The 132,862-nt window shown below is 34.4% G+C and overlaps 4 protein-coding genes across 7 annotated transcripts; 2 read left to right on the top strand and 2 right to left on the bottom strand.

Moving 5' to 3' along the window:
* Positions 1–22,163: 22,163 nt before the first annotated feature.
* Nxt1 (NTF2-related export protein 1) lies at positions 22,164–23,160 on the bottom strand. Its single transcript, XM_072543374.1, has 4 exons — positions 23,021–23,160; positions 22,879–22,962; positions 22,680–22,824; positions 22,164–22,405 (listed from the first exon to the last, which is right to left on the bottom strand). Exons 1-4 carry the CDS (start codon positions 23,027–23,029, stop codon positions 22,230–22,232), a joined length of 414 nt encoding a protein of 137 aa, XP_072399475.1. The 5' UTR covers positions 23,030–23,160; the 3' UTR covers positions 22,164–22,229.
* A 1,445-nt stretch (positions 23,161–24,605) lies between these two features.
* Positions 24,606–88,159, top strand: rno (PHD finger protein rhinoceros). 4 transcript variants are annotated; one of them, XM_072545110.1, is made up of 15 exons: positions 24,606–24,719; positions 25,138–25,184; positions 26,954–27,061; positions 32,043–32,245; positions 32,409–32,597; positions 47,440–47,708; positions 47,792–48,076; positions 56,376–61,011; positions 61,858–62,416; positions 62,481–62,803; positions 62,863–63,107; positions 63,198–63,436; positions 66,981–67,374; positions 69,467–69,945; positions 73,006–88,159. In XM_072545110.1, the coding sequence occupies exons 3-15, from the start codon at positions 26,996–26,998 to the stop codon at positions 73,543–73,545; spliced, it is 8,427 nt and encodes a 2,808-aa protein (XP_072401211.1). In that variant the 5' UTR covers positions 24,606–24,719; positions 25,138–25,184; positions 26,954–26,995; the 3' UTR covers positions 73,546–88,159. The 4 variants fall into 4 exon arrangements, with proteins under 4 accessions (XP_072401211.1, XP_072401208.1, XP_072401209.1 ...); XM_072545107.1 differs by having other exon boundaries at positions 61,846–62,416; XM_072545108.1 differs by lacking the exon at positions 25,138–25,184 and having other exon boundaries at positions 24,628–24,719; positions 61,846–62,416.
* An 8,313-nt stretch (positions 88,160–96,472) lies between these two features.
* Positions 96,473–99,673, top strand: LOC140451356 (uncharacterized). The gene is made up of 3 exons (XM_072545106.1): positions 96,473–96,624; positions 96,689–97,865; positions 99,220–99,673. The coding sequence occupies exons 2-3, from the start codon at positions 96,689–96,691 to the stop codon at positions 99,576–99,578; spliced, it is 1,536 nt and encodes a 511-aa protein (XP_072401207.1). The 5' UTR covers positions 96,473–96,624; the 3' UTR covers positions 99,579–99,673.
* Positions 99,674–102,149: 2,476 nt separating this feature from the next.
* On the bottom strand, positions 102,150–131,872 carry ValRS (Valyl-tRNA synthetase). The gene is made up of 14 exons (XM_072545112.1): positions 131,623–131,872; positions 131,225–131,398; positions 131,039–131,166; positions 130,259–130,423; positions 129,713–129,914; positions 128,214–128,404; positions 127,434–127,656; positions 121,361–121,506; positions 120,381–120,594; positions 119,521–119,819; positions 115,717–116,046; positions 113,281–113,488; positions 111,083–111,413; positions 102,150–104,950 (listed from the first exon to the last, which is right to left on the bottom strand). The coding sequence occupies exons 1-14, from the start codon at positions 131,782–131,784 to the stop codon at positions 104,568–104,570; spliced, it is 3,156 nt and encodes a 1,051-aa protein (XP_072401213.1). The 5' UTR covers positions 131,785–131,872; the 3' UTR covers positions 102,150–104,567.
* Positions 131,873–132,862: the final 990 nt, after the last annotated feature.

Genomic DNA, 132,862 nt, shown 5'->3' with positions numbered 1-132,862 from the left:
TTATATGTAGAGGTGCTAGGAGAATGTTTTAGAGTCTAAGGTTTTTGTGGAGAATGTTCATCTCGCCGGATTTTAAAACTCCCGCATAGGCCAATTATTTTTGCACCAATGTCGATCCCTAGCTCTACTGCCCAATTCACACAAGAAACATGGAAATTTGGTAAAACCACCTTGCTGACCAAGAAGCATGCATGTTACTTTTAAATCGCCAAGCAGAATAGCCAATTTTATTCAATCCTATTTCTAGGTTTTCAAAGCTCTCTTTCATATGTAAACAGCTTTTAAACTAGCTTTGGATGAATCAAAAAACAGTTTTCAATCTTTTTTTTTGTATTCAACACCGAACTCGTTCATCAACCCTGGAATGTCTGAGCCGTACACTAAATCACCTTCTTGTTAAAAAAATGTTTAAAACTTCTGCTTCCTCTTCCTGTACACATATATGCTGGTTCCAACTGCCAACAAGTTCTTTTCTTTTAGTCTAGAACCAAACAATTCAGTTTTTTCTTTTGTTAACCCAAGATCCCTTTCCAAGTCGTTAAGATCGATCTGCGTAAACAGTTTAGGCTCTATATCATCTTGCTCATCTATCTGTGACTCTACATCTGAAATTACTTCAGGTTGAACATAATTCAAATCGTTTGGAGGTTCTGGAACCGGCAAATCTACATCGTGCCCTACTGGTTCAATGGCGGACATTAGTTTCGAGTTTCCTTCTTGTTTTTCGAGTTATTGCCAGTAATATTAATACTGCAAAAATAGCAATCATCAGTGTGGTTTCTAGGCTCCCCCCATACCATTGGAACAGCAAACTTGAAGGCATTTTCCTCCTTTTTTGACCATTTTCTAAGATCTTCAACACAACCATAACATACCTTATGCAGAGTCCAAGATGTATTCTGACCACCAAGTTTAATTCAAAAATATGATAAATAAACCTTTTTCACAAAGTCTGTAATGTTTATTTGGTGTTTTAATAACAAACTCACCACAAATATAAAAAAATGGGCAGCACGGTTCTCACAACCATGATTAGACAGTATTAGGTTGACAGTTGACAGTGAACAAAACATCACCTGTGAATAGATAGTAAATATGTTTCAGCAGTGTTGCCAACTCTTCCAAGTTATTTTACAATTCCATTTGAACTATGTATATAAAAGCTGTCAAATTCTTTAAAAAAGCACAAAATTTAATAAACCCAAGTGTAAATGTGAAGAAATGGTAGGTGATACAGCTTAATAAGTGTCATGTTTGGGTTTAGAATCTTAAAAACCAAGAAAAATTTGTTTTAAGTAAAGAAGTTTTTTCATCGTTTTCCTGTGTAATTTTTTAAATCTATTTCACTTATATTTTCATATTTTTAGTTTTGAACCACCAGTTTTATAAATCAAATCTTAATTATTAAACATGTGTATACGTTTTGTTATTAGTTGTTTGGGTATAGACCATCATATAAAACTTTCCGACATCCTTTTTGGTATATAAATCTATTTAAAGAATGATATTTATTGTAAACGAAATATATCGACATTTTATAAATTTTTGGTGTATATAAGGGCACAAAATAATTGTTAAGTGTGCATTTTGGAGATTTCGACTTTTGTAAAATACTTCCCAAAATATTCTTCCTTTCAGTACCTCTTTTTCAGTATATGTGCGATAACTATTTTTGATCATTTCATTCCAACCTAGTATTTCTTCACCATAAAATCTGTTGTATGTATGGAAATTGTTTGCCTTTAGTTTTTCTTGTCTAGCAATAAATAATATACGGGGAGTTTTCCTGAAATGCCAACTTATATTTTTCCGACTTTATGGGAGATCCTGTATATTTGAAAACAATTTGAAAATGTACAGCTTATCACCATTCAATTCATCAGTAGTATACTTCATTCAATCTTCCGATGTCTACTGTTAAAATACAGATATCTCTCAACATTTTTTTACTTTATTTCTACACACACTGTACACTATGTTTACTGTATAAAGGTTAAATTCAACTGTCAATTGTCTAGATTGCTCGTTACTGCGCGTAGCGGAGGCGTTTTCAAATAGAAATGTCAGACATTTTCCTATATTTGACAAACTATACCTCTATATTTCTTGAAGTGTCGCCAAAAAAACTCGTTTCAACAGGTGGTACATTTCTATAGATTAGTAAGGTTTTTTTCCAAAATTCTATAACATATAATCTTAAAAATATACATTTGGGAAGTATTCTTTGTTCCTTTGCGCATTGTCACAGTTTCCTGTGTCCAGAAATTCAGCATCAAAACCCTTGAGACTGAGATTTTAAAATTTTTGTCCATTGTTGCTCATTCGTGTGTATAATTTATTAATTTTTCCGTAGCCGGGGACTTATTCCCTTTTTTACACATTTTTCATGTCGTGAAAATATGTTAAGAATGTGCTGTTACACATCAGATAAATACGTCGATTTTTTTGCTTAGAACGATCTATAAACACAATTGAATTGTTAACATCTATTGCATGTTACTGAAGATGTTTACGATTTAGGTGAGGTTAGGTTTTAAAAATTAAAGGTCAATAAGCTTTTTTACACATCATCCAATTTGACGTTCAAATTTTTTTACAGTGTTGCCGTATTTCCGGGAAAGTAGAGCATATAGAAAATTATAAAATAATGACCACAGTGTTCTATTAAATAAACCAGAAGTCGAATTCCATATGATCTTATTAAAACAGAATTGAATCGGAAAAAAATATGGGGACAAGAATTTGAAAATTAAGCCTTAAATCAATTTTTTTGTGTTTTCGTGCTGAGCCGCTTACCTTATGTAAATTTACCTTAAGTCGTTTATTATTCTGAAGAGTATTTTTTTTTTTTGGTTGCTGCTTGTAGTTTTAACTGATCCAAGTCAGGTTTCCTCTTATCTGCTTTGGGAAATTCTTTAAACTCGTGAGGGAAGATGAACGAACTTGAATTCTCAGATGATACCATTGACTTAAAGTTTTGAGACATTATTGGTTTTTCAGGTGTCCTTGGTGGGAATACTACTTGATTTTCAAGTGTCTTAGATGAGGATGATATAACTTGATTGGAAACCACAATAGACATTTCTGTCGACTCTGGTTGTGCATTTGACTTTCATTCAAACTTAGTTTCATTTGGTCTATCAGTTACAGAACTTTCAATGAAGTCAGCTTCAGATGAATCTCTATTAAGGGGAAAAAGTCCCGTTGTTATTAAAACCTGATAGAATATTAGTAGGTGTTAATGCTTTCATATGTGCCTTTCCTACAAATTGTGCTATCTAGTATATTGAAATAGGTTTACCAGGATGGCATTCTAATACGCTTTAAAGGGAGCAAAAATTGACAAACCAAGGAGTTTCAGTTTATTACTACAATAAGGAGGCAAAGTCAGTATGATTACACCATTATCCTTTGCCAGTTGAACAACGTGACATGTTACGTGACTCTCGTTATTGTCGTAGATCAGGTGTCGTAGGGTTTCCAATTGAACTGTTGCTAAACTTGAAGTGTTTCATAACGTCGACAAACAGCTCTCTATTCATCCATCCACTTGATTTGTCAAACCCAGTGTGCCAGGTGGAGCTCCTTGTGTCATATGCTCCTTATAATATTTCCTTGGAAAAAGCCATGGCAGCATACAACGACACATGTGGTAGTAAGAATGCCCCTTTCACTGCTAGTACAACTATTCAGCTGATTTACACCTTTCTCCGCCACGATTTTCTTAGGTTTCTGCACTGTTGTTGTACTAGACTCATTAAGGTTATATATCCTGATATTAGACACAGTTAATGGATATCTAGAATAAATGGCATGTAAATTGTCGAAGAACTTGTTGACATTGTGTGAATTAAATGATGTTATTCTTGATAAACGTCTGGTTGACGTATACTGAGATTTCCACGACTATTTAAAAATGAACGAAACCATTGGCTATTTTATCCTTAAACAAATTCGCTGAAACTGAAATATTGTTTTTAATCGCCATATCACATGCTACCTTTCGTGCTTGAATGGTTGTTAATCCGTAACTCATTTTGCTACAAGTTTTGATGTAATCACACAAAGAAATTTCCTGTTCCACTGAAAGCACACATCGTACAGCGTAATTGGGTTCCATTCGATTATTATTTAGATTAGTATGTGTTTTTGAGACATATCTTTGTCGCAAAGTATGTTAGTATGTTATATCTATGGCTTATATCCTCATAAAGCCGTTGCATGTCCAGCCAATGTTGACGTTGGCATTTTCGCCCAGTGTTGCCGAATTGTCGAGATAGTAGAAAATGTAAGGAATTAAAAAAATGATGGAAACATAAATGTTGAAGAATTTGTATTATTAAATATAACTACAAAACCGATTGGTACTTTACAAAATATTTTCTTGAAGCTGAAGTGATATTTATTAATATATTTTAAATAAATAAAACTAAAATACTAAATTCTAATAGAAAACAGTAATGTGCAGTAAAGTTGGTTGCCTAAGGATTAGGTTCCTGATTGAATAAAAAAGTATCTCAAAATTATTCTTAGTGAATTTATAAGCAGTTAATTGTACTGTAACAATGTATAACGTGCAACGGCAAAGAAAATAATGTTCATTATTATTTGACCTGTTCAGAAATACATTATTAAAAATTTCAACTACAAAAAATATTTAATTAATAATGTACCTTGTTTATATTTGATTGTGATATATAAAAGTTATTTTTATTGCTTCAATTGTGTTTAGATGAAATATTTAAAGTGTTCAGGTACATTTTGGAGAAGGTAGTACTTTTCTGATGTGTGACAGAGCGTTAATATTTACGTGAACCGAAACCACACAATAAATCTTATTTCCAAAGCAGCTGTTGGTTAAAAAAAACGGGTGTGGCAGTCCAGGGGGACTGCCGGTAGAAGTTACACTTCTATACACGCGTTCGCCATTACAAATTTATATGGGAGTCAATCTGCACAATTATTACATATATAATGCTATAGGTAAGAGAGAGCAGAAAGAAAAACAGAATTAGGTATATAGGTATATGGTGCATCGTTTGCTGTATATAAACAACATGTGACCTGGAATAGGAGTATAGTAAATGAAGGATTGAGCCAATACTTTGATGAAAATGTATATTTTTATTTTCATATATGTATGAAAGGAGTTAAATGCAAAAAAAAATTTTACACATACTCTGCAGTAAAATTAATTGTTTAATTTGTTATTAATATAAAAATACAATACAATATAATACTGCAACATAATTCAATATAATAATACAATACAAATTAAAATGCAATATTGATAAGTGAAGAGTGGCCGAGCTAAGTGATCTAAGTACCAAAATTAACAATTGCCAGAAATCAAAAAAAAACTTTATTAACCAAAAAAATAAAACAAATATATAATTGTTTATGGAAATTCCGCTTCATTAACAAGTACCTAAATAACGTATAACAAATTTTCGGTGTTAATATACTAAACAAACTTAGTAATACTCAATAAATGAAGAAAAAATGGAAATGATCTAAGTCCACAGGAATAATATTTGACTAAATATCTAAAATAGAGGTGAAAATGCTCTATTTTCGTGGTTAATGAATTCTAGCATGGTGCAAAGGTCTTTTTTCTTACTTTCGTTTATTTGCTGAACACCAGAAAAACCCAAGAGCTCTGTCGACTTTAACTTTTGGACAGTCACACCTTTTTGCAATACACGACACTTCTCCCATCCAATTAAGTCACTAAAATTTTTCTTGTGCCACACTGTTCCCGGCTCTTCTTTCGTCACACGTAACCACGATGCTTGAGTAATACCAAGTTTAGATGTATCTATACATTCTGATGATATTTTATCGAAATCAAAGAAAGTACATTCTCCCATATCTAAAAGTCTGTAAGGTCTGGAAGGTCTAGCAGCAGTAATTACAGTTTTTAAATCGTTTACTGTTTGAAGCTTGGAACATTTTGCTCGTTTCTCTATAAGAGCAAAATCTCTATCTGAAGATGAAAAGCTATGACCGGAAACTAAAAATTTATGATCAATGGTATCAAAATGTCCATTAGCTACTAAGAAAATGTATAAGAAGATAAACATTCGGTTTTTCAGTTGACCTGCACAGTTGTCGCTCCATATACATAGTTTTCGCTTATAAGTTGAAAGCTCTCCTGTATTCAAGGCTTGTAAAAGACATGATACCATTTGGTTCCCACCACGACCCGATTGTCCTTCATGCCAGATGCACATTATCCCATCTGCAGTATCTTGCATGTGTATTCCAAAATTGTAGCATGACAATTGGCGGCTGTAATACATACTACTATGCGTCAATTTGGGAAGCAAAAATACTTTTTGTAGATCCATGGTAATGGTACAGGTATCGCTACCTGGAAGAGTACTGCTCGTACTATCTTCTTGAAAACCATTAAGAGCTTTATCTGTTTTTCTATGATGTAATTCCAACTCATTTTTAGCTTTTCTGGGTATACTAAGGTCTTTGTCCTTGCCTCTTAAAAAAAGTAAATCACAAGTCTTACAGGTGTCAACTCTAGGTTTTCTAAAAGAAAATCGGAAAATCCTTCATAAAAACTTTCCTATAGAATTTGTATGTTGTGGTGCTGTCAGGATGTTTTATTTTAAAAGAGTTGTATAGCTTATTAACATTGAGGTCTGGACTGAGATATTCCTTTTCATTTTTTGAACGACTGTAGTGGCTCTCGTCCCTCGGGAAGCTATTGATGTGATTATTTACCATATGTCTGTCATGAAGAGTATACTTAAATTTTCTAACACCTCCTCGTTTATCCTTAAAGGTTGTATGTCCCTCCTTTTTACGCCTAACAAGCGTAGTAATCTTTTGCGGACTTATAGCAAATATTTCCAAAAACGTTTTTTTACAAACTCTTTTCACATTACCTTCCCCATCTGGAACAAAAAAAGCTACGGTACACTGTCGTCTACTTTCTGATGAATCACCAGAACTACCACTGCGGCGACTTTGGATTGGTAAAACTTGCAATAATCCCATGAGATAGCTGCCTTGCTCGTTGAGTTCAAGGCCATGATACAAGTCGAAAAGCTTAATTTTCATATCAACCACGTCTCTACAGCTGAATTTACATTTGCACGTGATCTAAAATAGAAAAATCTCATGATAATATATCATATCAACAAAGCCAAAGTAGCAATAAAAAAAGTTTTAGGTAGCTATTCACAAATTTCAAGCGAAATATCTGTTAAAAATCTCGTACTAACCTCATTTTTTGGAATGTCCTTTCCAAGTTTTTGCAGCTTACATTTTTGTGTAATGTAGGGTTTTCCACTCAATCTAGCTTCACTCTGTTTTTTTCTTGACGATATTGTTTTCTTTTTATCATCAAACGCACTAGAATCCGTTGTATTTACTTTAAAACACAAATTCATCAATAGATTCTAACGACAATACGTCAACCTGCAAATGACACTTAGATCAATTAGCACAGCACATGATCTCGGACTTACAGGCGGCTCCATCTTTGGGCTTCGTTTGCAATCACTAGAGTGAAGTTAGCACGTAGATCTCATAGGGGGACATTGGCATAGGAACATAGATCATATTGATTGAATAAAAACAAAATTTTATGTTTTGGCACTTAGATCACTTAGCTTGGACACTCTTCAAGTATTTAAAAATGACAATATACATAACATTATTTAAGATGTCAGTTTTTGGTTGTATTTTGTGTTTGTGTTTATTTATTTATTGTATTCCAAAAATGGAAAGGTTATTACGAATCATAGAAGTTCCAGGAAGAATATTTATTTGTAAAAGACTTTGGCCAAATGTATAAATCTACCGAATTAATATAAAATAATAATAATATTAATAAATGTTAAATATATTTACAAAACGAACATTTTTATTCTCGAGAGAGAGAAAATATATCTTCTGTCTCTCTCTCTTGCCTATATCTTACATATGTAATGATTTTGCCGATTCACTCCCGTACAAATTTCCAACGTCGAACGCACGTATAGAAGGATAACTTCAAAAATGTATAGAATTGTTGGCAAGAATCTCTTCGCGTTTGGAAGGACGTATTGTGTGAGGTCAGTGCTCTTAAATTTTTGTGTATATTTGCTTTTGTACCATTATAGCCTAGGATTTTATACTTGTTTTATTATAAAATGCAAATATATATTATCAATGTACAATTTTGTTTAATTTTGGGTATTTTAAAAAATAAAAAGGTCAGAACATACCTAACTAATATGTAACCACTACCAGAGGGCCACTATTTTGCATTTTACTCCTGATATAGAAATTGGCAAATTTTACTTTGTCTTTCAAGATTGAATGCATATCGTCGCAGAGTAAAAATCATTTACTCTAATGCTGGTTCAATCCGTGGCAGAATTTTATTTATGGAATTTAACTCGCTAGCATACAGTGGAGTAAAGGAAGAAGAACGAGCAGGCGTAGGTATACTTGTCCATAAAAAATTAAAAAAAAAAACATAAATAACTGCCGTTATATCTCCGAAAGGATAATATATATGAATATCACAATGGTCTACCAAAAATTAAACGCATATCTATCTATAGCCCGATAACTGCAAACCTAAGGAGGAACGTGACTACGAAGAATTGCAAACCATCCTGGATGAAATACCTCATGAAGAACCCTTAATTATTGTGGGCGACTTTAATGCACGAATCGGAAATACAATAGTTCTAGGAGTAACAACGATTTACTGAAAACCATGTCAACGCAAATGTAGAACTCATGGCTAATCTCTGTACTTTTAACGAACTGAGAATCAATAATACATTTTTCGACCATAAGCTCCGGTATAAATATACATTTGAAAACTCCAGCGGGCACAAATATATGATAGATTTTATAGTCACTAACAGAAAAATCCACGCAAAGCAGATTCTAGATATCCGAACTTTAAACTCGGCTGACGCAGGGAGTGAACATAAACTAGTACTAGCAAAAATAAGAAAGAAAATAATAAAACATTTTCTACAGGAAATCACCGAGGAAAAATTCAATGTAGAATCACTATGGAACGACTCTACAAGAGAAATGTAGCAAAGGAGGCCAGCACAGAAGATACAGCTGAAACAAATAGACGACATCGAAGATATAAACGCGAGCTGGAAGAAAATTAACATTGAAAAAGCAGTAACAGAAGCTCTAGGAACACGCAAAGTCATACTGAACAAAAGAAACGATAACAATACACCATGATTCATCAGAAAAGGAATAAAAGAGAAACGAGAGGCCTACACGAAGTATAAAACATTAAATACTCCAGAATCCCGAGACACCTATAGAAGAATACGAAATGAAACAAAGCAGTTGGTAAGAAGAACAAAAAATGAATACTGGGAACAATTTTCAAAAAGGATGGAAAGCGACTTCTACGGTACACAAAAACAAATATGTAGGTTGATAAGTAACCAACGAAAAGAAATGGCAGAATTGACGGAATATAATAACTAGACTTCAGCAAATATGCAAATAAAAATGTAGAAAATATGCGCATAAATATGCACGTGTTTACTCGAAAATATGCAAATATTTTACAAAATATGCATACAAATAAATAAAAAAATCGTAAAATAGTAACAATTTTATTTAAAAAAAAAGTGTACATAACTAAATATTTCCTACTATTCATTAAGATTTACATTTATTTTAAGTAACTACATCATTTTTAAGTATGAATAAACTTATTTAGAATTATGGTAACAATAAATGACCAAGTGGTGTTCAAAATTTTCTAACAAAAAACTTGTGGCTTCTGTCTGAGTACATATATTTATATATGGAGAAACTTCGTTCAACATCAACTGATGTAACGGGAGCATTTTTCAAACTAACCAAAACATTTGGTTCTAAATTAATTGTTTCCGAAATATTTCCAGCTAGAACACTGACTACTTCAGAAAGAATATGGTAACCTTTATTTTTTTCCATAGTAGCTTCAAATTTTTTTAAAATATCTTTTCCAATATTACCTCTAACGTTCCGACAACATGACGCAAATTCTTTTATTAATGCTGTACTTTCGAACAATGACAGTTTTGGTGATTCTAACTGAGTAATTGTTTTTTGAACAAAACTAAAATTTGATTTTATAAATGAAAGTTCTTGTTGAAGCAAGTTACTCTGAAAAGTTTGTTTAGAATCCAAGAGAGATTGGGAACTTTCATCTGTTAACGTATCAATTATGTTCTTTATTTTAACAAAATGATCTGCATAAAAATTAGCTGCTTCTAACCATGTTCCCCATCGCGTTAAAATAGGTTGTGGTGGAAGAGGAATGTTAGGTAGCATTTCTTTATAAAGTTGAATTCTTATAGGAGATTTAAGAAATACTTTTTTGACACTGGATATCATGGTATTTACAAGAGGAAACTTTTTTCGTATTTCCTCTGCAACTCTGTTTAATCCATGCGCTACACAAGTAACATGTATTAAATCTGGGAAAAATATTTTTAAATTTTGTCCTGCTTTCATCATATAAGGAGCAGCATCCGATAAAATAAGCAGTAATTTATTAGAAGGAATAGTTGTCGGAAGAAAAAAAGTTGCTAATGTTTCTTGTATAAAACGCGAAATTGTTAAAGCATTTGTTTTCTCAAGTTGCTGGCATGAAATAAGATGAGATTTTGGTAAGGTATCTTCTTTAAGAACACCAATCAATAAATGAGCAATATACTTTCCTGAGGAATCAGTGGTTTCGTCTACAGATATGTAAAAATAATTATCTGCAATTTCTTCCTTAATATTAATTAACACCGACGAGTATAGCCCGTTCACATTATTTCTTCTTAGAGACCGATCACTTGGAACATTAAGTTTGCAATATTTTTTTAGAAACGAACTAAAATTTACATTTGCTAATTTTGAAAGCGGTATGTTTCCAGACACTAATGCGCGACACAAGTCTTCATTAAAAGTTTCTTGCTCATCTAATTTTTTTGAAGTAGATTGGAAACATTTAGCCATTGAAGTTTGATGTTTTCCTCCTATTTTTCCTTTTTTTGCAATGTGTGAAGCAGTTCTCACATGTTGGTCTATCTGAAATTTCTTCTCACATGCTATCTATAAATAAAAATAAAAACCTTTATTTTAACCCAACCTTTAAAATATAAAAATATACAAGGTGTTTTTGGTTAATCAAATAACTGGTTTGGAAAAAAAAACACTCGCTGAGTGTTTTAAATGCAGTATTAATCCACAAATTAGTTTTTGTTACTAACCATTAGTACATCATATAACTTATTTTAAAATTCAACAAAAGTTTTTTTTTTTTGTTAATTCAATTACAATAAAAATAATTGTGTTTTAGAATAGCTGACTTCATAAAAAAAAGTAAAGGTGAAAAATTTTTCTAAATACACACCATTGTATTGTACCATGGACAATTTTTTCTCACTAAAGGAAGCTATTTTTCATTTAAAAACAACCTACGAGTACTAAATTTCAAGTAAATACGTTTATTGGTTTTAAAGTTATTGTTGTTATTAACTAAAAGAATTTAATTTTTTTTAATTTTAACACCCTGTATCTCGAAAAGTAAATAAGTTTGACCCTTCATTAACTATATTGTTTTGTTCAATTTTTCGTAGCACTTTAGAAGTATCTACAGTCAAACGTTGTAAGTGTCATTTGGAAACACCCTGTATGTATGAAATATTAGATATTTAATAGAAAATATTAGATACTTACAATTTTGCCACAGACTGAACAGTAGATTTTTCCCATATCCATAGACAGCTCTTTATAAGGTTTAATCCAAGTTGAAGCACTGGTTGTTTTAGGCATTATAAAATCACATTCTTCCTTTTTGTTACGCACAACGAGTGTTTACGCTTTGAATACCAAAACAAAAATGATTTACAAATCTGAGCATCAAATTAGAAATGTTTAGGTACCTAATTCAATAAACTGGGAGATTTTGGAAAATCCCTAAATTAGGAACAAAACTATTAGCCGTTTACCTGCTGTTAAGATACAATAAATTGTAGATAGATTTGGGGATTAGATCATAAAATGCAAATGAGCGAACCCTTAGCGATTATCCAATAACTGAATGCCTCAGTGACCGAGACTTTCTAAGAATGTTGAGGGCTACTTAAATTGATCTTCTTTGAAATTGTAAATGTTTTGTACCTGTAGAGATTACGTACTTAGATCATTTCTTGATTAAAATGACTACAAAATTTTATACAAGAATTGAAATAAATTGGTATGTTTAAAAATTTTCAAATACAGTATAAAAATCTGAACTTTTATGCACTTTATGCAAACTTTTATACAAATATGCCAAAATATGAAATATTTTCATAAAATATGCACAATATGCAAAATATGCAATATGCATATTTGCCGAAGTCTAATAATAACATACCAGCAAACGAATGGGAAATATACCTGAAAGAACTTTTTAAAGGAAAAGAAAATAATAATCAACACAATAACGTACTTGAAATAAGACACGAAATAGAAATCAGTTTTCAGGAAGTAGAGATAACCATAAATTCACTCAAAAATATAAAGTCACCTGGACCAGACGGAATAACCAACAAAATTCTAAAACACGGAGGAGAAAGTATAATCTTAGAGATGACAAAACTTATACAAAAACTAATATTGCACTGCAAGATAACAGACGCATGAAGAAACAGCATAATGATACCAATGTTCAAGAAAGGAGATAAAGAAGACTCTAACAATTATAGAGGTATAAATCTACTGAACACCGCACTTCAGCTTACCACAAAAGTCCTAACCAACAAAATCAATAAACTAACAACTTTATCAGATGAACAACAAGGATTCAGATCCGGAAGATCCTGCGTAGACGCCGTATTTGTACTAAGATAAATCACAGAAAAGGCCACCGAGTACAATAAACCAGCATATCTATGTTTTATAGACCTGACAAAGGTTTTCGATCACATCCAAGTCGAAAACGTCTTACACCTGCTGCATAAAAGAAACATACCAATCAATATTAAACAAACCATCGAAAACATCTACTTCCATAATCGAATACAGGCAAAGATAAATGACAAACGTAACACAGTATATATCAGTACAAAGCGGAGTCAGACAAGGTGACTCGTTAAGCCCACTTCTCTTTAATATAATAATGGACGAAATAATACAAGCAGTATGTAAAGGTCATGGTTACATAATGGGGAACAAAGAAATCCAAATATTATGTTATGCAGACGACGCCGCATTAATCGCCGAGACAAAAGACGAGCTCCAAATACTAACACACATCTTCAATACGACAGCCAAGAAATACAATATGATAATATTGTAACGAAATAGCCCATCTCCGATACATCATAATTCGTAGAAGGACGAATCTAGAAAACGCTAGAGTCGGCATGTCAATAGCGCCCGTCCTTCGGACGGGAGACAATTAGAGGTGGGACAACGCCAGAATGTTCTCGAAAAGTAACTTTATTATATATATGTAACGTTGTTAGGAGTGAGTTTAGTTGATAAGAGAGTACCGAACTGTAAACTTATAAATAAATATATGTATATAAATTCGAACCGCTCGTTTTATTTAATCTCGCTACAGTTGGTGTCCGGTGTGAGATTTGCAAATAAATTCAGCAGTGATTTTTGGAAAAGACTTTTGAACTTTTGAAAAGTATTGTTCGTCGGGAACATCCGCGTAGTTCGGTAGTGCCCTTTGTACGAAAGAACATTTAAAAAAAGTACGTGTGTGCCTAAAGAAAGATGCTGCTAGTACAACTCTCAGTAAAACAGTTGCGGGAGCAACTAGAAGAACGCGATGAAGATTGCAACGGGTCCAAGAAGATCCTCCAAGAACGACTAAAGAATGTTCTTAACAAGAATGGAGATGACCCAGAGACATTCCAGTTTCAGTCAGCGGAAGAAGCAGTTTTAATGAAGATAGAAGAAACTTCTAAAAAAATTGAAGAATCTTCTAAAAAAAATGATGATAAATTCGAGACTGTTTCCAAAAGATTCGATGAAACGTCTCAAATGATTGAAGAATCTTCTCGAAAGAATGATGAAAGATTTAATGAAACGTCTCAAACTATTAAAGAAATAGCTAGACAAAACGACGAGAAATTCGAAAATATGTCTAGAAGATTCGACGAAGTATGTAATCAAAACAATGACAAATTTGAAGAAGTCACAAGAACATTCGATAACATACAGAAGAATGTAAACAACGTAGAAGAGAAGATCAAACAATTAGAGAGCATGATAACTAATACAAAAGTGCTACCACCAGTTAATACAATAGCCTTAGATCCGGTAGTGAAAGAAGAATCACCTAGAGACGAAACAACACATAATATGAGATTCAAATTGCCACCATTTGATGGAAAGTCTTCTTGGTCCATATACCTTAGACAATTTGAAGCTATTGCGACAGCCAATCATTGGACAGAACAAGAAAAAGCTGTTTCCTTGACTGCTGCTTTACGAGGTGATGCTGCAGATATCCTAAGATCGATTCCTAAGGGTCAAGAAAAATGTTACCAGACCTTGTTCACTCGACTAGACAAACGTTACGGAGATGCCCATCTACAACAAGTCTACAAGGCGCAACTAAGAAGTAGAATTCAACGAGCAAGTGAAAATTTACAAGAGTTTGAAGCAGATGTTGCTCGTATAGTGCGGTTGGCTTATCCGGAAGTACCAGACAACATTTTGGAAGAAATTGCTGTAGATACCTTCGTCAATGGGTTAAAAGAAAGTGAATTACAGAAAGCTTTACGACTAGCAAGACCAAAAGTTCTGGATGAAGCGCTCGCTATTGCCTTGGAACATGAAACAGCTAGTCAAACTTCACGGAGCCATCGAATAAGAACCATCGAAGAAGGCGACGAACCAAACGATGAACGTCTGGAAGAAATGGTACGAAAAGTAGTTCGTAACACGATGCCGAAGAGACGCGAGCCCAGATGTTGGAATTGCGGTGACGTAGGTCATATTCGCCGTAATTGCAAGAAAATGATACAACAGTCGGAAAACTAGAACGGGTCGACAACAAGGGGCAACTGCCGACCTCGAGAAACACAGCCCCCATAGTAACTGTGAACATTACGTCCTCAGGTGGAATTCATAGCTTGTACATAGAGGGTCGTATCAATAATAAATGTAGATCGTTTTTGGTAGATACAGGTGCAACGAGAACTATTGCACGGCCAGAAGTAGTACGAGGCCATCTTAAATTATTGCCTGCAACAGTAAAGCTTAGAACAGCAACTGGTGAGATAATTAATACATATGGCGAGGCTAATATGTCAGTATCCATTGGCCAGACCACAGTGAAACATACAGTATTAATTGCAGAGATCTCCGATGAGTTCATATTGGGGATGGATTTACTAAGGAAAGTTGGGGCTGTATTGAATGTCAAAGATGGAGTTCTCGAGATCAGTGGTGAAGAGTTGCCGTTTCATGAAGACAAAGAAGATGTTATCAGCTTAATAACTACTTGTGACGTAACAATACCCGGTAATAGTGAGAAAATTTTGATGACCAGACCTGATGGTTACTCCCGAGAGGGAAGTTTAAGGATGGTCGAAGATGTGAATAATGCCGAGTTCCTAACGGCAAAAGCTTTGGTGAGAATTCGAGATGTCGTTCCTGTAAGAGTTATGAATTTAAAGGGAACTGCTATTAAGTTAAGTAAAAGAACTTTGATCGGACATTGTGTTCCCGTGGCTTCGATTTGTTCCATGAATACTAATGAGAAACCGTCGAAATCTAAGTATCCAAAGGAGCTTGTTGAGACGATGATTAAAACGTGCCAAGATCTTGATGATGAACGAACTAAAAAAGTGAAGTCTATGCTGATAGAATTTCAAGATGTTTTTGCCATGGATAAGAAGGATAATGGCAAAACAAGCATAGTAAAGCATAAAATTAATACCGGAGACGCCCAGCCAATCAGACAACAACCTAGACGACTGCCATTTGCGAAAAGAGATGAAGCCGAAGACATCATCAAAGATATGAACAAACAAGGGGTAATTGAACCATCAAATAGTCCATGGACATCACCAGTAGTGCTAGTAAAGAAGAAAGATGGCTCAACACGTTTTTGTATTGACTACCGACAGCTCAATGCAGTAACTAAAAAAGATAGTTATCCTTTGCCCAGAATAGACGATACTTTGGATACACTTTCTGGTTCTCGTTGGTTCTCCACACTCGATCTGAAAAGTGGATATTGGCAAGTAGACATGGAGCCAGCTGATCGTGAAAAAACCGCATTCTCGATAGGATCAGGGCTTTGGCAGTTCACAGTTATGCCCTTTGGTTTATGTAATGCCCCGGCCACATTTGAAAGATTAATGGATGCAGTTTTAAGAGGTCTAACATGGAAAACATGCCTGGTTTATTTGGATGATGTAATTGTAGTTGGAAGATCCTTCGATGAACATGCCAATAATCTAACAGAAGTCTTTCAACGATTGCGGGCAGCGAATCTGAAGTTGAGTCCGAAGAAATGTCACTTGTTTCGACGAGAAGTGAAGTACTTGGGACATATTGTAGCAAGTAATGGTGTAACAGCTGATCCTGAAAAACTTGCAGCAATTAAGGATTGGCCAGTACCAAGAGATAAACACGAAATTAGAAGTTTTCTTGGCCTATGTACATATTACCGCCGTTTTGTCAAAGGATTTGCCAATATCTCCAAGCCATTAACAAAGTTGACAGAAGAAGGCAAAGAATATACATGGAGCGAAGAGTGTCAAAGAGCTTTTGAACACTTACAAATGGCTCTGATCAGCGCACCGATTTTAAGCTACCCTAGACAGGCAGGAAAATTTGTGTTGGACACCGATGCAAGCAACAGTGCAATAGGAGCTGTTCTTTCCCAAATCCAAGATGGACAGGAGAAAGTCATCGCTTACTTTAGCAAAGTCTTGTCAAAACCAGAAAGAAACTATTGCGTTACCAGAAGAGAATTGCTAGGCGTAGTGAAGGCTTGTGAGCATTTCCATAAATACTTGTATGGCAGAAAGTTTCTTCTTCGCACGGATCACGCTGCTCTAAAATGGCTCCTACAATTTCGTAATCCAGAGGGTCAGATGGCAAGATGGTTAGAACGATTACAAGAATATGATTACGAGATCGAACACAGGGCTGGCAGAGTTCATTCAAATGCTGATGCCCTTTCGAGACGGCCGTGCAGTGCAAATTGTAATCACTGTCTTAAATTAGAAGAACGACTTTGCCCCGTGAGACGAACCACCGTCATTAATGAGCAATGGCAGCCTCAACAGCTACAAGACGCTCAAGCAGATGATCCATGTATAAAAAGAGTATTGGATTGGATGCGTCGAAGTGAGAGACCTTCTTGGCAAGACATTAGTGCATGTAGTCCAGAAGTCAAGTGTTACTGGAGCCAATGGAATTGCCTAGTGCTGAAAGATGATCTTCTGTATAGAACCTTTGAGAACGATGATGGTACAGAAACTAAGCTTCAGTTAATTGTACCTAAAAGTAAAGTGTCAGAAGTATTGCGTCAGTTGCATGACGGTGCATCAGGTGGACACTTTGGTATCACGAAGACTCTGCAAAAGGTTCGAGAACGGTTCTATTGGGTGAACTGTAAAGATGATGTAAGAAGATGGTGCCGGAAATGTGAACTGTGTGCAACCAGTAATGGTCCAGCTGGTAAAAAGAGGGCACCCATGAGACAGTACAATGTTGGTAGTCCTATGGAAAGAGTAGCAATCGACATTGCAGGTCCACTTCCAGAGACAAATGATGGAAATAAATATATCCTGGTAGCCATGGATTATTTTACGAAATGGACTGAGGCTTATGCGATACCAAATCAAGAAGCTGCTACCGTTGCAGAGGTACTTGTTAAAGAATTCTTTAGCCGATTTGGTGTTCCCTTGGAGATCCACTCCGACCAAGGGCGAAACTTCGAGTCAACCCTTTTCCAAAACGTTTGTAAATTGATTGGTGTCAATAAGACCAGAACGACACCCCTGCATCCTCAATCAGACGGAATGGTGGAGAGAATGAACCGAACAATGGGTAAACACCTATCCAAGGTTGTATCAGAACATCAAAGAGATTGGGACCAGCATATTCATTTATTCCTAATGGCCTACCGCTCGGCCGTGAATGAAACTACAGGCCAGACTCCAACCTGCCTGATGTTAGGTCGTGAAGTTCGTTTGCCCTGCGACCTAGAGTTTGGCTGCAGACCTTCCGAAGAACATGTTGCAAGCGAAGATTATGTCGACCGCCTGAAGTTAAGAATGAACAACATTCATGAACTTGCCCGACAACACATCCAGATAGCCAGTGACAGAATGAAAGATCAATATGATTCTCGATGTAAGAGTGAAAGCTATGAAGTAGGTGATCTTGTTTGGCTTTATAATCCGCAACGTCGTCGAGGCTTGTCTCCCAAACTGCAAAGACAATGGGAAGGTCCATATGAAATTAAAAAGAAAATAAATGACGTAATATTCCGAATTAAGAAGTTGCCGAAAGGTAAACCAAAAGTAGTTCACATAAATCGTCTTGCACCATATGCTGGCTCAAATGAAACAGAAGAAGCACGAACCCTTCAACATGAGATCAAAGATGACCGGCGACCAAGCTTTAATGAATTTATGTCAAATTACGCAGAGAGAAAGAGTGCTAGATTCGGCGTGACCACAGAAGTTCAGCAGGATCTTTTTAGTGTTCCGCATAACGTCTCTCTAGCCCACTGTGTTGCCCAAGATCTTGAGATGACTAACGGAATCTCATCCGTATTTTATAAGAAATTCGGTCGTTTGGACGAGTTAAAAAACCAGCAACCTAAAGTTGGAAGAGTACTGAGATTAGAAGATGGTTCTCGATCTTTGCTGTATATGGTGACCAGGAAGTCGTATAAAGACAGGGCGAGCTACGAGGATATATGGCGTGCTCTAACTAATTTGAAGAGAATTGTGTGCAATTACGACATCAAGAATTTGGCCTTACCCAAGATAGGCCATGCACTAGATAATCTGGACTGGAAGATTGTCAGAAGCATGCTTGAAGTGATCTTCCGAGAAACCGGCGTACGAATTACTGTGTGTTGCATTAACCCGATGAGATCGTATCCTTCAAAGTCAGTAGACTGTTATTTCTTTCTAAAGGGTTCATGCAGAGCTGGAGAGTCCTGTAGATTCCGCCATCCTGTGCCTACATATAGAGTTGCTGATCGGGACGATCAGATTTAAGAGGGGAGCAGTGTAACGAAATAGCCCATCTCCGATACATCATAATTCGTAGAAGGACGAATCTAGAAAACGCTAGAGTCGGCATGTCAATAGCGCCCGTCCTTCGGACGGGAGACAATTAGAGGTGGGACAACGCCAGAATGTTCTCGAAAAGTAACTTTATTATATATATGTAACGTTGTTAGGAGTGAGTTTAGTTGATAAGAGAGTACCGAACTGTAAACTTATAAATAAATATATGTATATAAATTCGAACCGCTCGTTTTATTTAATCTCGCTACAATATCATCAGAAAAAACCAAATGTATGATAACATCTAAATACCCACTACGATGTAAAATGGAAATTGATGGGAAAATAATAAAGTAGGAAGCAAGGTTTAGATATCTGGGAATAGATATAACTAGTTACGGAGATGTCGAAGAAGAAGTACGACAACAAAGCTTAAAAGCAAGTAAAGCGGCGGGATCTATTATTGACAAAATCTGGAAGAACAAACACCTAAGACAAGACACAAAACAAGAATCTATAAAGCAGCAATTAGACCTATATACACGGCGGAGGCAAGACCTGACACATCTAAAACGAAACGACTACTAGAAACAACAGAGATGAAAATACTTCGACGAATATCAGGAAAAAATCTGTTGGATAGGTAGAGAAGCGAAAATATTAGAAGATCATGCAATATAGAAGACATAAATGGATGGCTGACAAAACGGAAACAGGAGTGGAACGAACACATTCGTAAAATGGCAGAGGATAGGATAGTCGTGCTCGAATAGCACAAGATAAGTCACCAAATGGACGAAGAAGTATTGGCATACCAAGAAAAAGATGGTGCAATAATTTAAACAATTTAGGAGGCTAATATTGAAGAAGAAACAGACTTTAAAGTCTACATAAAGAAGAACTCGCTAGTAAAACAAATAGGAAATTCAAATGGAAAATATATCAACTGGTCCAAACATAACCTTCGATGAAATGGAAAGAGTTAAAAAAACTAGCAAAGAATAGGAAAACAACCAGGCCAGATGAAATTTTAAACAAAATAATCAAACTACTCGACGACAAAACTAAATAGTCATAGAAGAAAATCGAAAATACAAAATGAAGAAACTAATAGAAACGCAGATTAAGGAAGCTAAAGAACGCTTGATGGAAGAAAATTGCAAAGAAAAAGAAGAGTTTAATATAAACATGACAGACATAAGAAACTGAAATAAATTACGGGTTATACACGAAAGAGAATGCCACAAGTTATAGAAAACTCCAATTATCAGAAGAAGAAAACAACAAACTTGGGGAAAACATACAAATTCTAATATCAGAGGTGAAACAGGCAATTAAAAATTCAAAAAGTGGTAAAACGCCAAGTACTGTTGAAATTCCAGTAGAAATATTAAAATTCCTGAATAAAGAAAATATAGAGTGTCGAACTAAATTATTTAATAAAATATACAACGGTCAAATTCGTGATGAATGATTAAAATCTATTTTTCCCCTTACCCAAGAAAAACAATCCTAAATGTTGCGATGAATACCGATTAATTAGCCTCAGCGTATATATAAAAATGTGAAGAACAATTAGACATCACACAGTTTGGATTTAGAGGTAATATAATATAAACATATTCATATGTTATATAGATTTCCAAAAAGCGTTTGACATAGTTCAACATTCTAAATTCATACATGCATTGAAACATACATCTAGCTCCAAAGGATATTAATTTAATCAAAAATCTATACTAAAATCAAACAGCGAACCTACATGTGAAAGATAGTGAGACAAACCAAGTATAAATTCGAAGAGGAGTCAGACAGGGATGTGTGCTGTCGCCACAATTATTTAATGTGTACTCCTAACTAATATTTCAGGAGGCACTATGAGAAAAAACTGAAGGTGTAAGGATCCAAGGAAGCATCATTAATAACGTAATTTGCAGACCATACCACAATCATGGTAGAAAATAAGACAATTTACAAGTTCTTGTAGAAATCATTAACAGAGAAAGCAAAAAGATAGGACTAACAATGAATATAGATAAAACCAAATACATGGTGATCTCGAAAACCTCTGTTGACAACACATTTGACATTGTAGAGTAAACCGTTAGAGAGGATCGACAAGTATAAATACCTCTGAGCAACTATAAGCTGATATAGTCATATAATCATCGATGCAAGACACTGCTCTAGTGATCACTATTTAGTTAAAGCAATTTAAAAAAGGAGATCAGGAGAAGGAGAGAAAAAATCAACATTAATAAACTAAAAGATCCCGACATTGCAAATGTATACAGACAGCAAATAGAATATCAAATAAGGATAAAAAACTTACTATGGGCAAATTACGAGATATTTTGTTATGGAAATTGGTTGAAATATTGGGCAAAACCAAGTCAGAAAAAAGTTCTACTCTTTTCTAATTGCCCTTGTTTCTTTTCCATTATATTTTATTCCTTTCCAAGTGGGACTTGATAGTTCTTAAGTTTCTGTTTTCTTCTATAGTCTTTTCAATTTACAATTTATTGGTGAATGTTGTAAAATGTAAAATTTGAAACATATATGGAAAATAGACTTCTGTCTGATAGCATTACACACAGTAAAGAATATGGTACATGATTACTTCATAATGACTTCTAAAACAAGTCAATGGCATAGAAATGAGAATTGTATTCTTAATGTATTCCAGTGTGTAAGAGCTGTAGCTGACTATAACTAGTAATTAAAGTAGGCCAGTAGACAAAAAATTGTATGTTTGCACTTTTATTGCTTTTTTGAATAGCTTCTAGTGATCATGTGAATCTAGCTAGTCAAATTCCTTGATATTTCTATAATTTTTATTATTCTGAACATAATTTTGTTCATTTCTTGCTGTTGTTTGAGAAATTGTAGCGTGTGTGGTAAATTTAGACAAACACAAAATGAATAAACTAAATTTTTATTGTTTACCAATGACTTTATTTATCAAAATACTTAAAAATACAGTTGTTAGTTCTTAGCATTTAATGGTTCTTGCAGCCTCATACAATCACTGACAATTTTCCATTTATCACCCTGTGCTGTAATTATGAAATTTTGCTGAAAGGTTTTTGGTGTTTTGTCTTGGTATTTTACATTGCCAGTCACTTGGATGATGAAAGTCAGCTGTCCATTTACTACAGTATCTAAAATTAACATAAAAACTATCACTATACAAAATCTTTAGGAGATTACAACAAATGTTACACTGAACTGAACAAAATCAGACACACCAACTGTAAATATTTTCTTTTATTATAATAAATATAGGTAAATTTGAAACCACATGTCACATGTACTTTTTTAATCTAAAAAATAGAAGTTAGGGGAAAAAAAGAAGTATTGATATTCATTTTTGTCCAATAAGGTGTTTGACAGGGTTAGTTTATTAAATCTATCCCATCACCTTTTGGTACTTACCTAAGACAGGCTGTGCGTCTAAAGTTTGTATAGTAAAAGATGACGGAGGTAAATCAATCATAAATTTCAAAATATTTTCATTTCCAGTCACCCCATTCCCATTCCATGATAATAATCCAGTCTCCAAATATAGTCTTGCTATTAGCTGAAATTGCATTAATGGAATAAACAGGTATCTTAAACAATATACTTTACTTACATGCCTTCTTTTATCCAGAGTGTCATAATAAAGTTTTGTGAAATCTTCTGCAACTTTACAGGCTTGATCAATTTTTAATCTTAACTGCAATAAAAGTAATTATGTACATAATTGTTTTAAAATAAATACATTTCATACATACATCATCCATTTCTCAATATTTTACAGTCTATGTTTAACTGTATTTTGATTTTTCGTCAATTATAAGCTTTGTTGATATTACAATTTTATTTAAACTCTAACAAAAAACAAATATACCTAACCTAACCTTTCCGCTTTGAAAAAATCTTCTTAAATGATAACCCGTTAGACTACATACACTCGGTTCAACATCCACCCCAAGTTATATAAACGTAAAGTGGGAGGCCAAAAATATTACTTTTTAAATTTTATTGATAAGTATTAAATGTGTGATAAAATTCTCTTTTTATTTTTTATTAGAAATTTCGTGCAACTTATGTTAAAAAAAAAATGAGTTTATATTATCTAAAAACCATATTAGCTGGATTATTTATTTTTATATATTCTGTGAAATCCTAATTAACTCATCTAACTTTTAATGACTTAAAAAATAGAATATATATAATAAATACGTAAATAATTAAAAATTTGTTTTGCCTATATGAAAATTATTTTACTATATATTTTATTGTAAGGGCTGCTTTAAATAAAATTCATATTTTAAATCGGTGAGTGGGCGTAACGTTTGGTTAAGTATTTTCATTATTGATTTTATATTTTTCTTTGAATTTTATGATTGAAATGACTGCTACCACAAAAGGATTCACTTTATTAATCTTAGTGGAAAAAATGAAGTCTCTAGGTATGGACATTTTATTGTTCTTTTTGTTGACCAAAACAAATGTTTTGCATGAGGTCACGTGACCTGTAAATTGCCAAATACCAGTTATTTATGTGATGGCGCCAAAATACTTTTACAGAAAATACACAATTTTATTCTTCAGACATCAAGCTCACAGTACCATGAGCTATTTAAAAATATCATCAACTAACAAAAACAAAAATATCAATAAAAATTTCACCTGCATATGCTGCTAACCCAATAAAGACAGCTGAAAATTGGGACATGGTAAAATTTAAAAAGAGATAGTACTATATTGTATTTTGCACCTTTCGTTTACTAAAGACGATATTAATTAGATATTGCGTTATAGACTTATACTTATGGTTAAGGTATAAGGGTTTTAAATCAGAAATGAATTTTATCGATTACATTTCTAAAACAACGCAAAAATTACCAAATGATAAAGAAAGAAGGATAGAAACAGGGTTGTCTGAATGTTTAAAAAATACTGGTAATACGTGACTAAATTTTTAAAATCTTGAAACTAAGGCAGAATTTCATTGATACAATATCAATTAGACTTTTAAAGAAATAAGTAACTTAATATTACAAAATTGGTCTAAATGTAGAATATTTGGTTGTGTAAATAAGAACCTAAATGAAATACAATAACATTATGTTTAAACATTAAATATATATCTGAAAATCTCTACAAATATGTTAATGACCACTACAAATGATTTTCTTTTTAAAAAAATTTGGCTTTATGGTATTTCCATTGAAAATTTTGGTTAATTTCAACTAATCGAACAGCTCATGCTTTGGTATTTGTCTTGGTATGTCCGTTTTCGAGATGTCACTATTGAAATATGGCAACATCGAAGAGATAGTTCACTGCTGTGTCGACGACTACATGTGGCGCCGTCTATATTGTCAATGTTGTTAGGCTTACAAATGGAGTCTAATGGAGTCGATTTAATGAAAATCCTCTGAAAAAGCAAAATCAATCGAAAGCATGAGAAATTCCTTTGAAATGGTAAACAGATGGATCAATTTTTTATAAAATATATATTAGGAAAGTGTAAATTGTTGTGCGTGCAAGTGAAGGTCTTAAAGTGAAATGTTTACAATCAAGACATGGGAGACACCTCTGCTGTTTGTCACTAGAAATTTCAACGATTTTACTTGGAATATTACATTTTAACGTTGAGTTAGCATGGAATCTACTTTCTTTGCATGCTGATCGACTTTATTAGCAACTTTTAAAATGACGAAATATTCCCTATGAAGGATAGCCAAGGGCTATAATGAAAATTTTATTTTTTTGCATTTAATTGCTGCAAATGCCCATCAACGTTTCCCGTATTTCTTTAACAGTAGATATAAGCAAAATCTCCAATAACAGCTATTTGCTGTTGAAGGAAATCAAAATTGACTGTATTTTTTTGTTACAGACCTAATTATGACCATTCTTCACATTGAGATATTGGATAGCTATGTAGTAAGTCCAATTGTTTTAATACTCAACTGTATTTTTACTTCAGTTGTGAAAATTGGGATTGTTTATGTTCATAAATATGTAAACATTGCTTAGACTTCATTCAATATGATACTGTTTACTTCTGTTTTACTGATTAAAACCATAAAGTGATACATTTTACATTAGCCTCAAGTACAATTGCACTGATGTCTGTTGAGAACAATAAGTAAATGTTAACATGTACAGAACTTTTCCATTCAAACATTCCCTTTTTCTTCAACTGTGGTATGCAATTTTTAACACAGAGATAAACTGTACCTAATCGTTAAATCTGTCTGTTTCAATCAATTTAGTCTACAGCGTAATGCTTCATGGAACTCTTGTTTTGTAGTTTTTACAGAATTTCTAAATAGGAGTGGGACATTTAATTTTTGTATTCCTTTTACTCAACCAGTGTAAGTTGAAACTAGAATGGCACAAACTGCATAAAAGGGCAATAAGGTCAATAATATATTGACTACACTCATAATACCATTGTAACTTCCAATGGTTTTTAATATACTTACATACTATTCCAAATATTGTCACTGCTCACCTAAAAGATGGTTAAGCTGTAAGTTTAACCATCCAGATGGTTTTTGTTAGGCTTAAATCCTTGCATAAATAGCAAATTTTGTGATAGTATAAATAAGTCTACAGTGTATGTTACATGTTCCATGCCTTAACAGGATACACATGGTTGAATTCTGCTTGATATTCATCTAAGGGTATTCCAGGTCATTTTTATCCAGATCTGTTTGACTAACATCAGGATTTCTACCTATGTGAAGTACCAAAGGTTTTTTGAATGTGAAATTTTACTGCATTTATCCAATTATCAACTTATATTAAGATCATCTTTAGAATGTAATTAATTATTTTGCTTGTTATTCAAAGCATATTTTTATATCATTTCTAGGTCTTGTTTGGGTCCTTTATGGTGATATTTTTCTGTTGCACTTTGTGTGTACGTAGTTCCATATAGCAGTGACTAATGTATTGCATTTTTGACGGATTTCTTTTAGAGGATTGTAGTAAATATTCGGTTTTAACTTATATGTGGGCATTTTCATGTGTTCTTCATTCAATTTGTTATAAATTTATTGCAGTTGTAAACAGCCTGTTGCTATATGTTGCATTTTGTTTAGAATTTTTTTCTGAGTTTAAGTTTTCAGCACTCTCTCTTTTTCCTTATTTTGAACTACAGTGTTAATTAAACATTCAAGCCAATAACAGAAGCAGTCATCCAAAAAAATAATAGGAAAAACAGTGGAAAAACTGGTTCTAAAATATGGAAGTCACTAAATATCCTGGGGGTTAGGGGAAAGGTAAAAACTACTTATTAATTTTTGAGTAATGAAAACATCTACAGAACTATAAACTTAGCTATATACCTGGAAAAATGTTATGTTTCTAGTGTATAACATTTTTTAATGTGATATCTAACAAATAACAGATATTATATAGGTTGTGTTCTGCTGTTTACATTAGAAGAGGGATTTTTTCCATTATCATGCTCTGTGTTAAAGTAGTGGAAGTGGATAAACACAGCACAGATAATTGTTTCTATTATCTAGTCTAATTTAACCACAATAGACCTCTTAGGTCGAGCAGAAGGGTGGTTAAAACACCCACTCATATTGAACCTAGTCTAATTCAAGGAAAATCTATACATTTGTATAATAGCGTTATGAAACCTTACTTATTTTTTGGAATATTCATGGTTAATGTGTATATTTTGTTGATTTCAGGCTGTGCAGAGGGAATAAGCCCATCTGCACCAAGTTAGTGCAATGTCCCAGAGAGTTAAAAGGCCTAATCGTATTGAAGATGGCACAATTCCTGTTAAAAGGCGTAAAGTAAGTATCACTATATTTTATGCAACTATTAATATGTGGTATCCTATCTTCTATATTGTCAAGAGACTATTTAATGCTTATGTGATAAATATTGTCATATATATCACCATTATACATAAAATTTTATGATGTAAAAGCATGTAAATCATTAATTATAATAGTATTTTTTTAAAGTGAATTCATCTTAGCATTAAAACTTTTACAAGATCTTTCTCCATATTAACAAGGATCTTTTTTAGTGTTGTCAATCTAACACAGTTATAGTGAAGTTATGACTGATCTTTCTGAAAACAAAACAAACCAGCTTACATTGACATTATTACTCAGTTATTATTGTAACTCACTACAAGGTACTTTCTAGAAGGATACGAAAATTCGTAATTACATATTATATATTCAGAGTAAAATAGTCTAAAAGCTGTGAGCTTTAGATAAAAAATGTCATAGTACTAGAATTCACTGACTTTTATATAAATGTGATACATCTCTTAAATCTGAGAACAATTAGTAAAATACTAACTATAAATGTACAGAACTAATATTATGGAGTAATGCTATATATACAAGCATACAAGACACAATACAAAAGGTACAGTTTGTAAGCACTCTACTGTCATAGGAGACAACAGTGGGAGATTCATGACAGGTGGTAGTTGCCTTTTCAACTACATAATTATAAATTTACACTAACAGTCTTAATCTAACATAATAGTCTTGATAGTGGATTAGTGGAAATCTATTAACTCTCTTAAATGATGTTTCATGAATTTGTTAACACATTGTCTGCTGTCTCGATCTATGTGATTGAGAAAAAAATTCCCCTACATGCCAGCGAGGTCTAGTTAACTGAGAATTTTAACATGACTATGTTGTTGTCTCAGTCTATATAACAGTTTATTGTATCTCATCTGCCACTAACTCAGTTAAATGGACCTTGCTGGGGACTCCAGGCAAAGTGTTAAAATAGTTGAAACCATTTATTTACTTTTCCACGACTGTTTTTTTTCTATGGAAACCATCTGTTTTAGTGGTACTTCGGCCAGTTGGTTTATTGTACATTGCCCACTCACTCTTGATATCCATTCCAGGATTCTGGAACCCTGTACAAGCTTGTACAGGTCTAGAGAATGAGTATCACATGTTTTTAGAATCACTCCATAGTCTCTGAAAAGTGTTTGCAACCTGCGATCTAATAACTCTCAGTCATGCAAAATATAATTGGCAGTTTCAGACTACAGAGTCTGTAGTTTAAGTAAATAAGATAGCACCATTGTAGGCAGGTATTCCATGACTAGTGCATGTCCGGAAGCCTGTGATGACTGAGCTGATCTAAACTATAATTGTTTAAAAAAACAGATTGTAGATTTGATGCAATCTTTTCTTATGAAACAACTACAAGGAAACTACAACTACAACACACCAAGGAAAACTTATGTACCAAAATTCTAGGACTTTTCCTTCAAGAAAAAGAAAAAGCATAGGAATTTGAGAAGAAAAAGAAAACCTATTGGTCCAAACTCAACAGGGTTCTTCCTTATATCAAGAAAACCTGTGTGCAAAGACTTTCTTCAGGCTTTTTCTTTCTGCAAAAAGAAGACTGTTGAACACAAATTAAATAGGGTTGTTTCTGTCACTAAGGAGATCATATCGACTCGTCCAACGAAGACTGTACTAACTCAATTTTTGGCGTTTTTGAGTAACACCCCCGAATAAGTAGATTACCGTCATATCTTTCAACGAATAAAGTTCTAAGTTAATTTGACCATGTTTAGGCAACCAATTTTGCACTTCAATATTGTACTAACTTGTATATCTATACATTTTCCAACGAAAACTATCCTATCTTAAGTTAGTATAGTCTTCCTCGGCATACCGAACGGAAGCGCCGTTATCTCGTGAGTTAATACAGTTTTCTCATTTTAAGATTAAGTTATGATGGAACATACAAATCGACAGGGAAAACTGGTTAAGGCAAGAAAAATAGGCGAACCTTGCCAACAAACATGCAGACTTAAGTGTAACACAAAAATGAATCAAGAAATGAGACAGAAGATTTTTAAAGACTTTTGGAACTTGCAAGATCATTCAAGGCAATGGGACTTTATTGTACAGCATGTGACACAGATAGAGAAAAAACAAAGTACTATTTCTGCTGGTGTGCACTCTCGCAGGAATTTTTCTGGGCAATATCATTTTCAGCTCGGCGGTGAACAAAACCAAATATGTTTTTAAAAACTCTTGGTTTCACAAACATGGGTAAATACAGCATTGACTAAAAGAAAGGAAACTAGAGTTTTACAATCAGATCAACGTGGAAAACATAAAGTTCGACCACATAGACTTACTCCAGATATTGCAGAAAGTGTGAGAAAGCACATAAAATTATTTCCGTTTGTACCCTTACATTATATTCGAAAGGATTCTAAGAGGATGTATCTGGAGGAGGGTTTAAGCATTCAAAAAATGTATAAACTATATACGGAACTTTATGGCGATGAAAACATTATTGGACAACTTGCTACGCATCGCCAGTATAGAGACCTCTTTAACACTGAATTTAATATGTTTCTTTAGACCAAAGAAAGATCACTGCGATTTCTGTTCAGTCTTTAACCTAGCTGATGAAACTGGGAAGGTCGACTTACGGGAGAACTATGAACGTCACTTAGCCAATAAAATAGTGGCTAGAAATATAAAAAACAGTGACAAAGAACTCGCCTTAATAGATAAGACCATCTGCGTTTCATGTTTCGATCTCCAAAAACTTTTAGCGACTCCCCAATCGAATGAAAGCGATTTTTATTATAAAAGTAAGTATGCTACATACAACTTCACCATATTTGATATAGGCAACAATGATGGTATCTGTTATGTATGGCAACAAATTGCTAAACGAGGTTCAAACGAAGTTGCTAGTTGTTTGTGGAAGTTTATAGAGACCCAAAAAAAGAGGGAAATTAAATCACCGATCTTCTATTCGGATAACTGTGGTGGGCAAAACAGAAACCACACCATATTTTCAATGTTCTCTTATGCAGCTGTCTATTTCCAAGTTAGTATTATTCATATTTAATTTTTAGAAAAGGGTCACGCCCAAAATGAGGGAGACAGCATGGATGCTGTAACTGAAATCGCGAAAAAACGTCCGTCGGTCTTGTATGTTCCTGAACAATGGATTACTTTGATAAGAATAGCCAAAACTGTCGGAAAAGTATAAAATGTAACAGAAATGTCACAAGAAGACTTCCTAGATTTCAAAAACCTTGTTGGCAACAAAAATTGGAAAACTAACAATGAAAACGGAATGATCAAAATCAGTCAAATAAAGGAAATCAGTACTTCGTATAACATACCAAATGTTATTTTTTTTAAGTATGATTTAAGTTCCGACTCTATCAGGTGTAATCTAACAAAAGCTAAAAGAGTACGTCCATATCGTATTGATCAATTTCCATCTAAAGTATACACAAATCTTTTGCCAATAGATAAGAAGAAGTTAACTGGCTTATTATGGCTTTGTGATACTGGAAAAATTCCTACTATGTATCATGGCTTCTATAAAAGTCTACATTCTGATACATCAGAAAAGTATGAAATCACTGCTAGCAGTGACTACGAAGAACTGCAATAACGTTTGTTTATAATATTTTGTAATTTAACTTCAATGTAGACTTTAATCATAAATACAATTTCACAGAACGATGGTATGTATTATTTATATTCCCGATTTTTTTCCAGCGAATACTGTACTAACTCATTCAAAATCCAGATAAAGAAACAAAATTGACATGTTTAAAAGCACAAATGGAACAATACAGTAAACACAATGGATAAATATAAAAAGAATTTAATAAATAAGAACCCCTGATTTTTTGTGCTAATCAAGACTTTATCTTGCTTTATTCGAAAACTTCAAAAAATGAGTTAGTACAGTCTTCGCTGGATGAGTCGATATGCACTACATGTCAAGATTCTTTGACTATTCCTTCCAAGAAAAAACGGTATAAGATTATAAAAAGATGGAAATCTGTTGGCCACTAGTTCAATAAGCCTGTTTCTTAGATCAATATGTACTTTCAAGACTAAGAAGCCAAAAATATAATAAGAGGAAGGAGACATGTTCAATCCTGAATTCAATAGAGTTGTTCCTTATACCATGAGGAAGAAGTTATGTACCAAATTACAAGGTTTTAGAACTTTCCTTTCAAGGAAAAGTAAAATATACTTACTCTAACAGAACTAATTAATAATAAAGAATGTTTTTTTGTTGACAACTAAATATTGGAACATAGAATGAATATAATGAATAGCATCACTGTTAGACTTTATGGCTGCTCAAATTCGATTGGACATTTACTTGACTAAGGATCTGCACTATTCAGAGATAAATTCATTGCAAATCTGCTCTATTTTGGCTTTAAGTTTGTGTAATGTTTGTTGTGGGTTATTCGTTAGTGTCTGTTTCATTTTATGCTATATTGTTTCAATGACATTTAGGTCAGGACTGTAAGAAACAAACCAGTTGTTTGTGGTTCTGGCCGTATGACAGGCCGCTTTGTCCTGCTGAAAAATATAATTCCTGCCAGCAATTAATTTCACAATACTTGGTAGTAGGCTATTTTTGAGGTATTTGTTTATATTTCGGAGCATTTACAGTATTCTCGATAAATTAAACACATACTAACCCTGAAACTGCCATACAACCCCCAATTTTCATGCATTTAAGAAATTTTATGGCCCGTTTTAGTCTTTGTGAAAAGTTTTTCATAATTTTCTAAAATAATGATACAAACAATTTTATTCCATAAGTGGTTTGCACACTTTATTATTTCAAAATTCCACCCTGTATTCTTCATAGTAGACCACTTGATATATATCGTTGAGATCAGATTGTTAAGTAGCTTTTCAAAATATACATTGTGTTCAATTAACCAATAATTTATAAGCTGTTACGGCGTTTCTGATAAAACTTTTTTTTCAGCGCACGGCGGCGGAGGAAGAAGAAGCGACCGCCTTGGCAGCAACCTCAGCAGCTGCCGCGGTTGGAGCAGGCGGTAATGCCGTTGGTGCTGGTGGAGCGGCTGGTGCCGCCTGGCAGGCACCGCGATCTAATGAGCTGAAAAGTATTTACAACAGAACCACCACAGAGGCACCAGCAGAACTGTTCCGTAAAGATCTGATAAGGTTAGTACATGGATAACAGATTATATTCTTGTCAGTCTGGGTAGCTTCTTAATTATTATTAAGCAACAAAGGTTATGTGTAAGTAAAAATCTTGTGTGATAGTTGAATAAAAATTCTTCCTTATGAATTGATAAATTCATTATAATTGTATATTTTGTTATAGTGCTATGAAACTACCAGATTCAGAACCATTGGCCTCTGATGAATATTGGGTGATAATAGACCAGTGGAAGCAGGAATGGGAGAGAGGTGTGCAAGTGCCAGTCAATCCAGACAGTCTACCAGAACCATTGGTCAGCATCAAGCCAAGCCTTTCGTCTACCTTTAGACCACAAAACACAGACTTTAAACTGTAAGTTAGAGCATATTTTCTACTTTGTTTTCAAATACTACACTCAGAATTTTTTAAATATCTTCCATAGCCCTTTCAGACCCAGGATTTTATTTTGTGATAATTATAATTTTTTCTTGTTATATTTTTATTTAAACACTAGAGAACATAAAAAAAAATATCACGTCATCCCCTCCACAAATACAGCTATGCCACGTTCATGCGCTCTGGGCTAATAGAACATGAACGCACGATCGTGCGTTGGTGCACGAAGCAGTAGTTAATTTCAACAAAACTCAATTATTAAAGCTGGTATTAACGTTATTACTTATTTATTTATTATTTTCGCATTAAGTAAACATTTTAAATGCTAGTTCTTATGATAGTCTTTGAAACATGATTTCACTCGCGATAAACACAGATATACATCGCACTTTTCACATCTTCTTTTAGTTCTGCTGCCACAGTTTTCAAGCCTGGATGATCTGGGACTAACAATTTGGTCAAACAGCGGAAAATGTTCATATCCATCGTATCGTCTTGTTTCTCATAGTTGAAGACATGGTCTGTATCTTTTAGAATTTAGATCTGGATGTACATTCTCAATCTGTAGGTTAGTTTCATCCGTTAAAACACGTTTTTTTTGCTGGTGTTCCTATCAGACATTCAGCTATTTCAAGTCGAAATTCAAGTAAATCTTTAATTTTCTTTTTGGGGATATGAGAAGCAATCACTTGGGTTTTATAAAGACGCAAAGCATTCTTCTTCTTCTTCTTTTTCTACTTCTTGGAGATTTTTCGATCTGTTTAATTCTGAAGCTGCCTCTGGTTAATTTCCTGGGAGGTAGATTGCCAACTATCCCTCCATCTTTTAGGTGGTCTTCCGGGAGGTCTTGAACCGGGTGGGTTGTTTTCTAGGGCAATTTTTGGGAGTCTATTCTCATCCATTCGTCTTACATGACTGTACCACATCCTTTTACGCTGCCTTCCCCATCTTACAATATCTTGAATCTTGCACTGCTCTCTAACGTTTGTATTTCTCACCCTGTCTCTTCTTGTTTTGCCCACTATTGTTCTTAGAGTTTTCATCTCGGCAACCCTTAGGATCAGTTTCATTTTGTTGGTATCTTCGTGCACTTCTATGCCATATGTCATGATCGGTCGTATGCAAGTCTTGTAGACTCTAATTTTACTATCTGTGCGCATATACGGATTTGACCAGACTATCTCCCGCAGACATCCCGACAATGTGGATGCTTTGTTGATCTGACTCCTTAGGTCCTTTACTGGGTCGTGTCTGCTTGATATATCTATGCCCAGATATCTGAATTGCATCACCTGTTCTATGGGGTTGTTCTCAACCACTAACTTACATCTGAGCGGATCTTTTGCTATTGTCATACATTTAGTTTTGTTGGTAGAAATGATCATATTTAGTTGGCGGCTTATTTGAAAGAACTGAAAGAGCTGTCTCTGAAGATCATCTTCTGATTCGGCAATAATTGCTGCATCATCTGCATAACACACCATACCAATTCTTTTGTTGCCCATTCTGTATCCGAGATTGAGAGATGTTACTTTGTTTATAATTTTGCCCATGAGTAGGTTAAACAAGAAGGGGCTTAAACTGTCGCCTTGTCTAATTCCTCCCGGTGTTAGAATATTTTCAGTGAATTGGTCTCCTGCTCTAACTTTGGTTACATTGTTGTTATTTTTATGTTATGGACTATCTTTGTTATGTTGGTCGGCGTTTTATTTTCTATTAATATATTTAGAATGTCTCCCAGGCGAACCCTCTCAAACGCCTTCGTCAGATCAATGAAGCAAATATACGCTGGCATGCCGAACTCTATAGCTTTTTCTTTACTCTACTTTATAGCCAAGCATTCACGACTGATAAATCTATAAAATGAAGTATGTATTACCTTCAGAGTCCACTTCTTTGTTTTTAGGTATGTTCGGTAGTATTCCATACATTGATCAAGCACATCTACGCTTCCCATATGTTGGTTATAGTTGTTAATAAGTTTTGGTATAGTAATATCAATGTATTGTTTCTGTTTTTTATCCCATCGTTTCACTTTAACTGTTTCGTCAGCTGACGTGCAGTTGGATGCCAGCAATACTGGTTTGTTGTCCATCCATTTAATGATGACCATATCATTAGAGAGAAACTATTGTGATTCACCCCGATTCATCTGGCGGTCTTTTTAAAAGGTATATGTTTTCGTTCAGCCAATCTGTTAAACATTAACGTTCCAGATCCATGCATTCCCAATTCCGACAAGCGTTCCAACAACGAAATTTAAGTAAAATATCTATCGAAATAGATACAACTTCCCAGAGGAATTGATTTGGATAGATGCAGTATGACAGCAGCTCCTACTCCAAGCGATTTATAAGGAAAAGGTGTTCTCAGTCCTTGGTAGACTTCAAAATCTATCCCAATGCTGTCACTGGTTGTTGCTACAAAAATTTTGAACCCCTGTGGACGCGGTTTATTTTTGACTACCTGGCTTAAGCTTTTTGGGCATGTTCCGCAGAAAGGTATTATCTGTTGATCGATGGAATAATATGATGGAACTCTTAACAATTTATCACAAGCCCTCGTCACTTGGTTATAATCAGCTATACCTTCCAGAGGATATTGGTGTCACCTTCTTCAGCTATGTCTCTATCAATTACATCCCATTATCAAATGGGCACCGACGAAAATCTTTAATTCTCTCATATTAGTATTGAGAAGATAGCCTGTTTTGCCATGCATGTATGTATTTTACAATAAATATTTTTTTTAGCCCAAACGTCACGATCGTGCGGTAGCCAAATCAGACACCAATATTTTCAAGAAACAATCGTATATTTATTAAAATCTGATATCTGCATTATAGTTAATCATTAGATAATGAAACAAATGTAATAGTTATAAAATTTAACATGTTCTAGTATGTTCCGTGTTCTGTCACAGAAGTTTATAAAGAAGTACAAGAGAAAAAGAACCTAAACCCACAAATTATTCAGAAAAACACGGAAAGGACACTGGATAAATTTACAGAAATATTGTAGTCGGATTTGTGTGTCAACAAAAACAAATGCAGTAGAGGGCTAAAATAAAAAAAAACTGCTGGAAATCACTCACATCAAACAGGAACGAGTGCATCCCTTTCTTCAAAACTTTTTCAAAAAGGAACCAGAAACCAGTTCAATGTTACCTGTTGAACAGATGAAAATGGCTCCAAAGGCCCTGCATTCATTTTTTCTAATTCTAAATACTCCAACACAAGAGGGCACAAGAGAGATCTGAATGGAAGGACATAGCCAGACAGGCAAAGACCCATCCAGAGTTATGATGCCAAAAGAAGAAGAAGAAGAAATACTCCAACACATTTAACACAATATGTTGTGCTTAAGAATTTTATGGTTTACCAGGCAAACTCATATTTCATATCACTCCGTTGACTAGATTTTAGCCATATTTAAATAAATAAATGTCAATTTAGAGGTTAGAATAAATATTATATTATTCGTCACTATCATGGGCTCCGCCAGGATTATTTTCAGTATTTACACATACTGTTAACCGATATAAAATGCAGAACTATACATATAGCTATATACTTTCTTTCCGCACGGGGGAGTGCCCGCTGCCGGCGCTCATGGTCACTATAACACATTACAAACGCTGAATTAAAACACAATACAAAACAAAACTTACAATTGCCAGTCGGTAAATCAATCACTGGCCATCGTCCTATGGCTGTCTTTGTTCCATGTATGCTGTTGTGTCTGTGTCTGGACATACGGCTAAGTCCATCGATTTCGTTTCTGTGTGTAGGAAAGAAATGTAATATATAAAATAATTCGTGAATAATTTCATACTTGTGCAAAGATCCGGCGAATGGACTGTATAGCTTTCGCGGACAAGGACCAAGAAATAAATGATGAAAACAGAAGAAAATTAAAAAGAATTCAATTATGCAATACAACTTGAACAGCTTGGATACCGAAAGCATACATTTACTGTATGTCTGGAGGCTAACACAAAAACATAAAGAAACAGGTCGACTACGGAAGAAGAAACAATGTATAAGTATCAATAGAGAAGCAGTGGAAACGTGGTTTGCATATGTGGAGGGAATGCTAGAAGGCGTCGGATAGATGAAGTGGGAATATTAGAAAATGATAACATCGGGGAAAGCTGGAATAACTCAGAAATAACATAGTTAAAGTAGCAACAGAAGTACTTGGAGAGATAAGTGAAGAAAACCTTTTTACAATACAGAACACAACAGGCATACAACTATTATAAACGAATCCGAAATTAATCAAATAATTAATAAAAAATATATAAAAAAGGAGCACTGGAAGAGTTTCACAAAACAGATGGAATACGACTTCTGACTTCTATGGAACACAAAGAGAAATATGTAGAATGGTCAGAGGATAAAGGGAGAGAGACACATTCAGAAGAAAACCTGACTCCTTTCGATCCCTATTTGCTAAAGGTAATGATAATGAACCACCAATACCAGAAGTGACGACAAACGAAGAAATAAACATTGAGAGGGAGAAACAACAACAAAAAACATCATTATGAGAAAAATATGCGCAGTACTGCATACCGCAAGAAATCATACATTTTACTTCTTACCTTATTAATAACATGTAAAATATATTTACTCAAATTACTTTGATAAAACTAACAAAACCAATCTGAAGCACGTGTCAGTGTCTAATCGTCTACACTAGAAATACCTAACTACGAAGACGAAGACACAATACTGGTAGGTAACCAACACCATCTATGATTGTTTAGTCTACTTACGCTGATTAATACTGCATTGTTGGTGATCAACGTCATGCACAAACTGATTCATTTTTATTTGCTATTAAAATACATGTTTATTTTTAATATATTGTTTTTAAACATGATGCAGTGAAGGGTTAATATTTTTTCAATTTACTATAATTTTACGGCCCTGTCAAAATCCCTTTTCTCCAGGGTTGGGAACACGTAGTAAAGACGGCAAGAGAGACGGTTCCCAAGTGGAAAGAGCATGAAAACGATGAAACAACGTACTGGAAGCACATTGAAAAACAAACAGTCATGTCTTTATAAAAAAAAAAGAAGACAAAAACATGAAAATTGGGAACGGTATATATTATATCTAACATATTTGAAAATCTAAACAGTTTTAGAACAATATTAATATCTTAATCTCTTTTTTAATGATAGACGATTATATTGTTCAAAACCATACATTATCCTCGTAATTGTGAGTCATAAAGTAATCAAATTGATTAGAATGTTGATAAGTATGCAATACTTGTCGTCTTGTCGATACTTTTAGCTGGGAATACCATGATTTTGTTTACGTTTGTATAACATTTCATCAATAAAATTTTCGCTGCAAACAATTCAAAGAAATAATAAAGCGATTGATTCTGATTCAGTTTGATGTAAGTTTTTGGGCAGTCATCACAGTTAAGTTTGTATACACCAATGTGAAGTGCTTTTTCTTTTGGCTCTTGAAGTTTTCAGTGTATTATCGTATTATTGTTATAAAAAATAAAGTAGTAGTTTATGATAAATGAGTGATGAGTGTATGGGCAACGAGAACGAATATAGACACAGACACTCTTGAAAGGTTAACTCTCAGGCAGGGCGGTAGGCGCGCTATCGGTACCGGTAGTACAGTTGACAGTTGTATCGTTGTATGTACGTATAAGTATAGCGTATAGTATTATATCGCACATACCGCATACGCATACCGCATCTGTTTGTGATTTTTTGTTTAGTTGTTAGTTGTTAGTGAGACGCTCAAGAATAGGCGTTGAATTCAATGCACTGCGTGCCCGACAATGTAAGTAAAATTGCTTTGTTGAACCTCTATACCTGGAATTTTGAAATATATTGTGGGAGATAGTTTGATGGCTCTTCTTCTTCTTCTTCTAGTCCCATGATTGTTATCGATCGTTGGATATTATGTTGGCTAGAATATAATAGAAATATGCTTATCATCATCATTCTTCCTTTACAATCCTGCTTAGGTCCTAGCCTCCTCAATAATTTCTCTCCAGTCGTCCTTATTCATCGCCTTTCTTCGCCAAGCACGTATTCCTATATTCTCATGTCTTCATCGATGTTATCAAGGAACTTTGTTCTGGGTCTTCCTCTTCTGCTCTGATTAATGGGTGTATCAAGGAGCGTTTTTCTAGCTGGATCATTTTGTTCCATCCGCATTACATGTCCTATCACTCCTATCCACCTCAGACGTCCTATTGGACGTTATTCTGTTTTTCACATTTGGTCCCAGTAAAGATAGCCTCAAATTAGCTGTCAATTAAGTTGGAACGAAATATTGCGTTGGCAGTGTTGCCATGTCCTTATAATGTATATGTTATATGCTTCAAATACAAAGAGATAAAGCTTTTAAAATGTACATTTTTATTATATTCTTTGATGGATTTTGCAATTTTATACCTTACATAAAACATTAATGAATTAATATTTGTTTCGTTTTATATTCTTCTTCTTCTTCTCGTGCCACTCCTAGCGGAGATTGGAAATCATCATGGCCACTGCGACTTTGTTAGCAGCGCGCCTAAAAAGTTCAATCGAAATATCATAATCAATAATATAATAATCAAGTTTTATATTAAATGTAATTAATTACTAGAAAATTTTTTTGGCAATTGGCCTTTGATAGGTTAGCGGATAGATTTGGCAATAGAGTCAGAACCCTTAAACCATCAGTTGGCAGATTGCAACAGACGTTTTTTTAACTTTATTATTTATACTGACATTTTACTATTTACTTTTAAAAACTATTTTAAAACTATTTACTTTTTCTTTTTTTTCTTTTGGTAATTGTTAAGTATAGTTTTTAAATATATTATTGCTTTTGATTGCGCATGTTTCATTTGTAATGTAAATTTCAACACTGCCAAACGCCAATATTTCATTCTGCCAAACCCATTTGAGGCTATCTTCATTGGGGCCAAATGTGAAAAACGTCCAAATCCTATCTAAATATTATGTTTTACGATATCAGGTTCCTGGTATATTCTATAAAGTTCAAAGTTGTATCGTCTTCTCCACACTCCATTGTCATTCACTGCTCCATAGATTCTCCTTAGTACTTTTCTTTCGAAACATCCTAACATGTTTTCGTATTTCGTGTTGGGCGTATTATTGTTTTTTTTTTGTAGTTTTATTTTTTTATTTCTCGATATAATTGCGGATTTAAGGAGGAGATTGAGCCCAAAATAGCACCTGTTGGCCGTGCAAATTCTGCGGTTTATATCTGCGGTAGTATTATTGTCAGTGTTAAGGAGCGCTCCCAGGTTGTGTGCTTATTTTCATATGCTTCCTTTTGTTAGTGTTTATTATTAAACTCATTTTTGTAGCTGCTTCTTTTAATGCTACATACGCCTCTCGTACAGCGTTTTTCGTTGTCCAAACAATATTGATAGCATCAGCATGGGCCAGGTTTTCCACTGATTTATTATATATTGAACCAGTGGTTGTGATTTGTGACATACATATTACTTTTTCAAGAGCCAGTTTAGTATACAGGAGAGAGGGTCTCCCTTGGGCAGCCCATTATTTGTTAAAAAAGATTCAGACAGTTCCCTCTAAATTCGTACTCTACATTAAACTTTTTCAAGATTTTGTTAAATTTACCAACTGTTTTTGGTATTCCTAGCTTTACCATTGCTTTGAACATTTCTCTTCTATTCACAGAGTCGTAGGCTGCTTTGTAGTCTATAAATATGTGATGAGTAACAATGCCTTATTCCAGTGTTTTTTCCAAAATTTGTTTCAGGGTTGCACATTTCAGTACTGTGGAAAATATTTTATACGCTGCATTTAGAAGCGTAATTCCTCTGTGGATAGAACATTCAAAGATATCTTCTTTTTTTGTGTATGGTGGAAAGTATTCCAATATTCCAAACATTGGGGAGGGATTTCTGTGTTCTTGTTTCTTTTATAAGTTGCTGTAATGCCATTATGGTATCATGGCCACCTTCTTTATATAGTTCAGCTGGGAGATTATCTATTCTGGGTGATTTGTTTCTGGCAAGTTTTTTAAATGCATCTTTAACTTCAAGAATCGTTGGTGGTTTCTCTTTCTTCTCGTTTGTTCCCCTTACCTCATCTCTTTCGTCTTCCAGGTTTTCTTCTTCCTCTATATTAAGTGCCTGGTTAAAGTATTCCACCCATCTATTCAATACATCTTTCTTTGTTGTTAATAGGTCGCCATTCTGACTTCTGCATTGTCCTGTGGTTGCCTTGAATTATTTTCTGTTGATGTTGACCTTCTTATAGAATGCTCTGAATTCTTTCTCTTTGTTGAGGTTTTCTATATCTTTAAGTTCCTTATTTAGGTAGTTTCGTTTTTTTCTTTTGTGTATCCTCTTTTCTTATCTTCTCTATAGTTGTTCTAGTTCGTCGGGTAAGCATCTTTCTCTAGGCTTCATTGTTTTCTTTTGTTGCATTACCAAGTAGGTAATATTGTGGACTCTTAACTCTATTCCATACGCTCTGATGTTCGTTGGTTGTAACTCCGTTTTGCTGACAACCATAAGTTTTGTCTTAGAAGTATTAAGTTTTAAACCATATTCGTCACATGCTTCGGTTACCCTGTTTATAAGTCGTTGCAGGTGTTCTTCATTGGAGGCAATAAGTACCGTGTCGTCTGCATCTCTGAGATTGTTGACATTAATTCCGTTGATTTTAATGCCTGTATCTTCCAACTAAGGCTTCTTTGACAATAAATTCGGAGTAGATATTAAAAAGTAGAGGCTATAAAATACATCCTTGCCTCACTCCACGTCGTATTTCCACTGCTTCCGTCATGTTGTGTCCAGCTCGTATGTTTGCACATTGATGCCAATACAAATGTTTGATAATACGGAGGTCTCGGTCATCAATTCCCACTTGTTGCAAGACACCTATAAGTTTGTCATGGTTTACTCGGTTAAAGGCCTTTTCGAAGTCGATAAAACACATATACTGATTGTTCTATATCCCTACATCTTTGAACCATGACCTGCAAACTGAAGAGTGCTTCTCTGGTTCCGAGGTTGTTTCTGAAACCAAATTGTGTTTCACTTAGTTGTACATACTTCTATTTTGTTGTAAATTCTCGAGTGCAGTATTCTTAGGAAAATTTTCAATACATGACTCATCAGACTAATAGTGCGATGATCGCCACACTGTTTGGCCTTTATTTTTTTCGGTATCATTACAAATGTTGACAGTAGCCAGTCTGTTGGTATATGTCCTGTTTCGTATATTTTATTAAAGAGGCTTAGAAGAGAATGTTTGCCCTTATCATCAAGTAGTTTGATTATTTCCATTTTATTTTCTTTACTGGTGTTTGAAATTCTAGCCCTCAATGTTGAGATCACTAGACAATGATTTGAGTTTATTGTTGCGCCTCTGTAACTTCTGCAGTTTATTATATTAGAAATATAGAAATATGCTTTATTGCCACTGAAAATTAGATACAAATATAGATAAAAATACTTCACTTATCTGTACATAAAAGTACTGTAATTTCTTAGTTATTCGTTAAGAAACTCTTTTACTGAACAATGTGGTCTTTCAGATAGATAGGCTTTTGTCAATTTACGGAACTTAAGGAAAGAAGTTGGAGATTTAAGTTGTAAAGGTAGATGGTTGTACAGTTTTTGGGCCAATATAATATAGATTTCTTTACTAACTCAGTGGCCGGGATCGGCAAATATACATAAAAGGTTTAATTTCTGGTGGAGTAGTCATGATTAGGTTTTGTTGGAACAATATGTAGGTGTTTACGAATTAAGCAAACAGTTTCTAAAATATATAAAGAGGGAAACGTTAAAATTCCGTTATTTTTAAAGTAGCTTCTGCAATGTGTTGTTCTTCTGAGGCTAAACAGATACTATATTGCTCTTTTTTGTAATTTAAAAATAACATCAGATTGGGCAGCTGTAGAACCTCAAAAAGGAAGACCATACCGAAGATGAGACTCGGACAAAGAAAAATAGGTTATTTTATAAGATGCTAAATTGATTTCCTTCGAAAGATCTTATTGCATAGCAGGCTGAGGCTAGTTTCTTACTTAACCAATCTCTATGAAGGGACCATTTAAGGTTGCTGTCTATAAAAATACGAAGCAATTTTACAGAATCTGAAACAAACGATACTGATCTGGCTGTTATTAAGAAGCGAGAGTTGAAGAGCTCCTTTATAGGATAATGCTACTGTCTTAGAGCTGGACCAGGTTTTTAATGTAAGTAAAAAAAAGCAGGGGATCGAATACTGAACCTTGTGGTACTCCACATACCATGCTTTGGTGGCTAGAGTCAGTATCATTTGCTCTAACTAAATAAATCTTGTTGTGGCAAAATAGTTTATGTTTACTCACATTAGCGAATAAAATTCGTTTAGATTTTCAGGGTTAAGAAGGGAAAATGTTTGAGCTGTGTTAATTTTATTTTGAAGTTCGTTTATTATGGACCGTTTCTTTTCAAGTTCAATAGAACTTCCCAGACGATTGATAGTACGCATTTTTAGCTGTTTTGATAAGTTTTAGATAGGTTTCTCTGTACTTGGTGATATATTCAATGACAAAGGCATTGGTAGTAAATTTCTTGATGTACAGTTAATAGGCCACCATATTCGCTATCGCGACTTAGTGACAGCAGCTCTAAATAATAATGTAGTCGATTTTCGGCACCATTCTCTTAGATTTTGCAGTCATGATGTTCTTCTTTCACCAGGACCACGTTTACCTTGGATATTTTAGCCTGCCGAGCCTAATAGCATTTTAGCATTTTAAAATTACAAGAATAATAATAAAATATTAATTTTGCTTGGGGTACTCCAGTACCTCGGGTAGGGTTTAAAGGTAACTTAATATTAAGGAAAAATATGGATATTTTGAATTTAATCTATACATTTTTCTGCTTACGGCATAAATCATTCGTGTCTGCTCGCCACGTTTTAAACGTAAATATAAAATATTTATAAGTGAAATTAAAGCATGATTAATGATAATCGACTGTTATTATAAACAAGTGAATATTTGGTAGGATGTTTGCGCGAATGACAATATTGGCTAAAATTATAAATACCTGTCGTGTAAGATATCCTACCCATAATCTGCCCGATGGCAAAAAATGCCATTTAATGAATTCTAATGATCCTTTCACGTGGACCCCCATTCTTATCTCGTAGACCCTTTTGAGACTGTTATTGTAAGAATTTCTTGAAATTTAATCATTATATCACAATTAAACTAAACTGTAAAAATAACAATAACTAATAACATAAATATAACACAATATATTAACTTAAAAATCAACACGATACAATTTGAATTTAAAATGCTGGCAAGTTTGGATCTGTAACATGAGAATCTGTCTGGCTTAAGGTAATAAATTATATTTAATAGCCTCTTGACGAATGAGACTGCGAATATCAACACGTGCTCATATTTACTGATGGGAATTTGCTAAATGAATGTACTTTATATATACAAAATTTTTAGACTCGATGGTTTTATTTACAGTGCACATCAATCCTTGTAGGTCTAGGATAAAAAATTACATTGTATTATATTTTTATATTTATGTAATACAATTTTGAAACACTTTATGCTCTTTTTCACTAAAATTCTTGATGACCGGTGATAATAAATTGGTATCGACTCATCGACACAATTTATATAACGAACTACAATCAGTCAAGCCCCAAATCTTTAAGTACTATCCGGCTTACTCTTCACGTAAACCAAAAAAGGAGCCTTGCCTCGACATAGGACTAACTGCTAATCCACGCACGAATATTCAGAAGGATTTAATGATTTCTTGCATCAAAGACATCTCTGATTGCGGCAAATGTATCAGGTTTTCTTTCTTCTCTTGTTTCAAAATTGTCTAATCTTAGAAAGCACATAATCTGTTGGAATCTGTTGCGAGAGATGGTAGATGATACTACAGGACGAGATAAAGTTGGATCTTGGCCCCACAATACACATATTGACTCTTTAACAGCGTGCCTAGCTCCAAAGATAAAAAGCAAACCAATAAATGCTTTCAGTTCTTCTTGCACGAAAGGAGAAAATGTCTTCGCATTTTTTGCTTAGTCTGATTCAGCTTTTCTATTCGTCTCCAATAAAAGAGGTACATAACAAATGTATGCCTATGATACCTGCATTGCATACTTTAGCAAAAACTCCAACGAGGCAAAAAATGATGTTGAGTTTGACTTACAGATGGTGAAGGGATGGTTAGATCATTATAAACTTACCCTTAATGCAGATAAATCAAGTTATATAGTGATAACAAGGAGAGAAGAGTGGCAACAATTAACGATAATACTTGAATCAAGGCATTTACAAAAAGTGGAATGTATTAAATATTTGGGACTGTACATTGACCATAAACTTACTTGGGAGTATCACATACAATATTTAAACAAAAAAAATCTCACCTGCAATAGGGGTTTTTGGAAGAGCAGCAAATTATATAGAAATTAAATATAGGAAAATATATATTAAAGTTTAATACATAGCCATGTCACCTATTTAACTCTAATTTGGGGAAAACTCACACATAACCATCTTCATGCTCTTTGTGTGCTTCAAAATACAGCTATAAAAAAATCTTGGAAGAGACTACCAAGACTCTTCCCAACAAAAGAATTATATCTACCCAATAAGATTATGGATATTCAATCAATAATATAAATATACCAAGTATGTACGTTCCTATTCTTCTTCTTGATGTGCCTATCCGTTACGAATGTTGGCGATCATCATGGCAATCTTTATCTTATCTGCAGCAGCGCAGAAAAGCTGCACAGATGTTGTATTGAACCAGATTCTGAGGTTCTTTAACCAAAATGTTCTTCTTCCTGGACCTCGTTTTCCAAATATTTTTCCTTGCAGAATGGCTTTATCTGGATTCATTTCGCATAATATGTCCGAAGAATTGTAACTTTCGAGATTTGATGGTGGTCAGTACCTCTCGGTTCTTATTCATTCTTCTAAGGACCTCCTCATTTGTGACTCGATCAGTCCACGGGATCTTAAGCATTCTCCGATATAGCCACATCTCAAATGCTTCCAGTTTTCTGCACATATCTTCGTTCAAGGTCCACGATTTAACACCATAAAAAAGGACAGAGAAGACGTAGCATCACAGCATTCTTACTTTCGTATCAACAGAAAGGTTGTGACTCTTGACGAAGGTCCCCATCCGATTGAAGGTGGATCTAGCTTTCCCGAGGTGTGCTCTAATATCCTGGTTGTTGGTCCATTCTTCATTTATTATGGTGCCAAGGTAGTTGTAGTGCGTCACTCTTTCTACAGGGGATTGGTTGCCGTAGAGTTGAGCTTCTGTTATCCTTTTCTTGCTAATTACGTTCCTATACCAGTGTCAAATGGAGAAATTTCACTCTAATATGGAAACAACTGCCATTCATCAAGTTCACAACTATAACGTAAGAAATAGATTCCACCTTAGAGCTACAGCAATGAACACAACTGCAGGACAACGAAGCATTATGGTAGAAGGAATAAAGTACTAAAACCTTATCCCGGACATAGTGAAGGCAATGAACATCAACGCCTTCAAACGAAAATTAAACAATCTGTGTTGAAAGTAATTATATTAGTGTTTGTATTATATATTTTTTTCTAATTTGACCCACATAGCAAGTGACATTTGTACTTTCGTGGAATAAATAAATCTCATTCATAATATCTTGTGTAAAAAATATTCCAAAGCTTCTTTTATGGTGGAAAATTGAGAGTTTATTCATTTAGCAAATTCCCATCTGTAAACATGAGCACGTGTTGATATTCGCCCTCTTATTCGTCAAGAGGCTATTAAATATAATTTATTGCCTTAAGTTAGACGGATTCTCATGTTACAGATCCAAACTTGCCATTCTGTTTAAATTCAAGTTGTAGCGTGTTACTTTTTTATTCAAAATGTTTACTTTGTTATGTATCTCCCAGTTAATGAATATTTTATTTTAGCACATTTTCCTTCAATGGAACATTAAATTTTGCTCGCAGTGATTAAATTTCAACAAATTCTTACACTAATAGTTTCAAAAGTAAATATTTTAAAAAATCATATAATATACCTCAGTACGACCCTGTTTGGCTTTGGCTTTCACGTGCGTTTGTTGACGGATGGGAATATGTAAAACGAATGAAGATATCTAGTTTAATTAATATTTCAATCACTGTTGGTCAGTTGGTCTTGAGTAATGCTTTGACAGTTTCAATTTTATAGTTTTCCCATTGACTGCAAGTTTGACTGAACCAGTGGTATAACATTTCAGTCTGCAAACTGTGTTTTTAACTTTGATGTTCATTTTTATTTCAATTTCATGTTTCAACTTCTTCTTTTCTATAATATTGGTAGTGCTTGGTACACCTTTTTAGTTTAGTCAACCAATCACTCTCTAGCATATTCTTACTTCTTCTTATGGTGCCTAACCGTTACGGATGGTGGACACTAACATGGCTATTCTGACTTTGTTGACTGCTGCCCTGAAAAGTCCGGTAGTGGTTAAGTTAAACCATTTTCGCAGGTTATGCAGCATATTGTTTAGTCTACTACATTTGCCCCGAAACTAACACCTCTCCAAGTTATGTTTGAGTGTTTGAGAGATCTGGATTTTACAGTCTACATATAATAATATATAGGGTTCAACTACACTCTGCTCGGGTTTACAAAGGTTAAGTGTACTTATTAAAGCTACCAATGTTTTTAAAAGAGCAATAAAATTATACACACATTTTTATGAACATTTCTCAAACCGACCATTTTAACAATACATTTAATTGTTCCAGGCCTAAAACAAAATACATGCGCATCACAAAAGACGAACATTTTAATGTAGAAGAACACAAACTATCAGATGCTCCCGCTAAATCGGAAGACGCCTGTTCTTACGATCTGGACGAGTGTGACGTCGCCTGGCTCAAAATTCTAAACGCTGAACGAGCTTCCGCCGGTTTGGGTCCTATTTACGAGCAACAACTGGAAAGGGTAATCGAAAGGTTGGAGCTTTGCTGCTGGGATAAAATTCAATCTATACTCAAGAATGAAGAGGGGTTGGGTAAGTTTATAGAGTTATTTGCACAACTGTTGTCGTAGTCCAGTGGGTTTTTATTTCGAATTATTAATATTTCGACGTTTCAGGTATTGAATACGATGAGAACGTCATCTGCGACGTGTGCCGTTCTCCCGATTCGGAAGAGGGTAACGAGATGGTTTTTTGTGATAGTTGCAATATTTGCGTTCATCAAGCCTGCTATGGTATTACAAGGATACCAGAAGGGCAGTGGTTGTGTTGTACTTGTAATCTCGGAAAGAAGCCGGAGTGTGTGTTGTGTCCAAATAGAGGAGGGGCTATGAAATCTTTAAGGACTGGTCAAAAGTGGGCTCACGTCTCGTGCGCGCTCTGGATACCCGAAGTTAGCATTGGTAAGTCTATTCTTTTATATGCTGTACAGTATTAAATATAGCGTTTACAAAGTAATCTGAAATATTTTGAAAAGTTCCTATACAGGGTGAGTCATAACTATTGGGACATAGACTAAGGACAGGTTATTTGGACCAAAATATGGCTATTGGGCCAAATACGCCTTATGTATATATAAAATGTTGAGAAAAAAGATACAGGGTGTTAAAGTTAATTTTTGTTTTTCGTTTTTTGCTAATAGTTTCCCTGTATATTTATAAATTGCTATCAAAATTGGCACAGGGGCATAATCTTAGATAAGAAATAGTATTTTATTTACAATTCCACTATCAAATACCAAACTAATAAACAAAGTTGCAACTAACGTAAGGTTTCCGTTTTGACGATAAATCAAAACTAAACATACTTTAACTTAAAAGAACTCACAAAAACTCAAACTAAATGTTCTACATGGTCTCCTCCGATTTCTATACCTTTTCTAATTCTTTTTATAAAGGATTTTCGGACGTTAAAAAAAATATTATTCTGTCCCCTTAAAGGATTAGCTGCATTTTGAATGTTTCTCCAAAGTTCGTCTCGTGTATTAATTTCATTGGCATAAACTAAGGACTTCATATGTCTCCAAAAATAAAAATCTAGCTGGTTGTACTCAGGACTTCTTGGTGGCCATTGAAAATCACTGCCTCTGCCAATTTTTCTTCTTACATCCAGTGACAGATCATCGAAAATATCACTAAGAGTATTTTCCAAAAAGAATAAATAAGAATCTCCATTTAAATTCGGAGGAAGAACATAAGGCCCTAGTAGTTGGTCGCCTATAATGCCACACCAAATATTCAATTTAAACTCATGCTGAAAATGTCTAGCTTTAATAGCATGCGGGTTTTCTTCTTCCCAATAATGACTATTTCGCCAATTAAAAACCCCTCGTCTGGTAAAAGTTGCTTCGTCGGTGAACATAATATTCTTAATAAAGTGTCTGTCATTGCGATGTTTATTCAGAATACGTTGGCAAAACTGTAACCGTCATGGAAGATCTGTTGGAAGTAAATTTTGAACAGGAGTGAAGTGATAAGGATGGAGGTTCTCTTTTTTTTAGAATTCTAACAATAGACGACTGACTTACTCCTGTTGCTGCTGATAGATGTCGTTAACTTATTTCAGGATTTTCATCTACTCGAACCAAAAGTTCATCTTCTTGATTAGGTGTGATTTGTTTCGGTCGACCACCCCGATTTTTAGTGTGAAATGACCCAGTTTCACCTAAACTACGATATAATCTTGCAAAAGTTTTGTGATTTGGTTGCCTTTTATTTGCATATAACATCCATACCTTCTGGCTGCCGAGCGACCGCAAAAATTTTCTTGTGCGTATACGCAAATCATATCTCGCATTTCTTCATTAGTAAAATGATTGTGACGAGGCATTTCAATAAAAAAAAGTAATGATTACTTTTAAAAAATGCAACATTACACTACACTGTAACATCAAAAATAATTTACTCTGAACAAATGACATTTACCAACAACAATTATCTGACAGTCCAAAGCATACTTTTCATAAATGAAATAATATTTGAAATCCTTTTTTAAGACTCTAAGCAGTTCGACTGCGTTTTTATCGAAAACGGTTGAAATTATCATATTTAAACAAGAGTACCAATTTTACGTAAAAATGATGTTTACATAATATTTTCTAATAAAAATTCCTAAAAAGTTTCATCAGAAAAAGTTTAGACTCAATGGAATGATCCACGTGGCGCCTTCTATGACAAAACGTAAAATTGTAAATAAAATACTATTTCTTGTCTAAGATTATGCCACTGTGCCAATGTTGATAGCAATTTATAAATATATAGGAAACTATTAGCAAAAAACGAAAAACAAAAATTAACTTTAACACCATGTATCTTTTTTCTCAGCAACATTTTATTAAGGCATATTTGGCCCAATAGCCATATTTTGGTCCAAATAACCTATCCTTAGTCTATGTCCCAATAGTTATGAGTTACCCTGTATAGACAAGGCGGAAAGTTCGGTTTTGTTCGAAAAATATTCCCATGAGATTTTTTCGCATAATAAATTTCATGAGATACCTCAAAATAAGGTTCAATAGGTTGCCCAGGTGAAAACTTGTTCAAACTTTTTTAAAAAAAATTTTTTAAATCATGAATGTGTTGCTTGTGTGAGTCCATTTCAAATAGGTAAAAGAAATAAAATAAGACTTACTCACAATCAATTTAATTTTACTACCAAAACGACCGGTTTCGCTTTCTACACTTTGCAAAGCATCTTCAGGTCAAACGGTACAAAGTAAATTAAATGCTGAAATTATAAAAAGCCCATATTAGGGTGCTGTCTTATAAAGATAAAGATCAAAAAAGGTTATAGTAATTATGCCAATATTACATGTCTGTGTTTATTAATATGCATAAAATTGATTTAGCAGACAAAGTAACAACTCAACAAAACTCAACAAACAAAATACTACTTACATGCCGATACAAGACTTTTTAGTTAATGATTCGTGATACATAGTTCAAACTATCCTATTTTTTTTGTTTTTAAACAAATTGTAAAAATAAATTTTTAAAATTACAAAAAACCCAAAAAAAATATTGTGCATGAAACGACACTGTATTAAATATAACCTTGAAACAAATTGGCACTACATCACTTCCGAGTTTTCAGCAAAACAAAATGTTTAAACACGTGTAGTCCAGTAATTAACACCAAAGCTATTGAGAGTATACTGTCCAGTAATTAGACCGAAGGTACTTTACCGTTTAACTAAAACACACCACAAAGTCCGAATTGAATTCCCGAAACACTTTTTTGTTTCTTCTTTTTAGCAAACGATTTGTCCTATTCACTGTCTGATATTTCACTAGCAGAGTCGTCACTATCTGAATTTTCTAGAGGCCGGACCTCATCTATAACTCGTTCGGTTTGAAAAGACTGAACGATTATGTCTTCCGTATGTCTAATACAATTTTGCCATTGTTCTGCCTTTATTTGTTCTAGCGATTCTTTCCATAAACCAAGAACGCTAGCGTCATCTTTTGTTTTGGATGCATGTTTATCATAAAATTTTTTGGCTATACCCCAAACTAACTCAATTGCATTATAGTGGCAATGGTAGGGCGGAAGTCGAAGAACTTCATGACCATATTTAAGAGCCATTTGGTCAATAACAAAGTTCTTTTGAATTTTGTGCTCTCCACACCTTTGAAGTAAATCGACTTTTAAAAATATGTCACTGTGATAAATTTTCTTTTCTGTCAACCACAACTTTATTTCTTCTTTTGTCCAGCTGCTTGAAGGAAATCTCTCTTCTACTCTTGAGTGGTAGGATGCATTATCCAAGACTATTATGGATGGTCGCTCCAATTTTTTTAACAAATTTTCTTCAAACCATTCTTCAAAAATATTTGCAACTATATTTCCATGGTAATCATCTGTATTCTTTGTGGACGAAAAAATTAAACTAGCGTCAGGAATAAAACCCTCATCATTTCCAGCATGAAGTATAATGTAGCGTTTACCATTACCGGAACGACTAGAAGAATAACATTTCGTGGTGCCATCTTGCCAAGATGATTTTGACATATTTCCTTTAGCGAAAATCCAAGTTTCGTCTAAAAATACAACTTGCCTCGGACTATCAGACATTTTATTGTTCATGTATTTTCTTAAAAAATGCCACCGTTTTGAAACAACATTAGAGAGTTCACACAATACTTGTCTATTATTTGTCTTTTTATATCGAAAACCTAAATGTTTCAACACTTTCCACAAACTTGTTAAACTAATATCACACAGTTCCTTGTCTTTTATTTTTTGCAACACAGCACTAACTGTTACATGTTCTTTGGCTTTATACATATTGTATATAATATTTTTAATTGCAAGTTTAATTGACTGGTGCAAATCTAAAATTTTTGGATGTTGACGATTTCTCTTGCTTACTTTATTTATTTCATCCTCACTCATGTTATTAATTCTTCGGAATGTCCTCTCTGAGATACCGCAAGCCATGCATATGCATTTCTGAACTGCCATAACAGATGTCAATGGACCCATATTATTTTTTTCCAAATTGAAATAATTTTCGACTTTTAGAACTAAACGCCGTTCTTCTGGAGATAACACTCTACGTTTCGACTGTATTTTATTTTCTTCCAAATTACTCATTTTGCTTTAAGTACCGCTTCACTACTATAAAAAATAGGTACTTATATACAACTACTACACCCTAAAAAGGACGAGGGTTGCACAACAGACGAAACAATCGAACACAAATTATTTAACAGCCAATGCTAAACACGCATAAACACTGCATTGATTGTGATTGCAAAAACCGTTCGCATGTTTTAAATAAGGTTTTTGCTGAGTATGTATTGTTAAAATATTAAATAACAAAAATACAACCCACGACCATCAATTAATTTTTAACGATAAACAGAAGAGAAATATGATGACGTTTGAATTTAAATCTACTTTGTCGATGACAGTGTCGTTAACAGAAAGAAATTTTAAACAGTATGAATCGTTTTTCAATGATTGTGTGGATTTAAAAAAATTTTAAGTGTGTATAAAATCTTAGCTGTCTTTTTTCCTGAGATTACAATTATTATGACACGTGGTATTTACTCCTTATTTTTCAAATAATATGTTCTTGTAAATGCATAACTTTGATTATTGGGTAAACCTACATTATACGATACGTCAGAAGAAATTAAAAAAAATTAACATGTAATAAATTCACTGTTTAAATAAATATTCCGCTCTCGTACTATTGCAATAAAATATTAAAACCAATAAACCATAGCTTGTTGAGCAGTGCTGATTGAAACAACAGAGCAGTATGTTATTCATAAAGGTAGTGTAAAATATATCACCGCTTATCTGGTCCGCTAGTAATAAAGTTACCAGCATTTAATTGCAAAGCGGTCTTCTTAGGTGAAAAATATTTTAACTGAATTATTGTGATACAGAGATATTGACTGTAATAATTTATTATTGTGCTGTGCGTTTTTATTTTCGGCTTGCGATTCTAAAAATAGAACTTTATAAAAGCACGGTATCATTTATCATTACCTATTTAAATTGAAATTTAATCCAGAGCCCTGAATAAGAACAAAAATTATTTACATAAAAAAATGCGGTGGTGGCATAACTGCACGTGTACATTTCAACGAATTTTGTTGCTTATCGCAATGCTCAAACAAAATGAATTGATGACTAAATTTTTACTTATGTAAGTTATGTGGTCAATATTATGTATGGATCTTGACCATTGATGGTTAACAGAGGTGACGGTTAATGGAGAGCCGGATAATCGAGGTTCCACTGTAGTAGTTTATTTAGCACCAAGTTTTTTGCATCAACAGTTTTTATGCAACTGAATCAACTCAGTAATTAACTGTTTTAGATCAGTAAATTGGGTACAATAAAAAATCTGCTTCCAACTAGCCCCCCCCCCCCATCTTGTCATTACTGGTTGGGGGGAAGAGGAACATTGGGAAGTTTTATCTTGTAATACTGAATTCTTAAGAGGTGCTTTGAGAAAACTTTATATTAGATACAAGAACCTTTAACTATGGGCGCCCAACCATGAATCTCAAATATGGGCGCGGTGTACTCTATACACCAGTTACAAATAGCTACAGAAACAAAATTTCTTTAATAATTAGAACTATATTAAATTGCACAAGTTGTGTTTAATCAATAATTAGTTATTATATAATAAAAAATAAAACTAAAAAATAATTCAAAATGGTAGACCAGTGAGAAAAAACGAAAACAGTAATTTATTACATATTGAAACACCAACCTAAAAAAATATGCGAAAATTTTTAAATTTTTAACTAGGTAGAAAAATAAACACATACGAGTCTTTATTAACTTTCGTCTTCTTCCTGGTTATTTGAGTTAATACACTCAGGACAAATAATGGTGGAACGTTCTTTGCAAACCATTCTCCTGCATGTCTGACACGAAATGGTTGTCACTCTATTTTTACGCCTTCCGCAGCAATAGCACCTTCCTCGTATTTTGCTGGTGGTTCTTCTTCTTCTTGTTCCACTACAGTAGCTTTATATTTCTTCAGGAATAGTTTTAAATCTAAGGACAAACACTGTATTTCTGCTCGTTCTGAAAGGTGTGGTCTCAACAAAGATAAAGATAATTCCTTTAAAAATATCCTTCTATATTTTTGAGGATTGTTTATATTTGCAGCATTATACAGGATTTGGCTCTTAATTCCTGCGATGTTTAGGAGCTGAAAAAATATAACCATCGACCACCTTTGCGTTCTCCTTGATACCGAGTATGTACTGCACATTTTATCTACTGTGTCGACACCTCCTTTGTGAGAATTATAATCTAAAATTATATTTGGCTTTTTTTTCTCCGGATCTACTGCAGAATCATTATGCATGGTTGATATCAAAGACACAGCTTTATTTTTTGCAGGGACATATGACATTATAGTTACCTCTTTTTGAAATCCGAAAAGGAACGATCCAACTTCTCTTTCTTTATGTGGTAGGAACTCCAACGGCAGCTCCCGTTTATTTTTCTTTAGTGTGCCAACCATTGTTACTTTATCTTTCAAAAGATCATTGACCAATGAGTAACTTGTGTACCAATTATCACATGTCAAGTTCCGGTTTTTCCCTTTCCAGTCTTGAAGTAAACGATGTACAATATCAGTAGGTTTATTTGATTTGTTGTAAGGTCCTTGTGGCTGATTACCACAATACACCTCTTAAATTTGTAACATAAAATGTCTGGGCATCACACAATACAAATACTTTTAACCCATACTTTGCAGGCTTGGACGGGATATATTGAATAAAACTGCATCTACCTCTGAAAGGTATTAACATTTCGTCAATTGTTACTTCTTCTCCTAAACAGTAGTTATTGTTGCAGTTCTCCACAAAACGATCCAGTGTAACTCGAATAGCAGCAGGCTTATCAGTTTCCTTGCGTATCCCTCTACTATTTTTGTCATCAAATCTTAGAGCAGCAAGCAAAAATAAAAGTCGATCAGCACTCATGCACGCTCTAAATATTTCTGAGCCGGTTCCGTCTTTAGTCCACAATTCAAGAAAATGTGTATGGTTTTGCTTTTTAGTTCCTGCAAGAAGTAGTAGTCCGATAAATGCCATAATTTCTGTTTTTGTTGTGTCTTTAGCCCGTCTCGGTCGGTTATACTTTATTCGCATATTTGCAATTTTCAAGTTTGTACACTCAACTATATTTTCAATAATATCGTCACTAAAAATTTTTTCGAAAGCACTTCTCTCATTGGTAATATCTCTAGCACTCAGCTTTGGCCCAGGAAGTATTTTTACAATATTTTTCTGGAAGTTTTGCTACATTTGCTCACCACTGAATATTTATACAACTTTGTTTGTTTATCTTTCGCTATAAAATACTCATCTTCATCGCTTTCTAAACTCTCACCATCGCTCTCGTTATCTGAATCAGAATGTTTGTGGATTTTAATATCGGTATCCATGTCTTGTTAATTTTCAGTCCCTCTTCTATCCGATTAAAATTATTTGGGTGCTTATATATTTCCACCGCTTCCCGATACAACCGTGGGTAGTACTGTGAAGTTTTGTCCAGCATCTGCGTTTCTTCACACAGTATTCGATGTTCTCCGCTTCCCAAAGCGTGTTCGGCAACGGCAGATTTGTCGATATGTTCTAAACGACAATGGCTTTTATGTTCATTTATCCTTGTGTTTGTGTGTCTTTTCGTGGTTCCCACATATACCATTCCACATGTGCATGGTATTCGATATACTCCTGCCGTTGCTAACGCAGTTTATCAGTTTTTATTGTTGTATACAATACATTGACCTTTGTTTTCAATAGCTGGTTTAAATATTTTTTTAATAGAAAGAAATATAGTTAACGCTCCTGCAAGCAAAGTGATACCAACCGCCACTGGTTAAATGTAGTCGCTTAATCAGGTGTGTCGTAAAAAACAATGTTTTTGATAAGACGATCATTATAGCATTCAGTTGGGACCTTTGATTTTAGTCAGTATAACCGGCATATTATTTTAACTGTATATACTTACATTGAACTTGTATATTGTTAAATTATTAAACTATAATATAAAAACTTATGACCCATGTTGGTAGGAATCGTTTGTTTTAAAATTAAAATATTTTAGATTACTTTAGAAACATCCTAAATACTATTTTAAAATCCTTTTTTGTTATCAACTTCTCTATATAATAAATATTTCATACAACGTTTATAAATTTCAAATTTTTAGGATGTGTTGAAAAAATGGAACCCATTACTAAAGTATCCAGCATTCCGCAAAGCCGTTGGGCTTTAATATGCGTCCTTTGTCGGGAGCGAGTCGGCGCGTGTATACAGTGTTCGGTAAAGACTTGTAAAACCGCATACCACGTGACGTGCGCATTCAAACACGGCCTCGAAATGCGAGCTATTATAGAGGACGAAAACGCGGACGATGGCGTCAAACTTAGATCTTATTGCGAAAAACATAGCAAATCTAGTAAAAAAGAAAAAAGTATATGTTCCGGATCGGAAGATGACGATTGTAAGAGGAAAAAACGTAAAGATATGACGTCAGAAGAGAAGAATCAAGCGCGTGCGATTCGCCTGCAAGAAATAGAAGCGGAATTTTTTAAACACGTTTCCGTAAAAGATATTCATTTTAACCTTGACAATGACGCCTTAATATACATCTATAATTATTGGAAATTGAAGAGAAAAGCTGGTTTTAACAAACCTTTGCTTCCACCGAAATCAGAAGACGTTGACATGCTTTCTCACAAGAGAGAACAAGCCGACGTTGAAAAAATGAAAATGTTTGTACAATTGAGACAAGATCTAGAGCGGGTTAGAAACTTATGTTATATGGTTAGTAGAAGAGAAAAATTGTCGAGATCGTTCTTCAGAATGAGGGAGCAGACGTTCCATAAACAAACTGCAGTGTTAGATTCTTCTCCGTCATTACCTCCATCTGTGATCGAAGCCGTCATAGAAGCTAATCATGGTCCTTCCATTTATGACAGACTTTATTCACATAATGAAGCGGAAGATCACACCCACGACTTGGAAGCTATCCTAGCAAGAATAGCTGGCAAGTCACCGGCGCATTCAGGAGACGAATCCAAAGTGGAGGTTAATGGCTTATTCAAAGACGTTAAAAATAATCCCTACAAGAAAGTGTACTTTAATGGTTCTTCCAAACGAAGAAGTGCCAGTTTATATGGCAGCAGTATGTCAGAACCAAGCAGTAGTGACGAAAAACCAAAAGATAATAAAGAAAATAGATTGCACACTGATAGCGAAGAAGAAAAACCTTCTGTGTCTAGCACAACAAAGAAAAGATCTATACCACGAAAGTCTAATAATGTCAGTAAAGTTGTGGAGAGAAAGAGGCGAAAGAAACATAATGCTCCAGTTAAACACGGTTTGGACACTAGTAGTGAAGATGACATTAAAGATTCCAAAAAGGATTGGAGCCAATTTTCTAGGTCGAGGTTAAGTCAAATGGATAAAGAATTAGGTGATTCGGCTAGTGATAGCGACGAACTGATGATGCCGATAAAATCGCTAAATAAAGAAGACAATCATAAATCGACTGCGAAATCCATGTCGTCAATATACTCGGACACGGATAGCTCCGACGATTCCGGCAAAAACGACGACAAATCGTCCAATGCCACTAGTGATTCCCAAAGTAAGTTACGTACAAAGGCAGCAGTTAAAGAATTTTCCCACAAACCTTCTAAAGGAAATAAAAATAGTAATAGTACGACAGAAGTTAAAAAGAAAGCTAAACCAGAAGAGGCTAAAAAAGAGAAGGATTCGAAGAAAAAAGATTACGTACCTTCTGATCTCATTGTTCCTCAAAGGCAGGCGGCTAAGAAAGCTACAGAAAACCTAAAGACAAATACGACTTCGAGAGCCAAAGACCATCCTGCTACCGTCGAAGAACCACCACCGAAAGTGGAAGAAAAACCAAAGCAAAAATTAAAGACGAAACAGACGAAAGATAATAAAGAAAAAGATGTTAAAGAAAAAGAAACAGAAGTGAAGGAAAAACCATCAAAAGAAGTCAAAGACAAAGAAGTCAAAGATATCGTAAAAGAGGAGGAAACACCTAAAGAAAGAGAAAAAGAAAAAGAAAAGGAACAACCGCCAACTAAAGAGGTTAAAGAAAAGAAGAAGGACAAGGAAAATAAACAAGCTATAGATGTATTTGACATCGATAAAGAAATTGAAAAGATCGAACCTCAAGAACTGCTATATGTACCACAGCGACAAGCTGCTAAAAAGGCTGCCGAGCATATTAAGAGTGGTCTCGGAAAGCCCGTTGTTCCCCAAGCAGCTGAAACGGGACCAACTCAAGAACTTGCCGATAAAGTCAAGAAAGAAACTGATGTTAAGAAAGTAGATACAATAAAGAAACCAGAAGTTAAAAAAGAGGTTGAAGTGTCGAAACCCGCGAAAGTATCTGAAATCAAAAGAAAGTCTTCCACTAATTCGAGCAGCAATTCGTCTTCCTCTACTAGTAGTTCGTCGGATTCATCCAGTTCTTCGAGTTCTGACAGCGACGAAGAGAACGCCGATGAAAAGTCCAACCAACAGCAGCCGCGATCGGAGAGTAGCAAGCGGAGTGTTGCCAAGGACTTGCCCTTTCTTGACAAGGGAGCCAGGTCTGCGGCAACCTCTGGTTCCTCAAGCTCTAGCGATTCAAGTCCTCCCTCATCACCTACAAAGAAAGCTAAATCCCCTTCACCTCCTACTACCCGAACAGACTCTCCATCGCGAGCCGCAAATGAACTTACCAAACCCAAGAGGAGTCCCGATAAGAAACAGCCTTCGGCGACTTCTAAACGTGAAGAACAACAACCGTCACGACCACCTAGAGGACGAGGAAGAGCTCCTAGAGGTCGTCCCAGGATATCGAACTCTGGTGAACGGCTCGGAGATGCTAATGTCAGGAGTAGAGATTTGTCTGATGGCCAACGTGTCGGTTTGGAAGGGGAATCGAAATCTACCAAAGGAAGAAAGGCCAAACCAACTCCACGAGATAGTGTGGACGAAAAAGACACCAAATTACTCTCTCCGGTCAGGAAAACGGACAAGAAATTGAAAGACGCCAAATCGCTTGAAACAACTTCTTTAGAGAAAGAAATAACGACGAGAAAGGTCGACAAAGAAGTGTCCGCCACAAAGGGTAAAATGGAAAGACTTTTTGGTACTCCAGAGGTAAAAGAAGAAAAATTAGATAAGGTTGAGAAACCTGAAAAGGTCAAGAAAGACTTGAATAAAGCGATCGACAATCTTACAAAACCGTCAGAAAAACCTCTGATCGCACCAGAAAAATTAACTATACCCGATAAAAATCATATTGAGCAAAGTAATAAACCGAATAAAGCCTCAGATAAACCAAAACCAATTGAAGAAAAGAAACCGTTGGAACAAACTGTCACCCCTGACAAACCAAAACTGGAAGAACCTAAAAATGATTTATCGTTGCCCGATCTTACCGATAAAGTTACCAAACCAGTCGATAAACCACCGAAAATAGAATCACTAGTTAAATCTCCCAACAAAGAATTGAAAGAACAACTCGAAAAGAAATCGGAAATTAAGGACGAAAGGAAGATATCAACAAAGAAACCTGTTAGCAAGGGTAGAAGTATAGACGATATATTCGCTAATAAACTATCTAACAGCGAAACCAAAGAAAATAAAATAGAAATTAAGAAACCTCCCACACCTAAACAGTCCAAGGCAACCGATGAAATCACTTTAGCAGATAAGATAGTAGATGATCATTTACAAACGCACAAAGCAAAAGATCTCTTTAATCGCCAAGCGGAAGTCGTTCAAGAAGCTTTCAGTGTCACATCCGATGTAACGAAAACATTGCTGAACGATCTAGAAGCCGAGAAGAAAAATTCGTTAAAACCAGCAGGCATAACCAATCAAGTTTTGCAGAATCGGTCTATATTCTCCCCACAACCGCATATTAAAGATAATGATTTCTTAGACTTGGTCAATTTTGACGACATGGGAATCACCAAAGATGACGATTTGATGAAGAGTTCCCTCACTTGGAACTTTAACACTAGCAATGCCATAATACGAGAGGATACAAAAGAAGACAGTGCCAGAGAAACTCTTAATCTCGTAGAGAAATTGCGGATGGGACTCTCGAAGAAATCTGGCGTTAGTGATATAGACGAGCCGACAACGAGCGAAGTAGAATTCCCTCAAGAACAACAACAACAACTTGTAGATCACATGAACAAAGACGCTAAAGAGACATCGAATGTAGAATTAGAACTAAAAGTTCAGGTCACGGAGGTCGCTCCCTCTAAACCGTTCCCAGAGATCAACAAAGACCAACAGCAGGACTACAACTATCTGAGTGTTCCTTCCGATCTGCCTAAAGATATTGTTCACCAAAATGAAAGTCTCACGGATCATACGGCGCCCGTTCAAGGCGACGAGCGTTGGGTTCCTCCTAGCGATAATTACCCGAACGTACAAGCGGTAGACCCGCGAAATTACATAGACTCATTGGTGCCATCGATGAGTGCCGACTCCAGTGTACCGTCCATCGTTCCGGAACCGGTAGTACCTCATTATTTGGAGCAATACGCGAACAACGCCACCGAAAACAATCAAGAAAATCACAAGAAACAATTGAACTCGTTACCTGCCCAATTAGAAGCCCGACTTCAGGAGGAGGTGCTCAAGACCCATTCGCCTTTGTTGCAAGACAGAATCGACAGGAGAATATCGCAGACGCCTCTCATCGATCCTTCGTCCATGGATTGCATGAACAGTCCGATGCCGTACGCCAATATTCACCCGCAAGCCAAGTGGGCCGACTGCGAAGTCATACCGAATCGAAGGTAAGAATTCTTTTTTATTTTACTTTTTAGTTGGTTTAGTTGAAAAATATACATACTTTGGATATAGTTGAGTTTGGACAAACAAACACTTTATGTTTTGTATGCTCTTTACTTATTTTTATTTTACTTCAAAAGGGTCTTTACATCAATTAAAAATTAATTTACATACATATAAGTAACAGACAAAACAAACATAACAAGATAGATATATATATGTAACAAAATCCTAAGAATTTAAACATATTAAACTATCTGACCAAAACTGGGCCACTTTAATAGCATTTTGCTTCGTCAGCACGAGATCTTACAATGTACAGGTCACGGGGCATTGTGGGTAGCTGGATAAATTTTGTATTGGATGGTTTCTGATTCTTCACATTTGAATAAGGTCCTTGCGGAAGCTCATTATTTTGAGGTCTCCAGCGACTTTTTCTGCCCTGGAACTCTACATAGAACCGACGGTTCTGCAAAAGGGTGCGAATCATGTCTGTAAAAATTGGGTCCCTTGTAATCTGATAAATTTTATGTTGAAGTATTGTCAAGTCAACCAATGCTACTTCAGTAATCTGCCCTCCCTCGAACCATCTTCAATGAACACACATATTAACAATTTGTGCTATACAGTTTTTATTGGATCTAAAAGCCGTTTGTTATGGGATCCATATTGGTTCAGCTATGTTACTTCGGTTGACCAATAATGTTTTGAATATCTTGTACGTGTGGCATAGTGTTATATTCTGTTCCTTTTATGTTTTAAAAGCGGTGAAAGAATAATTGTCAGATTTTTTTTGTTTTGTTTATTTTTTTAATCAATGGCAATGTGTCCATATCTAGATCTGTTTCAAGGTCATCGTCCAGCTCTTCCTCATCAACTTCGTCTAGTTCCCGGCGAGACGAAGAAGAACCTCGCATTCCCGACGTAAGATTGGTGAACCACGCAACTTTGGACATGGCAGCATCTTACTTACCAAACCAAGTTCCGCCGGCATTTCCACCGAATCCTATGGATAATTTTGGCGGTTATTCAGCTCCGGACGGTTCCTGTTATCCCGTTAGTTTGTTTCCTCCGCCGAATCTTAATACTCAGTTACCGTTTCCTCCTACGGGACCTGCTCCGATGTATCATCCGCCTCCTGCTTTTGGTGCTCCTTTTCCAGCTCAACCTCTCTCCATGCCGACGACGAAACCATTGGAAGAATCTTCAGTCAACTATTCTTCGCCCTGTACTGCTGCTTTTACGTCGTCGCAGCACAATATGGCCTTTACCGCTGCCATGGTCAACATGCCACAATCTGCGGATCCTATGAAGCCACTGGAACAACAATTGGACGAACAGTTACTCGGAACTCCATCCATTGATCCTGTAGCTGTTCCGTCCTTGACTCCAACGACGTCGACTGAAGAGGTAAGTATCTACAGCTTTTTTATGATGAGGCAAACATTTCTTTATTCTATTTTTATTTCAACAGATCATTCCTTCACCCGCTCTCAGTAATTCGACGCCAACGGCTAACAGCACCCTTCCTTCCCCTAGTACTTCGCTGAAGTCAAATAGCTCGGCTGGTAAGAAATCTCCCAGCAAACCCACCAGGACTTCCGCTAGAGTGAGTTCGCAAATGATGAACAAGTCACCCGCTAAGAGTCCAGGAAAAAGCCCGAGACAAGAGACTGCACTTAAACAAAGCGGGCCCGGTAGGGGGCGAGGCGATTCTAAGAGGGGTTCAGGAAAGACAGGATTGAACCGAGGATCGGGAACGATGAGAGGAAGAGGACGAGGAAGAGGTAGAGGAAGGTTCGTATAGAAACTTTTTGACGAAATAGTAAAATATTAATTATTTTTTTTATTATTAGGGGTAATCACCATAGCGACTACGATTTTGTGAGTGCGGGTACTATTCACAACAAATTAGTCGGTACTGTTTATGATCTAGACTTCGATGAAGATATTTCCAATGACAACATGGCTGATTTGAAGTCAATGAGGGAGCGAAGAAAGTCCTTGGACATCCACGAAAGGAAGTTCGAGCCGTTTTCGTCCACCAGAGATTCGCCTCGGTCGCCGAAATTTTCTAGTCCATCACAAACATCACATAAAGGTAAAAATGTAGATCTGAAACGATATTTTTATCTAAGAGACCTAATATGTAATTGTCGGTATTTGTATAAATGTAATGTTTGGTTTATAGGTAGGAGTTATAATACTGATTTACGCGAACTGAGGCCGCCAACTCCAATCGAAGACAGCCGATCGAAAACAGACATATCTCTCACCAGTTCGGACAACGAACCACCGCAGGCGTTCCCAGACGTTACTCCGCCTCTTCCGGGACCAGTGGACATGCGGACTTACAGCTCCAGCTTCGATCAGACGTACAATGAACAGAATCTGCTTAGCGCTTTCGCCAGCGGTACTGCAGAGACTCAGGTATGTTTATTTATACGAATATCGGTGTCTATCTTCACCCTTCTTGTATTGCAAAACTATTTTTTGTCTATCTTGTGCCATATAAATCGATCGTCTCAATGATAGCTTTTACTTATAAAATGGGTTGCTAGGGCGATTAAGTTAGTTTTTTTACTTGACACAAGTGTATCATTCATCAATTTTTTCGTGGAACTATTTTTAAATATACAATCAAACGCATTATTTTGCTCATAACTTAAAAACTTGTCTATTTAGAGATTTGACGTCAACAGACAACTTTTTTGGAAAAAAAGATACATAAAATGAGATATACTATATCGTAATTAATTTTTAAAACCTTTGGCAGTGTTGGTGACGTCTTAAATTTGTGTTGTTAGTGGATTTTTTAGTTCTTTTAGGTCTACTTGCAGAGCATGATTTTTTTGGATTACTCTCTTTTATTGCTCCTTCAAAAACATTAATGCAATCAAAATTATCCGAAAGGTCATAATTGTAATAAATCCGACCAAAGTGGCCTTTCACAAATTTTAAGCATTTGATTTTGAGCTACTTCACTGGTTTTCCGGTTTGGTCAATATTTCTGTTAATAAGTTTTTCCGCAAGATCCGTACAGTCATAGAAATCTTTATACTTCATTTCTTTCACCGGCTTTGACACATTTATACCTTTTGCGGTTTTACGGGTTTTTCTTTAGAGCCACACAAGACCGAGAGGAGTATGCCAGAATTGTCGCCAACATCCACTAATTGGATAGGGCACCATAAGAAGAAGAAGCATGGCGCAAGATGTTCATCCAGTCATGTAAGGAGTACACAGAAATATTTTTCTTTGCATATTCTATTGCAAAATGCATCGAATTTACTTCCATGTGAGTGTGTCCCGTTTCCAAGAACTTTTGCCCTATATTTTAAAATTACCTAACACTTCCACTGCATACATCACTAAAGCAGCCACATTTTGATTGCGGTTCTGCCCACCGCAAGTATCCGAGAACAGTGTGATATGGGATACATTACTGTTAATGTTCTTTAGATAGTCGAAAATGCAACTTCCAACTTGCGAACTTCCTTTCTGGCCATTCATCTCTGTCCAAACGTAACAGTACGCATTATTCGGTAGTTTTGCTTCATAAAAACATAAATTATACACATACACAGATATTTCGCGAGTGTATAATTGGCTAACATCTCCAAATGGGATTTGTAATACTGCTTGCAAGTCGAAAGTCGGTGAAAGAAAATTATTTTCATTGTTTGCTCTTTCTTTATCCTTTGCTTTTGCATTTTGACATGACTTCTTTCTGTCTATTTGATCGATATATTTTTGTTTATATTCTTTATCACCTCCTTTTGCACTGTCATATACAGATTGAACACTGGTCTTTTTTTGGCTTAGACAAGTTGTACTCTCTGCAAAATATTCTTCCGTATGTTATTTCAGAAACCGGTACCCACTTTTTTTCCTTGCATAGGGCTAGATATACGCTATACATTGATGCGATATTTAGATTTCTATCTAAATACTGACGTTTCGAGTTCTTTCTTCTATAATGCGACTCCATTGATGGAAATACTTGTTGAATTGATTCCGGACTGGTTTTATTAATAGGCGTATGTTTACCGCGTTTATCATCACCTGAGAATGCTCCTATACAAATCTTTATTATTCACAGCATGCGTAACTACATCCATTTATATACTTAACGTTTTGCAGAAACAATTTCTACATACTCGAATTTTGTCATTGTCATTTTCAAAGAAATAATGTTTTGCATTAGATCTTTCTTTATGTTTTGTTTTCTTGACTAATACGCGTATTTTTGGAGTAAAAATCTGTATGTTTGACAAAACAAAATCTTTTTTTTTGTTTAAAATCCATTTTCCAATAATTAGCGCAAAGTACCTGTCGCAGTTCCATTGAAAAATGCTCAGTACATTTATAGATGCATTTGTCACAATTAACTGGTTTAGGGCTATTATTGCCATCACATAAAACATTTTTAGTAATATAGGGTAAACACTCTGAACGACGTCTTTTAGCCACATTTCTTTTCCATTCACTGGGATTACTTGCTTTCCATCTTCTTAAACTGTTTACTTCAGCAACCACTGGTTTGTTAAAAATCTGTGTATTAGATGAAGTTGGACAACTTACCTTAATATTACTCGGTAATAATACATTTGATAATACTTGAATTTTTGGAGATGAAGAAGGAAATATTTGATTATCTGGTAACATCGTAAGTTCTGTCACACAATTTGAGTCCTTTAATGGCTGCACAAAATTTCTACATTTTGCATGTAACCACAAGAGATATCACCCATTTCATCTTGAAAAACCACATCATCTAAACCCTTTTCATTTTACAAATTCCCAATTGTCAATAGAAGCACGTGAAAGCCAAACAGAGTCGTACTGATGTCTATCATATGATTTTTAAAAATATTTACTTTTGAAACTGTTAGTGTAAGAATTTCTTGAAATTTAATCATTATATCACAATTAAACTAAACTCTAAAAAATAACACGACCAGTAAATAACTTAACAATAACTAATAACATAAATATAACACAATATATTAACTTAAAAATCAACACAATACAATTTGAATTTAAAATGCTGGCAAGTTTGGATCTGTAACATGAGAATCTGTCTGGCTTAAGGTAATAAATTATATTTAATAGCCTCTTGACGAATGAGACGGCGAATATCAACACGTGCTCATATTTACTGATGGGAATTTGCTAAATGAATGTACTTTAGTACCCTTTGAACAGGAGGCAATCAAGACGGATCCTCGTCGGAAAAATTAGATTCCAAAACTGCCTCATACAAGTAAGAAATGTAATTTTCATTACACCAACAATTGTGGCTCAATCCTATTAACACAATACTAAATCCTTATTAACCAAATAACAATCTAAATAAAGATAACCTTAAAAAAGTACCAACCTGTTATTTTTAATGCAATATTTGCTAATCGCCGCCCTCTAGATTCCATCTCTGTGGGACAAACAATTTTAGTTCGATAATAATAATTATGGGTTCAACACAATTGTCCACAATAATTATAGTTTTAAAGTAAAAACCACGCAGCTCAAAAACGTTGACTTAACAATAACAAGGCGCGAAATAGACTGATAAGACATTTGTTGGGTTTTCGTTCTCATGGATTACTAAGGATATGCGACGTAACCTTAAGTGAACCATCAGGCAAAACCCAACAAAAGCATGTGTTCGGTTTTAGCTGTACGACTAGCGGTAAAATTGTTTTCAGAATAATCTGTTGGGCATTGCTAGTAAAGAATCTGCACAAACTGTAGTTGTTGAAAAATTAATTTTATCATAACTTTGCTGACACATTGTGAATCAGTTGTTGGGTTTTGTCAGAAGAAAAAAAGAGTACAAATTTGTTATGATTGTACAATTAACTCCATTTTGAATTTTTTGTCGGATGTTGGGTTTTGGTAGCAAGCCAACGATATACTGTTTAGTTTTAAGTAGTTTAGTTGTGTTTTTTATTAACATTTTTATTTCATTTAGGTGCAGGAAATAGACGAGGACTTCGAGAAGGAGCTGCACACGGCTCTAGCGAAGAAACCGGTCGAAACTCCACCACCGTCGTCGTCCGAATCATCCAGCAATATGAAGGTGTCCTTATCCGATGCTCGGAATCAGCTGAAGGTCAAAATCAAAGGACCTATCTCGAATTACACGTCCACGGTCGCTTCCCTTCCACCTCTGCCTCCACCAGTACACGATACGTCAACGCCAGTGGCGGTCAACTCTATTGCAAATAATTCCATGGTAAATAGCGGATCTACTTCTGTCGGATCATCGTCTGGTCCTTCGAGCTTGAGGCGGATGAGGAAGAAGGAGCTTTTGAGGCAATACGTGACGCAGGATATGAACATGGACGAACCTTTGAGCAATACCAGTAAGTTTCATTTAAAAAATATCAAAAATGTCAAATATCAGTATCGTAACATTTGCTGTTTCGTATAAATTTACTTTCTTGACAATTGTTAATCGAATGTTTACAGTAGATCCGCTGGATCTTTGCACATTATCATCATTCGTATTATAGGAAATACACCAAAACATGTGAGCCAAACTTACGTCGGTTATAAGAATTAGAAAATGGCTAATATTACAATTTTCTTCTTTTGGTACCCTCTACCCTTTTGGCAACTCGAAACAGATTAGCGGATGTCTCTTGTTACCTCTCTCTGAGATTTCGGAACCAGGATGTTTTTCTTCGGTCTGGGCCTCTTTTTCCGGCGATCTTGCCGTGTATTATGAGGTGTAGAAGGTTATTCCTCTGTGGATGCCTCAGTACATGGCCGAAATATTGTAACTTTCAATTTTTTATTGTTTTTGGTATTTCTGTGCTCTTTTTCATTCGATGTAAAACTATTTCATTTCTTATTCCATCAACCCAGCTTATTCGCAATATTCGTCGGTAAATCCACATCTCAAAGGCCTTAAGTTTTTTTATGAGTGTTGCTGTAAGAGTCCAACTCTCCATGCACTACAGCAATGTGGAGAATATGTAGCAGCGTATTAACCTGATTTTAAAGTTTAATGTAATATCTCTATTAATGAGAATTTTTTTTAGGCGGCTCTGGATTTTTCAATTCGTATTCTTTTTTCTTTGCTTATATCCCAGTTATCGTTAACATTGGCCCCCCAAATAGGTGATGTTGTGGATTCTTTCTAACTCTATTCCATACGCTCTAACGTTAATTGTTGTAACAATTCTCAAAACTCTTGTTGTAACTCTGTTTTGGTCACAACCATAAATTTTGTCTTATGAGTATTAAGCTTTAGCATTCAAAACATGTTTCGGTCACCGTTGTTATAAGTATTTACAACTATTTTTTATTGGATGCAATCAGTACCGTGTCGTCTGCATATCTGAGATTGTTGGTATTGATCCCATTGTTTTGAATGCCGCATCTTCATTCAAGGCTTTTTTGAAAATAAATTCGGAGTAAATATTAAAAAGTGGAGGCAATAAAATACACCTCATGCTCACTCCACGTCGTATTCTGACCAATTCGTATGTTTGCACATTGATGCCAATACAAATTTTTGATAATACGGACGTCTTGATTATCAATTCCCACCTGTTTCAAGACACCTATCAGTTTGTCGTGGGTGACCCGGTCAAAAGCTTTTCCGAAGTCGATAAAATGATAAAACTAAATAATGCTTCTCTGGTTACAAGGCTGTTTTTGAAACCGAACTGTGTTTCAATATTACAATGGACGCTTTTATACTTCTCTTTTATTTCGTTTATTGCATTTTGAAAATGGTATATACATTTATGAACATGATTTTATAGTTTTTAGAAATCTACAGGTTGTCCAATAACATCTACAGTAAATAAATATTTGTACCGTAGTAATCAGAAATAAAAGTATTTTCATTACATAATATTAGCAAATATATGGTTATGATATAAAAAACTGAATAGAAATCTATCTCAGGGTCCATAATCTTTATCATTTTGTTTATTCAGTGTTAAGTACGGTTTTCAGAATTAATTAATAATACCTTTGGTTTTATTACTGTCGAGAAACTTAATGGATTCCAGATCGAATAGCTTTGAGCCTCGTAACGAGTATTATTCATCGAAAATGACTAAAACTGTAATAAACGTAACAACACTAGATGCAAGTTACTCATATTGTGAGTTGTCAAAACAAAACAATTGCCAGTAGGTGAATCAATCACCGATCATCGTCATATGGTTGTCTTTGTTCGAAGTATACTGTTGTGTATGAATAGGCGAGACGGCTAAGCTCATCGATTTAGTTTCTGTGAGTAGGAAAGAGACGTAATATAAAAAATAATTCGTGAATAATGTCATACTTGTGCAAACATGTAGCGGATGAATTTGTAAATTTTTGAATAAATTTGTTGGTTTCTTTTGATTAATGCGTCTAAGTTACCAACTAGCCAATTTACTCTGTATATTTTTTTGTAAATTTTTAAAGCAATATAAAACTAAATTGTGATTGCAGGCTTCACAGCACCGGCAGCGCCTCCAGTGAACCGAACCATCATAACCATTCCGAAAGCAGTGGCTTCCATGACGAGCATACCAACGAAAGAGGACTACAGGTATTACAGGACCGACTCCGACGACCTCATAGATTCGAAACAACACCGGAAAGAATCGAAGTCGCGTCCTCTATCGCGGGAGCTTCGTCAGCTGGATTTGACGGACAGTGATGGGAACCTCGAACGGAGGCGGAACAGCGGCTCTTTGGGCAGCAACAATTCCAGTTTAGATTCTTCGTTGGCTAACAAAAGGAGAGGGCGACCGACGAGGCCGTCGTCTCAGCAGCTCCAACAACCACAACCGGCCGCTCCCAAGCTCAAAATTAAAATCGGCAATAATACCAACAGTATTGTGGGTGGACCGGAGAGTCCGCACGATAAGAGGGATAGGATACGACCGCCCAAGAAACGACTGGCTGCCACGCTGAACAAACCTTCGGTAAGTAATGTCTTGAAATTCTCAGTCCACAGTTATGATGTACAACATAGAAAATTGAACGAGAAAAATTCAAGAGGGTAGTATTTCTAATGATATACCCGGGTATATACAGTGCTAGTCCAAAGTCCGTTCCCCCCCTCGTATCTTTTGAACGGTTCTACTTATAACAGTGAAATTTGGAGGGAGGTAATAAACAGACGTAGGCTTCTCAACTAGTCATAACAACTGATATAATAGTGACAGATGACGTTACAGCGCCACTGTGACAGATAATTTTAAATAGGACTTTATGGAACGTGATACCTAGTTTGAAAGGTATTCGAAATACGTATTCAACCATACTAATTTTATTTGAGTTTAAGCTCATTTTGATGAATACATTAAATAAATACTAAAATTGTAGTTTCGCATTTAATTAATAAATATTAAAACCTCCGCCTCTGGTTACTTTTCAAAAAGTTGACGTTTTTCAATTCTCTAATTGTTTTTACTTCAACGTCAATTTTTTTGACAATTAACCAGAGGCGAACGTTAGAATATTTATTAATTAAATGCGAAACTACAATTATTTTAATATACCTATTCAATCATACTAATTTTGTTTGGATTTAAGCTCATTTTGATGAAAAAATTAAATAAATACTAAAATTCTAGTTTGGCATTTAATTAATAAAAATTCTAACGTCAGCCTTTGCTCATTTGTCAAAAAAGTTGACGTTTGTCAATTCTCTAGTTGTTTTTAGTTTACAAAAGCGTTTATAGCTCAATATTTAGTTTCTTTCTCAAAATTTTACTATTATGACAATCAACCGTTCAAAAGATACGAGGGAGAACGGACTTTTGACTAGCACTGTATAAAATATACATTATAAAAGTGCACAACAACAAATTTTCGCCAAACATAACCTCTTTCTAGTTTGATACGTGATTTCAACACTTTGGTACCTTTACCTTTACTTTTGATTAAAATACGCCTCATTTTTCTTAATAATCTCCACATTAGATTCAAATCTATTTGGCTGGTGCATTATTTTGAAGCATGAGATATGCGGTACCAAAACGGCACTTTTCGTTGCCTTTTTTTTGAAATTTTGAAAGGCGCCAGTAACGATGCGAAACATTTACTGTTGATAAATTTTGCGTTCTCAATTTGGACAACTTTCGCCTGTAGCTGTGTACTCACTTGTTATCGATGTGACTGATTTAGAGTGATGTGTCATTCACGAACAATCTGGATCTTTACACTGGCCTGATAATAATAATTATTGGTATACAGTATGATGAAAATGTATGGAATAAATTCATTATTTCTAAAAATCTTAAAACACGTCAATTTTAATTTTTGAAATTTTCTACAGGGTTAACCAAAACTGTTGGTTTATTAATACAATTAAATTACAACAAATGTTCAAATTGACAACCTTCAGCAATAATACAATGTGAAAGATGGGCAATAAATTCTTTCTTAATGTTTTCGATGACTTCAGGTGTTATTTGTGCAATTTCCGTTCTAATGCGCTTCTTCAATTCTTCTACATTATTCAGTCGATTTTGATACACTCTGCTCTTTAAATATCCCTACAAGAAAAGTCTAACGGAGTCAAATCTGGAGACCTTGGTAGCCATTCGATGGGACCCCTTCTATCTGTCCACCTACCTGGGAAAACGTTATTAAGGTAATTTCGTACCTCAACGCCGTAGTGTGGGGGAGCCCCATCATGTTGGTACCACAAATCATTTCTATTTGAAAATAGCTGATTCAGCTATGGCAAAAGATAATCCTGAAGAAATTCTAGATAACGAGAAGCAGTTAAGTTTTCCTCAAAAAAATATGGCCCTACAATTTGATTGTTTGTAATGCCGGCCCAAACATTCACCTCGGGATATTGTGTCCTATACTCTTTCATCCATTTACGTGACCGTTCAGCATAAAAGTCGCTTCATTAGAAAAAAGTACCTTTTGTATGAAACCCCGATCTCTGCTACATTTTTCCATAACGGTTTCGCAGAATTTGATTCTTCTATCAAAGTCATCTTCTAATAGCTCCTGGAGCAGATGTACTTTGTATGGATACCATTTTCTACTTTTTTAGCACTCTTACAACAGTTGATAGGTGGACATTATTATCTAGTGCGACCTGCCTAGAACTGGTATGGGGATTTTCTTGAAACGCCAATACAACGTCCAGTTTCTTGTCTTCGGATATTGATTTTCGACCACTTCTAGGAAGATCTTTGACATGGCCCGTTTCTCTAATTTTTTTTTCAATTTTACTTACTGTTGATTGAGTAATTGGTTCGCGATTGGGGTATTTAGCATTAGATAAATTATGAACTTCTGCTTGAGTCCTCACTCTATCTCCATAACCAATCATGATTAAAATCTCGATTCGTTCTGTTTCTGTTAGTTTCATTTTTGTAAATGATGTTATTAATGTCGGCAAAAAACTCGATTCACAGATCATTGAACTATTTTGTTTTACTCCCAGTGGCGTTCCTTAGTTTATTTTAGTTCAGTGAATGAATATTTATTGTAATTCCATGTTACTTGACAAAGTTCATAATTTTGGTGAACCCTATAGAAATAAATATTCAAGTGGAAGTAGGAGACCTTTCAAATGAGCTGTCACGTGACCTCGCTTTGTATTTAAAAAAATCGTCGATTACGTCATTACTCCGACACTGATGACGTAATGTCCAACACATATATAGCAGGTGATGATCATTCAAAAATTAAAATTGCGCGTTTTAAGATTTTTTTAAAGTCGTCTGTTTCTGATATCATGAATTTATTCCATACATTTGCATTATACTGTATATCTAAAAATTTTATTTTTATTATTCTATTTACTATAATTCCCAACTAGCCGGTGCGATTCGATCCACTTCAGTCTTTTCACAAGTCTTCCTGATGAAAGGTAAACCTTGAAATACGTGTAAAAGAATAGTGAGAGACTTGAAGTGGATCAAAACGCATCGGTTTTGATCCATATTTTACTCGTTGGATCTAATATTTTAATCGCTGTACCGTTCTATATATTATTTTTAAACGCATTTCAGGTGGAAGATCTGAAGCGGGAGAGTATGAAATTCCGCAAGATGATGATCAAAGATTTGAAATTCCAGCACAAAAAGAAGGATAAGAGCGAGAAGAAAAAGAAGAAGAAGCTCAAGTCCGAAGTACAAATAGTCGCCAACGCGGGCGAAAATCCGACGAAGTTAATCATTCGTTTTAACAAAAAGAGTGACAGTGACAATGAGAAACGGACGAGTGGTGAATCGGAACTCGATATTAATAAAGACATAGTTGATAATAAACTTCCCGTGGAAGCAGACGAACAATTACCGCCGGTTAAACTGACTCCTATCAAATTAAAACTGTCTAGGTGTCAAGAAGGCTCAGGGTACGTGATGAAACCCCCCGTCCACACCACCGAGAAGGAGGAAGAGCGAGTAGTTCAGCCGGGCCAACCTCCGCCCGAAGAAGCCGAGGCTGCGAAGCCCCGAGTAGACGCCGAACCCGCCGCCAATTCCTCACCGCCCTCTCTAGATCCCACTCCTCCGGTTTTAGCCGTCAGTAAAGACTGCGAAGTTAGATGATAATCGTGTAAATTTATTTATGTCGAAATTGTGTAAAATATTGTAATATTGGTTGGATATAGATGGTGACCAGTGAGGGAAGATGTAGAGAGATTAATAGATAATTGAAAAGATATTTGTACAGATCGATGAAATATGCTAGCTGCTATTCACATGTTTAAACACACATTGTTAAGCTGACTAGTGAATGTGTAGGCTAAGCGAAAGACACGTACAAGGAGATGTTTTCGTTACGGCTTTCAGGTTTGTATTCGCTTTTGTCTAAAGCTATCGAAACACTTTTATATATACATGTAACTATTTTTATTTACTCAACTTCTATCATGTTTTTACAAATTATTTATTTATCATACATTAATATTGCACAATTTGAAATATATAACAATTTTTATAACAAAAGAACTGTCTTGAATTAGAGCAGAATTGAATATACGTACAGCTAGACAAAAATACTTGAACGCTTACATCTTTGTCATTAACTTCAGTTGTTAAATAAATATCGATCACAAGTTTGTAGAAAATATTGCAGAAATTCATTATCTTTCTATATACCGTGTTAACTTCACAGATACTTGTTTCAAGAACTTGACACTTAGTGAAACTTCGTATTGGATAATTTTCATTCCGGCAAGTGCCCATGACAAAACATCTCGAGGTAATCTTAAGACAATGTTTGCTTCTGTATATCCCTGTTGTATTTATGTTAACTACCTTACAGTGAATTGTATCTATTCATTGAAGCTCTGATTATACAAAACTAATTTTGACAGTAACGAATATGCTCTTCTGTTTTCGTACAAAAATGCTACTTCTTTGTTCATCTAGTATTTTTCCTAACCCTCCATAATCAACTGTTTTACCTCTTCTTATTCTTCGTAATGCTCTAGCAATATTCTTCTTCTTTTAGCATCATAACCCTGGATGGGTCTTTGCCTGTCTGGCTATGTCCTTCCATTCATATCTCTCTTGGGCCCTTCTCCTCCATTGTCTTATATTCATGTTTTTCAGGTCGTCGTTCTTCCACGTCATCCAACCATCTCGACTTAAGCCTTCCTACCGGCTTCCACTGTAACATCTTCTTTGTCGTTTTCGTGTCTTCTTGTCGCTGAACATGTCCCAGCCATGACAGTCTTTGACTTTTCACAAATCTTACAATAAAAATTAATGGGAAAATCCCAGTATTTGACTGTATACCATCGTTTAAAAAAAACATACAGAAGTTCATTATCTTACAATGTCATACCCTTCATTCAGTTCATTAACCTCGTCGTTTCTCCTGATTCTCCATGTGCCGTCTTCCTCTTGCACCGGGCCATGTACTTAGTTTTTGTTTAGTTTATTTTAAGCTTTTTTTTGTGCTTCAGGATCCATTTCCTTGAATGTTTCCATTAGTCGTGTCTTGCTTCTACTAATAATGGCAACATCGTCTGCATATGCAGTAATTTGTACTGTTTTTTTTTTGTTTATATGGCCAGTTACATTGGCTTTTCTGATGACTGCTTCAAGAAGTAGGTTGAACAGCATGGTTGAAAGTGCGTCTCCCTATCTCATCCCCTCCCCATGTTGATGTCAAACAGGGGAGACAGTTTTCCATCTACTCTAACTGCGGCTTTTGTACCCTGCAACGTTATTTTTATGAGGCTGATATATTTTTTTGGTATAGCTAGATTTCGAAGGTCTTCCAGCATTTTGTCTCTTTTCACACTGTCAAAAGCTTGTTTAAAGTCTATATACATATTATATAGTTCTATGCCGTATTTGTAGCTTTCTCTTGTATTGTTCTAAGCATGAATATGTTGTCTGTAGTGGCTCTATTTGCTCTGAATCCATTTTGATAATCACCAATTATATTTTCGGAGTATTCTGACAATCTAGTGTAGAATGCCAGAAAGGATTTTGTATATTACATTTAGCAATGTAATTAGTCTGTAATTCTGGCATTCCCTCTTATCTCCTTTTTTATATATTGGCTCTATAAGACCAACTGCCCATTACTCCGGCATTTGCTCCTGGGTCCATACCAACTTTATCAGGTTATGGATTCTTCCCGAGAGTTCGGGTCCTCCATATTTCATCAATTCTGCCGAAACTCCGTCTGTTCCTGTCGCTTTACACTGTTTTTTAGTTTCTTTATTATTTGAACTACTTCATAACTCGGATTTTCAAAGTGCTGCTCCGCCGTAAAATATATTGTCTCGTTTTGATCATTTCCATTGTCTGCATTTAGGTTTTCCCCAAAGTATCCTTTTCATCTCATTATAATTTTTTGTTTCTCGGTTAGTAGTTCTCCGTCCTTATCTGTGCATATTCTGATAATCTGTAAATAAGTAAATTCTGATCTAAATGACTGTGCTTTCTTTTATAGAATTTTCTGCTCTCGTGTCTGTTGTTATGTTTTAGGATTTCTTCTACTCTTTTTTTCAAAGCCTCTTTTTTTTCTTCTGCATATTCTAGTCGTTTGTATTCTCTTTTCGTTATAAATTTCTCTGCTATTTCTTGTGTTTTTTTGAAGTCGGTTAAGCCTAGCTTGCCTTTTCTCCTCTACTGCAGTTATTATTGTGTCTCCATTCTTCCTCTGCAATATCTTCCTCTCTGATTCCGTTGACTTTTATTTGAAGAGTATTTTGATATTCTTGTGCCTTTGTTGGACTTTTGAATCCTTTACCATTCCATTTGTTAATTTGGCTATTTTTCCCTTTTGCCACTGACATTAGTTATGTATGTTGCCCATCTTTTTGAGATGAGGATGTGGTCAATTTAATTGGCTTCATTGGTTCCTGCTATTTTCCATGTTCCTTTATGTATGCTCTAGCAATATCCTTTGTTCTTATTCTGAATACCATTGCAGTTGCTGCATCTAGCAGTTCTTTAATAAATTTTTCTTTGTATGAGCTACAGTATTCTTCTAATTAATGTAAACACACGCAATAATTTCGAATCAAATAGCATTTATTAGTTATATATGAAGAAAAGGACAAAAAATACAATTTTAATTGTTTTAATAGGAGAATATGCCTTCCATGAGCTTTTATAACTTCTTTAAGGCGTTTTGGCATAGAATCGAGAAGTTTTTTTTATACAATTTCCTGATATTTGTCAGTCTCAAAAATAATATCTGGATTACAGACCCGAATCAGTTGTGTTTTTGTTATGCAATCCACTGTAGGTCACTGTAAAAATCTAATTGTACAGTAGCTCACAAATTTTTAATTGGATTAAGGTCTGGTGAGCTTTCTAACCATTCAAGCCCGATAAAACACTTTTTACGCGTTTTTTCATTATACCAGCTATTAATAACTGCTTTTTTCACATCTTATTCTATTCCTTCCACGTTTTTGTCATTTTTTTTAACATTAGTGTGATCAACAATAACTCCATAGTCTACTAAGTCTTTCTCGAATTATTGGCTTGTTTTCTCGCGGTTTAATTGACCTGTTCTTATTAAACAGTCTTCATGCATTGCTATTGTCTTTATGTTCCCTTCACATTTCGCTTTTCTGATCACATCAATTGTACACATATCCCCTTTTTACCTTAAAAATCTTGTTTGCAGTCAAAAACTTAAACCACACACTTATATCTCGTTAAACAATTAATTCGTGTTCATTCGAAGTAACAGTCCTAATACAGGTTCAAAAATAAACAAATAAAACCCCAGTTCAGTTTACTTCAACAGAAACAGGACAATTATATATATAAACAACATTCATAGCTTGGCGTGTCTGGCCAACTCGAAAAATATAATGTGTTCACATTGATTCATACAATATTCCACAATACTATTAAACCAATGTTCAGGTGCCCATAAATTTTTAAACTTAAAATATGAAAGTAACTGGGTTTTTTTTGTTCAGCTGTATATTTAAAATCTGACCTAACCTAAAACTTATTGACAACCTTAATTTTTCTCTAAGCGTTGATTTCAGTCTATACTTTACTCTCAGATATAATATTTTGTAATATTTACATTCCCTAAAACATTTTACGGTTTTTTTAAGTACCAATTGATATTGAGTGCCAAAGTTGAGACAGTTTTACGTACATATTCGTCGAATTTTATTTATTAAATATATTTTTAGTTTGTTAGTTGCATTTTACACAGTCATTTTTCGCATAAAAACTTTTTAATATTGTGACAAGCATTTTTGCAAATTTCAAAATATACTGTACTAAGTAAGGTGGTACACTCAATAGAATGAAGATTAATACAAAGGATTAATTATTTATAGTTCTTCGCAACCGATACATTGTTTCCAAGTTTTATGGGAAAATTTCTGGAATTATTTCTTAAGACGTTTCTGGTTCTCATTGATAAGCGACAAAAACTTCAGGGAGAAATAATTCTAGACCAGGACTTTAAATCCTCGAAAACAATGTACCATATGACAAAATTGAGTTGAACCACGACCTTGAAACATCACGAAGGAGGCGTGGTTATTTTGTTTCTACTCTGTTGAGCTCTGTTGTCACTTCGCTATTTGCGGAGCAACTCCTTGCCTAATAAATATTTTCAATTTCTCTTCTACTGTTTTATATTTTACCGTATTTGGAACACCCTGTGTGTTATAAAGGTGTTAATATGGGTGAGGTGATCAAAATCTAAAATTTTTAGATAATTTTAATAAAGTAGTTATATAAAATATTGCTCTACATTTAAACTTAAATTGTTTTTGTATTAGACTTCATTCTATTGAGCTTGTTGCATCACATATTATCGGAAAATGATTAAAATGCATTCATTTTATTTGAATAAATGTTTTATTAAGGACAAAAGGGAATGTAACATCTGAAAGCCGTTAAAAAACGCCCAGTATGTGATATTTCAGTGTACAAAGTCAATTATGACCACAAACTGTAATCATATTTTTGTACATATTGTAAGTTATGGTATTTGTGAATATACATTAAACTAATTTATATAAAATTTCATTTAAAATGATGATTAACTCGTGTTGACAAGTTTTTTGATAGGTAGAACTCGTTATTAGAAGAAATGATTGAATGTGCCGACGTTCCAAAAAATAATCAGGTCCTCTAAACAGATCTAAACGGTTTTTAAATGTATAAATTTAAGTAGTTAGGTTCTACACTTAACAATTTTTAGATTCACTTAATTTCGTCTATGATTACATTTATTTTTTTTTCTATCAAAATTCCCTAACGTTTTCCTCTTTTTACATGACGTGGTCTTTTCAATAAAGATTTAAGTCACTACATTCTATATAGCTAAATAATTAAATTAAATTTTAAATTGGGATAACGTTTCGACATATTCAAGGTCATATTTTCAATATACTTCTGTCACCACTGCGAAAACGATTACATCTGTTTTTGTTGAATTTAGTTACTATTTTTTTGTTTTTATGTTGTTACTAAGATTTTCATTATTGTTTTTCACATTGGATATATGCCGGGGCTTTCTTCATTTTGTTTATACTATTTCAATAGCTACTCCTATGATTTTTGCTATTACTAGTGCTCTAATCTTTCGTAGGCTTACAATATGATCAGTTCCTTCTTTAAATCCTCCTTAAAACTTTCATATAGTTGTCTTCGGACACTGTTTTAGTTTCCAAAATTCACATAATACCACTTAATTTTGATACCTATTAAAAATAAGAAAGAACTTTTAAAATAACCAACTTAAAGCACCAATTTTTATAAACATACACATAATGCTGATAAATTTTTTGGAACGACCGGTATATACACATGGAAAAGATAAAGGAACGTAAAATATCTGTATTTCGCCATTTTTATTTTTGTGATCGAAGTTTCTGGGCTGATCTGATTAAAGTTAAAAAGTTTTTTAAGCTGTTTTATATTAAAATGTTTCTGTTTAAGACACTGGTACAATGTATTTAATATATAACTTTCTGCAGGATTCTAGAGGCTATACTGAACTAGCAAATCGATCTGGTGTTGTGTAATGTACTACGAGAAAAATGTTTAATCTAGTTCAATAATTCAGGAAGCGAAAAAAGAGAAAGGACCAAAGCATTCAGTCATAACAAAACAAAACTTCCCCATTTTTCTCCAGTTTTTACTATTTTTTAACTTCTGGAACTAGACAAGATTCTAGTCACACTACTCTTGCTTAATGGGAGCTCTGAGCTCTTGAAATAATCAAGAATCTTTGGAGTGTGTGTACCTCTATATGTTATACTTCAATCACCTATCAAAGCTTCACATTTCTTAACTAAATCGCAAGTTTTATATTCTTATATGCCCATCAATCAATATTATGGATCATATTTGGTCTTAACATAAGTTTTCTTTATAATACTGATCTGAACACATACATTTTTCCATTCTTCTAAAGAACATTTGTCGAAATTTCATTTACTTTGAAATTGACATTTCTTATCCTAACAAAAAATGCTTCTCAATCCAATGAAATTAGGTTTCTGTAGTTTATTTATGTGAATCTGGACAGAGTTAGTGTTGACTATCCTTTATAGAAAATTCTGAACTTGTGAAATACAACAGTCGAGTCTATGTACCACTATATCAATCACGTATCGAAGTTTCTCATTTCTTCGACACTTAGTCATAGGATTTTTATTCTTACATGCCCATCAATCATTATCATACATCATATTGGGTGCCACTAATGTCTTATATAAGATTTTTTATAGTCTGAGATACAGTTTGATAATGAAGAGCTGGTGTCCATGTGTGTACAAATATAAAAAAAGAATTTTGGAGACATGGAATAGATTATTGCCAAGTCTGATTTATTGTGACTGCAGTATTGTGTAACGCAAATTTAGTTGGCATTTGAATATTACAAAAATATTGCAACCAACTAAAAACATCGAAAAAAAAAAACATTAGTCGTACCCTCTGTATCATATGTAATTACAAACATTTTTATCACAATCATTCTGTTCCTCAAGAACTGTCCCAAATATGAATTTCTATGACACAAAACCGTCTTCAATTGAAATTAGTTTATCATATACATTTTTCCATTCTTCCACAGGAAATTTTTCATCAATTTTATAAGCTGATATCACTTAGTTTAAAGCTAGCATTTCTTATGCCAACAAAAAGTGCATCCCAAACCGACTAATTTGATTTAGACTCGGATGATAATCTACTCGGGTTATCACCTTTTTGGTATCTCTCAAAGTTCATTTTGCCTCAGTAGTCGCCATATTAGACTGGTATTTTTCCTCAATTCCCACGAATCTTCCTAGTTTCCAGTACTAGCAGAAATTAATGTCTGTGCTTCTTACATTGACTTCCGCTGACCACTATCATTCATAACTATCTATCATTCACATAGTTTCAGAACTATATCAATATTGTTCTCCTTTATTTATTGATAATGTAAGAATTTCTTGTGTGAAAACAATTTTTTTGATTTTACTGCGGAATTTGTTTTATTTTTTCAAGAGAATCCAGTTTTAATTTGTTTTTTTTTATGTTTTTACATTAAAATGTCTTATTATTTTTGTTTTTCTTCAATAACATTTTAAATTAAAATATATTTTTTCAAAGATTACTCTTTTCGTGTGAAACTTTTCTTCCACATGCTTTTTAGGTAATTGTTAAACTGTCATCCGTTGATTGTGAATTTATAGTGATCTGTCATAGATCGTCGCTCTTGTTCTTTTAGACTGTGCCTTACTGTGACCTATGGATCAATTTTTGCAACTCCGATTTAAAAACGTTCAACAGCTCACTTTTAAAAGTTTTTCTCACTTTTTCATATGCTGCTCACCCAAGACCGATTTTTCTTTTCAGTTCATGGGTCTGATTAGCCCTGCCAGTAATAAACATTCAATCAGTACTGATATTCTGGTTGAGTACCAAATTTGCCATTACCTTTTTTCGATTTATTTAAACCTACGTTTTCTGTAACCACAACGAGTTCCTATACCATTTCTTTTGCCATTCCTAGTCCTCAGCTATTAGGACTATATCATTGGCGAAACATAATTTGTTTAGATATTCTCCATCTATTTTTATTCCCTTTGTCAGCCAATCCGAATTCCTAAAAGCATGTTCCAGCACTGTATTAAAAAGTTTAGGTGACATTGGGTCTCCTTGTCTAGCCCCTTGCTCTATTTTTATTCCATTGCTATTAGTATGTAATTTGACAGTGTTGTTGTCTGTAGGTATATGTTTTATAATAATTTTGTATACCTATAGTCTAGCCTGCATTCTTTAAGCTCCTGTATTATTTTACTTTGCAACTTGGCAGCACTGTAGGAATTACCGCACTGGGAGAAATAATTTCCCAGTACCACTACTCACTTCTCAGATTATACTGAAGCTGTTCACTATTTTTTGATCATCTGTACATTCTTCTTATTGCGTCTCCTTTCGAAGGTTGGCGATCCAAATGGCAATTGTAGCTTTGGTAAGTGCTGCAGGAAAGATTTCTGTGGATGAGCGGTCACACCATCTCCTCAGGTCTTTCAGGCACGAGTTCCGGCGTCTTCCAACTGATCTTTTGCCCTGAACTTTACCTTCCAATATGATTTAGAGTAATTCATATCTTTCACCCTCAACACATGACCCAAGTATTGTATTTTTCTCTGTTTTATCATGCCGAGTAATTCTTTTTATTTACCTCACCATTGCTAACTTTTTGTATCCATGTAATTCTCAGCATCCGTCTGTATATATATATTTCAAAGGCATCTATTCATTTTTCTGTTTGAGTCCATTGTCCAACTTTCACAGCCATACAACAAAACAAAGAAAACGTAACATCTGATCATTCGAATTCTGAGCTCTAGACTAAGATCTGATCTTGTAAAAAATGTTTTCTTGTTCATGAGTGTTTTCCTCGTTTGTTCGATTCTTGATAATATTTCTTTTTTTGGATTAGACTGGCTGTTGATATTTGCTCCTAAATATTTTATGGAAGTTACCTGTTCTAACAAATGTACATTTGTTGGTATCTTTGAAAATACTAGAATTTTTGGGGAACATTTAGATGTAAACCGAACATTTCGCTATGACGAACTACCGCATTTATTATATTTTATACTTCTTGTGCGTTGCTTGCTATTAGGACTGGTTTCGTTAATCTTGATTCCACCTTGAACCTCGTCTAATGCTTTTCTGAATATAGATTCCGAATACAGATTAAATAATAGCGGTGATAAGACACAACCTTGTCGCACTCCTCGTCGGATTCGTATATCTTCATTTGAACATACATACATGCAAATTTTATTTTGATTGTCAATTATATCTTGAACCAAAACTTAAATCTATTCTGTCTTAAACACACTGAGCATTCCAGACCAAAACTTTTATTGCCTGCGTATATCACCAAGGAATATTTACCTGTCGTTCCCCTGCACTTATTTGACTGAAAAAGCACAAAACTGAATCAATCGTCTATTCACAATGAAGATGATGAAGTGCAACTAAACAATTACACATAAAAAGATCCTGATTCTCACCTACAGATCAAAAGTATGGCCTCTTAATCTCTTTACCTCTATTTTACGATTATACTAGACAACTAAACATAAAAAAGTTTAGAAATAACCAAACATTGTATGGTTTCAGTTTTAATCAGCTCAAAAACTTCGACGTGTTAACAAACTACGTACACCAGGATTTAAACTTGATATTTTCCGTTCCTTCGATCTTCCAAATCCACATGAAAAATATTATTTATAAATATATTGTACAGAGCAAATGGCTTGCGTGCAATTTTATTACGAATGATATCGTTGTTATGAAAGCCATTGGTTTTTATTATTATACTTTATTCTATTGTACAGATTGTCTTCTTTTTTAGTGAGAGTTTGTTTTCCGCAGGAAATTGTCGAGTTGTGGATACGACACGTAGAGTTTTAGAGTGAGCGAATAGTAAGTCTGATCGTTTTTAACTGTATTTTTTTGTGTCGAACATTTTAGCGAAAACAACGAGTTTTGGGAAGTGCTGATATAATACTCATTTACAAAGTCGGTATTCCGCCAAAATAATGTATGTGTTTTGTTTTATTTGATGCGAAGTGTTGCATTTAAACAGTTAACTAAATTGGTATCATACTGATGGGAAACATTTTATTTCAGTCATAATTGTTGAAGTTGCCACTTTTTAAAAATACGTCTTTCTATACAATTTCTCGTTATCATCTTCATATATCAGCTTGTAAACATCTTGGTGATCATCATAATGTACCATATAAGCCTTAGTCATGATTTAAATATGTTCTTACTAAATCTAAATGCAAATGTAAAAAATCGATCCTATAGTTTCATGAGTCAGGGAATATTGCAACCAAAAGTAATATTCTCTTTACTTATTAATAGAAATTGACTTATTAAAGCTGTATACAGAGAGAAACTTTATATCTAAAACTTTTATAGAAGTTATCATTGTCACCACTTTTCATTCGTTAGTTTTTGGTTAGTTAGATTCGTGTTTTACTCTTATTATTTAGATACTTCTTTTTATTTTTTCATTGTTTGTTTGCATTTTACACTTTTTACAAACCATTAATATAGATTTAAAAGTTTCTTTTTGAGTCTGTTCCATTTTTTTATGTGAGATAAAATGATTCCTTTGTAACAAAAAACACTTGTATCGATAAGTAAGTTTAATCGTCCGTTAAATCATTTTAGGATAATCAATTTTTAAATAAACATATTTTGAAATATTTTATTTACGTTGAATTATTCGAAGCTACTTGTTATATCCACACATCGACAGGTTCGTGTCATTTTAAAAATTTTTTAACGATTGCCGGTACACAAATGTATAAAAACCAAACTTGTGGTCTTTCTTAACTAATTCCCTAAGTTATTATTTTAAAACATTGACATTAGTCGAATAATTATAAACTATTTTATATAATTTTAATTTACAAATGTTTAAAATATATTTTTTGTTATTTATTTATTTATGTAGTGAACGGATTAAAAGTATTTTTTTCGTTAACGCCTCTTTTATTTATATCAATGCTACTTTATCTTCTCGTCTTTTTCGCTGTTAACTGCTTTCTTCTTTTTCTTGCATTGCTCGTTCCTCTTTCTCCTAGCGATTTTTGATGTCACAATACATTTAGGAAGGTTTTTATCACTACTGTCACCTGTCGTTCTAAAAGAATACGTTTCAGATAGTTTTAATTATTACTGTCATCTGTCACTGCCAAAGAATAATTCAATCAGCTGTCACTATCAAATATTACATTTAAGACACGTTTCTGATAGCTTTGATCACTACCGTCATTGTCAATAATATTATTTTTGCCTTTTTCGCTATTAACTGCATCATCTTTTACTTGCATAGCCTGTTCCTCTTATCGCAGGCGTTTTTTTTTATGTATCTATAATCCGTTTTGTAATAATCAATTAACGTTAACGTCATTTGTCAAGGTCCATTCACGCTTGAAATAGTTTTGATCTCTATTATCATCTGTTATTTTAAAAAAGAAACCAAATTGACGGCAGTCATGTTTTGATTGTTACTGTCACTGCCAAAGAATACGTTCACGATAGGTTTTGATCACTACTGTCATTTCAACAATTTTTATTTTTGTCGTTTTCGCTATTAGCTCCTTCATCTTTAACTTTCATTGCTCGTTTCTCTTGCTCCAGTCGTTTTTTGGCATATCTACAATCTATATTATATTAGTCAATTAACGTTAACGTCATCTGTCAACGAATACATTCACGTTTGGAATAGTTTTGATCTGAAGCAAGACAAAAAGTGTCTACACCCAAAGCAAACTGGGTAAATTGTCAAGAATATAGCCCAAAAAAAGAATAATGAGAAAAAGAGTAGTTTTGATGACTATTATCATCTGTCATTGTAAAAGAACAAAATCCAGGGCAAGTGATGTTGGATTGTTACTGTCACTGCCAAAGAATATGTTCACGACAGATTTCGGATGTTTTTGATGGCTACTGTCACCTGTCATTCTAAAAGAATACATTCACAACATGTTTCAGATAGTTTTTATTATTGCTGTCATCAGTCATTGTCAACAAATACATTCGGAATACGTTTTGGATAGTTTTTCGAATAAAATATTTAAAAAATGTGTTAAGGCATGTTTTTATCATATTTATTTGACATATACGTATTATTAATTTTTTTCTTTAGAGGTTTCACGATGACTTCGATAAGTCAATCACTCTGATTGAGCTGAGTTCTAAATATATTATAATTACAAATTTGAAAGTGTTAACCTTAATATTTTCATGACAGCTTCTGATATTTTGCAGAAAACTTCTGTCTTGCTACAGCTTTAGTATAATTGATCCTCTGTATTATTATATTTTAGTAATCAAACGCTTTTCTCACTTAAGCAGGTATTTGTAAAGGTAGAATGTCGCGTCCAGATTGATGTTCTTTATTACAGTAAAAATGCTTCTTGGAATACTCTTGTTGTATAAGAATTAAAAAGCAGTTTAGTATGTTCTTAGTCCGACCACGTTTGATTCAGAAATTTATCGAACGCGGCAGTACGAAATCCAAAGTGAATCTGCTGCTTTGAATTGCAATTCGCGGGTGAAACGAGTAGGCCGATTGATGAGTAGTACGGTGAGTAGAAGGGTGAAGCGTTTATTTTTAGGTGTCATTGTTTAAAACTGTTCATGCTACGTTTTTCTGTTTTTACTGTACACTATCCTTCGTTTACATCTTTTTAGTTTCTGATAGTTGTTCAATGATTCGATGATATTCTTATTTGTTACTTTCGTTATTGAGTGTTAAAAATAAGAGATGGGTTGTTCTTCGAAGATCTTGCTCTTTACACTGACATGCAAGGTCAGGTTGTCAAAATTATTAAAACCCTGACGGAATTCGATCTGAAGAATAATTATTTTGAACATATATTTTTGTGTGTGCACAATTTTTACACATAAAATTTTTATTTTTGTTAGTATTTTACCATTTTATTACGATTTATTACTTAATTTACATAGTTAAGTATCCTTTTTAGGCATTAGAGGTCGTTAAACTCCTGATAAGTTATTTTTTATTGGCAAAAGTCTATATTTTTAAGACACCAAAGATCCAACTGACACGAAAGAGACCCGGATTATTGATCCGAGTCTCTTAACTGATCCAGATCTTCAAAAATACCTGTATTTTCCATAACTAGTTAATAACTTATACCATAATTCAATATCTACTGTCATTTTTTGAATAAAATGTTAATTCCATAAAAATTCATGTTTTAACTGCGATATTGCTTTAAAATAAATTAACAATCCAGTATCTTATTTGTTTTAAAATAGATCAACACCGGCGTTTCCCTTTCCATGCCTCTTTCTTAGTTCATACATCACGCTCGTAAGTCTCGCCTTAATGTCTCCTGTTGAGCCATTAAGTCTTTTTTTTTTCTGTAACTCAACACTCTATATCAGAGTCCTCTACGCATAGTAATTCAGTTGTTTTTTTTAATTCACAATAAATGTCTCTTATAAGTACCAAAAGGTACGTAGTAACTGAAGTTCCTTTCTTTGACGGAGATCTCAACCATCATTTATTTAATTCGTTGTGTACTTTTCATTTCAAAGATTCATTTTAACTGTATTTGATATATCATTTTTTCGCAGCATATTTTTTTAAATATAATTGAAACCAGCCATTTTTCTAGCACTTGTGATGAGCTAAATAGTCTGTAGCTGTATTAATTGCTTCTGATTTTCTCTCTCCGAAATTGAAATACCACATTCTTGAAATGCTTTAGCAGTGGCATAATACGTGCAATACAAGTCCTCTCATCCTCCAGACAGAACCGGGAAAAATATTATTCTGTCAAGCCCAAACGTCTCAAACGTTTTTGTGCCTACAGAGCCCTTCTGAAGAAGTGTCAATCTATTTCCAAGACCAATAAAGACATTCAAACAGTCCCACACCGGCTTTGAGTCCAAATGTGTAGTCGTGAATGCTTTCAAGGCTGCTTAACTGTGAATAGATCACAATTATGCAACTTTCAACTGAAATTTTGTTGCGTATTTAAGTTATATGTGTAGCTCATGTTTTGCAAGTAAAATAATTAATTTGGACAGTTTGACAACACCGTATATTCGGTTGATGAGATTTTTGATGTTTCTCATCTAGTGCGCAGTGGAAGAGCGACAATTTGCACTAAACGTACCATCCAGATTAAATAAAATTTAATAAACTACACAAAATTTGCAGCATTGCCACACTTATCGGGTTATAGTTTCCACGAAATAGACAGTCATGTAAGATAAAGCAATTTAAGCATTGCATTTAAAAGATTGCTGATTTATTCCATTTTTTTTATTCCAAAATTTAACTTATAGAAAATTTTTAAAGTACCCACTGCTCTAGAGACTGATAATTTTAGTAAAAGATATTTTTGTGTACTAATCAATTGTTGAAGAACAAATAAGCAATTATGTATGATATATATTTTTAACTGGTTGTCCGTGGACAATGCAGTCTAATACTTAAAGATTTTATTGAATTTTATATAGATATGTATAATAGTTTTATTTTTTTATATCTTGATATGTTTTTTTATTGTATTATTGTGAGTGTTGTGTACATTTTTTACTGCAAGTATTATAGCACAAGCCATTTGTTGAATTCATGTTACATGATACACAGAATATAAATATGATTAAATTAATAAAAGAACCGTTTTCCAGATAATCTCTTGTTTGATTCCAAGAATGCTTTCCGAGTAAATAACAACATACAAAGGTGGTTTCATAAGTACTGTCTATATTCAAATAGACTGTCGAAAAATTCTAAGAATTTGTTCATCTTTTTTCAGTAGCATATCCTCAATGGACGTTCATATCAATATTCTCAAAGGCTCAGGAGGGTTCTAATGATGTTTTACCAAACCACTTTGTCAGAAGAGCTGACGTTTCTTGTCAGTTTCGAACATTTTCTCCATTGTGATAAAAACCAGGCTCTTTATTTGTCAAGTTTTTGCTGCAGCTGGACACATTCAGAGTTCATCCATCCTGAGGGATTTGCAAGTCCTAATGTTGCAGCAGGTGCTCCTGCCTGTTTAACACATTATGCTTAAAATTAACTCTTGTGAAGATCATGACAGGGATAGTGCAGTTGAGAAACATTAGGGAAGAATTGAAGTATAGTAGCAAGTCATACTTTTGTAAAATTTAGTGTGCGCTCATAACGGGGCGCCGACCCTCGATCGGACCACAGGATGGTATCATATTATTATCGCTATGTAAAATAAATGCATTATTTTAAAGCTGCCAGCTTTCACCGTCAACGAGCAGCGCCCAGCCTCGAGCCAGGTATCGGACCATAGACTTGGACCATAGTATTCAAGCTTAGTATTTTTTCGAGCCTCGTATACGATCGACACTACGAGGCGCTAATAAGAAAGGTGCATATATAAGAACACCGAACTTTGTGAGAGATAAAAATGAGCAAATGATTACAGCTGAAAATAAAATAATCGAAAGATGGGCTGAATACTTTGAAAGTCTTCTAAATGTCCAGGTAGACGTGGACGAAAATAAAGCAAATTGTGAGTACCAAACGGCCGAGATAGAAGTACCCCCGCCAAGCCTGGAAAAAATTATCACGGCGATAGAAAACCTAAAAAATGACAAATCCCCGGGACTAGACAATATTGATGCAGAACTGATTAAAAAAGGAGGACATGAACTTAGAACTAAAATACACCAATTAATGAAAGAAGCCTGGGAACAAGAAATAATGCCAAAAGAATGGAGTGGCTGTATTATCGTGCCAATACATAAAAAAGGCAGAAAGGATACATGTGGCAACTACAGGGGAATCTCACTAATCGGTACTACATATAAGATATTAGCTTCAGTTGTACTAAAACGATTATTGCCATATACAGAGGAAATTATTGGCGAAAACCAATGCGGCTTTAGGCCTGGAAGATCAACAATCGACCAAATATTTACTATCAGACAAATGCTAGAAAAGTATTGGGAATATAATAAAGAAGTACACCAGATCTTCATAGATTTCAAACAAGCATATGATTCCATAGATCGCTTAAAACTGTGGAGTGCAATGATGGAGTTAGGCGTACCAAAGAAGCTGACCATGATTGCGCGAATGTGTGTCAACAATTCCTTTGCACAAATTAGAATAGGAGGAAAAACTTCAAAGGCTTTCGGCATAAGCACCGGACTCAGACAGGGAGACCCGCTGTCCTCATTACTATTTAACCTAGCATTGGAATATGCAATGTGAAAAATCTATACCAGAGTCAAACCAGACATAACTGCCAGAGGAGCAAAGATTATTCTCGCATTTGCAGATGATGTAGATGCAGTAGCACAGACAACACTGGAAGTTAAGGATATAGTATCGAACTTTGAAGAAGCAACACTAAGCGTAGGCCTGAAAATAAACGAAGAAAAAACTAAATACATGGTCGTATCAAAAAAGGAACGACAGCGAATAAGACAAAACATTACCATAAACGATCATAATTTTGAGGTGGTCAAAGAATTCAAATACCTAGGAGCAACAATTACCAGTGAAAACACAGGAGAACGGGAGGTTGAAATACGAATACTGGCGGGGAATAAATCATTCTTTGCCATTCAACATCTAATGAGGTCAAAGCTTCTCTCAAGGCGTGCCAAAATCCAAATGTACAAAAACATAATACGACCAGCAGTGACATATGGAAGTGAAACATGGACATTGAGAAAGAAAGAAATCAATAAGCTATTAGTATGGGAACGCAAAATCCTGCGAATTATATATGGTCCTTGCAGGGACAGCGTGACAAATGAATGGAGGAGCAGATACAACAATGAAATAGAGACTCTCTTCGGGAAAGGAAACATCGTGATACATAAAAGCCAATAGATTAAGATGGGCAGGCCGCGTGGTACGGAGTGATGACGACAGACTGATTAGCAATGTATTTTGGGAAAGACCAGATGGTAGAAGATCGACAGGAAGGCCTAGAAAAAGGTGGAAAGACGCAGTCAGGGAAGACCTGGAGAAGATGGAAGTAAGGCCATGGGAAATAATAGCACAGGATCGGAATCAATGGAAGGCAATAGTAAACGCGGCAAAAACTCACGAAGAGTTGTAAAAGCCAATGATGATGATGATTATTTTAAATGCGAGCGTTCACTTACTGTCAGTGCTATGATCTAGGCGAGGATACCATGCGATGGTGTCCGTAATGAACGCACCCTTACAAACTTGTTGAAGTTCAGCATGTTGTAACCAATATACCACCTTCGCCGCTTGTCATTTTATTGATTGGTTTTATTCCCCTTGATACAAGTATCTTTGATGACTTTTGTACAGCTGTGGTTGATGTTTCTTCTAAATTGAAAATGCGTGTGCCTTCAGAAAATCCATCAAAACGTTTCAAAACTTTCTCTTATTTTCGAAAAAATGCATCCACATTACAGCGATTAAATGATGTAGCCCTGGATAAGTTTCAACCTTCCGATTGGCGGATACTCAGTTCGGGATGTCTCTTTCTCAAACCATGAGTTCAGTAGACTTCATTTCTTCACATTTTTGAGGTATATGAATTTTGTTCTACAAACAGAATTCCACAAATAGAACTCAATACAACCAAAACTAAATGCATGCTCATCAGCAGAACACAACAACCTCCGATGCAATTGACATTAAACAACCGAAAAATAGAACAAGTGGAGACATACACATACCTTGGAACCACAGTCAACACAAAATGGGACCAGTCAACAGAAATAATACCACGAATTGAAAAACACGAAACGCGTTCAACAATTTGAAAAAGTGGTTCACAAGCAAAATCTCATTGGAACTAAAATTAAGACTGGTCAAGTGTTATGTCTTCCCGGTCTTGTTCTATGGAGCAGAGGTATGGACCACAACGGAAGCCACCCTGAAGAAACTAGAATCCTTTGAGCTGTGGATATATCGCCGTATTCTTCGGATATCCTGGACAGACCACATCACTAACGTGGAAGTAATGCAGAGAATAGGCAAAAGCAAAGAAATAATCTTCACCGTAAAGAAACGGAAGCTTGAGTACTTCGGACATGTCATGAGGCATACTAAGTACCGGCTGCTACAGTTAATAGTCCAAGGAAGAATCGACAGTAGGAGGGGACCGGGAAGAAGACGACACTCATGGATGCATAACCTGCGACAATGGTTCGGACTAACATCGACCGAACTGTTCAGAGGTGCCGTAAACAAAGTCAAAATAGCCTTGTTAATAGCCAACGTCCGAAACGGATAGGGCAAAGGAAGAAGAAGAAACAGAGTTCGTAAGCCAGTTGCCTCACCGTCTTTTGTAGACTTTATGTAACACATTTTGCTGCATTATGTAATTTTTAAGTAATATTTCTTGTTCATCACTTAATACCCTTCGAGTATCGCTGTGGGATTTATACAATAATACGTCGTTGTGAGCTTCTTTAGCTTTATTTCGTATAGTGCTAATGTTTGATGTTTAATGCCATTTGTCTCTGTTTGGCATCCTGTCTTTACCTGCTGCTTTTCGGCTCTTCAGGTTTTCAAGTATGTACATTTATATTAAGTTCTTCATTTGTGGTAATTTCTGGTGTTTCCGGTTCTAGCGTCGTTTGTTCTTCCTCTGCATAGAGCTTTTTTAGGTAGTCAATCCACGTATTCTTTTCTATGTGTTTTGTTTCTATTAGTTCCTTTAACTCCGTTCTTTGACACTTTGATCTCTTATGAAGCGCCATATTTCCTTTTGCAGGCCGTAAAAATCATGTTCCATTTCTTTCGAAAAGCGTTACCAGTGATCATTTTTTATTTTTCTTACAAGTGAATGTGTTTCGTTTCTAATTGTCTTGTAATCATGGTATGCCTTTTGTGTTTTGGTTGACATGTATTTCAGGTAGGGGAAATATTCCTATGACGGCATGCTGCCTTTGATGGCATACCACGTGTAATTTGTAAATCGTATCCTTTCGAACGATATCGGCTGCATAGGCATGCGAATAGACAGTGTTTATTTGCAACGGTAAAGTAACAAACACTTATTAGTTCCACAGATAAGTCTGTAACGGAAAGTGTGATTTGTTGAGTGTTGAACTATTATAGTGCACGTCAACACAAACAGTTTTTTGCCGCTTCTCGTCTGGAGTTAAAATATCCAAAGTAAGTATGCAATTTTGATTAGTATTAAGCTTCAGTAGGCAATGCATTTTAACTTCTGTCATTGTGGTGCTAGAAGATAACGCTCTGCTTTAAATCTGATGTGTACTTGCCTATGACGGCATAGCAGATGTGTTCCAATGAACGCACAGTATGCCATCATGTGCACATGTCATATGCCATCAAATAAAAATGAATAATAATTGCAAACATTTCAAAAACTCAACTTTTTACTTATATTAAGGTAAAAGTAGATAAACAATACCATTTTGTAGGGTTTTTTAAACAAATTTGGAGCTTTCAAATCGCACAAAATCTTCAATAGTAAATTTATGTGTATATCTGAAATATCCTTAAAGGTTTAGTACAATACTTAAAAATTGGATTGTCGTTATCTAGTTATACCTTAAACAGTCGAATATCTCCTGATACCAGATATAAAGGCTTTGTTTTGTTGCAGGGCCTTTGTTAATATGGCGTCTACCAAGAAACATAGGCAGGAGTGGTCGGAAGAGAACATGAATATGGCAATTCAACACATCCAAGAAAAGAAGATGGTATGGCTGTTGGCTTCCAAAACTTTTAATGTTCCGGTTATGACACTCCGTAGACGTTTTGTAAACAACTCCGGTGGAAGAAAAGGAGATTTGGGTGGCCGAAGAATTACACTACCTCCTCATCTTGAGCAAGAGTTAGCTACTCAAGTGATTGATGGAAACAAGAATTTTTGGTCTCACAACGCTAAATTTGAGACGATTAGTTTTCGAACTTGCTGAAAGAAATAACATCAAACACAAATTTAACAAAACGACTCGTCTTGCTGGGTGGAAGTGGGTGAGGGGTTTTTTAAAAAGAAATAGTACCATTTCACTTAGAACACCAGAAAATACATCTCTCGCGCGAGCACAAGCATTTAATAAGAACAATATTAAAGCATATTTTATCTCTTTAGCGAAAGTTTTAGATACATACAATTTTCAATCCGAAAATATATTCAACGTTGATGAATCAGGTCTTAGAACTGTTCAAACAAGGCCTCAAATAGTGTTTGCAACCAAGGGACGGAAACAAGTTGGACCACTGAGCAGTGCGGAACGAGGTCAGCATTTAACAGTTGTATTTTCAATGAATGCAATTGTTTATTTAATAGTTTAATATTTTTTCCAGAAAAAGGTTCAAAAATGAATTAATGGACGCTGCCTCACCGGGAATTGTTGCTTTTTGCCAGGAGAAAGGGTGGATGTCTTCAGACATTTTTGTTCAATGGCTTAAACATTTTATTCACTATACCAAAGCTTCGAATGAGAACAAAATATTATTATTGTTAGATGGCCACAGTAGTCATAAGGGACTGGAAGTCTTACAAGTTGCAAAAGAGAATGGTATTGTACTTCTCTGCTTTCCACCACACTGTTCCCACCGGATGCAGCCACTTGACGTGGGCTTTTTTAGTCCACTACAAACCCATTATAACCAAGAGATTCAAAATTGGTTAAAACAAAATCCTGGAAGACTCGTTACGCACTTTCAAGTTGCTAGGTTGTTTAAAACAGCTTATCTTAAAAGTGCTACTCCTGCTAATGCCGTAAATGCCTTTGCAAAAACGGATTTAACCTTTTAATCCTGATATTTTTGAGGAATGGATGTTCGCTCCATCATTGGTTACAGATAAACCTATAGAGAGCAATCAAGATCGAAGTCAAAACATCCATCTAAACAATCCAGATTATAATCTAGAAGAAAACCTAGAAAATGGACAAAATCACCCACCTAAAGACTGTCAACGGGTCCTTCTAGAAAATACTCAACAGGATATTCTTCACATAACAATCCAAGATTTATCACCCATTCCAAGTGTTTCGCAGTCAAACACAAAACAACAAAAGGAGCGTGGAAAAACAGGGGTAATAAATTCAATCCCTGAAATTCAAGAATTGAAAGATAAGGTTGTTGAAAAAGAAAATGTAGAACGAAGAAAACTGGCAAACAAATTTAAACGACAAATAAAACAGAAGATAGAACCTAAAGGAAAAGCTACGTAAAACAGTGGATTAGAACGGAAATCTGTGGATGACACTTTTCCTGAAAAACGAACATTATACCGAATGGCAAAAGAAGGGATAGAGAGAAATGATGAGAAGGAACAGGAATCCGCGAGCGATAACGAAAATTTTGAAGATGATGATTCCGACGTCGCTTGCTTGTATTATAATGGCCTGTATTCCCTCTCAAAGTCGAAAGAATGCTGGATTAAATGTAAGGAGTGCCAATCCTGGTGTCACTCTGAATGCGCTGGGGTCGATAAAAAATGTAAGATATTTTATTGTGATTTATGTTCTTAATTGTTTTAATGTGTGTTACTTTTTTATTTGTTGTATTATTGTTCTCTTTGAATAAAATGTGAAAATTCCACTAAAACATATTTTTTTCTATACTGTGCAGCCATGCCATCATAGGCAAGGAATGTGCCTATGATGGCACACTTGACATTTCTGATATTTCATCTTTTTAATATAAAAATCCACATTCCCTTTGAGCTTTATATGTCCAGCTTAATTGGTACATATTCAACTGAACTAGAAAAAAAAATTGTAACAAATATGATCATGTATTTTAATAAAAAAAAACGAGAGGTGAAGTTAGGTATGCCATCATAGGCATACTTCCCCTAAGCTTTTTTCTTTTCTTTACATTTTTCCTTCACTTCTGTACAAAATCATGGAGTTCTTCGCCTTGGGAATCAACTACTGCCCTTATATCGAAACTTATGCCAATTTAAAGGTAATCTTAAAAGCTTTTAGCGATAATCTTCAATCGAAGATTAATATAATACATCAAAATGCTAAAGAAATTAGTAAAATATTTGTAGACGTTGAAAACAAATTATCAATTGTAGATTATTCTCAATCTCCATAATTTGCAGATATACTAACGCTAAGAATACATTTATTAAGCGTGCACCGGAAATTTCAGGGACAAGGAACACCCTAGCAACCTCAAAAACATTTTATAATTAATTGGAACATAGCCCCCATTTAAAGTAATTCAAATCTACAACTATGATAGTAGTTTAACATAAAAAATTGTGTTTTATCTCTCAATGTTTAAAAAAAATATGTCATACCCTCTGTATATCATAAAAACTATAATTAATAAAATAATCTTCAACCCAAAATTACTAAAATTTGGCGCATGAAGTGAAGAAAAGATTAAAAAAATATAGAGCTGTTTAATTAATGAAAATAAATCGTCTTAATCGTTATGATCATGACACGACAAGGAAAACAATATTTTTAAGGGTCTACAGTTAATGGTGATCATGTTTTGGTTGAAATAAATCTTTTGCTCCTCCTAAGGCTGCTTCTCAACTATTAAAATGAAAGTTCTATAACTAGAAGTCTGTTCTACTAACAAATCCTACTATTTTCAAGTCCTCAAAAACATTTACGTTGCTTGATCGCTGAATGCCAGGTGTAAATTGGACGTATGTTAAACAGCAGAGATATTTCTTTGGCAGCAGACGAGAAAAGGAAAAGACGAGTTTCAGGCACCTAAAACTAAACACATTGGCCAGGAATATGATGGGAATATGACAAGAAATTCGGCACTGAAAGGATCGTGATTAAATAGTAGGCGTATTGGTCTTATACATCTGAAAAACTTATTGCGGTAAAAACTCTCTTTCCTTGTCTAAGGTAAAAACCCCAATGAGACAAGTAAAATGAATTTTTAATTTTATGTCAATGAGCATTCAATATTAAATTTTTTCAGGGCTGCAATTCCCACACAAATTATATTATACAAACAATAAAAACGAAGAATGACAACTTATCGTTCAATCAATCTCTGATCTCTGATATTCGACGCCAAACAAAAGTGACAGTGACATGTTATCACATCAATCAGTCATTCTGTCTGTCAATAATAACTGCTGGGTGCCGGGAGGAACCAACTTGAAAGCGTAGAAGTAAAATTATCTATCGAATTGAGTCGATAAAAACGATAAGGTAAGTACTTATTGGTTTTTATAAAACAACCTTCCTTACTAATACATTAAATTTTATATTTTAGATGTATGAAGCTGAAGGAGAACATGAGAGTGACTACGAGGAAGGCGATAGTGAAATATTTAGCCCCTCTTTCAAACCGTCTTATGTAGTAGTGGCGATTGACACGCACTCATGCATGTTTAAAAAAGGCGAAAATGGAAAAATGCCGTTTCGTATGTGCCTTGAAGCCTTGGCAGAAGTTATGGAAACCTTGATTTTCAAAAAAGATACCCGATCTTGGAGTCCCTTTGCTGTTGTTTTAGCGGGTGCTGATACGCCTTTAATCAGTTTTAGTCAAAGTGTATTGGATACTATTAAGTTACTACAAGAAAAATGTAAACAGACAGATGCTGATTTGATCACACAGTACCAAAGAAAAACTGTTTTAAATCTTTCATCATTTTTTCTTACTTGCAAGAAAGTATTCCACGAAATAAAGTCTGTTTTTTATAAAAGATCCCTGATTTATTTGAGCAATGATGACAAACCTGTAACTGACAAAACTGCTAGGTTTACAGCCTTCAATGAAATAAAAACTTTTGCAGCCAGTCAAATTGAGTTTCAGGTTATTCCTACAATACAAGATTTTAAGTACAATTTTTTTTATAATGAATTATTCAGTATTATTGGTAATCCAAAACGAGAAGAAATCTGTACTGATACAGAGGGATTAACAGAAAAATTGTCTTCTTTAATAATGGTGGCTATCAATGAATATCAAGTACTTTTCTATCCTTTTCGAGATGATCCTGAACGCTTTTTGAAATGTAAAAGATTCTCTTTTACTACAAACATACAGCTGTATAATTCATTCATGACAAAAGATGGAAAAAAAGTAATTAATACAAATGCTCCTAGTAATGAACCAGTATACTTTAAAATCAGGTCTAGCGATCCAAACCTAGATCATATGAGGTTCGATTCTCTGGAGAAGGAGAGTTTGAGGGATAATGTAACTCCCAAGGGTCTTACTCTAGCCTATATTGGAGACAGGCAAATTGGTTTGGGTCATATGTTCTTTTCTTCTCACCTGATTAAAGTGGATCCAACGGAGACTTTGCCATTCTTTAATAAATTCTGGGATCACTGTGTACATTCAAAGAAAGTTTTGGTTTGTTTTTCAAAAAATAATCAGCCTGACAGACCTAGATATGTTGAGCTTATCCCTATCATAGCTAATGGACAGCAGATGTTCTTAGGTAATTTTTTTAACTTAATATTTTCTTTTTAACAAACATGTATTCATATTTGATTACCTTTTTGTTACTTTAATCTTACATTTAAATAAGATTCGAAAAATGTTAACAGCTAAATTTGAAATCGTTTTTTGGCAGTATAAAAATTGGGTATTTCCTTCAGTTTTTCACAAACTTTACCCATATTTTACACAGATAAACACAAGTGGTACATTCAGAAGACTTCAGTGGCTGACAGCTGACTAGGTGGTAGCGTTTAGCTGCCTTAATGATAAGCCGCTGGAAGTTAGCTGCTGTTAAATTTTCTTAACCACTGGATGAACTCAGCAGTTGCTTAGACATGCGTGGTACACCATAATGTGTTTTGTTATATTCTTTAGCAAATCTAAAAATAATGTGCTTGACTATCACATTAATACAAGCCTTGTCTCAAGAGTGACTAAAGTAAGAGATTTGGGGGTGTTATGTGGCAGTTCCTTGTCATTTATCCCTTACAAAGAATCACACAAAAATCTGGTGTAAAGGTAATATCTGGTAATATATAAATAAGAAATGTAAAGACAAATGCATCAGAAGGTTTTTGTCTGCTGGTTGTAAGCCACTAGTTACAATCATGAAGCCACTTTGTACTTAAAGGCAGCTGCTGAGAGCTGGTGAAGGTACCCAAATTCTCTTGGTCTTCCTTGGTCTACCCCAAGAGAATACACAAGCCAACGATGACAAACTTTTTTACTAGAAATACCTTATCCTTATGTCCTTATAGGGTACTGAATTCAGATATAATATTTACTAAGTTGTATTCCTACCATTTTCTTATATCTTATAGAAATCATAAATTTATTAAAATGATGCTTTCATAAAGAACTGAACAGCTTTTATATAGTTAAAATATAATTAAAAAATAGATGTAATGGATTGGTAGCATTGCTAAAACACTTTGGCTAAAAGCTGATGTTTTGTTTACTGTCAAACTAATCTCTGTTTCATCTGTCCAGTACAATGTGCTCTGTATGATGTCTAATCATGGTTGTAAAAGCTCTGTTGATAGTTTTTGTTACATTTGTGGTGAGTTTGTGATTAAAAAACACCAAAGAAACATTATGGATTTTATGAAAAAGGTTTATTTGTCATATTTTGAAAGTAAACATGGTTGGACATACAAATCGTAGATGCCCTATAAGTTTTGTTTATGTATGTGTTGAAAATCTAAGAAATGATCAAAAAATCAAAAAGAATCCTTTAAATTTGCTGTTCCTATGATATAGAGTTACAATATTGAGATATAGAGGCACAATTTGAGTTACATGTACATTCATATGCATCTTATATTGATTTATTCCTTTTATTTTTTTTTTAGAAAAACGGCTACCATTTGGAAATGAAATAGTATTGCCTTTCAAAGCAACGTTTCCTGAAGAAGAAGTAGACGACAAGAGAAAACTTGCCATAAAAAAGTTAGTTGACCAACTAACATTTGATTTTAATCCCAAAATGTTACCGGACATCTCGTTGCAAAAGAAAAAGGCCTATGTCAAAGCCAAACTATTAGGAACATTTCCAGAGCCAGTTAATGATGTCCAAGTAGATAATACCGTATTGGATGGCGTTCTTGAGGACATAGTAACAGAAATACAGCAAAAGTTTAATTTTGGGGACAGTTCATTAAAAAGGAAAGCCCCACCAACCTACTACAGGAAAAACAAGAAAGGGAAATAATCAACAAAAATGTGTGTTTTTAAATATTTTTATACTGAATTTTGTTTAATTTCTACATTAATATTAAAATTTGAATAAAAGATTCTTTTGCAGTGCTTTTTCATTTTATTATTGTCTTCTCTATCATTCCGTAAATGTTTACTGTTTATGTTCACAAGATGTGCCAGCTTAAATGAATTTCTATTCTGTAGGTACTGTGTCTTTTTTGCACCATGACATAAAGGGCACCATTAGTCAAACAGTATTAAAAATTAATCTCATATTCTTCATCTTTTTTTTAATCATAAGTCCAAAATTTTATTGTGATATATAGATATATTGTAAAGTACTAAGTTTGGACTCATGGTTAATTACAACAAAACTAAAATCATGGATCATCAGAGTTTTAGTTAACAACACAGGCAGTTGTGAACATGAACTTTGAAGGTGCATTCAACTAGCAAGAGCAGCAATGACTGAACTAAACGGGGTATGGCGTGATCGTCACATTACTATAGGTAAACAAGTAGAGACACGTTTTAACTTTGGTCTTTTCCATATTTTACTATACATGCGATACATAGACCGTCATTAAATCAGATAGACGACGCATAAACGCTTTTGAATGTGGACATGGAGACGACTCGCTGTACGAATATCTCAGGTCGATGAAATTAATCCCCATCAGCGACTCTCTAGTACTGTTTACTCTAGAATTGAACAGTTCTTTGGTCGTATCCAGTGCCGGATTTAGCTCATGGACCGCCGGGGGCTAAGTCATACTATACCGCCCCTCTCCAGTGTATAGATGCGTTTTAGGTTAACAATCCATTAAAACTATTTTAATATTATTAGGTAATTTATTACAAATATACAAAGAAGACACAAACTCCCAACTTAAAAAGTAAATTAACATAATTATTTACAAACGAATTTTCCTGGACTTCCTACTTACAAACAGGTCGATGATTTTATTAAAATCTAATTTTGTAAGCAGATCATTATTAATATTTAAAACAGCGAACGAATTTAATGTTTCTTCCGTCATCGTATTTCTTAAATAATTTTTGACCCGTTTTAAAAAGTGGAAAATGATCTTTCACCAGTTGCATTAGTAGCCATCAACGATAAGAAGATTCTTAGTGCTATTTCTACGTTTGGGAAGGTTGCAATTATATTATTTTTATGCAAAAGCTCCATCACAAAAGTAGCACTGTGAGTTGGATTTTTATACTCAACTTGGCCTAGTAGTGACATTATAAAATGTTTTAATTGAATACACTCACTTGCTAGAGATGTATCCAAGTCATTCGAATAAATATTCACTAATACCGACACTTTTTCTGAAATCACGTTATCCTCGGAAAGAGGTAGAGAAAATAAAAATGAGACAGTGATGGCAAGATCTACATAAGCTTTTCCTCTAGATTTCAAATTATTTGCCAAATAATCAATTGTTTTATACAGCACTTGGGTTCTAATCTTATTTTGCGGTGTAAGGATCTCTTCTGTATCTGCTTCGTCAAACTGTAATTTTCTTTTGCGGCTTCTAATTTCTTTGCTGTATTCCGTGTGTTGTGATAAAAGCTGCCCCTTTTGTTCAAATAATTACATTTATCACGAAGAGACTCGTAAAAATGTTGTAATGAGCTATACAAAGACGAACATGTATGTAAGTCCATATTTGCGCTTTGTAAAGATTTACTCGCTAGGTCAGTACTTACTTCGAACCAAAAGGCAACATAAATACCAAATTCTAACGTAGCCATCTTTTCGTGTAAATTGTTTGCTTGACAGCGAACTGGCATCTTCTTGTCGTCCTTAGAGGATAACTCTAAAAGTGCTTGCTTTATATCTTGATGGCATAAATTAAGAGCTTTTAATGCATTAAATCGTCCTGACCACCGAGTCACATTAACTCTTTTTGCGACAAAAATGTTGTATGACCACAATTTTTCAATAGATCAGTGAGTCGTTTCAACCTGTAAGTTGAAGCATAAATTTCTTCAGCAACTAAAAAAAAGAAGTACATAGTGCATTCTGCTGCATGTTGCACAATCAAATTTAGGGAATGGGCGGCACATGGTACGTATTTTACCAAAATATTCCTAGATTTTATTCGGGCTTGGAGACTGCTATAAACGCCAGACATGTTATTCGCATTGTCATACGATTTTCCCCTACAGTCATTGATATTTATATTCAGGTTGGACAAAATTTTTACAATGCTGGCTTCCATATCTTCGGCTTTGTGACCAGTGTTGTCTAAAAACTGTATGAACCTCTCGATAGGTGTTCTGGTGTCCGAGCAATACCTAATAATGAATGTCAGTTGATCTGTACGTGTTATATCAGGCGTAGAGTCAACACTGATTGAATAATATTTGCCACAATGAATTTGTTTTACAATTTCTTCTAATATGTGCTCCGAAAACACTTGCAAAAATTCAAAACAAATCGTTTTTGATAAATAAGATTTAGTCTTATATCCTTACGATCGATATTTTTAAGATATCGATTAGTTTCCCATCTGATCAAATGCGTTAGTTGCTAACCCCCGCAAAGAATGCCTGTCCAAAATAAAACAACTACTGTGTATAAATATTTATTTCAGCATTGTGTCAGTTATGAAGGGATACATTTTTGGTATGGGTAGAATACTGGGACTATTATTTAGTATAAAAATTGAAAAGTGGTTTCAGTGAACGCGGATGTCATCCTACTACAGCAACTTATATATAAATATATTATTAAAACATGGCTGTATAGCTCAAAACGTTGAATTACTAAACAATTGCTGCCTGCAGCAATTTTAAACATTATAATTTTGACAAAATATCAGTTATATAGCCACGAGTGAACATATAATATAATTATGTTTTGTTTGAACAAAATTGCACAAAGAATGCATCAGTGTATCTCGCATGTGAAAATAAAATAGTTCCCGCATGTTTTTAAGCAAAGAAATATGTTTTTTTATGAACGTTTACATCGGAGGCACATAGAAGAGGAAGCTACAACTTTTTACATACACCAACCAAAAGTTTTACACTTTTTAGTAAAGTTCGTGGCATTCCACTAACGTTAACACTTGCTCCGCAAATACGTCACTTTTAATGACCACCATCTGGGTAAGGTCCTATATTCCTTACTGCAAAACAGACGTTTTTTCGTTATGCTGGAGGGTAAAGTAAGTAAGTAAGAGTTAAAAAAAACGGCCTCCCACAGGGAAGTGTTTTAGCACCAATGCTCTTCAATACACAAACGACGCCGACCGAAACCAAGCACTTCCTCTATGCTGACGATCTTGCAATATGTGCTCAAGGAATTAGTTTTGAAGAAGTGGAGGAGAAACTCTAAACTGCCTTAAAAACAATGACAGCGTACTACCTGCAGAATTCCCTGAGACCCAAGTCTGCGCGTTCCACCTTCGCGCAAAGGAAGCCAAGCGAAAACTCCAAATTGCGTGGAATGGTAATACATTAGAACACACAAACCAACCTATACATCTTGGAGTCCCTCTGGACCGGTCCCCCACCTACAGACAACATTGCATAAAAATGAGAGGGAAAGTAACAACTAGGAACAGGAAACTCAGAAAGCTAACGGGAAGTAAATGGGTCGCACGTCCTGGCGTTTTAAGAACAACGGCACAGGCCGTTTGGGGCAGATCTGCCCACACCAGATAAGTTGATACTGCGCTAAATGAGACATGCAGGATAGTAACGGGGTAAAGAAAATTAAACAGATCGCGGACGGGTGGCTTGCCCTATACAAAGCTCGAACACCACGAAAGCGACAAAAATCCAGGAAAAGCTTCCTTGAAACAGTGCAGGATGAACCACCTGAGTATTTTCCTCTTTCCAGGTTCAATGAACCGGCCAGTCCCTAGACTTTAAAACGTGGAAAACTATGAATAGGATAAGAACGGGGGTCGCTCCAGTAAAATCAAACATGACAAAATCGGGAAAATAGACCAAGATGATGTGAACTGTGACTGTGGAGAAACACAGAATATGGAACATCTTCTTACATGCAGAAACTGTCCTCATCGATGTACCCTCGAAGATTTGTGGCTCGCCACAAGATGGAACCGACGTAGTCCGATACTGGGCCGAAATTTTATGAATGGCATGTCCGGACACGATAAAGTAAAGTAAAATATATAAAACACAAAAACAGTACTTCAGATTAATTCATTCTCTCTCAATCAGTCGTCTTGCCAATTCTTACTGCTATGTGCCCAATTTTGTTTAGATATTTTTCTTCAAATGATGATCCTAAAGCATCTTTAATCGATAGTAAGGCTAAATATTCTCCAATGGTATCCTTAAGCATACTTTTATACGATAATACTTCATAGCAAATCACGGATTAAGAAAATGGATCCACGGTATCATGATTTAAATGCTCAGAGTAATATTTTCTCACAATATTTCGACCTTTCGTTTTTACTACCCGTTTCAACTACGTACCTGCTGCTATTCATCAGATCAGTGACTGGCCGGCTGTTAACCCGGCCGGTTTTTGTACCGTCCCACTTTGCCCATCCAATATTGGCTCGAGAAAATTGCAACAGATGAAACAGAAACAAGTATTATCAGCAAGACATTGCACCGTATGCTTCAAATCTAGCTCTTAGCGATTACTGATGAAGTACTGAGCTATATTTTAGCGGAAAAGACAAATGCTTCTACAATAAAGCTGTCGAACCGTTGTAGAAGCGTTGGAATCAATTTATCATGCTAAGATTACCAGCACATTGTTATTTGAAGTTCATTTTGTATGCCTTCAGCGTTGACGTACGGGTAAAGCTGCAGGTCTCAAGTGTACATGAAGTGTTAGAATGTTTTAAGTATTTAATACAAATTATTTGTACAAAATTAGTCATTTTTGGTCTGTATTGTAGTAGGTTTAAATAAAATACAGTATTCTTTGTGCACCATTGTTCATTATGCTAGAAATAAATTAAAACATTAACAAGCTTCATACAAAACGGTATAAAAAACTTTACATTAATCTCAGCGAACTGAGCGCCGCCTCTAGCCGGCTAATTTCTGCGCTCGTCTGGCCAAGTTTGTCTTCGTTGGAGTGTCTCACGTCTACTGGCACCTTCGATTCGTAATCGGGAGCTTCCATGGTTTTGTTCAGCCGTTCTCTCGTCGTCTGTAGGAAGTCTAACTTTTTCTGGATCTTAGATATTTCCTTAGACGGCTCGATGAGACCTTTTAATAGTAAATTGACTTCGCACTTATCGGAAACGGTGATTATGGTACAACCAGGTGGCGCGGTTTCGTTTACCGGTGATTTCGAACAGTACGCCAAAGTTTGAAGAGCAGATTCGTAGTTGAGTATGATTTCGGCTGTCATTTCGTCGTTACACTGAATATATACTGTAAAAAATAAACAAGATTAGTAAAATGTTTTATTTTATCCGCTACACAGATTTTTCTTGGTGTACAAGTAAACATGTAGATCAACGGTTTAAAAATCGTAAAATTTAAATGAAAAAAAAAAGTCGATAAAACAGTTATAAATTTTATAGCGCTAATCGGCAGGACACTGCTATAACAAATTTTTCTTAAAGGCATTCTCCAGTCTTAAAAATAACTGAGTTTTGTTATTAACCACTAAACATATAGATCAAGTTACAGTAGTCATACTCGAAGTGGCATAAAATCTAAACCATGTGCCATAATAGAATATAATATCGGCAAATCTGCTGAATAACTTACGTTTTGCAGACGATACAGTAATAATGACGAATAACAACAATGATTTACAGAACGTAATGCAACGCCTTAATGAACGCTGTCATGAGTACGGACTGAAGATAAATTTAAAGAAAACTAAATGCATGATCATTACTAAATCTGCACATGCAAATATCCAATTGACTATTGAAGATACTGCGATTGAGAGTGTTAATAACTATAAATACTTAGGAACATGTATAACATCAGATGTAGACCAAACCAAAGAAATTAGGAAACGCATTGAAATAGCACGTGCATCATTCATTAAACTTAAAAAGTTTCTTTGTTGACGGGATATAAGGTTAGAACTACGCCTGAGAATGCTTCGATGTTACGTGTTCTCTACTCTTCTTTATGGCTTGGAAGCGTGGACACTAAAACAAGTCCATCTGAATAAGTTGGCCGCCGTTGAATTTTGATGTTACAGAAGAATCCTACGAATATCATGGATTCAAAGAATGTCAAACGTGGAAGTAACTAGAATGATAGGAAATGGGGCGGAAATAATATTAACTATCAAAAGACGAAAACTTGAGTACTTAGGACATGTGATGAGAGGGCAAAAATACGCATTATTACAACTTAGTATGCAAGGCAAAATCCGAGGAAAGCGAAATGTGGAAAGACGAAGAATATCCTGGCTTAAAAACTTAAGGGAATGGTTTGAATGCAGTAGTGCAGAACCTTTTAGAGTTCAACCTTCGACAGAAGATGGAACTTAAAGAAGAAGAAGAAATCTGCTTTAGTAAACGCAATGTATCTGTATAATTCAGTGATAACAAACAAAAAAATGAAAATTAAAGAATTTAAAGAAGAGTTGGGTGAAAGTCTTCTAACAAAAAAAAAAGAGCAGAAAGTTCTGAAAATATAAATCGTCACATTTTACAGAAGACAAACAAAAGAGGAAGATGCCAAAATTGCTATAAGCAAGTCGCGAAGACAGAGGGACGAAACAAAGCACAACAAACTTCTAAAAAAGTGTGGACACGTTGTCAGATTTGTTGTAAATACCATTTCACTGATTGTTTCTTTTAATTTCATTAATCCGCATTTTTGATGTGTTTTTATTTGATGAATAAACTATTTTTCTTTTCACTTAAAATAGTGTATTATCTTGAAACATCCTTGCCAAAAAATAATAGGCTATATTTCCAAAGTTGGTCTAGGAGTCTAACTGATAAAAACTTTTTACTTTTACTTTTTACTTTTACTTTTTTTATAATTAAAAAATTTCGCATTTATTTTTAACTACGAATAAAACAACAAAAAACATTAATTAAAAGCTAACATCGTTGTAATTTCGACATACGACTATTTAAGAGCTGTTCTTCGATCTGTCACCTGTCACTACAATATTATATTTGCTGAAGAATCGTTCTGCGTCTACGCTGTTCGTTGGACTCCAGATACTCTGTAATGCTGCTTTGGCAAATGACAGAAAACTGCACTGTGTAGCAAGCAAAATATCCTTCACATTGGGATCTTCGTTCCTTCGTATCGACTGAAGGACTCATCTATGAAAGTGAGTATATCCATCTATGTACTCCAATTGTGTCATTTTTCTAAACAAAGAAATTTTAGAAAAGCTTTCTGAGAGTACTCGGGTTCACAGTAAAACTTGCAGCTATACATGAGTTAAATAACTGTCCAATGTGTAAGAAAGCCTCGTTTGTGTCTTTTAAACTCATATGGAAAGTCAGTTTATTAAAGCCTTTGTCGTTTGATTTCATAAGCATTTCCTTCAGTGTATCGTCAATTTCTTCGTTTTCAGTGAGCAATCGAGATGTTTTTACATCAAAATAACCTTGGCGATAGTGTTCAAGAGACGATTTTAAGTCCTCTAATTTGTTCCATAAAACATGGGTGAATGGATAACTGGCTCATTCCAAATCGTCTATTAATTTCATTAATTTTGGACAGAACTCGGTGGTGAAGTTCATTTGAATTTCTAGTTTACGTCTGAAAGTTTCATCGGCGTAATTGTCTTTGAGAAATTTAATACTGGATTTTTCATTCTCCCACACATCAAAAAAATTGAGTATGTGATTAAGATATTCACTTAGATACGACACTGCTGAGAACCATGAGTTCTCAGCATCTAAGCTATCTGCTGCAAATTCTTTGACTCGATCACTGAAAATTGTTTTAGGGCGTCCCATTTTAGGGGATACTTTAAGTAACTTTATTTTACTATGAAAACTTTTTTGATAGACTATGTTCTCACTCAGTAAAAATTGACGGAATGAGCACTGATTGTACTGATTGACTAATTTATCTTCTTCTTCTTCTTTCTTCTTCTTCTAATGGCGCTACAACCCTTTGTGAGTCTTGGCCTGCTTAACAATGTTCTTCCACTCTGCCCTGTCGGATACTTTCCTTCGCCACTGGCTGATATTCATGGTTTTAAGATCCCTCTCTACGTCGTCTATCCATCTTTTACGGGGCCTTCCTCTTGTTCTGTTTCCTTGGGGCTTCCATCTCTGGACTACTTTTACAGCTCGATTATCTGGCATTCTTTCTAGGTGACCAAGCCAGTTTGAGATTGACTAATTTATATGTTTAGAAAATAAGAATTAGCCGATTTTTATCCCTACTTAGATTTTTACCAATACAAAAGACCGAAATGCAGATAACAACAGTCGGCTTATTTATATTTCTCAAAGAATCAACATTGAAAAAATCAATTCCTTATTATCTTATCTTTATCTATTTAATGATAATAAATGAAAGGTCCTTCTGTTTCAACAGGTGTTACAACAATAAACAATCCTTTCAAAAATTACAAAAGAAAACTTTCCGTAAAATCTTTCCATACCTTCGTAACTACCTACTTATTTAGGGGTGAGTTGAGCACCTGCAGATATTTCGCGGAAATAAACAAAAACTCCATATTTTGCATTTATCGCATTTATGTTCAAAATTTCGCCGAAATTCGTATCTATTTCGTAAAAACGAAAATTCCGTACCCCTAACAATGACTGACTACATCAGCATGCTGTTCACTATATAGGTATACACTTTGCCGTTGGAAAATAGTGCTGTGTACCAATATGGTTCACAAATACATAATGGCAAATAGTACTTAATCAGCTTGGCAGTCAACCTGTTAACCCTTAACTGGTCCGGTACTGTAGCAGTAGCGTAACTGGTCCGGCGTAGTCTGCGAAACTACTGTTTTCAAGAAAGCAAAACGACACTCAAAAATAATTTTTTTATTAAGAAAAAATGTTACAAACATAGCCTAATATATTTATATAAAAGTGAACGTATTAGATTTGGGCATTATTTGGGTTAAGAAAAAATATTAAAATAAAACTGACATCCATACAAATATTTGTGAAAAAGTACATAGTTTTGTAAAGTAATTAAAAAATATATAAAAAACACTATGAAAAAAAAAAAATGTATTTCTAGGATAAATTATCAAACTGCACACTAAACAAAAAACTAGGTAAAATAAAAATCGATCAAAAATGTTTGTTTCCAGCATCATTTGTTTAGCAATTTTATATGAAATTTTTATATAGTGGTTTTGTACATCTCAAACAAACAGGCTTTTTGCAACGCAAGCACAGGTATTTTGTCATCCTGCGATTTCTACTCGGACACAAACTGCAAATCTTGCCTTTTTATAAAATATAAACATCCGTCTGATTGTCCTCTTGTTCTTCTTGAACTCCAAGTATCTGGCTAATTGTAAGACGTAATTGACGTGGAATGTTCGTCATTGTCATTCGTCTTTTCATGCATTTCGTCTTGCACTAACTGCATAGCCAATTCCAAAGCAAAAACACTTTTTTCTTTTATTACTGGATTGTTTTTGTAACACTGATGTAGAATATATGAATTTGTTATAGAAATGTCCAATATGCGGAAAAAAATTGTTAAGGGCCATCTTCGGGTTCGACGGCTTGAGGTACTTTTGGAGCATTTTTCATCTAGGGAATCTACACCTCCCTTATTCTCATTATAATAAGAAATAATTTCTGGTTTTTCAGTAGAGGGATCACTATAACGTCTACTATGCATTGAAGATATAAGTACTGTAGCCTTTCCCACTTTTCCTACATGAGAAATTAAGATACATTCTTCCCTAAATCCATAAATTGTTGACCCTTCTGGGTCTGTTTCTGTTGGGCACAAAATATTGAGGTATTTCAGCCTTATTTTTTTTTTCAGTGTGCCCACATAAGTCAAGTTTTTCGTTCGTAAAATATCCACTAATTGAATAGAAGAGTACCAATTATCAGCTGTGATATTTCGGTTGCTACCAAAGAGCGGTTCAGCTAAGCGCAACACAGCTTGTGTAGGCTTTAGAAATTTTTTGTACTAGTCACTGATACCAAATCCATCGGAGTCTTTTCCGCTGTAGATATAAGCATTATACAAATAACCATTACGTGCATTCGTACTGTATTTTGAGTCCGTATTTAGCCCGTTTGTTAGGCACGTACATTTTAAACCGGCATTTACCTCGAAAACTTACAAGCATTTCATCAATTGTGGCAGATTGACCAAGTCCGTATCCACTTTGAAAATTTTCTATGAAAGTATTGAATATAAATGAAATAGCTGCAGTTGGATCATCTTTTTTGTGTTCCTCCCTGTATTCAGGATTGTCGAATAAGATAGCAAGTAAACAACCAAATCTTTTTTTGCTCATGACTGCTCCAGTTCCATCTGTTGCATATAAACGGTCTATATTTTTGTGACTGGAGTTGAAAATGGCAGTGTAAACAAGGAGTCCCAAAAATGCTCTTAACTCAATAACATTCATTTCTCTAAGATGATGGATAGAACTAGCAGAATATTTCTCACGCATTGATCGTAATTTTGTGTTTGTATTCTGCTCAATATGTTGTAGAATGTTATCACTAAACAACATATTCCAAACAGACAAGGGTATCGCAGCCTCGCCGAGCATTTTTGCCTTTGTTTTTAGAATTGGCACTTTTATGACAATGTTGTATTTACGTGCTCTAGATGAGGGGATAACTTCTGACGTACACCACCTGTGTCGATTTTTACCATAAACATAGGTTTTGTCACTATCACTTACTGCTAATTCATCACAATCTGCAGGCTCGCCAGAATCAGAAAATTCCGAACATGTATCGTGTTCAGATTCAATGTTATGGTCTTCCGAAATATCGTCTACATCACTGTCACTATCACATTCCTCATTGTATCACTTTAAAAGAGTTGTCTCATAATCGTCATCGCCGAAACGCACTCGTTTTGATGGCCCGGCCATAATTTCTAAAAATGACACACAAAAAAAAGTCACATCAACAGTCCGGCGTCGTCTGAGGAACTACTCTCGACCTAATTGTTGCGATAACTTTTTAGGAACTGAGAGAAACTTGTCGCAGATACACCCACTTGTCAAGCTCCAATAGTTTAAGGATTAGATAGAGGGACTTGCCTGTGGGCGGTGCCAATTTCCAGTAAAATATAATTAAAAATATGGAATCGTCTGTCAGACGACGCCGGATCAGTTAAGGGTTAAAAGACGAACAATACCTATTTTTTTTTTAATTTATGAGATAATTACAGACTTAAATTACTGTGATACTTGTGACTAGAAAAATAATCATATACAAAAAATTAGAATCTGATCAGATATTTTGCTGTAAATGAAGCTTTTAAAACTATTTTTTTAGTTTTCAAGCCTCTAATAATAATATTACCAATTTTTCACATTTTAATATTGAATGACAAATGTTTACCAATGTTAAAACGATGAAGAATATGCATAAATTATTTTACCTTCAGTTTTTGTTTTATTTTGAAGATTATAATCACCCCTGGTGGACCTAATGCTCTTCACCACACGCTGTACAAAGTCCACTTCGTCTTCGATATCTTCGTTTTTCCACCTGTAGTACTCCTTTTCGCTCGGATAGGAAGCTACACAAATACTCGGGACTGTCTGAGTAACCTCCTTCGGCCTGGGCAGTCTCTGGTACAATTCTTCGGTGATAAACGGCATGAAAGGCGATAGAAGTCGTAGACCTATTTCTAACGCCCTATATAGAGTAATCTGAGCAGTTTTTTTGGCTTCATCGTCGTCACTGGCAAACACGGGTTTCAAGATTTCCTAGAAGTAACGAATATATGGTTACTTAATATGCATCACAAATTTTCAATGCATATATCAAGTACACTCAGAATAAACTCAGAAAATTTATAGTAGAAACTGCAAATAACAAAACTTGTTACAAATGAGAGTACATACACCGGTAAGAACATCAAAATCATAAGCATAACGTCCTTAACAATATAATTGTTAAGGCTGTGTTAACAATCCGGTTTTTAGCCGGGTCTTATTCTATAATACTGAAAAAACTGGGTTTATTTCATATTTGAGCAAATACGATTCATATCATGTTCATCTTCTTCAGCTACTGCACATGCAATAACAAAGTCTTCTTAACTGCTACTCGATGTCATTACTTTATGCAATTAATGGCCTTACTTAATAACCTAGCCAGTGCGGCTAGTGTTTACAGCAATGTCTCAATGTTCAGTTTGACAGTACTGACATTTTGACTGATATTACTGACATTTGAATGATGATAAAAAGTTAACGATAATTTGTTAATTTTTGCTTTTGGAAATATTTAATAATGTTTGATATGTTGAATAACAATTTGTTTATCATCTAGAATTAGATAAAGAATACCCTAACAATTATAGAGGTAAAAATCTACTGAATACCGCACTAAAGCTTACCACAAAAGTCCTAACCAACAAAATCAATAAACTAACAACTTTATCAGATGAACAACAAGGATTCAGATCAGGAAGATCCTGCGTAGACGCCGTATTTGTACTAAGACAAATCACAGAAAACTCCATCGAGTACAATAAATTAGCATATCTATGTTTTATTGGCCTCACAAAGGGTTTCGATCGCATCCATGTCGAAGACGTCTTACACCTACTGTATAAAAGAATCATACCGATCAATATCAAACCATCAAAAACATCTACTTACTTAATCGAATACAGCCAAAGATAAATGGAAAACTAACACGGTGTATACCAGTCCAAAGTGGAGTCGGACAGGGTGACTCGTTAAGCCCACTTCTCTTTAATATAATAATGGACGAAATAATACAAGCAGTACGTAAAAGTCATGGTTACAGAATGAGGAACAAAGAAATCCAAATATTATGTTATGCAGACGACGCCGCATTAATCGCCGAGACAGAAGACGAGCTCCAAAGATTCACACATCCTCAATACAACAGCCAAGAAATAGAATATGATAATATCAGCAGAAAAAACCAATTGTATCACATCTAAATACTCACTACGATGTAAAATCGAAATTGATGGGAAAATAATAAAGCAGGAAGCAAGGTTTAGATATCTGGGAATAGATATAACTAGTTACGGAGATGTTGAAAAAGAAGTACAACAAAGCTTAAAAGCAAGTAAAGCGGCGGGTTATCTTAATGACACAATCTGGAAGAACAAACACCTAAGTTAAGACACAACAACAAAAATCTATAAAGCAGCAATTAGACCTATATTAACATACATGGCGGAGACAAGACTTGACACATCTAAAACAGGACGACTACTAGAAACAACAGAGATGAAAATACTTCGACGAATATCAGGGAAAAGTCTGTTGGATAGGGAGAGAAGCAAAAACATAAGAAGACCATGCAATATAGAAGACATAAATGGATGGGTGACAAAACGGAAACTGGAGTGGAACAAACACATTAGTAGAATGACAGAGGATAGGATAGTATGAATAGCACGAGATAAGTCACCATGAAAAAGAAACATGCTTTAAAGCCTACATAAAAGAAGGAAGAAGAAGAAGAAGATCTAGAATAAGTTTCTAGAATAACCGTTACATAATTTTTAACTAAAGATTCTCCAGTATAATGATTTACAAATTTAAATAACAAATCTTGTACATATAAGCACAAAATTAGGAAACTCACCAAGTATACATCACAGAGTTCGTACAGCCATACGTTATATATAGCAGTGGTAACGGCAGCAAAATCGTACGAAGCAAAACTTCTATTGGCATCAGTAATTGCAGTTGCTAGTCGACTAAGCATCCACAAATCCATCAAACTTTCATTTCCGATCAATTTATTATCCAAAGGTGCTTCGAAATCGGAGGCAAAATATGTCAAGGCGAATCTGAAAAAAAAAAATATTGTTTTAATTAATCTATTATATAAAAATGAATCCGTATTTCCCTATGTCACGTCAAAACTTGAGATTTTATGCATCTTTTTTTTTAATTTTTCTAATAATGTGTAGAAGGTACTTAGAGAAAGAAAATTTGAGAAAATTGCACAGAAAATTGAAAAATATCTGAAAACTTAAGGCCAGCTTCCTCCAAAAAACGTTTTTTTTTAATAAATTTTATTTATAATACAAAAGATATTTGAAAGTCCAACTTGTTACAGGTGAAAGTAAACGACTTGATTTTTTTTTTCTTTTTTCAAAAATAGCTGCTCTGAAAATGGCTGCCAAACTCGTCAAATTTGTTGGTGGGTGTCATCACTTCTTGGAAACGAATCACCCGAAAGCAAAAAACAAAATGGTTTCATATTCTGCATGGAATTGGCTATGGTCAACACTACAATGACATATTTTCACCGAAAAAAATACAAAATGGCGGACTTTGGAATGTTTCAACTTTTTTTGGACTTTTCCTTGTTTATAACTTTTTTAAATCTAGTATTTTTCAAATAAAAGTGCGTGCACGTCACAATTTATATAAAGTGACGTCACTTATATTTAAAATTTCCAGAACGTCAACCTTAGAGTTCAAATTTTCCTAACACAGCTAATAATACGAAACCCATGCGGAACTACTCGTTCTTTCATAGGCGTCAACATGGTATAATAATCAGAAAAATGTAATCATGATTATATTGGGAATTTTAGAATTATATTGATTAAATAACCAAAAACATTTGTTATTATTGATAATATAAATTTTATGAAATAACTCTTTAAGTCTAATATTCCACAAAATAATAATTTTAATTAAATATATTAGACAATTGTACGCAACTGATAAAGGTAATCCTTCAAATTTTTTGACAGTTCAGCGTGTGGCAAACTTGTTTAAAATGTTGCCGCTTTTTTAGCTTTTGATTTCTTACACAATTTGATCATAATATATTATATATTAATAAATTGTATTTATAAATACATATATTAAATTTAGATTAATAGCTTCAAAAACTAATTATTGTTGTGTATTGTGATTGTGCTATGCCAAAACAACTAATTAGTCTATAGAAAGCTGATAAGCTTTTATATAAGATAGATTATTTTGAACAAGAAATAATGGCGGGACGTTTTTACTATTAATGCTCTGAAAGAGGTAAGTTTAAAATTTAGAATATATAATTTTGTATTAAAATGTTTTCTTATGTATTTTAGTGTGTCGCAGTAGTCTTAAAACTAATTGTATTTACTGTTAATATAGTAGTTTGACAAATAGTTGACATTTTAAAAATTCCTCACTTACTAACTATTCTGATGTTTTGGCAACGCTGTGGGGTTCTGACGTCGTAAATCTTGAATGACGTGCACGCATTTTTATATGAAAAATACTATAACAACAATTTTTGGTTGTAGTACCAACCATAGAGAGACATCTAAAGAGCAAAATGCCGTTTGGTTTATCTTGATAAGTGCAATAGTTTCGAAATACGAGTGACACTCACTTGAAAAAACGTTATTTCGAGGAAAGCCGATTAAAGTAAACAGCTGCTGTCACCCGGTCCGGTTGAATGGCTGAATTAACCACTTGAAGCGATCCGCTTTCCTCTTTTTCCTACCTACTTCAAGTTCGCTTGGGCCTTCGAGATTAATTCTATATTATTCTAGCAATTTTTTAAAACAATTTTTATTAGATTTTTAAAATTGTTTGGAGGAACCTGGCCTTAAGGGTGTTAAATTTCGAATGTTTAACAATGGACTACGTAAGTCTGACGTCACAATGGGCCGGGCTTAGAAAACCTTTCCAAACGTTTTTATTTTGTGTGTGTTTGTCCCATAAGAAGTTGAAAATATTGTTTTTTTTTAACTGTTTGAAGAGTCAATAAGAACTTTTGATTATGAATATTCATTCTGTGCGTTTGGTATTATTTGCTGTTAGCAAATTCACAATAATTAGAAATGTTTGAAAAGGTTTTTAAAATCCCCGCCCACTGTGACGTCAGAGCTTAGGTAGTCCATTTCGCGTTTGACAGTTACTACGATTCAAAAGTCATACTGTAATCAGCTAGTGTAATAATAAAACGGATCAAACGTTCTAGGATACAAGGCATGTTGAGCAAATAAGAAAAATTAATAATATTTCTGCAAAAAATATAAGAGATATAAAAGTATAATCAATTCATTACCTCGTGGCATTCCAGATTTTATTACAGAAAAATCTGTATCCTTGAACACGCATAATATCCAGATTGATGTCTCTGCCGGAACACATAGCACACAGCGCGAACCGAAGCGCGTCAGTACCGCACTCAGGTATTCCTTCGGGATAATCTTGTTTCTGTCCTTGTTTAGCTTTCTCTACCTCTTTAGCGTCTAGATTGCCGTCGATCAATTGTTGGTGAAGCCCTTCCAGTGACACTCCCGTTATGACGTCCATGGGATCAATTACGTTGCCTAGAGATTTGCTCATCTTCCTTCCGTGAGCATCACGTACTATAGGATGCAAGTAAACTTCCCTAAAAAAAAAAAACTCTAATAAATTGGACAATTATATTCAACTTTATAGTATAAGTGTCGGCTCAAACGCTTAATAGGCTTGCTTACTCACTTCGAAGCGAGTGAGTTCACAAAGATTTACTTATACTGAGTCCTCGAAAGCAGTTGACACAATACAAAAATTGTTGCTAATATAATTTAAAAAAAAATACGTTTTCGAACTTTGGCCTTTGTTTATAAAAAATAGGGCCGATTCGATACATTTTTTTTATGTCACTATGATTTAAAACGATCAGATACCTGTAACATTTTTTTTTCACTTATTTCTTTTTCTATACTGGGGTAAGACAGTTTCAACTGTACATCATTAATATAATAAATGAATCAGTGAGAAAAGAAAACGGACATGCCACAAAAATCAAGTTAGCAGTCTTCTTCTTCTTCAGATGCAAATCCACTAATGGATGTTAGCGATCACATTTTCCATTAATTCTCTATTTCTTGCAATATGTATCAGAGATTGTATGTCGTTAATCCCTGTCCATTGCCCTATGTTTCGGAGCCAGGACATTTTCTTGCGTCCCATTCCTCTCTTGCCTTCAATTTTACCCTCGATTATAAGTTGGAGGAACTGGTATTTTTCATTTCGCATGATGTGACCTAGATACGCCGTTTTCCTTTTCTTAATGGTTTCGAAAAGTTGGCGTTCTTGGTTTATTCTTTTAAGGACATCTATATTTGTGATTTTCGCTGTCCATGGTATTTTTAGGATACGGCGATAGAGCCACATTTCGAAAGCTTCTAATCTGTTTATATCCCTCGTTTTGAGTGTCCAGCCCTCTACGCCATATAGCAGCACTGACCACACGTAGCACTTAGTAAACCTTAGTCTCAGTTGAAGATCGAACTCTGAACAAGTCAGTACCTTCTTGAATTTTACGAAAGCTTGTCGAGCTTGCTCAATGCGACATTTTACTTCCCTGTCCGATGCCCAGTCTTCAAAAAGCCACGATCCCAGGTATTTAAATTTACTCACTCTTTCAATGGACTTAGTATTCAGTGTTATGGTGGAGTTTTCGAGTGCATCCAAGTTTCTGGAGATGATCATAAATTTGGTTTTTTTGGTATTTATCTCTAATCCCATTCGCTTACTGTATTCTCCGATTATAGTGACAAGTTGTTGAAGATCGACTATGTTGTCACAAATTAAGACACCATCATCAGCATATCGTATGTTGTTGATCAATACTCCATTCACTTTGATTCCCATCTTTGCATCCTCCAAAGACTCTTGAAATATGGCTTCCGAATAAATGTTAAATAAAAGAGGGGAAAGCACACATCCCTGTCGAACGCCCCTTCTTATGTGTATGGGTTTGGATATAGAATTGTCTATTTTTAACTGGCCGTTTGATGCCAGTACAAGTTTTCAATGCATCTTATGTCTTTTTGGTCTATATCAACTTTCTTGAGGATCTGCATTAACTTGTGGTGTTGGACACGATCAAACGCTTTTTGATAATCTAAAAAGCATAGGAACACATCCTTCTTCTGATCGTAACAATTTTGGACCAGCACCTGTGTTGCTACTATTGCTTCTCGTGTTCCTAAACCTTGCCTAAACCCGAACTGGGAGTCACTGATGTCCCTTTCACATTTTTGTATAATCTTTGATGTAGTATTTTTAAGAATAGTTAGCAGTAAATAAGAAAAGACTTCTTCTATTGCAAACTATCCGGTATTTATCACAATTTTAATTTCCACTGTATAGAGCAATCCACCCCTGATAAATATCGATACAAAATTTAATGAAGGAAACTATAAGAGGACAGAAAATAAATATTTTTTATTGGATTCAACTTAAAACTGTGTGGTTTTTGTTTTGATCTCCAGCTCCATCAGAGAAAATGTGAAAGTGTTTCACTTCCTCAGATAAACATGTTTTATATATATTCCATTATGAAGGAACACACCTCGTTAGTGCCCTTTTTGCCTAATCCTTCGTGATACACGTAGAAGTAGCCTTTACCGGTTTTAAGATCATGTATGTTAAACACACTGACCGTCAGTTAAATCAGGTAAAATGTATCTTGAATAGGTGTTACTGGTAGAAATAGGTTTTGCATATACTCAATGAATATTCCTCCTACTGATGGATCCACTTTGGCAAAGGCCTTTAACTGATTCATTTTAGCAAAAAACTGTTTTGATCGACGTACATACACCATCTTTTTAGCTATTGCTACCCTTTTAGCATTATAATTCCAATATTGGAACTTTATTTTTAGATCTAGTTCTTCGCATTTGCTGCAGGTGTCAATCTGAGACCTATCGAAGCGTAACTGATAGAAGTCGTTGTAAAAATCCACATTTAACTCAGACATCTGGAAATTTTTCCGAAAATAAAGAATGCATTATTTTTATATTCAGTTTTCTGTTCAAATATTTCATTTTGAGTCCAATGTAGTACGTTGACAGGAATTTACTCAATATGGACTTTTATACTATTAACTATTTGTTCAGGTTTTGCATTAGCTGGTTTTTGTTTCTCTCTTATGTCAACAGGTACTTGTCCTTTTCTAAAAGCTCTATCAACCGACCTACTCTGTGTTTCGTTATAGCATGCAGACTTAAAAATGCAGATTTACAGACATTCTACTTGTCATTTTGTACGAAAATGAGTATTCGTGTGGTTTTCTCCTGTTATTTTCAGTGTTTGGTCTAGGACGCCGTCGGGCAACTGTCGATATTTCAATAAGGGACTGAAGATAAGCCTCTTTGTTGTCTAGTTTATAAAAATCTCTTCTCTAAATTCACGAGGAATCGCAAGAAAGCATTTCTTATTACATCTATAATGTAATAAGTTTAATAAGAAATAAATATTTAACCAAATTTGAGGTTATAAAAACATACCTGCATCGTTCTCCGATAGTTTTACTTGGATTGGAACGACTTTTATAATCAGTATACTCTTGTCTAGATTGTCTCGTTTTTTTCTTAATAACAACCTTTAAACACTCTAGATTTCGCCTTTTTTACTTTTTAATTCGAGATTATCATCTTGTACACCTTCCATAGTGATGAATGACAAATGTATGTAGGTATATTGGGACGAATAGGTATTCGTAGATGTCCAGGACTTATTCGGTTTTTTCGCAATATCATAATTGCTAGTACACATAAAAGCATGATTAGTACGAAGATATGTCTGGTTTCTCTACAAAACGGCGCGTCTTCGTACTTATAATGGATTTATGTTAAAATGTCAAAAATGTTTATTTATGAACATAAACTCAGTAAGAAGAACAATAGAGAATGAAATAAAAGAAGTGAGATAAAATAAAAGAAAGTAAAAAGTACTCGTAGCATACGATCCTTAAATTCTTTCAATTTTTTAGAACAGTAGAAACTAAATTTTGAATTTTTAATAGAACTAAAAACAACACGCATACTGGTATAACGAAAGAAACAAAAAAATTGTATATTAGACTTACTTAAATGGTAGTTTTCCTAGCAACTTTTTGCCTAAGAAGACCATTCTGGCCACCCAAAAGAACAAAATATCGTGACCGGTTTCCAATAAAGAAGTAGGATAAAAGGCTTGCAGATCTTGAGTTTCGTCAGGCCATCCAAAGATCGAAAACGGGAACAACCCAGCAGAAAACCAGGTATCCAACACGTCTTCATCTTGAGTCAAGATTAAGTCATCTTCTGTGGCATTGAATTTTTTCACAGCTTTCTTTAATGCCTCCTCTTTGGTCCTTCCGGAAACCCAAAATTCTCCATCGTCGCTCTAAACGAAAACATCGTTTAAATTTAAATTAGTAATTTTTGTAGATGATTTTTATAAAATAAATAGAATTGTTGGTTGAGTTTATCGAAAGTACAAGCTGATTATAGCCGCAAATGCCAAACATGGAACAAAAAATTTCGGTTTAGCAGTGTTGGCATGTTTTTATAATGTATATGCTGTATGTTTCAAATATAAAGAGAGAAAGCTTTTAAAAAGTACATTTTGATTATATTATTTTAGGAATTTTGCAATTTTTGATTTATATTAAACAAGAATGAGTAAATATTCGTTTCTTTGGAGATTAATTGCAGTTAATTATTAGAAATTTTTTTGGCAATTGCCCTTTGGTAGATTAGGGGATAGATTTGCAGAATACATAAAATAGTATAATCAAAACGTACTTTTTAAAAGCTTTCTCACTTTATATTTGTAGCATACAGCATATGCATTATAAAAACATCCCAACAGTGCCCAGCCGAAATATTTTATTTCATGGTTGACATTTGCATCTATATTCAGCTTGTACTTTCGGTAAATTCAACCGAATTGTTTAATACTAACGCCTGGTAAAAGTTTTTGTTGTGGTTTGCTCTTCATAGTGACGAAATACGCAGGAATTCGGTGACCCCACCACAGCTGCCTTGATATACACCAATCGCGGATACCTTCCATCCAGTGATGCCAGATTTTCACGTGCACTTCGGGAATTAATTTCAGGTCGCCGTTGTTAACGGCATTTATGGCTTCCTGGGCCATTTCACCACATCGCACATACCTGAAAATAATTATAGCACAGCATTAACTTTGTTGTAATACTATTCTTGAAAAGCTTCATCATATATACAGGGTGATCGACTTCGACCTTTGATGAAAATCTCCAAAATGTTTTTAGTTAGATTCAATATGAATTGCTTAAAGAATGTTTTTGTATGTTTGTTATTAGACAGTTAGTCTGTATTTTACATTTAAAGGAGCCATTGTACAAGTAAAGAAAAGTTATGGATAGGGTATACAAAAGGAAGCGTTTTATTTAAATCATTATCATTATGACGATGATTTAACCCTTTTTTATATTGTAACAAAACTGTACATTCAAAAATTTAAAAAAAATTCAAAAGTAATTCTTAGTATTATATATTTATGCTATAATAAAATTAACAAAATTGTATGTTTAGTTTTCCCGCTTTATACTTGAAAAAAAGTAGTTTTTTTGAGTTTTTTCGAAAACGAAAACATGAAGTTTTCTCAAAATTTATCAAACTACTTCTAGTTATCACATATACATTCTCAAATTTTTTCAAATTTTTTGAATGTGTAGTTTGTTTTTTAGGGGATGGGACAGGGTTTCCTAAGGTGAAATCCACATTAAAGGTAACAAATATTTGAAGGTTTAAAAGACAAACGTCACAAATCAGAGTAGGGATGTATATTAAAGTTAATAATAAGTATATATGTATAAAATCCAAATAAAATGATTACAGTATCAATTTCATGATTTAATAGCCATACATACTCGCAATTCTAAAAGATTCTTTACTTACCATTGAGGCTTCAGCATAGGTTCCACAATATCTTTGCTACGATTACAAATGGGGACCACCATAGGGTTGTTCTTCGTGTCTATATAAAGACCCTTTTCTTTTAAAGCGCTTACAATTTCTTTTCTGGCATGGAATCGTTTCATTCCCTGTAAATGTGGAATAATCAATATAAAGTTCGTTAAAATCATTCAGTATGCAAGAAGTGCTTGTACCCGCGATATTTAGACTTTAAGAGATAATACTGGGTGACAATCGGGAGCCGGATGTTTTTAGAACGCATAGTACGAAGCTTGAAGGGATGAGAGTGGGACAAGCGCTGCGTTACTACCTCTGTAGTAGTGTGCCATTTCAGTAAACATGGAGCAGTTTATCCGAAATCAAGAATCAGTCATCACTACGCAGCGGCTTTTTCGCACTCACTTTAATATTGGTAGGCGTGGAGCGGTTCCATCTCGCAACAAAATCCTAAGATGGATAAAGAATTTTAGAACAGGCAGTGTCATGAAAAAAAAAAAAGCAACGAAAAAGTTCCGAATAGAACAGTAAGAACTCCTGTAAACATACAGCGAGTGAGATATGCCGTCGTCAGAAGCCCTACATGGTCCGCCCGACAACATGCAATTGAGCTAAACATTAATCGGGAATCGTTTAGAAAAATGTTGCATAAGGACCTAAAATTTCACCCCTACGAGGATAACTTAGGTCAGCATCTTCTAATGAGCGACGAAGCTCATTTCCATTTGGACGGAACTGTTAATAAACAGAATTACAGGTACTGGGCTCCTGAACACCCACGAAATCTCCATGAGTGTCCTTTACATTCCCCAAAATTCACCGTGTGGTGTGCCATTGGGCTGACTGGCATTATTGGGCCATATTTTTTCGAAGAGGCTGGCCATACCGTCACCGTTAATTCTATTTGCTACGTTGACATGATCCAAAATTTTTTGGTTCCAGAACTACGCAGAAAAGGGATAAACGCAAGGGATCCACGCAATTCGCCAGGAAATCCTGACTATTGATCGAGCTATGTTATGGAGGATTTCATAAAGAGGATCGAAAACGGATCCAACGTGATGGTCACCATCTTGATGACATTATTTTCCATACTTAATTAGATTGTAAATGGCATAATATAAGCTTCATTTTGATGTTAATAAAATAGTATTTTCTTGCAAATTTCTTGTGTACCATTTAGTTCAAAATCGTCCTATTGCCAATTGTCAATCAGTGTCACATTATGATGAAGTTGTAGCCGGTTGCACTGTAATTCTTCCACTGCCGAAACAATCGGAAGCTCAGCATTTATTCAGTTGCATCTATTAATTGTTATATTTTATATCACACACAATACCGCCAAAACAGGTCATTTTAAAACTTGCGCGACGAAACCTCGATCACATTGGCGTTCTCTGTAATAAAATTGCTGATATTTTAAAAAATTTTATGTTTTACTAATGTATGCATATTTTTTAACACATATGCTGTAGCATTTTTGAATTCCTTGGTATATATTGAAATCCCCTCGTATATGTATTAAAACATTAAAATGTTTATATTTCACAAATGGGTATTTCCTCGGTATTCTTTGATCAGAGCCACTTTAGGATATTTTGCGTCCCCGTTCCCGTTAAGTGTTTTGTTTATACCAAGGTAAGCGAATGATTTTTAAGAATTAAGTCACTCTCGCTGAGGTCTCTGTTAGGGGCAGTTGGCTTCAGCGTTTGTCCAAATTTTACGTCAAATTTGTAATGTTTTCTCGTTTTTTGTCCCATTTTCATGGAAAATGTGTAGCAGTGTAAAATTCATGTGTAGTTACAGTGAGGTTTGTGAAGATGGGCGATTGAAGCAGACGTATTTAATTTAGTCGGTCAAGAAGCCGGGCAAATTTGTTGGAAATAGTGAATTATACTCTATGTAAAGTGTCAGTTTTGGAAGGGTAGTCACTATTTCTATGTTTCCAAGTATCTAAGAGATTTGTGTACACAATTTGTGTGATATACAACAAATTTGGAAAATAATAACATGTTCCATTATTGAGTTTTAAGAAACCAAGTCCAAGGTTTGCGTTTAGTGCCACTTCAACCTCATTTTTGCTTGTCTCTGGTCGTCGTTCCAGACTATAGATGCAGTTTTTTTTGTTCGTGTGTCAGAGATTCCCAGTCCAGTTACAAGAAATTTAAAGTAAAAAAATTTTAGTGAAATCCAGAAACTTTTTTTTGTGTTAAACTTTTAAAATAAAGATAGACATTTTTTTTCTAATAATCGCTTTCATAATTTAAAGAAATTGTAATAATTAAAGTAGAAACCCTCAATTTAGAAGAGTGATATCATAGTTTAAACGCCGAATATCCTCAAATTTAAATGTACACAGCGGCCCTCGAAAACTGCCTGTTTTCTCGATTGCAAGCTGCGTTTCCTCATAAGAAATTACAGAATATATAAAGTAGTATATTTATTTGTGCTTCTCTATAGTAGACTTGACCAGAAGTTGTCGTACAGTGTAGCCAATTCTTGTTCACAAGTAGTAATTATGGTCATACAAAACCTGTATTCTTCCACGCAGCGATTATTACCGTCATAAAAATACAAAAAAACCTGATTTTTTCAATAGTAAAAATTAAGCACAAAATTGTAATGAAATAAATTTTATTTATATGTTCCGTTTCGTTACATATTTAAATTTATAAAATAAAAATCGATATTTTAAAACAATATTTTTCAATCGTTTGGCAACTTTGGAATTAGCGAGGGAACCCCGTTTCAATTCAGATCCACAGAAAGCCGTAAAACTAGTTTTTGTCGAGCGAGTGCCCATCAACAATGGGTTAGTTACATTGGCGTTTCTGAGGGTAGGGTATTTTATGCGATAAGTTTGTGTTATTGATAAAACGTGTTATTGATAATACGAGTGTTATAGTTTGTCGTTTTATAGTAAATTTTTAGTTATATTCTGTGATTATTTGGTTTGAGTTTTATTGGAGTTGGACGAAAAACCGAGTTGTTCCAAGAGAAGACTGCAAAATTCTGATGTTAATTCCAAAAATGAAATGCCGCAATAGAGACGGAAAATGTTAACGTCCGAAGAGAAGGTAATAATACGAAACGTTTATGAAGGAATTGTCGGCAGAAAAATGGAATTAAATGTTAGCCAAGCGGTCGACATTTGTAGCAGTTTAACAAAAGTATCCGTTAGCTGTATTTATCGTGTACTTAAAAATACATCGGAAAATAAAAAGCAAGAAAAAGGTAAAATGCGTGAAATGAACTTTCGATATGTAAAACTCAACAGAAAAAGTATGCTATTAGAAAAAAATAAAATTATTGTGCGGAGAAGAAATACGCAAAATTCGCAGCACTGGACGCAAAATATGTTATTTGGATGAAACCTGGATTAACCAAGGTTGGAAAAGGTCATACAGTTGGAAAAGTTTGGCAAAATTTAAATGTCAAAAGTAAACGCGAAGCATTCATAGAAGGCTGATATACAGGATTAAAAGCTCCATCAGGAAAGGGACGGCGTTTAATCGTCACCCATATAGGAAGTGATACAGGGTTTCTTGATGATGGTTTTCTTCAATTTGAGTCGAAAAAAACAGGTGATTATTAAAGAAATTGAAAGGGAGGATTCAAGAATGGCTTACAGAAAAGTGGATTGCATACGAAGAATCAATGCTCAAAATTTAGCTACTTGACATTGCACGGTTAAGGAAAAATGAATATCTTAAATATGCTGTAGATGAAACTGCAAAAGATTATGGTGTCAAAGTTCTGCGTCTACCACCTTATCATTGCGAACTTAATCCCATTGAACTTATCTGGGAGCAAGTGAAAGGAGAAGTAGCACGCAATAACAAAACGTTCAAATTAAACGAAATTAAGAAACTTTTGATTCAAGCAATCCTCCATGTAACTCCAGAGAAATGGGCTAAATGTATAGGCCACATAATTAAAGAAGAACATCGTATGTGGGAACTTGACACTCATATCAAAGTTTTACTAGAGCCAATTATAATTACACCAGGTGGTGAAGATAATGACAGCGATAGCAGCACTGCATCTTCAGGTTTAGACAGCGAATAATATTTTCTAATAGTTTAATAAGAACATCAGCATAAAAAAACCAAAAACAAAAAAAAACGAGAAGAACATAGTAAGTGTGTATAGTGTTTGTGTTTAAACACATCAAACATTATTTTTATTTTGTTTTTATAGAATTTTATTTTGTTTTATAGGATTTTATTTTGTTTTGTTTTATACTGTTTAAGTGTTTTGTTCAATTTATTTAATGAGACAATATGGCTCTTGGCGAACACCCATTTATAAAAAGTATCGCGCCACAAGACATACCTCTGGGGTGGTGTGGAAACTGTCTTAAAATTTGTTTTAAAAAAATTTCATTGTGTAACTCTTTAAGGACGGGTCACGTCAAAAGACGTTTTAGCGTAACTTCCGCGACAGCCGGTTGGTATCAGTAAACTTTCTGCAAAATTACTTCTTTTTTATAGCTTTTTGTTTGTGGCATTCTGTATTTTTAGGGGAATGTAGGGAATGAGCCACAAAATATTTATTCATATGTTTATTTATTGACGTTTCGATCTCTATATCCAGAGACCGTTTTGAATTATACAAAGGATAGTACTATTTATTTTCTATGGCTTTTCGTTTGTCGTTCTGTATTTTTAGAAATAATGTTGGGAATAAGCCACAATATCTTTATTCAAATGTTTAATTTACGGACGTTTCGATCTCTATAAAGAGACCGTTTTCAAACATACAAACGACAGATATATTTATTTTTCTATCGCTGCTTGTTTGTGGCATTCTGTATTTTTAGGGAGAAGGTTGGACATAAGCCACAATATATCTATTTACATGTTTAATACATTGACGTTTCGATCTCTATTCCGTTTTTAAAGATAGAAAAAAAAAAAGAAAATAAACAATATAAGATTATAAAAATATATAATAATAAACAAATAAAATAAATATAACTATCATTTATATCTTTGAAAGCGGTCTTTGGATATAGAGATCGAAACGTCAGTAAAAACTTGTAAATAAATATATTGTGGCCTATTTCGAACATTAATATTTGAAAAATAAAATATAATTAACGTTAAAATAAAAGTAAGTGTACGTCACTGGATTTCCAAACAGCTTTCCGCATTTCTGGGCCTTTAAACGATGACTCACTCTCTCAAATAGTGAAATTATACTATAGAATCATATGTGTTAGGGCGTGGTCATAGCTGTCATTATTCTCAGTTTTAAAATTCAAGTATTGACATCTGACAGCTAGTTTTATTTTTTGATATTAGTTTGTTTTGTTTCTAGAAAAAGGTTAACCCATATGAATAGTCTCATTAAGAAGATATATTTCTGCAACAGATTATAGCCCAGTAACAATTTATTGTAGTTTTGTAGTATCTCCCACTTGTAAACGGATGTTGTAAACGCGTAGGGCATAATAAGTGTTTCTTTGTTATTTTGGTATTTATCTCTGTAACTATCTATATAGTATTTTGTGCCATCTGTATTTTTGTAACTGTTTGTGGTGAGACAACAATAAATGTTTAATTTATTTTTCTAAACCATTTTGTTTATTTCTCTTAACTAACTCTCTAACCCCTTCTTTGAGTTTCGTTTAAAAAGATATATTTTGCATTTCTAATAATTATTTCAATAGTTACAACTAGTTGTTGTAATCGTTATAATTTGGCACCTCGAATCGGCGTCCTCATTTTAAATAGCTAGAAGTCCTTCTTGTTGTTTTGTTTTGTCCATTTGTCCAGGAGATTCATGTAAGTACCCCTTTGTTTCATTTTTTTGTAGTTGCTCCAATCTAATCCCCTTGTCATTCAACTTATCCACGACCCAGCTACTCCAAATAAACCCTGAGCGCCGTTTGCATAAGTTTCGATTTATTTTGCTTGCCCTATCTCTGCCCCAATAATTTCTGTCCCCAATTTTCAACCCCCTGTAATAATACCCTATGTGGTAGGCAAAATTATTCGTTACAATATAGGTTACTTTTTGCCTACGAATTTACAATTTTGTTTACAATACTCACAGTGAATTTTCCATAATCTCCAACGATGATTCCCTCGTCATCAAAAATGTTGATGAAAGGTAAGTTGTGCCTTTTTCCCACTTCGTAATCATTTGGATCGTGGGCAGGGGTAATTTTGACAGCTCCAGTACCGAATCCCAACTCCACGAAATCATCCACGACTATTGGTAGTTTCCTATCGCAGAATGGGTGGATGACATATTTTCCGTGTAAATGTGTATACCTAAAACAAGATTAAATTTTGTTAAAAGATATTATTCATACCTATAATACATAAATATTCAAGTTGCTTATCATTTCATAACTTTTTCTACTAATAATAATAAGAAAAAAACTAAAATTTTGCAACATAAATATTTATTTAAATTGGATAAACAAATTACTCGGTTAAATAAACAATTAACAAATGAATCAAATGCATTTTTATGATCTATGTCACAAGATACACCAAATTAAAAAAAAAACATCAGTTTTAATTGATTAGAACTGGAACTTATTTTATAAATTTTTATAAATTTTAATTTATGAATTCACTTTTTGAAATTGTAAAATCGTTTCGCTTTTAAACCCCGTATCTTTGGCGCTTCATAGACGACCCATTTTAAAAGGAATCGTTTTAGAAACGCACTCGTAATTACCGGAGCAATTTTTACAGTTTTTATGTGAAAAATATCATGATCAAAGATTGTTAGATATGTTGCTGAATTCTAAAAAGTATTTGCTAAAGTAAAATAAATTAATAAAGATACTTAAAAATACTAGTAAATGATAATAGTTTACCTTTCATCATCTGGATGTACAGCAACAGCAGTATCACCCAACATTGTTTCCACACGAGTTGTGGCTACTATCAGTTTTTCTTCAGATCCTTCCACTTGGTATGCAAAGTGAACTAAAACACCAAACTCTACCTTTTCATCATATCCTGGTACTGATAGGAAAGTACGACCAGGAAGTTCTACTTTGTCCACCTATAAATAAAAAAATACAATATAATTTATGAAAATTTTGAGAAGTTTACGTTGATGGTAGGTAAAGTTGCAGCAATTTATTCTTTTAAAGAGATTTTGGCTTCTTCAATAAACAAAAAGCCATGACCAGAAAGGAATGTGTTCAGTTTTGTCATAAGGTGCCAAATCTGGAGAATGTGGTGGATATTTCAGCTTTTTATGGTCCAGATCCAGATCGCAAGTTCCCCATTGCCTAAATACTTAAGTGGGAAGGTGCATTGCTCTGCCTGAAAAGCATTTTTCTTCTTTAAGCTTGGTTTGTTTTGAGGAATGCTTGTGCAGAGTTTCATTAGAAGCTGAGAGTAGAATTTTCCAGTTATGTTTTTACTTTATTCAATACTTTATACTTTTCTACAAAATTCCTTTCACTTCTCAAAACACTGACCCTATGGCCTTTACCGCCAATGGCACCATTCTTTCTTTGAAGCCTACAAATTGAGGCCAAAAATTACTCTTATTTTCCTTAAAATGCATCAAGCACTTGTAATTCGCGATATCCATTGTTTACAAAGTTTTTTCATATTCAGTCTCTGAATATATATGTTTATTTATTATTTTATTTATTGTTTTATTTATTATTTATATCTAAGTCCCTTAGAGCATTAGTAAGTTCAAGCAACTTTATTTGTTGCTGAGACAAATATAGCTGGCCTCGTCAGATGCTCTAAGAAGAGTATCATCAGCTTGTGTAGACCAGATGGTACTATGTGTGACCATGTCAAAGCCTGAGGTTCGTTTCACTGAAATACTATCACCAAGTGAATATACAGTGTGCTTTGTAGAAACGTGGCTTACAATAAGGGTGATCTAACATTTAATTGAAACAAAAATTATCTTTTGATCACAAGGTTCGTAAATCTATTTCCAGCCTTAAATTCAGGACTTGTGGAATTGAAAACATTAAACAAATCGACAAGCCAATACACAAATAATAATAAAAATAGTAAATATCCAATATTAAAAGGTAAAGCATAAGATAAAGGCAGCATTCAGATGGAAGAAATAGCTTAGAAATACAAGCAGCATTCTAACTGGAAATATGCCATCTTTTATCCTTGAGAATCGATTGTACTCTTTGACTTTTAGGGGATTAATTGTATTTCCAAATCAGGCAGCCAATGTGTCGTGAAACTCCAAAACCATACCATACATTTTATAGAAGATTTCCGGTATGGTTGCAGTTTTTGGATGTGATGTCTACCTCTTTTGTCATAATGGAAATTTAAAGAGAATACACTGAAAATAGGTTGTGAAAAGAACTATAGTTACCTCAATATCAGAAATAGCAGATTTCAGCGTACACGACCAATTGACCAATCTGTTTGATCTGTAAATGGTGCCATCATCGTGAAGTCTCACGAATGCTTCCACTACAGCTTTACATAATTTTGGGTCCATGGTAAAAGCAGCTCTGTCCCAATCATATGATGCTCCCATTTTTTTCAATTGGTGATAAATTCGTACACCTTTTCTACAAACATTATAATAATATAAATTTGGTATACAGTGCACAGTTCTCCCATTAAGAATGGGACATAGAATCACTGAAGATCTCTCTTTCAAAATAATGAAAAATATTTCTGAAGTAGGCAATATTCAGCTATTCTATTTGTGCTAATTTTAATGGGACACCCTGTATATAAGCACATATTTACAATGAAATACACAAAGACAAATTTAAGTATTGTTGGTATAGTCGATATTTTATATGAATACATTGTTTTTCTGACAATTAAATAAAGACAGCTCATTAATGTCTAATTTAATAATGGTATAATTTAAAAATAATTAAAAAATAATATTAATATGTCTTACTCATCCTTCCATTTCCAAATTTGTTGGACAAAATTCTCCCGTCCTATATCATGACGAGTTTTCTTCTCTTCTCTCCATAACTTCTTTTCCACAACTACCTGAGTAGCTATTCCAGCATGGTCACAGCCTGGATTCCATAAAGTTGTCTCTCCTTTCATCCTATGCCTAAAAACATCATAGTAACTCTATATGTGTAAGAGGTGAGATGAAGATCATTACAAAATAGTTAAAAATTACTGTACTCAAGAAGTCTCAGGCATAACATAGATAGCAGGTTAATAAAAAATCCCCAAGGTTTACAAAAAGTATTATCAAAAAATATAGATGCTTATATAATGATCATTCTTAACAAAAACCCTGTAAACTTAATAAATAACTAATACAATAATAAATATTGAAAGCATAGCTTTCTTATGATTTGCATATATGGTTTTGAAGGAAACAACATTTAAAAGTGTTCTTTAAAAGTCAGTCTAGACACAAATTCGGCAGCTGTCTTAGATAAAATCAAAAATCATTTTTGCCAAACATAAATAGTTGAACATTTGTTAATGAGAAAGTTATGTTCAAAATTCAAAGCCGTGACTAATTTGAAGATTTTTGGGTCAATTTATGACAATGTTCATTCATCATTATTACTTCATTGCAAAGTCAAATCAGTAGTTAGCTAACTAGGCAACAGCATGTGGAAGCCACACATAATCTAAGATGCAAATAAGTTGTGACTTCCGAATTTCTGGATGTGCTAAGTAATAATACAGATGTTGATAATATACATACCATCTGACTAGAGAATCCTGTATTGAACTGGTCAAAGCATGTCCCAAATGTAAAGCCCCTGTTACATTAGGTGGAGGAATAATAATAACAAACTTCCCATTCTCATTTGGCTCTAGTATAGACTTTCGCTACAATTACAAAAAAAATTAGAAATAAAAAATCATTAAGAATTTATTTATAACATACCCCATATTCAGGTTTAAAGAATTGTTTCTTTTCCCACCAACTATACCAAGCTGCTTCCACATATTTGGGACTATAGGCATCAGGTAAAGCAACTGTGGTGTCTTTCTTCTCTCCTTCTGGTGTTGAGATGCTATAGGTTGCAGCCTCTTTGACTTCTTTCTTTTTCTCTTTTTTCTAAAAAATAAAATCTTTCATGAAATACCATAGGAATATCTAGATTTTCCTGTGCGTGAACAAAAATCCCTCAGGACAAAATTGCATAAGGAAATAAATATATTGCATCAAGTAAATTATACACAAAATCACTGCAATTTATGGCTTTTCTAAAACTGAATCAGAGTGTATCAACGCCGATCAACTTTTCATTCAATAAACATATGTTAAACCGACAGACTTACCTCTTCTTTATCCTTTTTGGGAGCTGCATTTTGCTGTTTCTCTAATTTCTGTTTTAGTTTATCCAATTTAGCTTGTTTGGCTGCTTCTTTGGCAAGCTGTTTAGCTGTCTTGGGAGGCGCATCGCCCCCATTTTCCACTACATTTTTTATTTCATCAGCCATGGTCAAATGCACTTTTCCTGTATTTGCACGAGCACGAAAAGAAATTGACAGTGACGTTTTACATAACCTACAATTAACTATGATTCATAAAATTTTAACTCTATTTGACAACCAAGTCTTTCTTCTTGTTGGATATTAATATTATAATAAATGGTTTTCAGTTCTATGGTGTTATAATTGTAAAACAAGATGTCGATTAAAATATATCATTGTCATGTATATATAACAAAGCACAAAATGTTTTAAGAATTACTATAACAATTTTTACATCCCCATCTGATTTGTCATGGATTTGGAATTTTTACCTTTATATAGTTCATAGTTCTTAGACTAGATGGCATACACACACACACACACACACACACACACACACACACACACACACACACACACAGATAAATTAATAATTAAACCTAGTTTTTATTTGGCACCCTTCCGTTTGGTGACACTGCTAGTCTCGTTAATGCCCGTTGGTCGTAGGAGCGGACACAGTCGTTATGTTCTGGAAATTACTATACAACCAATCACACGTGCTCATAGCCAATATTAATAGTAAACAAATGTAAATAAAAGAGAACTTTACAAATTACCGAAAATAAATATTTATTAATTTACACCATACAATTTACTGATAACAAATAATAAAATTATTTATTGTACGAAATAAAAATATTTTGAGGAAATAAATTTCACAAAATTAAGTAGGTCACCCGTCAGAAAAGGTCTTATGGCACAAGAACGGTTGACTACATCTGTGTTTAGTGTCCTTGCTTATGGCATACTTAATTATTGTTGACGTTTTACTAGGATGGAATCTGTCGTGTTATCGAAGAGGGGTTACAAATAATAATCCTTACTTCACATAAACATCAGTTTATTCTCAACCCTAAAACATACCTCCATGCCCGAGCTTCGGCAACCTTCACCTGATCTGTCTAACCCCCGTCATCCGTGTTGCCTAACTCCGGCACCTATATCTTAAACTAGGCTAACAACACAGAATCAACATAAACTTAACAAATATTAGTAAGATCAGTCTCCAACTAACCTCCAAAAGTATTAGCATCCATTTCTCCAT

This window comes from Diabrotica undecimpunctata, chromosome 9 (genome assembly GCF_040954645.1).
Source record: "Diabrotica undecimpunctata isolate CICGRU chromosome 9, icDiaUnde3, whole genome shotgun sequence".
In the NCBI taxonomy this organism is placed as follows: Eukaryota; Metazoa; Arthropoda; class Insecta; order Coleoptera; family Chrysomelidae; genus Diabrotica; species Diabrotica undecimpunctata.
The sequence above is the reverse complement of the archived record's forward strand: the minus strand, read 5'-3'. Positions and strand labels throughout refer to the sequence as shown.

Coding starts and splice junctions, on each gene's coding strand:
- Nxt1 (XM_072543374.1), bottom strand. Junction 22,825..22,878: donor CTCTGGATAAAAGAAGGCAT/GTAAGTAAAGTA, acceptor ATGCAATTTCAG/CTAATAGCAAGACTATATTT. Junction 22,406..22,679: donor AGACGCACAGCCTGTCTTAG/GTAAGTACCAAA, acceptor TGTTAATTTTAG/ATACTGTAGTAAATGGACAG.
- rno (XM_072545107.1), top strand. CDS start 26,996: ATGTCCCAGAGAGTTAAAAGGCCTAATCGTATTGAAGATGGCACAATT. Junction 62,417..62,480: donor CAACGACGTCGACTGAAGAG/GTAAGTATCTAC, acceptor TTATTTCAACAG/ATCATTCCTTCACCCGCTCT. Junction 63,108..63,197: donor ATCACAAACATCACATAAAG/GTAAAAATGTAG, acceptor TTTGGTTTATAG/GTAGGAGTTATAATACTGAT.
- LOC140451356 (XM_072545106.1), top strand. CDS start 96,689: ATGTATGAAGCTGAAGGAGAACATGAGAGTGACTACGAGGAAGGCGAT. Junction 97,866..99,219: donor TGGACAGCAGATGTTCTTAG/GTAATTTTTTTA, acceptor TTTTTTTTTTAG/AAAAACGGCTACCATTTGGA.
- ValRS (XM_072545112.1), bottom strand. CDS start 131,784: ATGGCTGATGAAATAAAAAATGTAGTGGAAAATGGGGGCGATGCGCCT. Junction 131,167..131,224: donor TCTTTAAACCTGAATATGGG/GTATGTTATAAA, acceptor TTGTAATTGTAG/CGAAAGTCTATACTAGAGCC. Junction 116,047..119,520: donor CTAGGAAAACTACCATTTAA/GTAAGTCTAATA, acceptor TTTTTTTTTTAG/GGAAGTTTACTTGCATCCTA.